The sequence below is a fragment of the Drosophila mauritiana genome, chromosome 2R, assembly GCF_004382145.1.
Source record: "Drosophila mauritiana strain mau12 chromosome 2R, ASM438214v1, whole genome shotgun sequence".
Lineage (NCBI taxonomy): Eukaryota > Metazoa > Arthropoda > Insecta > Diptera > Drosophilidae > Drosophila > Drosophila mauritiana.
In genome coordinates, this window is record NC_046668.1 from 4163639 (window position 1) to 4307817 (window position 144179).

The window sequence follows — 144179 nt, forward strand, 5'->3', positions numbered from 1 at the left end:
TTTATAGTTGCTGAGATCTCGGCGTTCATAATGCCTACAAACTGCCACAGGGTGTCACGACTAAAACTTTAAAATGTTTTAAATTGTTTAATTATAATGAATTTTTTCTTTTCTGCACTACTACGAGGTAAAAACTGGTATCTGTTAGTCGAGAAGATCTACAAAAATGTGTTTTCTTGTTTTTCTTATAGTTTATTGCTTTAATCTTTGTTTGCATTGATTCCAAACCAAACAAGAGAGAATGCTGCAGTCGAGTTCCCCGACCGTTTTATGCGGTTTGTAGGTGTAAGGTGGGCGTGGCCAAAGTGTTTTTGGTATACCGATAGAAAGTTTCAAGACAAACTCAAATCGATTTTAAAATTTACAAGACTAATATAATATCTAAACATATTCCAAAAGTGTGGGCAAGGCAGTCTTGCCTTGTTAGAGTGGGCGTGAAAACATTGGAAAAAAAAAATATTTTCCACATACATTTCTCCTAACAAAAGCATTATTAACCAGACACTACTAACTTAAGGACGCTTATCAAAGGAATCCATCCATATGTTCCTAGTTCACAAATAAGTTTTAAAACCATATAAAATAGATTGAATCTAAAACAAGGACTGAATATTTCAGAGTCTTTTAAAATAACTCAACTCTTGAACAATAATAAGGTCAATATACAAGTCCGTGACACGGTGGATATTGACAATGCCTGTTCCTGCGTTCCTGTTCCTTTGTTTTTGTTCCTGGGATCCTGTTCCTGTTTTCCTGTTCCTGTGTTCCTGTTCCTGTGTAGCTGTTTTGCTTGCTGCACCGAGAACTCAACATCAAGTAGAGGCTCTCAGCTCGAAGAAAGCTGGCACATTTGGATAGGTTCTTGGATAACGGGGGTACTGACGTGACCAAAAACTGCTCACTGTGGAGAATGGCGAAACGATTCTAAACTCAGCCCATTCCAAAATCGGATATTAAAAATCTATCCGTTGGCTGGTGTCACTCTAGCGCGGAAAAGGCTTAAATGTTCGCTAACAGCCTTGTACACCCTATACCTATCGGAAAATCTTTGGAATCTTTGGAATCGTCCTATCAAATGAGCTAATAGCTAATAATAATATAATAATAATTATATTATTATATTCCAGGAGAAGATCTTCTTGGCAATAGAATTTGTGATTTGTGTGATTGTCCGACCAATGAGAAGGCAGAGTTTTATAATGAAGTTGCTTTATTGTAGTATTTTACAGCTGACTCCTCCGGTGATCGCCGTTTGCTGCGCGGCGTTGCTACTGCGACGCCTTGCCTTCTTAGTCCTGTGTGTCCTTGACACCGGACCACGTCCTGGCTAGAATAAGATTAAGATGTTATAGGAAAGGTTGTATCGTCCGCGTGTAAAGGCTATGCTCGGCCTGGGACTACGATTGCCGACCACTGACGCCACTGACCTTTCAACCACACCAGGTCCTTTCTCCTGCATTCCAAGGATCACTCTCCACTTGCACTGCTCGTCCTTCCGTGTCTTGCGGGTCTCTTGCTGCCTGACGCTTCCACTTGAGTCCAAGGTCCAGCGCGGTACCGTTAATTCACGGTGCGTCTTCTTTGTGCATGTCCGACGTCCGTACCGTTACCGTTCAACCCCTGAGCCCTTGGCACGATCGAGTCCAAGGTCCAGCGCGGTACCGTTAGTTCACGGTCTCTCCAAAGACACTAGAATAACAAGATGCGTAACGGCCATACATTCGTTTGGCACTATGCAGCCACTTTTTTGGTGAAGGCCAAATTTGCTCTCTTTCCGCTCGCTCACGTTGAGAGCGTAAGAAATATAAAAATAGAATTTGCTTGCTTGTGTGAGTAAAAACAAGAGACGAGAACGCGTATATGTGTGCGTGTTGTGCTAGAAGACGATTTTCGGGCCGAAATCAATTCTGATCGAAGAAACGAATTTACATATTTGGAGTTGTGGCCAATTTCGTAGCAATATGATGAAATAAAATAAAAATTCCCTGACTATTATAATAATTATTATAATAATAATTAAAGCAAATACAAAGGAAATTATTATAACTACTGTAATTTGAAACATAAATTTTCCAAAAAGAAGACATAACATTGAGAAATAAATATTTCATAAAAATAATAATTATTTTTTAATTTCATAAAAAAATAATAATTTAATTAATAAATAATAAAAATAATAATTTTATTAATAAATAATAAAAATAATAATATTTCATAAAAAATAATAATACGTAGTAGAAAATAAAAATTAATAAAATAAATAAAAATATGAAAACAGTTCGTTGCAAAAGTCATATCGTCAGGCACGAAGTGCGGACACAAGCACTCAACAATCATTGCCTTATTAATTTTTCTCACGCCGCAAGCTGAATACCCTAATGACAAGTATTCTAATATAAAGTCATTTTCGAAATTTATTTTGTGATGTACATAGATTCGTCTATTACTATTTCTAAGCTTTATTTAAATAATAATAACGTTGAGGCAATGCAAAACAAGAATTTTTCGCATGGTGCCAATTGATAAAAAATAATATAGATTTAAAGTCAACGAACTTCTAAGGTGAAGGGCATATTTTGTCAAATTTACAATACATGAGCATACGTGTGCACACATACAGTTGTATGCTATCACTGTATGCGTAGAAAAGAGCTGTTTGTTGTAGCGCTCTCCGCTCTTTCTCTCTCGAACAAAAACTCAAGAGAGCCTGGAGCCACCTCTAGAGCCACGGCCAAAAAATCGCGTGCCAAAAATTTGTATGGCCGTTACGCATCTTGTTATTCTAGTGTCTTTGGTCTCTCCGTCCTTAGTACATCTGTTTTTATAATCTTTATTGGTTGGAACATACCACAGTTGGACCAAAGACACTAGAATAACAAGATGCGTAACGGCCATACAAATTTTTGGCACGCGATTTTTTGGCCGTGGCTCTAGAGGTGGCTCCAGGCTCTCTTGAGTTTTTGTTCGAGAGAGAAAGAGCGGAGAGCGCTACAGCAAACAGCTCTTTTCTACGCATACAGTGATAGCATACAACTGTATGTGTGCACACGTATGCTCATGTATTGTAAATTTGACAAAATATGCCCTTCACCTTAGAAGTTCGTTGAATTTAAATCTATATTATTTTTTATCAATTGGCACCATTCTTGTTTTGCATTGCCTCAACGTTATTATTATTTAAATAAAGCTTAGAAATAGTAATAGACGAATCTATGTACATCACAAAATAAATTTCGAAAATGACTTTATATTAGAATACTTGTCATTAGGGTATTCAGCTTGCGGCGTGAGAAAAATTAATAAGGCAATGATTGTTGAGTGCTTGTGTCCGACTTTTGCAACGAACTGTTTTCATATTTTTATTTATTTTATTAATTTTTATTTTCTACTACGTATTATTATTTTTTTATGAAATATTATTATTTTTATTATTTATTAATAAAATTATTATTTGTATTATTTATTAATAAAATTATTATTTTTTTATGAAATTAAAAAATTATTATTATTTTTATGAAATATTTATTTTTCAATGTTATGTCTTCTTTTTGGAAAATTTATGTTTCAAATTACAGTAGTTATAATAATTTCCTTTGTATTTGCTTTAATTATTATTATAATAATTATTATAATAGTCAGGGAATTTTTATTTTATTTCATCATATTGCTACGAAATTGGCCACAACTCCAAATATGTAAATTCGTTTCTTCGATCAGAATTGATTTCGGCCCGAAAATCGTCTTCTAGCACAACACGCACACATATACGCGTTCTCGTCTCTTGTTTTTACTCACACAAGCAAGCAAACCGGACCCCCTGAACGGACGTTGAGCATAGGGGCAGTACAGCCACTTTAGTAATTGGGGCAGTCTTCACAGTAACGACCCGGACCTTGTCGTCTTGACCTGTATGAACATTCGTGCCGTTTTCTCAATGCCTCTGGTACCTCAAATACTTCATATGCCAACGTTTCCAAAAACTTTGGACGATGTCTTTCAGCTGATTCCAACAGTGCATTCGGTTCATCGGTATCTCCAGGCGGCTTGGTTAGGGTAGCAGTAACTCCAGTAAAGAAATGGAAAGCGGGTACAAAGTATTATCTCTATCCGCACAAAGTGGTCGGTTTTTGAAGATTTGCCTCAATACAATGGAAAAATCCTTATCTTATCCTTACTTATAGATCGCAAGTGCAGTCTTATTGAGCTGATTCCTAGTCCTTGGTCTGATTAATGACCATCCTTCTCATGTTTCGATAGACAAGCAATAAATCGTTGAAAAGCTGCGATTAAGGCTTTGGTAGCTAGGTCGCTAACAATCGTAATCCAAACCGGTATGTTGGAAACAACGACTGACTTGAACTCGAGGAGTGGGGAGCGGACCCAGAATTTGAGGACTGGTGTATTTGCGTTGGAGGCAGCAGAATTTGCATTGAAATACAATCTTTCTGACGAGCACCCAAAATCCAGTACTGTTGACGAAGATGCGAAGATGATTTTATGACAAATAACACGTTTCTGCGATTTATTGATCTTGAGCTGGTGTGAGCAGTTCTATATGACCCCGTTGTAGATAGTCATCCAAGAAATTTTCGTACTGCTGCTCGTTCTTAAAGTCGAATCAATGGCCGGCGCCCCAGTCTTAAAGGGGTACTTGACAATGTAGACACCGTTCTCTGAGCGCGTGTATGGGTCCCAAAATGTCAATCAGTGGCATCACTGGAGTCTAAAAGACCCCGGCTATGCCTGATACTGTCCACATAGTGTAAAAATCCGCGTGATTAGTAATCGCAGAAACTGGGTGAGCATCACAACTTGGAATAACCAAGCAAAGATTTAGAGAGAGAGAAAAAGACGTACGAACTTGGAATAACCAACCAAAGATTTAGAGCGATAGAATAATCGTTTCCAAACCGTTTGCATTTTCCAGTGTAAACAGAACAGAGTTGATCCGATCCAACGATGACATCGATTGATCCCGGCGTTCGAAATGTTTGATCTGCTAAGGGATCTGATTCCACGTAGAAAAAGACGTATCAATCGATTGGGGTGGAAGTGATGACGTCAGCGATGTTAAAATGAAAGAGGCTAATTCAAAGGATTGATCCGCATTGCGAGAGTTCAGCTTAAAGTTTGCGCGTCCTCGGATGACACTGCGAGACCAAGAACGGAAATGCGTGCGTGCACTCGACGCACGCCTATCCTCTGAAAAAATGGTTCTGATGCCAGTGTTTTTGCAGATCCCGTGTCCTGCACGTCGTAATATTTCCTCAGGCGTAGCGAAAAATGGTTGTCAATAATGGTTGGAAAAAGTATCTGCAACCCTCCGACCGTACAAGCTTCTATGGTGTGATGAGTATAATTATTGTCAGCAGCCGAAACGTTTCTAATATGGTAATTTTGTTGTTGTAGAGGCGGGCTGTGTGTATTTAAGGAACCAACTCCTGAAGTCGAAAGGCAGTCGGCGCTGTCCGCGCTGGGTGCTGTAATATATGGCTGCCTTGAGCCATAAACCAGCGTGTGATGCTTGTGTCGACAGATTCGACGTGTGTTTTAATGTACAATTACTGAGACCATTGGACCATACTGGACTGAGACACTTGAAACAGAGCTTCTTTAATTTCAGAAATTTCCGCCTCTATGCACGATCCAGTCCGATGAATTGTTGGCACCTAAGCAGTGGATGATTCTGTATGAACGATGGACATTTCAGCTGACAGATAATCTTCGAGCTTGGGTTGTGCGTACGAGTTAAAAAGCCTCAAAAGTCTCGCAACGGGTTGTAAGAACTTTTAAAAATTGGTCGATGCTCACACCCTTTTTCTCGGAGTCGGGACACTGATCCCAGGCTTCGCGAAAATTAGAATACAATACAATGCTAACAATATGAAAATTAACTCGGGACTTCGTTCCTCACAGTCTTGTAACCCACGAATAACTTCATGAGCGCGTCAACCACCTTACGTAGTTGACTTGTGTTAGGGTTTGTAGCAGCAGGCAGCGCAACATAGCTGTTTCAAAACGATCGGATTATTAGAGAGGATTTGTCATATCATTGCTGAAGCCGCTCCCAAACTTAACAATAGTTTTCATTGGTGACTGCAATATATTCAACTAATGTGAGCGTTTCTGACAAATAGGATTTTAATTCGCTCAAACTGAAAGTCCACCTGGCTGCTCTGCATGGTATTTGGAGTTTGAATTTGGTATTTGGAGTCGGGGTACTATTGGTCATAGCCCGTAATTCTTCGAAGATATTGCTAAGAATGGCGTAGGTGAGTAATGCTTCTCCTCACACGCATCAAAGTTGTCGTCAGTGTTTTCCTAATATAATTCCTCCTGGAAGGCATACTGCTCTTACGAGAACCGCACAATCCGAACCTAATGTCTTGTAGTTGCGCCAAATGAACTCCTATTGCCTTGACAGATTGAATGTCCTCCACAAACTTGATGGCATTATTATGCACGCGAGTAATTTGGCTTTTGCGAAGCCACGCTGTTGAATCACTTTCCACATAGCGACTGAAAATAGGGGAAATTCTATACGATATAGGAATCTATACATCACCGTCTACAAAACCGCCATAATGTTCAACTGTCGAAAATCAAACGCCATGCTGGCGATCCGGATCGAAGGACCAAAAAGTTTATGTTTATAAATGAAACGCTCTTATTGTATTCGTTTTTATAATCTTTATTGGTTGGAACTTACCACAGTTGGACTTTAGAGAACAAAAATTTGACTGACGTGGTGAAATGATCATAAGAAAGTTGAAAGTTGCCGGTTACTTGTTAGGGAAAGGCACAAGGAAAACTCTGAGTCTACAAGTGAACCGATACATTTGTACGAATAAATGCGATAAGAACTCTAGAATTTAACGAATGCTCCAATGGTAAATGAAGAGTGGAAAACAGGCTGTCTTGTCCCAAACAAATATATATACTTTGTATGGTAGGAAACGCTTCCTTCTACCTGGTACATACTACGATACAAGTCTACCTTTTTACTCTACGAATAACGGGTTTAATCAGCTACAGGTGGTCGGGTGAGCGAACTTCATTCCGCTCTCTGCCTCTTGAACAAAAATTCGAGAGAACCTGAAGCCAGCTCTAATGTTTTTGGTTCCGCCATACCCGCTATGCCAGCAAATTTCGATGCTGGCAAAAGCCGCAGCGGAAATAGGTGAAGCCGACGAGTCGATTTTGGGCTTCGTCAACTTTGTTGTTGGGCCCAAGATGCTAGCGTCCGCGACACGAAAATCGTCAAATCGATCTTTAGGGCGACCTTAAGTAAAAAGCGGTTTGTTCGGGACCGGATAGTCTCCGTGCAAACCTGGTCATCTCACAGCCGGGTGGTGGGCAGCTGGAACACAGACGCCAATGACCTATTAATGCTGCTTACCAGCAGGTTCTCGAGCCCGTGTCCAGCACGACCGGGATGCGACGGAGACCTCCGGACGCCGGCGATTGTTGGCGACTGGGGCTCCCTTTCCAACTCAAGGCGACACATGTATGTTAAAATCTTGCATGACTTAAGGCCAGTCGTCTCGCCTCGACGCAAAAGGCGATAGAGTTTTGACTGTGATGTCTTATAAAATTCTTACAGCAGCCGAAATTTGAAAGCAAGATATTTGTTGACCACCGGAGGTCGTGTTACTAGGTCCTGTACATATAAAATTATATCTTCCTTCAAGTTGACGGTTGACAAATCGAACTTATCTTATCGGGCGTTCAACATGTGCCATGCCACAGCTGAGGATTATTACGTGCGAAATTTGGAAACTTTACCGAGACACGCTCACAGGGCACACCTGAGCCACGTTGCTGCTGATGGGCTCTTCACAAGGCTTTTAGCTGCTGCTTGCGAATGTGGGCCCCAACGTCGTCCGAATTTGAAGCCATTGCGTTGCTATTTTATTTTTCGTTGTCGGTAAACTAAGTCTTCTCGCAATAAGTAAATTCCGAATTGTTTTTTTACTCGACGTGTCTTGACTGATTTAATTCTTGTTCACGCCGGTAGACGAATCTTATAGGTTTCCACAATATCAGCATCACGATTATGCATTTTTTTATTCAAAGGGCTCCAGCTACGTGATCAGGCATTGAGGTCATCCGACTCGCTGCGTACCCAGTTTGACCATTAAGTCCGCCCGGTTGGAAAGAACTTCTGAGTCTAGCGCCTTGGCCCCTAGTGACCAGAAAGAGCACTTAGCTAAAGAGTAATATTGTGCGTCAGTGCATCGGGCTCTATCTCGGAAGACTGTTCACATGTGGATGTGCCTGCAGATTAGTTATGTATATGTTCGATTGCGATTCATTGTTAACATTGTTTGTGCAGATCTGTATAGTTTTTATTTGTGTAGTTATGTATGCTAATTTATTTCTCAACTACACAGTTAAATATTATTTAGTAGAAGTGTAAGATGAGTAGACTGTATAATAATATATAAATATACGCAGCAGGAATGCAATAAAATTATTAAATGGTCAAGTTTAAGCGGATCAACTACACTGAGAATATTAACTTTGTATGGGCGCTTACATTGACACGCTTTAAATGCAAACACAAGTTGATACTTTAAAGTTTTAATTGTTTACAGTCTTTCTACTTAAGATGTATTTGCTTTTAATGAAGACTTGATGACTACTTGATCGGTTCCATAAAAGTTTCTGTTGTCCAGTCTTCTGCATTAGTATCTGTAAGCATCATCCAAATTAAAAATATTAATTTTTAAATTAAAAATAACGTTGGTTATAAAATAAAATACACTTAAATCAGGGAAAGAGGGTCATGGGAAAACCACAGCTAATGTACAAATGCAGATTAAAACATGTCGAAATATCATATGATTAAATTTATTAAACAGTAAATATGGTGGTATATAGCGATTTGCACCATTTAACTTTACTTTCCTCTCAAAAATAAAAAGTATACCGAATTTTATTCATGCTTCAAACTTAAAAACTTTTCTTAATTATTAATCTGGCTGCATCTCAAAACGTTATCCGCATTAATGTCGACGTAAGTATGGCTTAAAGCTAACTATTTAGTTTTCCGAAATGTCGGCATTCATACAGACAGGCAGATGGACAAACGGCCCTGGCTGCATTGGCTAGGTGATCCTAATCAAGAATATATATATATATTATAGGGTCATGTATGTTTTCTTCCCCCTGCAACATACTTTTAAAAAATCTGTTCCATAAATATTATGCTGAACATATGTGATATGTTGTTGATCGTTTTTGTATACTCGGACTTTGACTCGCCTTTCTAACTTTCTTTAAGTAGGTACGGCACCAAATTATGCGTCACTAGAATATTATTCTGTCATTATGGCATACCGAACTGATCAATTGATGTGTATGTCCAGACCTCACAGATGAAGATAGCTGAATCAGTAGAATGTATCCCTTAAAGCAAATATCGCCAAAAATAGGTTCCCTCGTCGCATTCGTCACCACGACTTAAGGAGGGAATTTTTATAAAATTTTATAAAAAAAGTCATAATCAAGAAAGAGTTCAATTCATCTCGACATTGCAGAAAAGCTTTTTGCCACGCCCACAATCTGCCCAAAAGATAGTCGGCGAAGTCGATTATAGCATTTTCCCTTGTTATTTTTTACACGAGTACACAGTGGTTGACTTAAGTGGTTTTGCAAGGCGAGAACTACAAGTACTGTACTCTATGAATGTATTTTTTTTTATTTTTTTAACAAACAGCCTAGTGCTTTAGATGGGACTTTTAAAAAATGTTCACCGATCTTGTGCTAACTATAACTCTGCAGTCCTTTTGAACCTCTTCGGCCTCAAACCTGTGTTTTTCTTTTGTTTTTATCTGTTTATTGGCGACAAATACGGTATCACTTTTTTCATATGATATAGAATTGCTTCTATTTTTGTTCCTCTTGTCATCAGTGATGTTTTGCTTGTGTTCGATAAGACCTCGGATACCTTTTTATGGTATGTTGTCTAAAATTTGCCTATCCCTGATACGGACGGTCCATACTTCCACTTATGATAGAACTGCTCCAGTGGCGTCGTTTAACGCGTCAGTAAACTTTAATAAACTTCCTACAATAGGACTTTATGATCTGGAAACTCTTCAGTTTCTTTACGTTGGTAGGAGATTAATTTCCATGACGTCTTTACATAGCCTGTTGCTACGAAGTGAGTCTTTTCGAGGTTGACTCGGAGTTTCGTTTTTGTTAGGTTGTCGAAGACAGCCCGTAGGTTTTTCTAGTGACTTTCATAATATTCACTGAAGACGATTATGTCGTATAGCATATTTGCCAATGAACATAGACGATTATTCTTTGAAACACTGCTGGCATGAAGATCTGCTGAATTCCTGATGGCAGGTCAGGGTAGGGATAACTGTTGGTGTACACCGGGTCTAATGTGCTGGTTCGAATCTTAGCCCTAACACACGTTTTCACGGCACCTTCGGGTGGAAGTGGCTCAAAACTTCTGAATACTCGGCTATAAAAGCGGTTAGTGTCTCTTGCTCACTTAGAGCGCATCGCATACAGTATTGGGTGCACGTTCAGAGTATTATTTTTTCTGTCGATCACGGCGTTTAATGGAGTTAAGTCTGGGAAGAAGGTTAACAACAGTGTTGTTAACAATTGCTTTGAAAAATTGCTCGGTGAGGCGATGCGTGATTTTGGTATCGCCCGCAGACTGGACAGAGAAGGTTAAGGGTGTTGTTTCTGGAGCTTATAACATTTCTGTTAGCACCGGTGTCTATTGGGAATTGTAACTTGGTCCATATTTTCGTACCATACTCTAAGTATGGTACGCTAGAGAGGAGTTGACCATAAAATTTTTAACCCCGCTATTAATGCACTCTACCTTTTCGACAAGGGTATTTTGATCGTTTTCTGAAAGTTTCGGTTCTGTTGCCTTTTTCGGAATGATAGTCGTAAACCCCCCGCAATTCGGTTCGGTCCTTAATTGTACGGTGATCAGGAGCACTATATTGGGGAAGAGGTTTGTCGATAGTTGGAGTTGAAAGATGGTTCGGAAATCTTGGTGTAGGCTCCTTGTCTCCATTTTCTGTAATTTTCTGTTTAAGCAAATTGAGAACGCCTCTTACACGCCCGTCGCAGCTTTACAAAACAACAGAAGTCAAGAGACATTGCCTCTAAGCCTCTCATAAATGTATTTAATGCCTTTTCCCTGTGTCCATGAAAAGCGTTTCCATTTTCGCGGAGACATTCATGCTCCTCAGACGATTAATGATAGGAGAAACAATGGTGTTAATTTTTAAGTAGAAGTCCTCAAGTGGTTGATTTTCCTGATTCATTCGTGTGAGTTCATACTCGATGGTGCCTACATATCGTTCATCGCCATATCAGCACGCCCTATAACTTTTTACCGAATCTGAATGTGGATCGACCTATTTTTAGGACCTATTTTTAGGAATCCCCTCGAAAGTTAGAAGGCCTTCTCACAATCCGGCAAAACCGAATACTCCCTTAGGTCGAACTCAGTGCTTGCGTCAGGGCCCGTACCTCTTCCGCAGGGTACTGATCCCAATTCCGACTTTCTTATTTTCTTCTTTACCTCCCTGTTGTGCTAATAAGCTTTTTATTAGCTGTTTTCGCTGTTTCGCTTCCAGGAACTATAAAAGCTAGAAGGTTGAGATTCAGCATACAGGTTCTAAAGAATCAAGCAGACGCTGCCTGCTCCACATTTTGGGTTTCTAAAATCGTACCTGGAAGGAAGGAGGTTCGCTGTGCGCTTTCATTCAGCAATTTCCACCGAGCACAACGTGGCAGCTGGTGTTCCACAAGGTAGTATCCTCGGCCCCCTGCTCTCCTGCCTGTATAGCCACGACATGCCGCAGCCGGATGTAAGCCTTTACGGGAAATTAATGTTGGCCACATTTGCCGATGACGTGTGCGTCACCTACAGGTCCCGATGCGAGCACGACGCAGCCGATGGTATCCAGGACTTTGCATACCGGTTCTCGGAATGGGCAAGACGTTGGAACATTGGCATCAATAGCAGTAAATCCAACAACGTCTGATCCACCGCCCGTCTGCATCGAGGAAGCCCCCGTACCACAGCCGAACGCAGCAAAGTACCTTGGAGTGCTTCTGGATCGCAGACTCACATTTTCCAAGCATGTGACCGACATCAGAACGCGCCTACGTGCTAAGGTGGCGAAGCACTACTGGCTACTTTGTTCGCGCAGTAAATTGTCGCTATCCAACAAGCTGACAATTTACAAACAGATCTTAGCACCAAACTGGAAGTATGGGTGCCAAATCTGGGGCTTGGCATGCGACAGCCAAATCAAAAGGATCCATGCTATTCAAAATAAGGTAGCAAGACTTATCACCGGCTGCGAGTGGTTTGTTCGAAACACCACCCTGCACAGAGACCTGAAACTCAACGGTATTTGACGAAATAAACCAGCACTCGAGCAGATGCCATGACAGGCTGGAGCGCCACAGAAATCGGCTGGCCAGCGCTCTAAACAGATCTCGCCCACCAAGGAGGCTCAATAGAAGGCAACCGAGGGATCTCATTACCCGATCTCCTTTGACAAGGGTCAGCAGAATCTGACGCTTATCTTAAATCCTATTTGTTATTGTTATGTAATTGTAGTAAAATTACTGTAAATTTGAAAAAGCTAACTATAGTTAGCAGGCGAGCCCAAATGGGCTGAATTAATAGATAAGAAGGACACAAAGGGGCTCCAAGACTTCCCCGTATGCCTTAATAAATAAAAAAAAAAAGAGGTTCTACAGATATAAACGCAAACCGCAAAACTGCCACGCCCACACTTTTAAAAAATGTGTTGATAATTTTATTTTGTCTTGTAAATTTATATTGACTTGCCAAAAACTGACACGACAACATTTTTGAAATATGCTTGGTTATTTTTCAATTATTATATTAGTCTTGTAAATTTCTATCGATTTTTAAAAAATCTTTTTGCCGCACCCACTAGGTGGTCATAACTTTGCATTTAAGTTTAATATGTTATCACGGCACCATATTTGAAAGCTGTCTAGATCGGATTGTAAGTCCAAGTGCGAAATTTCCTTATGCTAGAGGCATAAATTAATATCTTCTGCGTAAATAAGTACACGCGAATGTTTTATTACTAAGGGGAGGTCGTTAATAAATAAGGTAAAAAGAAGCGGACCAAGGTGGCTTCCTTGTGGGACACCGGATGTGACTCGGAGAATACAAGATCGAGAATTTTTAAAGAGGACTTGTTGTGTCCTGCCATTCAGATAGCTTGAAATCCAATTTAGAAGATCAACAGGGAGACCTATAAGATCAAGTTTTTTTTATTAGAAGGTAATAAGTCAAATGCTTTACTAAAATCAGTGTAGATGACATCTGTTTGAAGATTATTTTTGAAACCCTGTATTACGAAAGAAGTTAGCTCCAAGAGGTTAGTGGTTGTAGATCTGCGTTTCATAAAACCGTGTTGACACGGTGATATGATTGATCTACAAAGGTGCTGCAAATGAGGAGTGATAACATTTTCGAAAAGTTTTGGGATAGCCGACAATTTAGAGATTCCTCTGTAATTGCTTGCATCCAGTTTGCTACCTTTTTTGTGAAGAGGAATCACAAAGGACTCCTTCCATATATGAGGGAATTGTGAAGATTCCAAAGATAAGGTGAACAGTTCCAGTAGAGGCTTGCACAAGGCTTCCGCACAGAATCTGAGCACACAGCCAGGGATTCCATCGGGACCTGGCTAATAGACCGGTTTAACACGCTGAAGATCGTTAAGCAGTGAGCTTTCGTTTATAGTGGGGCAAAATATTAGATTCGACTTAGATACCGCATAAGAGTATGCCTGTTCGGAATGAGGTAAAGTTGAATATGTTGTTTGAAAAAACTTGGCGAATAGATCGGCTATTGCCTGATCCGATGTAACCATAGTGTTTTCAAAAAATAGCGAGGAAGGGTAAGAACTTGTTTTTCGCTTAGTGCTAACGAAATTATAAAACTGTTTCGGATCCTGTGCAAACTGGAACTTACAACGGTTTAAATAATTTTTGTAGCACTGAGCATTAAGCACGGTAAAGTTTAACCGAGCGCTTAAATATTTACAAAGGATGGACTTAGAACCGGTATTTTTAAATTTTATATAGAGTCTGGACTTTACATTTCTTAGGTGTGTCAACTCTTTATTAAACCAAGGAGGTTTAGAGATTGACGGATAGCACATCGGAACACAAGAGTCAAAAAATGTTTTCATTGCGGTATAAAACATATTAATGGCATCCGTCATTATGTTGCAGGACTAAAGATCGGACCAATTAAAGCCAGCTATAAAATTGTTTAGCCTCCGAAAATTTGCCTTGCGAAAACAGGGAATTCGCTTTGTTGACTTATCTGAATTTACTTTTAATACCGTACCTAAGTCGATTTCCACCTCGAAAGTAGGATGATATTGATCTTCAGGTTGAGTAAGAGGTACTACCCTGTACAGAAACACACTTTCAGGACTTTTTACAAGACATAGATCCAACAGTCGACAAAAAGAGTTTCGAATATAATTAACTTGCGACAACGATAAGTCGAGCAAGCCGTCAATAAAGTCATGTTGTGCTAAAGGAAGAAAGATATTCGAATTTTCTTCTGGGGACCACGTTGTGCCAGGTATATTAAAATCACCCAGAACTACCAATTGGTCCCTGGCAGAAAGTTTATTCAAGATGGACTGGATAGCGGACAGATGATTCTGATATTCTGGGAATTCAGAAGATGGCGGAATATACGAGCACGTAAAATAAACTGATCTGTCGGAAAAAGACAGCTTTACACATAAGAATTCCGAGTTACGGGAATCGTCCAAAAGTAACTCCTCCGACGCGAGGGTAGATCTAACCGCAATTAAGACTCCACCTCCCCGTCTGGAGGGACGGTCATACCTATATATAGTGTACATACCTCGGAAGACTTCGGAGTTAAGTATCTCCGGCTTTAACCAAGTCTCTGTGAGCACTATAATATGGGATGCACATGAAAGACTATCACAATACAATTTGATTAATTTGCTACGCAAGCCTCTAACATTTTGATAGGAGATAGTAAGATTAGATATTAGTTTTTTTAAGAAGATGAAGAGGCGAATGATGCAGTAGTCTGGCTTATACTTCTGTTTATATATTTGTGAGTTCGTTTATTGTTATCTTGGAGAGCATAGTCTACGTGGTTTTCCTTCCCTATCAGGTATTTTACCGTAAATTCTTACTTTTCCAAGTCCAACCGCATTCTTATGAGCTTGGACCTTATATTTCTTATTGAAAATAGGTATGTAAAAGGAATGTGGTCACTTTGTACCAAGAAATACCGACAATATATAAAGGCAGAAAATACAATTTGCAAACAATTTCTTGACAAACTGTATATGGTTTGAAATTATTTATTTCCCAATGAATGGCTGCTAATTCTTGCTCTGTTGTGGACATATTACTTTGTAGTAGACCTCTGTTATGGTCTTGATATAGTTTCGCTCCACATGCTTGCTTTCCTGAAATCTGGATACGTAATGTGTTGGTTTCATTAATTCCTCTTTAAGCTATTCGCATGCCTCGTGGCACTCAGTTGTCAAATTCAAATGGTACGTTCTTCTTGCAAAGCCACGTTAAGAGAAGTGATTTTTCTGAAAAATGTTGAATGAATCTTCTGTAAGTTGCAAAATGCGAATCATCTAGCTTCGCCTGCATTTGCTGGTTGGGGTTGTTTTTGATTTCATAGAATCATCTGGAGGAATACCTCTATCTACCTTTCACTTGTGACCCAAATTTGTAACTTCTTTTATAAAGAAAGTACTTTTTTATGGATGTAGTTTTAAATTATGCTGTCTACATAATTTAAAAACGTCGGTCAAATTCTTAAGCATATGCTCTGCCGAACATCCTATTAATACTAAGTCATCCATATATGTACATAAATGCTTGCGAAGGCGTAAGCCTGTGAATGCAAATGTCATAATTTTTATGAAGGGATCGGGAGTTATTTTTTAACCAAATGGTAGCACCATGTACCGTTATGCTGTTGAAGTTGATATTATATTTCTTGACCTGTCACCTAGTTTTATTTGATGAAATCCACACATCAGGACTACGCACGAGAAATATTTAGCTCATCCCAATTAATCAAGAATACCTTTTATTCTTGGAAGACGAATTATCTGCTAGCATCTTCTTGTTGATTTGGTGATAGTAAAAACCTATTCTTCATCGCTTTTCCGCCGATTCAGGTAGGGATTTCTTGGGTACCAAAAAAAAGTTGGATGTTATATTCTGATATAATAGATGGCTGGACAGTTCCTTTGAATTTCTGGCTTTTGAATTTTTGGCATTCTGTAGTTAGTGATGTATACAGGAGCTTTATCATTCAATTACAAGTTTTGCTTATAAAAGTTATTTACTACATAATCTTTGTTTTTAATAACTACCGAAATTTAAGAAGTATTAATATAATTTGCGGATTTGCGGATTTCTACATTTGCATTATAAGCATCATAATTATGAAACTTTTAGCTCTTCATTTCTTTATCATTATTTGTGTTTAAAAGTTCCCTTCCAATTATTTTAAATATTTTAAATAAATATTGATCTTTTGTACGACTGAACGTATTATAGGAATGTTTTTGTCTAACGGTAAACCAATCTTCCTGGTCATGAAGTTCTAAATTACATTTGTATTCGTATATAAAATTCAAACCATTTATATCATCGACAGTAGTCGAGATACATTAGTCACTTTGTGGGAAAATAAATTACTTAATTTATTATTTCTGCATTTGCGCAGCTAGATATCTGCACCTGTATCTATTATTAAAGTTACCGTTGAATTGGTACTCATATTTTTTAATATAATAAAAATGATTAAATTTATAAAGCCTTCTGTTGGTTGTTTCTGAATACATTCAATTTATATTTGCGTTTTATAAGTAGTAGATTTTCTCAAAGCCTATTAAAACTATACTTTTGTAAACTAATTAAGCTAAATATTAGTAATACAATAAACAATTATATTACAACATCGTCGCAGAAATCGCACACGTCGTGTACAATCCTGCGCAGGGTAAAGACTTGTTGGTCCAGCGACCATAACGATAATTCTCCCGCAAGTTCGGCCCTACTGCATTGGAGAAGTTCCAGCACGGAACTGTACTCGCAGTTCTCGGATTGGCCACAACAGTAATCATGTTGTTGTCACTCGACTGCCACTCGCCAACTCTCCACTCGTATGTGACCCAAATAGATCATGCCGAGTTGACTGTCGTCACGTCGATATCGCTGTGGGATCAATAGTTGTCGAACGTGTACACCTCGCTTGCCTGGTTTAGGAGATCAGCTCCTATTGCCATTATCCATTCAGACAGCAGCTCACCTCTGGTGAAGTTTGCTAGTCTATCGACGCTGCGAGAGAGTTTGCTAAGCCACATCAGATAGTGGCAGCGGGAGCGGTGACTGACAGGGGTCCTTCAGCGACGTAAACGCCTATTCCAGTGTTCGGGTACTCCGTTCGATGCCAGGACAGTTTCGCTTAGAAGACTGATGGCTTCTACGCCTGCCTCGACAGGACGTCTTCGAGGCACTGATGGCGATCATGGCACTCGGGCTGCTGTCGCTTTCCATGGGACTTATCCCGATAGTGGCTCCTTCCGTCGACTCCAGCATCTGTGTGCTCACTGTCACGAGATAGTTTCTGTAGTGCTCGAACTCCACCTATTGGTAGAGACCAACTAATACACCGGTCTGGCAACGCCGAATCGTTACCAAGACACAGACCGTACCAGTGACAACCAACAATCAGCTTATTGCTGGTAGCGCAGTCACGAACCGAAGACCCAGCTGTTAAACAGCTGACCCAAGAGCTCACCTGGTAAATCGTGCTGTCCACAATGGAAAATTTTCAATAATTAATTGCAAATAACTCACAAACCACACGCTTTTTACTCGCGAATATACGAACATTATTTCACCGGAGCACTAAACCCCCGATTAGTTTCTTAGTTCATGCGGGTCAATGAAAGAAATATCTAAACATTTTGTAAAGTATGACGTTTATTATAAAATTAAAGAAGTATTCCCTCTTTAAATCGTGTAGAAAATCGTGGTGACGAATGCGACGGGGGAACCTTTTTTGACCCGTGCGGGCGATATTTGCCTTAAGGGATACATCCGACTGATTCAGCTAACTTCATCTGTGAGGTCTGGACAGTATGTATGCTGAATCTCAACCTTCTAGCTTTTGTAGTTCCTGAGATTTCGACGTTCATTAGGACAGACGGACATGGCACGATCGACTCGGCTATTGATCCTGATCAAGAATATATATAGACTTTATATGGTCCGTAACGATTCCTTCTGCCTCTTACATACTTTTCAACGAATTTAGTATGCCCTTATATTCTACTAGTAACGGGTATAAAAAACGAAGGTGTGTGTAGTACTAAAGTTAGTGGAGATGAACCCTGCGAAGTAGGTCTGTAAGCTCCAAAACTTTAATTGATGTTGATCTCCATTTTATAAGACCGTACTAACATTTTGTTAAATTTGAGATACAAAGGTGCTGTAGGTTCTTCAAAATATTAAGTATAACCGTCATCTTACAGAAGTTTAAATAATTGCTTGTATCCAATTTGTTACCTTTTTGTGATAAGGAATAAAAGATGTCTTCAGAATGAGGTAGCAAAGAGTATGTTTTTTGGAAAAACTGGGTAAATAGATCGGCTATTGCATTATCTAATGTTACCGCTGCATTTGGTAAACATAATTAGAAGTAGAAAGAAGTGATTTTTACGATTTGGATCGTACAACCGATTAAACAAATACATTCCTCCTAATTAGTCTCACCATGTTAACTAAAAAGAATGTATTTGTTTGGAGTTTAATTGCATTACTTACCGGGTTAATTGTTTTATCTTCATCAATGTCGGAACAATCAGAGCTCCAACTGTTTTTTTCGATATGATCTTGAACAAATGGACCATTTACAATATTTTGATCTGATAAGCACGTTTTCACGCTTCTGATATTCGTGTTCCGGTTGGAATCATTAGGAGGCAATTCACAGCATTTCTTGCGCCCTAATGAACAATGGGTAATGTTGGGAGCTTCGCAAGAACTTTTTTGCCATAGACTTTGATTTCGTATGTTGTACCTCGCTATTTGATCGCCTTTGAGCTTTTCGAGTTGGTTAAATAGCACCCTTTTAATCTCGGCAACCCACATCTCTTTTACACCGATTGTCGATGCTTGCAGCGTATAAACTTCCTGGCGCCCTTTGAGCCATACTTCAAATCGTTTTGCATCGCCGCTCACGGACTCAGTTAAGCCAATTTGAGACATCTACAATGTATTACAATGTTTGGTAATCAACTTCATGCATATTTAACAAAAGTATTATTTTATTATTGGTCATGTTAAACAAGTTGTACACTCTGTGTGTAAGCGCCGGAGAAATTTACAATTTAGAGTGCTTATTTGAAATCTTTTTACCAGTTCCAACCAAAGTATTGTACTTATTTGTGTACTTTCTGTCCAAACCGCTTTTTAATGTTTTTTAGTAACAATTTATTTAAACAATTTTAATTTATTTTATTTACCATTTCCAAATAGGTTTATTAAATGTGGGACAACAACTACGCAACAAAAAATAGTGTAATAACGACTGCAGGCAATAATATAATACAGCTGTGTTCATAAAAATAGCAGTGCTTGGGACCTGCGGGTTTAGGATAACAAATTCTTATGATTTACAGTTTTAATGGTTTAATGTTTTTTTTTATAATATCATTAGGTATTTAATTTCAAACAATTCAACAAAAGTTTCACTTTTATTTCTTCAATAGTTTCCAAAATATAGATTAAAACAGCATAATAGACAGAAATTATGATGTTCACTGTGCAGTGCTGTGAAAAACTAAAATAAAATTTAACTTGACTTAGAAATAACTTAGTTTTTCTTATTAATGTTTTAATTAGGGTCTAATACCTGGTTGGATAGCCATTGTTAACCAGCACAGCCTTACACCTACGCGGCATAGAGTCCACTAGGTAACGTTTAGACGTCGGGGAGGTTTTCGACACATATTGATTAATGTCCCCCCACAGGTTTTCGATCGGGCTTAAATCGGAAGTTCGTGCTCCCTATTCTTTTTCGGGTGAACCAATTCTTAGCCGATTTGATTCTGTGTTTCGGATCATTATCCTGTTGGAATATCCATGTTAAGGGCATATTCCATTCAGCATATGACAGTAAGACATCACTAAGTATATTTACATATGCGTTTTGGCCTATAATACCATTAATCATATGTTATAGACTCATACCATTGTAAAAAGAAAACAAGCTGTAGGTCCTGTGGGGGGAGTCTCTTTAGTCTTCTCCTTACATTCTGCCATAAAAGGATTCTAGCTAGCACATTTGGATGCTGGCTCAGCATGTCTTTGTAGCCTAGTTTTTGAATGACGCCACCAACCTACTCTATAGCCAGATCTCTTTCTTTGTTAGTAGTACGCATGTACCAGAGAGCGTTCCACATTCTTCTCAGTGTTTTACTCTGAGCTATACGGATTTGGTTTATGTGCGTTTTAGCAGAAATTCCATAAGCTTGAAGGCCATATCTCCAAACCGAGCTGGGGATTGTTTTATATATGGCGACCTTGTTCTTTAAAGAGAGCTTTAACCTAGGAGACATGAGCCACGACACTTTCGCAGCTTTTGACAACATAGTATGCTTCAAAAATGTAGTTTAGTTTCCTGTCCAAGATATTTATAAAGACTCTTATGCTACAAGGGCGCGTCATCAGTGTTTACAGTTTTGACTGATCCTGGAGTTGGCATATCAGCAGTGCACAAGGAATACAATATAGGGCCGAGGGCGTTGTTTTGGGGGACCTGCGTAAATCGGCCTTTTCTATGATTTGATACCGTTTACAGTTACACAGATCGACCTTTCCTTTAGAGAGCTGGTGACAAGATGATGTAGTTGCCGGATAAGCAAAGGCTTTAGCTATGCAAAAGACGAAGAGTTGCGCCAAGTTCGCTGAATTATAGGATATCGTGTGTTGCACCTCACTGCGAAGATTCTTAGGTACGACTCAAGGAGTTCATGAGTGGACCCAGGTAAGTGTATGCATGAGAGCTACATTAAGGAATGTCGTGGTGCAATATTCTCTATGTCTGAAGCCTAATTTTACTGATGTTATTCTTTTAAATTGCTCGATAGTTTCATATTTTTCTCTGAAGCCAAATTAATGGGCTTCCATAAATTGTGAGCTTCCATATATGGTTATATGCGCGAAAGAAGGCATTTTTCGAATAATTTGGACAGGCATGATAATAAACTTATTGGTCTGTAAGATGACGGAATCGTGTGATCTTTCCCGGGCTTCAGTATCATTATGATAATAGATTTGTTTGTATCCGAGATTTGGGTAGTATCCGAGACTTACTATTCCATTGAAGAGTTTGCCGATGACGTCAATAGCACAGTTCGGAATTTCCTGAATCCTGGATTTTTTACTGGTGACGGTTTCAATCGGAGAGCTTAGATTTGGGTGTCCCCTCAACAAGGAATGCTTTGTACTAGTTGGCGACAGTTTTTCGATATATTTTAGTTGTGCATTTTCGGCATCTTTTTTCAGAGCCCGGTTTAGTGTGAGGGTGGCATCAGTTAGGCGTTGCTTTGAGCATAGCGATTTTCTGGCTTGCCTTCCCCGTTGCAAACACCACTTTTCCAGAACTATTTGTTCAATTTTCAGGTTGGTTTTAAAGTTCTTTATTTCCACATTTTGTTGTATTTATGTGACGTCAGTATGTAGGGGTGATCTGTGATTTCTTGGCTTTGAAGAAGGGTTATCAAGACCCGGTCGAGCCTCGGCGCTAATTAGATCGCATGGGATATTGTTTGGCACCACAATTAGATCTGGAATCTTTTTGGGGTCTGCCGGCCAATATGTAGGGCAGCCGGAGAAACATAGTCCAACTTATTGCTGGTGAGCTGTGCGATAGAAAGTATTACCCCTTATGTGGACGTTAAATCTGTGAGGTGCGTCATCAGCATGACGTCGATGTGTTTTACATTTACGAATTGCGTTATTTCAAGTTTATGCCGTGAAATGCATTCCACATGGATATACGTAGGTTATAGCCTATATATACGTAGGATAGCCGTTACTCAGCTAGTGGAAGTGAGAACGAGAAATTTCATAATTTTTTTTTGAATCGATCGAAATTTACAGGACTAATATTATTTAAAGGGGTGGGTGTGACCAAAGACACTAGAATAACAAGATGCGTAACGTCATACAAATTTTTGGCACGCGATTTTTTGCCGTGGCTCTAGAGGTGGCTCCAGGCTCTCTTGAGTTTTTGTTCGAGAGAGAAAGAGCGGAGAGCGCTACAGCAAACAGCTCTTTTCTACGCATACAGTGATAGCAGACAACTGTATGTGTGTACACATATGCTCATGCATTGTAAATTTGACAAAATATGCCCTTCACCTTAGAAGTTCGTTGACTTTAAATCTATATTATTTTGATCAATTGGCACCATGTGAAAAATTCTTGTTTTCATTGCCTTAACGTTATTATTATTTAAATAAAGCTTAGAAATAGTAATAGACGAATCTATGTACATCACAAAATAAATTTCGAAAATGACTTTGTATTAGAATACTTGTCATTAGGGTATTCAGTTTGCGACGTGAGAAAAATTAATAAGGCAGTGATCGTTGAGTGCTTGTGTCCGCACTTCGTGCCTCCAGATATGACTTTTGCAATAAACAGTTTTCATATTTTTATTAATTTTTATTACTTAAATTTTTAATATTTCGGAAAACAAAGGGCACCATCTGATCTTTTTATTAATATTTGTAAAATACACATTAAAGTTTTTGAAATATTTTTAAAAGTAATAAAAAACAAATGTGTATAAAAAAATTTTTTGTTGAGCATTAGTGCACAAATAAAAGTAGTGTATATATATTACACATAATTAATTATCAACATAAATATAAATATGTAAAAGGTAGCTAATTCGAGCGGCGATCTTAACAAACGAATTTAAAAAATTTTTAAATTATAATAGTCAGGGCGTGAATTTTTATTTTATTTCATCATATTGCTACGAAATTGGCCAAAACTTCAAATATGTAAATTCGTTTCTTCAATCTGAATTGATTTCGGCCCGAAAATCGTCTTCTAGCACAACACGCACACATACGCGTTCTCGTCTCTTGTTTTTACTCACACAAGCAAGCAAATTCTATTTTTAGATTTCTTACGCTCTCAGCGTCAGCGAGCGGAAAGAGAGCAAATTTTGCCTTCACCAAAAAAGTGGCTGCATAGTGCCAAACGAATGTATGGCCGTTACGCATCTTGTTATTCTAGTGTCTTTGGTGTGACTCATTTAGAAACGCTGATCCTAAGTCTCTGGAAGCGGCATGCTTATCTCAACATTCTAGCTTTTATAGTTCTTGGGAGCGAAGCGTTCATACGGACATGGTCATTTCCACTCGGCTTTTGATTCTGATCAAGAGAATATATACTTAATATGTTCGGAAAAGCTTATTTCTGCCTGTTACATACTTTGCAACGAATCTAGTATACCGATTTACTCTTTGAGTAACGGGTAAAAATATCAATTAATTTTTAAACAGTGTGTGGACGTTAAAGTGGGTTGGCATCATGATGAAACTGTATCAGGCCTTATAAAGATTAATATTAATATGCACCTCCCACTAGCTAATTACCGGGTATCTAAGTATCAGGAAACTCGACTATAGCGTTCCCTTTTGCAAACATTTAATTTACAAACGTATGCTCTGTTATTCGTTTTATATAATAATATAATATAATAATAATAATAATAATAATAAGAATAATAATATTATTATATATAATAAAATATATATAATAATTATAATACAATCTCCAATGACATGCAAATAAAACTGATATGGCGCTTTGCTTTCTATGCAAATGTATTAAAATATAACATATTTACTTGCATGATATGACTCACCTTAACATCGCTTTTAAATTGATAGCTGCTTTTGTTATATCCCGATTTTGATGTTTGCTTACAAAGCAGCAAAGACTTTTGATATAAAAAGATATGCCGCCGTTTTGGCTTCATTCGAAGACGAATGTCCTTTTTAGACTCTATCCATACCTGGAATGAGTCTTGCATCAAAAGTTCACCCTGCTGCGCTAAATCACCCTTGAAAACGCAATTAATATCTTATTTATGATATATTATTTATTTGAATAATAAATACCTACCGAAAAGCCAGTTATTGAAATCTGGTGCATCGAATCGTTTACGCACTTCAAAACGATTAACATACAGTCCAGTGCCTTTTTAAGTTCATTTATGCAGCTATCGTTGTCAGTGAAGAGCAGCAAGTCCTTTAAAAGAAGTTGGTATTTTGTAATTCTCTGAACTGGCTTAAGCAAATATGCAGCCAGAGGAAGTTTATGACCAAGTCCTATTTGACATTCTTTGAAAAACATATGAGTATCCACTAAGGTTTCACGTAATTTCTCTGAGCGTTGTATATTTTGACAATAAAATGAGTATAATTGATAAAATGTGTCACGCTGTAAAGTAAATGGTTTTAAAATGTATTTGCATAATTTGATTAATCGTACCCTTTTAACAAAGCACAATGCAACTCGTTCAGTGACTGATATACAGCTTTCAAGGTCCTTAAGAAAAACATCATTATGAAATGAGTAGATCTCATCAAGGTTTCCGAACAGCACATTTGCTTTACCTTGCAGACTGGCAGGAGCACTTTCATCCGATTTCAAGCGATCATAGTAGCCCTAAAAATAATTAGTAATTTTAACATATTTAATTACTCTGACTTATATGAACTGTGAACTTTAATAGTTAAAAATCCTGCTTCCAAATTGTCGCGGAACGGATAAGTTGGCTACCGATAAGTAGTTCAGTTATTTGTCAACGGTTAAGGGCACTCGGTCACATTAAATACTAAATGTATGCATTTTTATAGTTATTGTAATTGGTCACATCGATTTACTTAAAATTAAGGTACTTTGCGCGCCAGATCAGTTCGTTTGACGATACCAATAGTGAGGGAAGAGAAACTGCGGTACGTAAGATTCAGAATAGATATAAGTTGAAATTTGTAATGCCTTTAAAACTGTATAATATTCCTATAGAATAAAACTATCTTCATTTGTGTAAGACAATGAGTGTTTAAGGCATTTCCTGGGTATTGTCGGCGGCTCGACACAAATATTTTAATTATTGTGTTCCATTTTCGTTTTCCAGTTTTCGAGCATATAAAGTATATATATTCTTGATCAAAATCAATAGTCGATCAAACTAGGAAGTTGAGGTTAGACATGCCAATAAATTATTTCTCACGCCCAAAAACCGTCTAAACTACGCCTACACTTTTGATAAGTGGTATGGAATTTTACATTTTGTTATTTGCCATGCCAATTTCTGACGATATGCCAAATTATGTTTGGCCACGCCTAGACGCTCTTTTGAAAATTAGTTTTTTTTTTTTTTTAATTATTTTTCTTACAAGTTTCTATTGATATGCCAAAAATAATGTTAAAGTTTCTGCTTCGCACTCCCACTAGCTGACTAACTGGTATCTACAAGCTGGTAGATAAAAAACCGTTTCACTATAATGCATGTCTACCGCAGCCAAGGAAGCGATATTTTTAAGCCCACTCATCAACAGAATATGCTGGACTTTAGGGGTTTTTAATATTTTAAATCACAATCAGAACACTCAGATTGACCAGTCTGGTCAATAGTGGTTATATACAAATCGAAGTGATCCCAGTAAAGCATTTAAATTGTATTTATTGGCTAGGCATCATATGAATCCAATTATTAAATTAAAATATTGTTACTTTGCGGGCACGCGTTGAAACTTTTGGTTTTATTTGTAAAGTAACATACATTCAATTATAGCAACCGTGCAAGAAACAGACGACAGAAAGTATTCTTTATAATTTCATAGGACCTTAACCTTCGTTGCGACGGGATTTACCAGAGCGAAATTCACTCAAGGAATTTCAGAATTCCGTCATGTCCAGTTGTTTGCCCACAAAACGCAAAACGTTTACACCCCCTCTTCGAAAAGGTTTACACACTTTTATAAACTTTATTTTTATTTTTTCGTATTTTTATTAGTTTCAATAAACGTCTTAATGAAAAATGTTTTTATATTTTTTCATATTTTTATTGTAAAGCTTTATCGATTTGACTAAAAACTATACATAAAAATATTATGAAATTTCGCGTTCGCATTTCCACTAGCTGAGTAACGGGTATCTGATAGTCTGATAGTCGGGAAGTGGACTATATCATTCTTTATTGTTTTACATATAATGCGTTTTTAACCAATATATTTCTTACCTTTAAGATTGACGCTATTTCATTAACGTAGATTTTCTCCGTTTCAAAAAGTTCCTTTAAAACATGACCACGTCTGTGTCGTTGCATTTCTGGGTCCTAAAAAGTATAATTTTATATTAATTAAAGATAAGTAATGAATACAATTTAATTTACAGTTGCTAATATTTTTGCATTATTTCGATTATATTAAAAAGAAAGAGTTTAATCCAAGGTACAGAATCCACACCAAGAATCATAAGACAGCGAACATATGGTAGTTCTTTTTTATATTTATTAAGTTAATGTTAATAAAGCAAAGATTTATGTAGTTTAAACTTTAAACACTGTGGGCAATGGGCAAACGCTGGACTTCCATCCAAGTGATATATGATCCTCGACTTCTGAATGGTCAGCATTCTTACGGTGCTCAGCTACAGCCACATACATGAATAAATGAATGGCATAAGCATGGCACAACATGCCTTCCTTAGCACATTCTAAACCCATATGCATAAGTAATATATACAGCAGCAGCGCAGCCCTTCGCATTAGGGCTTTGTTTTAAGCAATTTAAGTAAAAAAGTTCATTCAATAAAAATCCAGAGCACCGACCAGAGGAGTCGCTCTGTTATCTTCAAAAAGAATTCAAAACTCTAATCATTATGGACACAGCAATAATATAACACTGATGTCTCCCTAAGACACCTAAAACCATTATAACTGGCATAGAGAACTCTAGAATTGCATAAAACTTCTAATCATCTTAGAGTGGACGTTTGTTTACTTTTCTAGCTTTTTAATTTTCTGGATTTTCTTAAAAGTGACATAAAATCGTTAAAACTGTAAGACGTGGCCTTATAGGTTTGCTGTTGATATGCGTTGAAACATTCACTTGCCCTCCTACACCCAGAAAAATTGAGAACGAAAAAACACAAGTCGTTTGAGCTCAGCTTGTTCAGTGGCAGTTAATTTCGAGACGAAAAATATCTTAAAAATCTTGCAGCTTTGACGATTCAAAATAAAAAAAAAAAGGCACCTGAACAAAAACGAAAACAAGAAAAAATATGCTTTGTCCTTTTTTGTCTGCTTCTATCGTTTTAGTCATTTGATTTTCGTTGTGATGAATTACTAATAAAGAATGATGACTTCATCATTAAAGCAATTTAAATTTAAGTATTTGAGGGCGAGGGTCACACTGGACCGAGCAGATTGGCCACAGTAATTCAGGGAAATGCCACGCACACTCAGCCCATCCGACAACGATCGGATGGGGTAATAGTTCTGGTAATAAATCGCATCGGAGTCCTGAGTCGTCTCTCGCTTGTGGCGGACATTAAACGGGTTTCCAAGTGATCTCTCTCGCTTGTGGCGCATCTTAAACGGTTTCCTAAGGGATCTCTCTCGTGCTTGGGACTGACCTTCCACGGTTTCTCAAGTAATCCCTCTCTCGCGTGTGGCCGACCTTAAGGTTTCCCAAGTCATGTCTCCTTCTCTTGTGGTTGACCCTAACGGGTTACCGATTAGGCAGGAATTAGACGCTTGCGGCGGACCTTAACGATTCCCCTGCTCTGGCCTGCTCTGCTCTCTCTTTCCAGCCCCTTTACCTCTCGGGACCCTTGACGCGTGTTCTCGAACTTCCGACTTTATTTTCAGAGTATTTAGTATTAAGATTAATTTTCTTATTATACCCGTTACTCGTAGAGTAAAAGGTATACTAAATTTGTTTAAAAGTATGTAACAGGTAGAAGAAAGCGTTTCCAACCATATAAAGTAATCCAAGAACTCAATAACTATAAAAAGACGGCTGAAATTGATAAAGCCCACAAACTGCTCAAAACTGCCTAAACTTCGAGAATTTTACAAAATCGAGTAGTTTAAGGCACTTTGTTACGAACTGCTTTCCATTTCTTATGGCAGTGCCGCTAGCTAAGACTTTCACAAGGGCGGAGTTTCGATACGAACACTAATAATCAAACGGACAAAATAAGGAAAACAAAAACATAAATTTAAATAAATTATGAAACCTTAAAGTTCCGGTGGCCGCAGATGTTGTGACCATGCGCCCCCGCCCATCTAGGATGCCCGGAGTATCTTACGGACATCACCCATTATAAATACGTCGGTGTCGTTCCAGGCGAATATGATAGCTCCAAATTCCCTACACTGAACACTCACTCAAACGTTCTGGAACGTTTTCTCGTTCTCGCTAATTATGAATTAATTTTAACATTTATTTACATTTTCCTCAATACCTTCATCAGACTGCGATCAGCCTTGATAGTCGACTCCTTCTGGGAACGGTTGCTTGCACTGGACTACAGGAAACGTACTTACATACGTATGGCGTCACCTAATCCTGGGGAGCTTCAAGGGATAAGACGGGACGTGCGAACCAACGTGAGTATGTGCTGTATTTCCCCTGTCAGACTAACTAACTTTTCGCGAATTGGCGGCAGTTGAGCGGCATGCCGAAGTAACTTCGGACTCGCGATTGAATCCGGGCAGCTTAATCTAATGAAAATTGTGTTTATACAATTATTTACTGCTATTTAAATATTTATATAGATTTATGTTCTGTTGGGGCTATAGGATAGCATGAATAACATCAATGGGAACTTTGTTCATACATTGTAAGTTAAAACCCGGTCTGACAGAGTTTGATTAGTGGTGTCTTCTACGTGTTCTTGTCCGGGGATCTGCATTTCGCGGTGCCGTGTTGCCCAGTTACCATGCTAGGCTGTTGGGGTGTTATTAAAGTCTCTATTTTGGTCACCTCCTGGATTTTGTCTCCTATTTTTGTGACCTTAAGATCACGTTCTATATCAGAGTTCGTTATATACCACGGAGCACCGGTGATCTTACGCTGGGGTTTCGTACAGCGTAACTAATTCGAGCGTAACGTAATTCGTAATTCGTAATTTTTTAGCTGGGCTTTGGCAGCTTGGATAGCATAAAATAGGACAGGACTATAGATCCTAACATTATTTTCCAAGGACAGCTTCCAACTTTTTTCCACGCTCTGAAGCCGGTCACGCCAACACCTTGGAAAGATTTTTAAATTTTTTCTCATTTTATTTCCCAATATCTATCGATATCCCAGAAAAATTAGGAAATTTCTCTTTCGCAATCACACTAGCTGAGTAACGGGTTCCATTTTCGCATTGATCTATGAAGATATGAAACCACTTTTCGTCGTACAAATTTTTTTGGATCTCAAAATTTTTTACACTCGGCGAAGTGATAGTAGCTCAGGGCAAACTCGTAACAGTTTGTTTTAGCTCTACACTTGGAAAGCAATTTGGAGTAGTCTTTAGAATTTTATGATACGCTGGATATATTGACCTATATAAGAAAAGTAATGGTCTTAAGACAATGATGGAATAATAGATGTATTTTCACAACACTACAAGTATCATCAGTTAAGCCGATCTATATGCCCCATCCATAAGGAATCTCGAGATCTATATCTACAGCTACTAAAATTGAGGTTTCAAGGTAAATCTAGTTGATGTCGATGTTTCTACTTCACCACGCACAAGCACTGAAATCTTCAAAGCCAACGGTTCAAAATCCGCTCTTACAATTGACAAATAAAAACAGAATAAAATAAAATAATCAAAATAGAAAATTTGTTCCAAATAACTTTTCTGAGATCGCGACGTAAATACGGACGGACAAACGGAAATGGCCAGATCGAACCGGCTAGTGATCCTTATGCAGAATAAATATACTTTAACAACAAAATAAACAAAACAAAATGGTTTTTGCACTATCGTTAGTATCGAAGAAAAGCGAAAATAAACGTCAATTGGAATTACTCTAGATGGAGATTTCTCTGGTGTAACCCATAAACAGTGATACGTTTTATAAATTTATTAATTAATATAAAATAAAGCAGATAAACTACTCTTGCTAAACAAATGTATTAGTTTTTGTTCATTAAGAATAAAAGAAAAAGGTAATTTTGAATTAATCATTGTGCCAAACGAATCTGTGGCATACTATCACAGTTCAAATTATTGAATTTAGAATAGGCGATTAATAATTTAAGCTGTCTAAATTATAAACAGTTCAAGTCACAAATATTATCAATTGAATATCCTAACCCAATCGAATGCAGCCAGTTAAATACAAGTAAAATGTGATTTTTTTTGTTTACGGGAAATTCTGGTACGCATTTTTGGTTAATTTTAAAAAACCTGATTAAAAAATAGGCAAGCGTTAAGCGATTTATTTGCGAAGACAAATGAATTCGAGAGCTTTCTGAGACTGCGATCGTATTTAAGAGGCCTAGGAACTATAAAAGCTAGAAGGTTGAGATTCAGCATACAGACGAAGAGTAATTTGGTTGACCCATGTTGTCACGCCCAAAAACCGCCTTAAACTGCCACGCCAACACATTTCAAAAATGTTTTGATTTTTCGCGTTTTGTTGTTTGTCTTTACAATTTCTATCGGTATACCAAATCTTTTTGGCCACTTTCAAACAGTTTTTAAATATTTTTTCATTTTATCGACTAGCAGATCTGATAGTCGGTGTAAAATATAACAAGTGTTGTGGCAAAAAGTTTTTGGACAAATCAAGGGACAAACAATAAAATGGACAAATATCAAAACCTTTTCTAATAATGTTAGTGTTGCAGTTTTGGACACTTTGTGGGCGTAGCAACATTTGCAACATTTAAAAACTTGCGCTGCGTCTACGTCTCTGGAATCTACATGCTTAATCTTAAATAGCTTTTGTAGTTCCTGAGATCTCGACGTTCATACGGACGGACAGACGGAAATGTCCTGAACGATTCGGCTATCATTCTAATTACGACATACTTTATAAAGTCGGAATCCCGTTCTTCTACCTGTTACATAGTTTTCAACGAATCTATTATAACCTTATACTGTACGAGTAGCAGGTGTACTTGAGTAATATTAAATAAATGTTTAATTAAATAATTTGTATTGTGGATTGGTAATTGGGATCGAGATCATTCTTCTCAAAGGGCCCTTCCTGCTACTGATATCGGCTCGTCTCGATAGGAAGAAGACATTTTCTCAATTATTGAAAGTCAACCTGAGAATGTTTTTATCTCGATCTAAGATGCTGAGCATGAGTCGATCTTGACTAGATATTAAAATGGAAAATACTCAGTGTCATGTCATGTGTACACATCTTTAGTCGATTCCGAAAAAGACATTATGGATGCCGTGCACTGCTCTTAATTTATTTTTCAGTTGTGGTACCGCCAGTTGGTGTTCATTGTGTTCCTGACAAAGATCCCTTTCAACGCAATGAGAAGATTCAGAAAGTTTTTAAATCCCCCGCCTCCGACGTCACGGATATCGTTTTCATTTCTGCCAGAATTCCTATTTCATTACCCTTAATGTTTTTTGCCACGTAGCATCATTATCTACACTACTCTCTGCTAGATTCGTGTTCTTTATGGGGACATTCTTTCGTGCCTTGCCGCAATGCGCTACTCAGCTCTACGTCTATTTTAATAGCTTTGGTTTGCAACCGTTAGTTCGTTTTGTTAATTAGCGATATTTCAAGACCCCGATTGCTTCATTTACATTTTTCTTACTGCGACAAGCCATGTCCGGACTGCCAGCACAAGTTGGCCTTTCAAAAACACAATATGCCCCGCAGCATCCGGCAAATGATCGCCAGGAGTCTTCAGCTGATCAAAAGAGGGTAAAAAATATCAAAAGATTTCAAAAGTTTACGGCGTTCGAGTGGGCGTGGCAAAAAGTTTTTTGGCAAATCGATAAAAATCTACAAGACTAATATAATATAAGCAAATATCAAAAAATTTTTCATTAACTTGCTCTGTGTCTATGTCTCTGGAATAGCTGCTTGCCTAATCTTTCCATTCTAGCTTTTAAAGTTCCTGAGATCTTTTAACTTTTTAACGAAACTAGTACAGTCTTTTACTTTAAATGTTTGGTTAAATTTTACCGTGCTTACTTGACATAGACACAACACAAGTTTCTTTACTTATGTTGCCCCGCCCACTCTGACGCCTTCAAAATAAAATTTTTTGCCACGCCCAGTCTAACACCCGAAACACACTTTTAAAAAAGGTTTTGATATACCGAAAACACTTTGCCCTTCCGACGCCTACAAAAAGATCAAAAACATTAACTCCCTCAATATTAATTTTTTTTGCATCACTAATGACTCTATTTCCATTTAAATTTGTATCCGACTTAAAAGTTAATTACCTGCGGACTCTTAAATATTTCACTGGATTTTGGAAGATGCGTTATATTTAAAGAGCCAGTGAAATAAGTGGTGCCATCGGTGATTCCTTGAGTTACATCATTTATATCCTCAGTCTGCAAGATAAATTGAAAATTAAACTTAAAACTCAAAAAAAAGAAGAGAAAACGAAAGAAAGAGAGTTTCCCGACTATCAGATACCCGTTAAAAGTGTGCATGCAAAAGCTAAATATCATACTTTTTCTGGGATATCCATAGATATATAAAATGTTTGTCGGTTTGGCGGCTTTAGGGCGTTAGAGTAGTCGTGGCAAATTGTTTTTTGGCAATTCTCTAGAAATTTACACGACTAACAAAATTATGAAAATATATCCAAAAATGTTTCAAAAATGTGTTTTGGACGGTTTTAGGGCATTAGAGCGGGCGTGGCAAACCATTTTTTTTGCAAATCAATAGAAATTTACAAGTCTAATAGAATCTGTATGCTGAATCTTGTTTTCATACGTGCAGACGAACAGACGGACATGGCCAGATCGACTCGGCTATTGATCCTGATAAAGAAGATATATACTTTATATGACCGGAAACGCTTCCTTCTGCCTTTTACATACTTTTCAACAAATATAGTATACCCTTTTATCTTACGAGTACCGGGTATAACAAGAAAAAAAGATCCTTGACTAAGAGATAGCCGTTACTCAGATACTGGAAGTGCGTGGGATACATTTTTAGAATTATTTATGCCTTACTATTAAACGTGACAAGTAGAACAGGAAAAATTATCGATAGAAATTGTGAAAAACAATTTGGGCGTTAGAGTTTTGGGCGGTTTGTGGGCGTTAAAAGGGACGTGGCAAAAATGTTTTTCGCAAATCAATAAAAATTTACAAAACTTAAGTTTTTTGGCGAACTTTCCAATGGCAGGTTATCATACATACCAAAGCAACAAAACAAAAAGAACTCCAGTTTTTGATAACATATAATTCGATATCAATTTTATTGAAATCTGACGTCTACGTCAAATAGCTGCTATAGGAAAGATCGAACATTATTTGTAAATAAGCCTTTTTCGTCATTATATTTAATTTTGGTTTTAATTTGATAAGCATCGGAAGACAATAAGACAATATCTGCCATAGAAATAATTGAAAAATTACTAGATTATAATGGAAAAGAAATCTTAGAGCTTCGTTGTTTGCGGTCATAGATTGTGTATATTATATATGTACACATATAAAAATATATATATAAATATATATGGCTATATGACTACTAACACATGACCTAGCGAACTCCTCTCTCAATTGCATTGCTGACAAAAATTGTATTACAAACGATATATACGTATATATATATACATCACAATTGTTGTTGTATATTCAGAGACTGCACTTAAAACGCAAACGAACAGCAACAGAAAGCGTAATCAAAGTTTCCCCTTTTATGACACCAATTTCTTTTTTTTTAAGTAATGTATACCATCAAATTTTTAAACAGAAACTTGTGTGAAACAATTGCAAATTTTATCAAAGCAGACTTTTTGTTTTGGTTCGTTGTTACAGAATTTCTCACTTTGTTTTACAAAAGTGCACCATCATCTCTTCAGTTCTATAATACTAACCTTTACCATAAGAATTGCTTTCCGTGTAAGTTTTTCATCTGCGCCGCTCTCATGTAGGCTTTGTACGTTTTTGGATTTTATGTCAACGCTTAAACCTTCATCAAAGTATGAACCACCATCATCATCATTACACAAAGACTCGCTGCAGCAACAGCTAGATGTTATGTTTTCATGAAAGTCGTCATACTCCGTGTTACAAAAAACACCTTCAACTGCATTTAGGCAATCCTTGGAAAGGTCGTTTGGCGGACTTGCGATACATTGGTATTCATTACATTCGCAGCAATCTTCTTCTGAACCGCACATAGAATCGTTGTTTAGGCAAGACCCATCGCAACTAGACAACGAAACAGAAGCGCTTGATGATAAATCAACGGATTGTGGCCTAAAAGACTTTCTAAATTCATTTAGGTCACTGTGGTCATCAGTGGGAAAAATAGTTTCACAATCTCTATTATATGATCTCATAAATTTACAAGAATTCATTTTGCTCATAGATACTAGATAGGGATCGTTCTTGTAGGAGTTTCCGCTGTCATTGAAATTGTGATCCTCTTCTCTTATATTCAGATCATTTAATTTGCGCTCCAAGTCAATGTTACACTTCTTTGTGCTTTGCGCGGCAGCTTTAAGCAATTCATTGGTTGTAGCCTTAATTAAATTCTTTTTCAAAAAGTTCTGCAAATCGTTTGGGTCCCCATGGTCCCTTATTTGTCTTTCAGATTCCTTGCTCAGATGCAGTTTTTGAATATTTTCGTAATAATCATAGTCTACGCTGTGGAAAGGTTTGCATTGCTTGCTAGGAGGAACTTTGTTAAGAACTGCTTTGTTATGATGTAAGCCTTGGGAAATTGAGCAAGTTTTGTAGTCGCACTTTATATCGGTATAATTGGTCTGGGGACGTTCTGCTTCTGCAATGGACATCTTTCGCTCGGTGGTTATCAGCGGCCGACGATTTTTTTTATACGCACATTCTAACTTTGTTGCCTGGTATAGAGTTCTCCCCTTATATTCTTCGGGAGGCGACTCGGAGCTATAGGCGCTTACTTTACTGCTGTTACTGACGTCCCCAATTCTTGAGTTTTTAAATACCCAGTCTGGCGAATGTTGATCGAAGCGAGTTTCGTTAAGTTCCGTTACTGGCTTAAGAATTTGGGCCTCTGGTTGTAGATGAGTTCTTATCCCGCAGGTCTCAATGCGTGCGATGCGATCTGCTCGCGATTGAATTCCGCCAGCCGTAGTCAGAAAATCCGAATAGTCACACTGGCCTTTTAAGCTACCATCATTTTGATAACCAGCCTCTGTGTTGGCATTGCTTAGATTGTGGCAAAGGCAAGAGGATTGTGAGAAATCGTCCGGCGCCTTGAGCATTGACTTATACTCCTTGTCTTCACTTTTGTTCAAAACAAATCGCAAAGAATAAACTTTTGGTTCACTCTTAGCGGTATCAGGGCAGAGACTTCGACTGGTTTTATGGCTATTCTCGGGTTGAGAAAGATTTCTTAGTTGCCGGCGGTTTCCTACAAAACGAGTCTTTTTATTACGACGCGCAGCGAACTGTGGCTCGCTCGACCTGTACATAATAGCGTTCTTGCCTTCGTGTATATAATGGGTCATAAGCAGTTCCATTTTGGGTACATAGGCACCGCCGTTACGGGAATCTGAATCTTCTTCCATCTTAGTGGGGGGGTGCATTTGCATTTTGGGAGCAGACATATTTTGGTCAAATGGTTTGTGATACAATAAAAAGTGTTTCGCGCCTGGCTTGTTACTAATTATTTTCTTGTAACATTTTTAAAAAGCTGGTGCTTTTGTTCTTTTCACATAGAGAAGCTGGGTTTTTTACACATTTATTTAAACAAAATCGAATACGGTTTATTTGGTGGAAGCCAGGCACTCGCCTTTGCGTCCAAAAACATTCCGACGCGACGCAATGTAGTTGCTACATCAAAAGATCAAATCACACTGTTACTGCGAAAGCAAGTAACAGAGGTTGCGCTCTCAGTGATTTTACATCCGCTGTTAGAAACTACTGTTAAGGTCTGGTATGTTCCCCAAACTGATGATTGGGATAGATTGTTTGAAAAGAGAGAGTTCGACCAAATTGGATGTTAATACGGTGGGGTATACTTTTTCAGAAAAGCTTTTTTAAAAAGTGTATTTTTAAGGTTAACATTCGCAATTTTGAGAACATTATTTTAAAATATGTATATATAAAAAAATATATATATTATTAAAAAAAAAATGTAGTTAACTGATGATTTCTAAACATTAGGGATACATTTGCTTTTAGTTTTGTTGTTTCTGTCCGTAAATTTAAGCAATATTCGAAAACTTTGTTTACGATATGCTTAAGACTTAATTGGATTTACTTTCGTTCAAAGCCTAAACTTGAAGCATAAGTTTTTCCCTGCATTTCCACAATTCAGCATTTCCCGAAACCTTCACGAAGCCGGTTGCTTATGCCGCTCTCACCGAAACTCTCTCTATCAGTTACTCTATATTTAAAAACAAATTATGATATATTTTGTGATAATATTAGGATTTTTTGCGCTGTTTTATTGGCAAGAAGGGCTTCGGTAAAAATTACATCTTATTATGCACAAATGATTGTTTTGGAGATAACCCTTCAGTTGGGATAGATATTTAAGGTTTTTGGTTTGAGTATGTTGTTTCGTGTACCATCATGGTGTTAGGGTCGGGTATGTGCGTTTATCGCAACCAGTTTGGCGCTACAGCTCTGTTAAGAGCAGCAACCTGTGGAGAGTTTTCTGTTACTGCAAGTTTGATAAAACTTGTTTAGAGTTCACTTACTCCAGGCTTTCTTAGCAAGTTTTTGTTTGAGGCCAAGATTAAACTGTAAATTGGCCGTAATATCTGTCCCATGCTATACATATATGTATATGAATTTGGATCGAGTGAGCTTTAAGCTGCCGGTTTTTGAGATGTTCAAATGCCTTTATGTGTAATATTTTACTGTTTAATGACAGAAGCAACTTTAAATTACATATGTCTTCGGAATAAAAGTTTTGTACATTGAAATACTACAGTTTGGCTGCGTTACATTGAAACTGAACATCAATAAAAAGTAACTATATGTTGTAAGACGTACAGCTGCGGTTAAAATAATAGCACCACTGCATGTGGGAAGTTGATGGCATGAATAATAAGTACCATATGTATACCACAAGTAGTATATGTATAACAGGTAATATGAAGCGCAAGCTACCCTATAAAATGTAACAATTCTTGTTACGGTGCAATAACCAAATCGACCTGGCGCCGTGCCCGCCTATCCGTATGAGCGCCTATATCTCAATTATCAAAAACGAAGATTTTAGGGCGAATCGTGGTCAATAAGACGTCAGTTAAAAGCCAGTTTCCCGATTAATTTGTATTTTTAAATAAAAGGGGCTGTTGCATTTTGACTTACTACAAAGTTTTCTGACCGGACACGATACGAATGCGGACTACATTTCCTGTGAGAAACTTTTAGTTTTAAGAAATGTAAACAATATAACTATTTCTCTTAATTTTCACATTTTTGCAGAGGTTACATTAATTTCACGTAATAGTTTGCAACGAAATAAAGTCCCCTTTTGGGGCATTATATATACTAAATCATTAACAACAGCTGTCCGTCTCAATTAAACCTATCAGTAATAAAGCTTATAATTATAATAAGACCACATAATGATCAAAAAGAACTATTCTGTGATATCCTTTGTATTATTTTCAATTCAAATCCCGACTGCCTTAATTACACCCATTTTATGTTGTTATTTTAATCAAAATATAACAGAAATTATATCTTTATTTCTTAATGTGGTGCCTACCCAATAGTAACCATTTATGTTCAAAATACGTGACAAATAAGTAAAGTGACTTGCATATTTTATTTTTATTTAAAATAACTTTCACAAATTCTTTAATTCGCCCAACACTGCCACTGTTTTTGAAACTTTGCACAGTAGTTCCCCCGTAGGCCAAAAATAAAATTAAGAAAACGTTTAATTCAATTGCCGACAGGTGGCCTTAGCTTAGACCCACAATATTTCTCAAGGAGATCAAAAAATTGAAATTCAACTTCAACAATTCTTTACAACTCACTATGGTTGACCGCAAAATATGTAATGCTTTAAACGATACATCATCAGCGAAATTTTATATATGCGAAGCAACTCCAACGCAAATGAATAATTTAAATGTATGCTTACAAAGATAAGTTCATGAGGAACACTATAAATTTATAAATGGGTTTAATCGTAGACAAACAGAAGGCAGGCGGAAGCGGGACGTCTAATGATGGAAATACTGCCAGGAAATTTTTTAGCAATCCTGACATGTCTGCCAATATAGCAGGCCTTGACAACAAGTTGAATATAAGATGCTCATCGATTTCGTCAAAATTCAGAGACTATGCTCTAGTCACCGCAAAACTTCTGATTGAGAAAGATCCTTGGTACTACCTCCCCCTTCAGTTGTTCTTATTAAATGAATGAAAAATGTTCATCCAATATTGTTTGCAACAAAATGATTTTTCAAACAAAATCACGATTTTCGACTAATTGTTCCTATAGCAGCTATATGATATAGCATACATTATGTAGAATTCCAAGTTTTCGTTGCAAAATAATTGAAAACAAAAAAGTTTTCCATACTAACACTTAATTTCAAACTGATCGTTCATATGACATATGACAGCTATATGATATAGTGGTCCGATCCGGCTGATTTTTTCATATAATTTTGCTACAGAAATAAAAATAAAAAATAAAAAAAAATAAAAATGTTGTGCTAAGTTTCAAGTGTCTACCTCAACTAGAATTATTTTTGGCCGCTTTCCTCATACAATGGAAACCACTGTGCATTGTTGGATATTTTTCATAATTTTATTAGTCTTGTAAATTTCTATCGATTTGCCATGTCCCTAAAGCCGCCCAAAACTGTCACGACCACACTTTTGAAAAACGTTAGTTTTATTGTTTTTCTTGCCAATTTTTTTCTGTATACCAAAAACAGTTTCACCTACAAAACGCCCAAAATGGTAAGCCACACTTTTCAACAATTTTTAAATTTTTTCTCAGAACAATGATGAAATTTCGCGTTAGCATTCACACTAGCTGGTTAATAGGTATATGATAATCGGGGAACTCGACTTTAGCATTCTCTTTTGTTATCATATAGTTAAAGGAGTTTTATAATATAAAGTATTGATTAATAATTTTAAGAAAAATTCGTTATGACAACAGCGACAACAAGACAATGATAAAAAAATTTTTTTAAGTAGCTTAATTACACCGCCAACCGACCAATCCATTGTTGTTTAAAATTATTTTATTTTAAATTATTTTTAATTATTATTAATTTTAAAAACTTTTGATGGATGTATGTGAAAAATTTAAATAAGTTCATGACCTTCATGACCATAATTTCTTACATGATTTCAAATTCAACTACCTCGTTAATCCAAAGACACTAGAATAACAAGATGCGTAACGCCATACGATTTTTTGGCACACGATTTCGCCGTGGCTTTAGAGGTGACTCCAGGCTCTCTCGAATTTTTATTCGAGAGCGAGAGACCGGAGAGCGCTACAGCGAACAGCTCTTTTCTACGCATACTGTGATAGCAGACAACTGTAAGTGATATAATTGATTTCGGCCCGAAAATCGTCTTCTAGCACAAGTACTCACACATATACACACGGTCTCGTCTATTGTTTCTACTCACACAAGCAAGCAAATTCTATTTTTAGATTTCTTACGCTCTCAACGTAAGCGAGCGGACAGAAAGCAATTTTGGCCGTCACCAAAAAAGTGACTGCATATTGCCAAACTAATGTACGCATCTTGCTATTCTAGTGTCTTTGGTTAGCCACACTAAATGCAACAACAAAAAATGCAGTTCGACCATAAACGAGTGGCCAGCGGCCGCCACCGTTCACATAGAAATTCTACCTGTGTAATTGGCACAGTTCATCAGTAGTGCATTGTCACTCGAAATATGTTCTGCAAGGTATTAAAGGACCTCAACCCCCGATGGGGCAGAGAATTCTCGGGAAGAGACCTTCTAGGTAGGCGGCGGTTGCGACATCCTAAAGGAGTCATTCCCTAAAGGAGACAGTCTCGAGAGCTGATATTTCGGTCCAAAGTGGAAGGTGGTCATTTCGTAGTCAAGATCAATAGAAGTCCAAAGAGCCCAGAGAAGACATTGTTGAGCTAATAAGCTTTTTAATATCTATTTTAAAGCAATGAAAAACGAGGCTTATATACGATTTCAAACGATAGCGAACGAGATTTTGCAACGATGCGATATGTACAAGTTAATGATAGCGAATGGTAATGAGCGACTTAATTGCGAACGAAACACAAAAGGGTTTTAGGCATAGAAGATATTTCAGTGTTAACCTTTTCCAGACAGTGCATTTCTTTGATAACAATGACAAGTGTTTAATGACTAATACAAAGATAAGAGCCTTCAGAGTGACGTTTGTAGTCGTGAATAGCCAATAACTTTTGTTGAAGTGTGCACCGTTGGCCGGTGGTAAATTCAATACTCTTCGCTAAACCAATTGTTGTCTAGCATTTAATTTTCCTCTATTACACACGGTACTAGCCAATTCAACTACGAAGCAATGAGAGGCTTACCCAGATCCTACGACCCGAATATGACGATCTTACTTTGGCAACCTGGTGCCTGGATATCCGATTCTTTAAAAAGACTCGGAAGCTGATTCTAAACATGTAAAATTTAAGCAACAGAGTAAGCTAACGCGTTAGAATATATAAATACACAAACACTAATTTGATTTTAACTTTGGACACAGGGATACATAGTTCATTGCCAATGGAAATCAAGATCGTAAGAAAGAAGATTCGCTTAATGGTCGAGGAAAATCATCTTTCTATGAGAATCAAGAGCTGAAAAAGTCCATAGACTAAATTCAAAGTTGAGGATAAGGACCTAAACTCGCTGGAACTGATATGACCTGCTTATTTCGAAAATATGTATTAACAAAAACCTAATTGGTGGATCGGGCAGAAAAATTTTGTATTTTTTTCGGATACGTTAAAGTTGGTTTGTAAACACTGCAGTTCCGCTTGAACATTCCCCAAGGGTGATGCTATGTAATTTGAAACGAATTAAAACTTGTAGGGATTTCTTGACAGGAATTCTACGTTAGCCATACGCTCACCCTCTCTATGTTGTACATCAAAATGAAATGACTGTAAATAGGCCCTCCAGCGACGAAATTTAGGGGTTAAGTGGATTTTTGTGCGTGAAGTTTTTAATGAATTACAATCTGTGTAGACTACGAACTCGCGGCCAAGGTTTTCATCTCATAGGAGTGGTACCTCGTTTCCACAGAGGTAGTCGTTTTACTGAAGTATTCGATTACATGGGGGATACTGTGTATTCGGTGCAAAAGTATTGATCCATATCCACATGCACTCGTATCAGTGTGCAATTTAATAGGATATTCAGTGTCGGAAATCACCAGAACAGAATCGTGACAACTTTGAAACTGCTGTCTTCAAGCTCAGCCTTCCATGTAACGCCGTTACCAGATGATAGCGAATATAGAGGATTCATATTCTGGGAGATACTAGGCACGAATTTGCGAGAATTCGATGTCAAGCCGATGAAATGTCTACCGCCAGTAACAGTTTGAGGAGAAGGCAAGGAGATTAACGAAGCTATCTTTCGTGAACTAGGACGAGTCTCTCCCGCTCCGTTGTTACATTCGTAAGAACATTCAAAACAGTTTTTAGCCTTTCCAAGCCCATCTCCTCGGTTGGTGACACCACCACATATATTGTCCATGTAAACATTACAAAAGAACGGGCAGGATCACCAAGTGTATTCATGACTGCGCGCTGGAAGACCGATGGCGCATTTTTAAGGCCAAAAAGCATAAACTGAAATTGACCTTCTGGTGTCACATATGCAGTATATTCCACAGATTCAGAGTGAATCGGAATTTGCTGAATAGCACTAGCCATATCCAAACTTGTCAAATAATTTGCTCCGCGAAGTCTAGCTATTTTGTCACCGATAAACGGCAACTGGTATTTATTCGAAATAGTTTTCGAGTTCAGTTCCGTTCTTTCCGTTCTTCTTTTTAACGAGCAACATGGGTCTAGCAAAGGGAGAGCAACTTGGGACAATATTACACTTTATTAACTCGCCCACCTGTACTCGTACTATTTCTCACTCTTAAACGGTCCCAATTGGGCCAATTAACCGAATTTTCATTTCACCTGTATTTACTCGAGTATGAGGTATCCATTTGGTAAATAAAGCCAGTCGGGCGGCTGTTGAGTAAATTGAAGAACATTGCAGCTGGCTTCTTTCGGTTTCGAAACGCTGGAGAAATAAGTGCTGTAACTCTTTCCAAGTCATACCTTGATACGAAATTTGCGTAAGCCACTGTGAGGCGCTTCCCTCCATGCAGTTGCTCAGTGCCATGATTAATTTACTTCATCATGATTATGCTGCTGCTCACGTGACGGCGATGCTTGCATGATTTTCGCAAGTTCAGCCAAATTCCGATTTTGCATTTCGAGTACTGCACCCCCCTGCACCTCGGAAAACTCAGGGAGCGGCACAGATCCCACTTCTGATATCGGGTCATCAGGATTTGGAGTGTAGTTGTCCACCTTATTTTTAATAGTGTATCGATTTTGTAATTCCCAATACCTTCCGATGTGCCAGAAACATTTTGGACACGCCAAACGGCCACAATGCTCATATCTGACTGTGGCCATATGCTTAAAGATGTGTAATTGTAAATAAATAATGGATAAATAAATAAATAATGGTAAATAATGGAATATTGTTTTGTTTCTTAATATCTATCTTCGCGCTAGATATTTCAAGATTCTGATTATACAAAAAAGGCACGAACAATGCCGTTATGTTTCCTAGAGCTACGTGAGCCCCATATGTTTTGAGGTGGATTGGTATAGAATCCAATGCTGTTTGCAAAGCGTCCAGTTGAACTCTTCGGACTTTTGGCCCGATATATTTAACATCTTATAAAATGAGCACTGTGAGATTGCAGTTGTTTTAAATATCGGACAGGACTTTAAGGCTCAACATAAATAACCCCGCGATGAGTTCCACTTCGGCATATTTACTTAATGTTACTGCCACTGTTAATTAAATCACCAAAATAAATAATTTTATGTTTCTGCAAAGCGTTAATTATATGCCAAAGGCTGTATTTATTTTTGTTTAAATCCGATAAGAGAAATATAATGCTAATACATTTCAATCAGATGCTATATCTTATATTTGACTAAGTACCAATGATTAATATTGTTTTATAAATTTTTGATTTTGCATTGGTTGCCATAGCTTTTGCACAGCATGTCATATAAGAGCAATCGGGGTCAACCTAGAAATGAAAAGTTTTGATGTTTAAAAAAATATATATATTTATAAGGAAATAACAGGATTAAAAAAGAAATATGAGAAATAACAAGAGAGAATGCTATAGTGGAGTTGACAGACTATCAGATACCCGTTATTCAACTAGTGGAAGGGAAAAGAAATTTTCATCATTTTTCTGACATATCGATAGAAATTGGGGAATAATATATAAAAAAGTAAAAATATGTGGGCGTGACAGTTTTGGTCTTTTTATAGGAGCTAGAAGGGGCGTCGCCAAAAATTTTTGGTATAATTAAAACCACACCCACATTTGTTAAAAATGTGTTGTAATTTTTGATTTTATTATTTGTCTTCCCAATTTCTATCGATATACCAAACACATGTTGTCCACGCTTACTCTGACGCCTTCAAGCACCCCCAAATTAAATCATTTGCCTTGCTATCGATATGGAAAAGGCATTTTAGTTACTCTGATACCCACAATAGATCCAGGCGAGGGCCAAAAGACTGTCGACGTAAGTCTTGATGCTGATTTTAAAGAACTGGCATTTCCTAGCATATATACTAGGGAAACAAGGAGTATTCTCATTTTTACAAAGTTATTAAACTCCAATCGAGTCGTATGTGCAAAAAATGTATTTCGGTTTTAACGACCCTGCTGTAAATCACATCCACGCGGTGTTCCCTGGGTACCGATTTCAACGGTTTAATCGGTAGCTCATTCGAGCGGCTATAATAAGAGCGGCATATTCATTGTTTTGAAATTTATCAGCTGAGTCATGTGTATCTGATAGTCGAGGCACTCGACTATATCATTCTATCTTGTTTTTTCTACCAATTTCTATCGGTATACCAAAATCATTTTGTCATCTCCGTTCTAGTCGAGTTACTCGACTATCAGATACTCGTTACTTATTTAGTGGAAGTGGGAACGAAAATGTTGACACTTTCTTCCAAATCTATAGAAATTTATAAAGCAAGTAATAAAAAATGAAAAAAATTTTAAAAGTATGGCCGATGGAGTTTTTCTCGTTTTAATCTCAACCTTCCAGGTATTTAGTTGCCGAGATCACCACGTCATGCGGACAGAGGGACATTGCCGGATTGACTCGGCTAGTGATCCTGATCCTGAATGTATGTGACTCCATGGGCTCTGTTTGGTGACAAATACTTCTGTGACATCGTTATATTATAATTAATGTTCATTATATTATTAATATTTATCAATTTACGGTTATGCGACTTTTATTTTAATGAGTTTACAAAAATGGATTCGTGCAACGGATTACGCCTGAGATCTCGGCTCTGACTTGTAGTTTATTGCATTCATCTTTTCCAATTGTATCATGTGATCTTTTGACGTTACTACATATAAACGACAGCCCCTCAGTCTCTGTCTGCCTACTTGCTCTTCTTGCTTGGTTCTCGATAAATCAATTCAGCAGACATCCATTACCCAATAATATGTCATTGGTTTTTGTTATGCATCCCTCAGACTCATGTTCAAACGTGGGGATGACTGCATGAGACTAAGGACTTAAGAAATCAACATAAAGTGTTGTAGACGGCTCAGAAAAGACGTAGAGATAAGTAATCACGGACAGTTTGCAATCAGAATTGATCACAGGAAGAAAATCCTTTTCCTAACTTAAGCCAGAGATGCGGAGGCATTGCTAAAATTAGGACATTGGTTCCACGAGTGTTTCGATGTTCGCAGTATCTTCTGTTACGCCAGTGTTAAAAACTCTGTCCGATCTCAATTTACACAATAATTAACAAATTACCTTAACAGAGTATTCCGTCGTCGTCGACGAGGCAAAGCCTGCCATTAATTGTTGCCAAATTTTAGAATTTGCTAGCTTTGAGTGGCATTAAAAATATCAAAGACCTTAGAATACGAATTGAGTCTTCGTTAGGCGAGGTCAGAAAGTTTGTGTATGTTCCGATATGAGGGAAGTAAAGAAGCTAACTACAAAATATGTGTCTGTACTTCCTCGTTGCAAGGATTTTCGTTTAGCATAAAATGAGCATATTTAGAATACCATACCTGACATATTACCGCTTAAGATCATTTAGAGATTTTCTTATACGGCGGATTAGTAAGAATCGAACCGGCTAACCGGACTTCCAGGTTGTTGGCCAAAACGAAAGACCAGTATCCTTATGTCTAAATAGGTTTTGATACTTTAAAGCGGTTTTAAGTCGATAAACATTTGATAACATAGGTTTTGTACGGATTGCAATCAAAACCAGGATACTTTAATGCGGTTTTAAGTCGATAAAGTATTGCACACCTATGCACTCCATCTATTTGCCAAGTGCAAACAATAGTGAACAAGTCAATGAAGCCGTACTAGCAGCAATTTTTATTGGGAAGGATAAACTAATTAGGACAAGCATCTGATAAAGATTGCCCCATCCCAAGGCACAGTAGCAAAGAAAATAATTAACATAATTATAAAAATAATTAAACAAAGCCTATCGAAGTCTGAAAATTATACGGCTGCGATGTGGCAGAATCGGGATTAAATCTGCTACGCCCAAACTTTTCAAAAATGTTGTGAAATTTTTTTGTATTTGCCAAAAAATTGTGAAATGCAGAGTAATGGGTATCTGACAGGCGAGAAGATCGACTGTGGCGTTCTCTCTTCTTCGATCTGAATGTGTTCCAAGTTTTTCCGTAAGTATAGAGACACCAGTTGTTTTTAATCGTCTAAAGGCATAAGCAACATTTTACGGACAAAACGGATGTTGCTTATGTCATTACTTTAGACGATTAAAAACCAAGTGTGCCGAACTTTACCCTTAAACGGAAAACCGTAAAGAAGAAGGTCAGAATAATAATGCTTGGTTTGAATGTGTTTTTTTACATAGAACTAAGAACTAATATTTGTTTAAGGGTTTCATGTGTTACCTGTCATCACTTGCATAAATTCTGCAATGAAAATGTTATTATTGAATGTTTGATTAAATATATAAAACTACTTACCGTCAAAATCAACCGTACCGGATCCATCCGCATCAATTTCTTCTATTATCAAATCCAAGTCTTGGTTAGAAATCTTATCGTCCAATTCGTGAAGAATGCCCCTTAGTGTTGCAACTGTCAGGTATCCTTTCCCCTCTTTATCGTATACACGGAAGGCCTCTTTTAACTCATTTTGAAGAGCTCCCACATCTTCCTCAACTTCAATAAAGCGAGCTGCCAGCTTGCAGAACTGGCTGAAATCCAATTTACCAGTTGTTCCTTTGTCGACCTCTTTAATAAGGGCCTTTACCGCAGGTGGTTCCAATTTCTGACCCAAAATTTCAAGAATGCTGGATACATCAGCATGTTCGATCGTTCCTGCACCGTCGTGGTCGAAAGCCTTGAAAGCGTTCCTAAGGACTAATCCGTCGTTTTTTAAATAGTAAATAAAAGTTTAATTTGATACTACTTCTCAATTGTTCCTTGTCGTATTCTCCATCAGCCTGCAAGAAGTATGGATATATAATAAAGTCTTTAAGATAGTGAACATATTTCAGCCTCGTGTCTCGTGAATAATGTCATAATTGTACTCGAATGATGGACGGGTGTATTGTACTTCCAAAAATATATTACTCACAGATGAATGTCATTCATGCTCAAAAAGTGTACGTTGTGTATTTTTTGTTAACCAAGTTAACCCATATAGCCAAGTTGGATTTCTGCTAGGTAGCCCGTCGGTCCGTATGCAACTGATCCATTTAAACATTTGTAGCACAAGCTCGGAACGAGTCAATAATAAAAATACGCCCACAAACCGCCAAGGACTGCAAAGCCCATACTTTTCAAAAATGGTTTGTTTTGCCTATTTCTATCAATTTTCATGGTCATGCCAACACTAACGACAACAAACAGCAAATAGCTGTCAATATATATTGTACAGAGATATTACATATATTCAAGTAAGTATTCTAATGTAAACTACATTTAATCATACTGGAAATTTAAAGAATTTTTTACATCCCTTTCTATAAATCTTGCACATTGTTTATTTTTAATAAAACCCAGTAAAGTTTAAAAGGGCATTGAATTGCGCGGTTTGCGACGATCCATTTGGCACCCGAATGTGTTAGGAGGGAACCACAGGGCGATCGACTTACGATCAAGCAACAGCTAAGCTTGTTACAGTCCGTATTGGCGAATAACGAACGGTAGAGAAACGAATTATTTTTCATGCACTATAAAGTTAGTGCTCGTAATGCTTACAAAGATCACATGATCGAAATACGGATAAAAACAAGAGAGAATACTATAGTCGAGTTCCCCGACTATCAGATACCCGTTACTCAGCTGGTGTAACCGCAAACACGAAATTTCATAATTTTTCTGGGAAATCGATACATATTTGGGAATAAAATGAGAAAAAATTTTAAAATTGTTCCAAAGTGTGGGCGTGACCGTTCGGCGGTCAAAATGTGGACGTGGCATTAGAGTAGGCGTGGCAAAAAGACTAATAAAAATATGAAAAAATCAACGCATTTTTAAAAAGTGTTGGCAGTTTTGTGCGGTTTGTGGGCGTTAGAAAGGGCGTGGCCACATGGGTCAACAAATTTGCGCTGCGTCTTTGTCTCTAGAATTTGTATGCTGAATATCAACCTTTTAGCTTTTATAGTTCCTGAGATCTCGACATGGCTGCTAGATCGGCTGTTAATCCTGATCAAGAATATATCTACTTTATGTGGTCGGAAGTGCTTCGTTCAGCCTGCTACTTTTCAACGAATCTAGTATACCCTTTACTCTACGAATAACGGGTATAATAAAGTTAGACTACGCTCGCTGCAACGCGCACATATGCAATGCAATAAATACTATGTTAATGATAAATTTAACAATTTTGAGGAATAATATCTTCTTCACTGGATGGTTATTAAAATACAGCGCACAGTGGCGTCCACATTTCATGTTTTGAACGGATGTGATGACTATTAAGTTCCTTGACACTTTCCCTTGACAGCTTATGTTCAACAAATTTAATACCTTTCTTTATTATTTGAAAATAATTTTGTCTTTATTTTGTGTGGGACTTGTACTTATATAAATTGTGCTTTTTCAAGCCAAAAGTAAATACTTATATTTATATTATTTTATATGTCAACAGTATCTTTTCTACGAAATTCATAGTGAGCAGTTCACAACTCCATTAAATTTTAGTTTTCCCAAAGTTATAATATTGTAACTTACCATTTTAAAGAGTTGTTGTATGTTAAGTCAATTTGCACCGCTAGCGTATAAGAATGCCCTTTAAATATAATATAAAAATACTTTATTTATATTTCTGATAATCTAAAAAGTGTCCCAGAAGAGGAGCTAAAGAAACAGGGTACGCTACTTTCAATTATCACCAAGCTTTTAAACAATTCGATTTGTGTTTTATGTTAGCTAAGTTCATCGGCAATGGAAAATGCCAAAGCTTTTCCGACCGAACGCTAACAATAAAAATGTAAGCGACTACATCTGTATACAAACGGCTAAATTTTCATCCTAATCGGTGATAAGGAAATAAGAGCAAGAAGCGCTCGAAGAGTAAGGGTGGTCTTTATGCCGAAACTATTATTCCTTAAATTGTAAAAGCAATAATCCAATATTAATTATCTTTTTATTTTTTTATGTTTATACGAATTTTTGATACATGAACAATTAAGGCAACATATTTCCTTAAATAATGATCTATCATACCGCTTAATCTTTAAGGGAAGTAACAAACTTTTTCTTTGACTCTTCAACCATAAATGTTACACGGAACTTATATTTTTATGCGTTCCTCGTTGCGCAGCAATATTTATATCTCTAAATTAATATACTTACTGAATCATACTTCCTTTCCTGTTACTCTTTCGTCTTAATGTACTCAGTCATGGTAAAAGATTCCTCCTTTGCTCACAGTATTTTTATAAGCTTTTAGGGTTTAGGTTTTCACCAGCAAACATAAACCATACATGAATATTGTTCTCTTTAATTCATATATTTGTATTCTTTAATAAGATTGTGTCTTACTTGCAAGCGCTTCGCAGCCAATGGAAAAATGAAAATGTTTGGGTCTACCTTAATTTAAATGTATATATTTTACAAAAGTTGGTACATTCATTATCATGGTACATGATACATTCATACGTAGTGTAAAAGAAAAGCTATTTAAATTTTATTAATTCACAGAAAGCTGTTAAATAATATGATCTTAACGTAGATTAAGTTCTTCACGAATCAAATTTTTCCTTCACACTTTCAAAAATGTGTGATCTCATTGTTTATGATACCCGTTGCTCGTAAAGTGAAAGTACTAGTTTCGTTGAAAAGTTTGTAACACGTAGAAGAAAGCGTTTCCGACCGTATAAAGTATGTATGTATATATTCTTGATCGGGGTATGTCTGTCCGTCCGTATAAAGGTCGAGATTACCAGACAGATGTAGGCAAAGCATTACATTTAAAGCAGTGAAATTTTATTTTAAATTCTTGCCAACCCCAACCGTTTCGGGGTTTGTGGTCCCAAACTGCCAGGCGCACACATATGAAGAATTGTTGAGTTCTTTTCAATTTCTGTTGCCTTATATAATAAATATAATGCCCACAAACAGTGTATAGGACTATGCAATATCTGGGCTTTTGTTGCCGCATAGGCTTTCATTGTTTCTTCGCCGTTAGCCTATTCTGCCAAGACCGACGCCCGAATTTGTATTAATGACACCTTAATCGGTGTCAGGATCAGAAACCTATTTCCAAATCCAGCATCTTGCTGGTGTAATTCGTGGCATATCTCAGCTTAGTTGCTCATTAATTTGACGTATCCAGATATCTCATTAACCAAACAGTTCATATATTTAAACTGGACTGCCTGAAGATCGTGATCAAATCTCGGCTTATGATTTTGTCAAAGAATTTTGAAGATTTTAGAGAGGGTCGCAGAGAATGAGGGATTTAACTCAGCGGTCTTATTGATTACATACCGATGTACCGATCGCATTATGTGACCAAGTGACCACTTGTCCTGCGCCTTCGAGATCCTCATGTCTTCTTTACGGTCATCGTGTTACCACCATCGCTTCGATGGAAGATAAATGAAAGCTTTCACGACCGGAAGTGACCTAATGAAGGCAAGACAAGAGAGAATGCTATAGTCGAGTTCCCCGACTATCAGATACCCGTTAATCGGCTAGTGTGAATGCGAACGCGTTCATTATCATTACTTTTCGGGGCATCGGTAGATATTAGGGAATAAAAGGAAAAAAATTTACAAATTGTTTAAAAGTGTGCGCGTGACCGGTTTTTGAGAAAATCTATAGAAATTTAAGCGACTAATAAAAATATGAAAAAATATCCCACAATGTTTCAATAATGTGACGTGGCAAACAGTTTTTTGGCAAATCGATAGAAATGGAAGCTCGAAAACCGTTGTGCCATACGTAAAACCAAAGATATAGAGGATCGACGCATTGTTCGTTACAACAAAGTCAATCCTTTTGCATCCTCTAGGGACATGAAGTGTGAGCTGAAGTTGGGAATCAGCGACGTTACAATTCGGAGACGAATACAAGGTTAAACTTCGCTAAAACCTACATAAGCTCGCCAGTCTCCAAATGGCGTAATATTCTTTGGACTGATGGGTCAATTTTTTTTTTATTTTATCAAAATTAAATTTAGTACTAAATACCAAACTTTATATATATTGAGAACAAGTACTGGTTGCTGGAGCCTTCGACTCGAAATTTTATTTACGTATGTCGTCTCAAATATAGAATTTAGTTTTTATTATAAAATTATACAGATTTATAATGTTTTCTTTTCAGGGAATGTTTAGTACGGTGGATGGGATTTGGGAAGCAAGCTGAGAGAACTTAATGCTCTCAAGTTTGTAGAAAGTGTCCAAAATGTGTTCGACGGATAGATCTTCCCTGCATAATGGGCACGGAGTTGGAGTGGTTTCGGCTAACAGGTGTTTGTGGGTGCATTGGGTGTGCGCGATCCTCGTCTCCCGAGGTTGGGTGAGAAGTAAGTTTTGGTGCAGCTCGTGTTGATAGTAGAGTATCTGTATATGGAGAGTGACTTTCATCTTTTATTTTTCGTTTATATTTAATCAGGACGGGAGTCAACGAGCACGTTTTGTATGAATGAAAGCTGCTGAAGGGTGTGGTTCCACCAGGGGACTTTGGCTTTGTTTGGGATCAGTTTTGTCTATGGAATGCTACAGTTGGCGGCTGCAACTTGATGGTTCAGGCACCACGTCTTACAGTTAGCTACACGAATCACTAATTCCTGTTTGAAAATATCACAGTTAGCTTTAGAAGTCTTGTAATGTAGAGAAGGAGTGTAATCTGGGCTAAAACCATAGAGAGGCACATTGATGTAGGGAAGTGGTCACTCCCACGAAGATTATCGAAGCTATTGTGCGGATACCATTGAGATGTCGACATGGGTGAAAGTACTGTGTGTGGATTTTTGAATATTTGGTGACTAGTACCAAGCTTCTTTCCGTGATGGCGCGTTCCACGATTTTACCACAAGAATGGGGAGATCCCCAGATATGGCTCCATGAGTTGAAGTCCCGTAACATTATAATGAGGTCACGGATCTGGTTGAGAATGTCATTAATTTCCCTAATAGTAAAGCCTTGGGAGGGAGGGATGAATGCGTTTATAATGGTAACTATACTACCAAGACAAAGCTGTGAGGCGGATCAGAAAATGTTCGAGTTAATAATAGTGTGGCTAAGGGGATGTGTCGTTTTATGAGCACACCGGGGCCATGCTTGGACGACGCGTTTTAAGTCGCTATCCGAGTATTCGGTTGATTTACATCACTACGTATTTGGAGTCGTAAAGGAGATTGTTGGGCTAGGGTAGATAGTAGAAGTTCTTGTGCTCTGATATGACAGCACGAGTTTATTCGGTGATAGCTTATTTTCTCTCGTTTGAGATAGATGGGGATGTGGATACCGACTGGTCTGCCTGACTGATCGGAGTGCTAGCAGAATTGCCGAAAGAAACACCGACCGATTCGGCGAGCACATTACCGCGCGCGTGAGAGGCTATCAGCTTGTCGCAGCTCATGTTTTTTTTTTTTTTGAGTTTGCTGTTATTTGTTGGGTTGCTGCCGTAGCAGCATGAGAGGTTGAGGAGTTGAAAAGAGCTCCCTCTGGTTAAGGTTGAGGGCATTGAAAAAAGGAGACCGGATGATCGCCGTAACAATTTGCACAGATAGTACGAGGGCACGGCTCGGGAAGGTGAGAAGTAAGGTTACATGACACGCATGAGGCACAGTTATTGCAATGATTGGATGTGTGCCCTTTCAGTTGACATGTTTTGCAGCTCATTGGGCTTGGAATGTATACCCTAAGCTTGACGGCATGCCATGAAACGTCCAGTTTGCTGGGTAAACTATATAGATCGAAGATGATCAGTATAACTCCTGTGTGTTTAGAAATGCAGACTACTGTTCTGGAGAGCTTAAACACAGAGTGTACATTTTTTGTCTTGATCACTTGTACAGGGTGCGGCAGCATATCTTCCTTTTTCAAAATGCGCGCCATTCAGTTAGGTGATGTCATTTTTAATCCTGTGTTTATGTGAACCGTCCAAGAACCCTACAAGATTTGAAATCCAACGTCCAAGAAGAAATTGCCAACATAACACCTGCTATGCTAACAAGAGTCACGACAAACGCCAGAAATCGGTTTACGCAGTGTAAACCGATGTAAGCCATTTTCAAAAAAATATAAATGAAAACTTTAGACATGTACCTACATTATAAAAATAAATAAATATTTTCCGATGCCTACAATAGTTTTCATTGAGCTCTGAAAACAGGAAATTATGCTGTCGCACCCTGTATAATCTCTTCTTCTGGGATGTTGATAACGTACGGCACATATTTATTTTTTTTCGCAAAAAAATTAATTTTGTGCCTTTCACAAAATTAAGGGACTCATGGAGTTTGCATTTGATATCGCATATGTCAGGGAAATGCGTGATCTTTAGAAATTTCTCAGGTTTTAACCAACAATCGTAACTTGCCTTCGCGAAGAATCAAAATAGAGATTATCTCATTACTAACGATCTTCTGAGCACGGATCACTGCGAAACAAGAAAAATCAGTTATAGACTTTACTGAGTTTTTGGAGGTAAGAATCTCGGGTTTTTTTTTTTTTGGGTGATTTCGGGTAGTTAAGGGAACTCCTCCGGAAACTTTACTTATGGACGTTTATTATTGGTTTTGAGGCCTACCCTAAGGGTTTTATAGCGGTTTTCCCCAAAACTTTGACCTATGCATAGGTATTCCATAGGTATAACTATTCCATAGCTATGGAAGAAACCGAGTCACGTAAATGACAGCAACAAATCATCGAAATTGGGATTCCCAAAAATCCGAATTGATTATACCCTTCTCCTACATGAGTCTATTGGCATGAAGACACTTTTGAGAATGAGAACTCACGGCAACCCATACCCTCGAAGAGGAAACTAAGAGACATTGTAAGAATTGTAAAGAATTAAGGAATCCCAACTAGAATGGCACTCGCTATGTTGAACTATTGATATTATTTCCCAAAGGGTATTATTCAGTTCAGTTGCAGGCAAATGGATTATATCAGTAAGTTATTTTTAAGGATCTGTACGATTCGTAGAACAACGAAAGATGATATTGATTACCTTCTTCGTCAAAATTTGGAATCTGGTAGAACATTATATGATTATATGATTTCTTTGGATGGTGAGCCAAATCTTAATGATACCGAAAGAGGATGATGACTAATCGAAATCTGTATTTCGATCTGTAAAAATTACACTAACTTCATGACTAACTGATATTTGTTAAACCGAAGTCGCTAATATCTAGGAGGATTGGTAGAATAGAGCTTGAACTTACGTCCATGCTTCCCCTTGATTCGGTATAGGAACAGTATATCGTATCTCTTGGCTTTGGCAAGTATGTTTTTGTGCTGATGAGCTTGGGCTTCTGTGCATTACGATGATCCGATCCTCCAGTTCGTTGACCTTCAGAAAACTGCATCCTGCTATTCAGAATTAGCAGCAGTCTTCCGAAGTCGACAATATTTCGTAATTCTGCCTATTACTATTGGGCGACTTCATGCCCGGATTGAATCCCTTTGAAGAAGCTTTAAAGGATATACTCGAAGGCTGAATGTTCCTTTTGGTGCTCTTTGAAAAGAGGGTTCTGCGACAAACAAAAAATCTCATGGATATAAACAGACAAGAATCCAGATTACAAACGTAGAAAAAAGAAATCAAACCAATATCATAACCCACAACAGAACCCTATCCATAATGCTCAATATAATAGGCTACGCCCAGGGCTATCGCTACCCTGTAGCTGTCGACGCTACGCATCTGCAGCGCCTTCAGTGTCTAACAAAGTAGTAGTAGAACGCCGCCATTGGACGTAGTCGCTGTGGAGAACAAAAAGGATAAACACTCGGGCAGCCCACCCTGCCGATTTTTTGGTGCAGGATCTAGAGCTGGCTCCAGACATGCCTATATAGCAAGCAGCTCTCTTCTACGCATGCAATGACAGCCGACCAATGTATGCGTGCACACGTATCTCATGCATTGTAAATTTGACAAAATATGCCCTTCTCTTCAAAAGTTCTTAGACTTTAAATCTATATTATTTTTGATTAATGGGCAGTATTCAACTTGCGACGTATGAAAAATTAAAAAGACAGTGATTGTTCGCTGCTTGCAAATAAACAGTTTCCATATATTAATTTAATATCTATATAGTAACGTAATTATGCCTTCCTCACAATTCACTTATACCAAAGACCGACCGCTGTGGTCCGCCGCATCGATTCCTTGTTAAATAAACAAACATTTCCCGATATTGCGCATCCCCTTAGCCGAAATCAGAACCCAGCCACTAGGCAGGCATATAGCCACGTAGCACATATAAAGCACAATAAAAACGCAAAGCGGATTCATTCTGAGTTTTTATTTATTTCGGCGTTGATCTTAGTTCAAATACGGATCATTTATTCGACTCAAAACAAAACTATTTTACTATATCTATATCAATATCTATCGCTATCTTAGAACAAAAATTTGGCAAAAAGTTTTTTGGCAAATCGGTAAATTTTAGAAGACTAATAAAAATGTGTAAAAAAAATCAACGCATTTTTCAAAAGTGTGGGCGTGGCAGTTTTCTGCGGCTTGTGGGCTTTAGAGTGGGTGTGGCAGCATGGGTCAACTTGCGCTGCGTCTTCGTCTCAAGAATCTGTGTGCTGAATCTCAACCTTCTAGATTCTATAGTTCCTGAAATTTCGACCTTCATACGGACAGACGGACGTGGCCAGATCGACTCGGCTATCGATCCTGATCAAGAATATATAGTAAAACAGCTGTTATATTTTTGAGTCGAACTAATGGCCCGTCAGATGACTAAGGACAACGCTTAAAAAAAAAGTATAGGACTAATAGTTTTAACGTCTTTATTGTTTTGATCACAGCTTAAGACTTCATGTTAGTGACAAAAGTCTTTCTTATAGTGTTCTTTTGTTTACATTATTTTTGGAGCGAGATGGATGAGTGGATATGGATTGTGCGGTTTTTGCCACAACATTCTAGCTTTTATAGTTCCTGAGATCTTGGCGTTCATATGGAGGCACAGAGGGACATGACCAGTTCGAATCTGCTATCGATCCTGATCAAGAATATTTATACTTTATATGGTCGGAAACGCATCCTTCTGCCTGTTACATATTTTTCAACGAATCTAGTATACCCTACAAGGGACGGGTATAAAAGGTTAAGGCGATGAAGGAAGTTAAGGCTGTGGTTAGGATCTGTGAATCGATGTATAGGACAAAAGATGCACTTTCATATATCGAAGAGCTTGAGAGAAACGCAGTTCGCATTTTGACTGCACTCAGTGCAACTACAGAATACAATTCATAAGTTAATTGTAGCACTTAATCAATGGCTTAGTGCGAGGTTTGGTTTTATCATTTATCTGTTAATTGCGCTGTTATGTTACTATTACTGCATTGTATGGATTCATCGCTTCTAAATAAATAAATAAATAAAAAAGCAATTAATCAATTAGTATATGCACGTTATGTAAGTCCGCGCATATGGTATAATTAATTTGTTGTGTTTATTGTTTCGTTATCTTAAATGGTATTTGTCTTACCAGTATTTATAGATATTACAAAAGGATTTAAAAATTTGCCCTTGCAATTCCACTAGTTAAGTAAAGCGTTCTCCTATCATATTTTTCGAATACATTATTACACTATCTGAAAAAAGGGTATATGATAGTCGGGGAACTTGACTTTTGTGTTGTCTCTTGTGTTTTTTATTTATTATTTAACCTGCTTACCAAAGCTAGCTTATTTTACTTTATGAAATATTTAGAATGCTATATATGAATTTGTTTATCATGCCCATGCCTACTGATAAGATACAAAAAACAAAAAAAAACAGTTAACGGCTAGGAAGTGCATCCAAGTGTAGACATATTGGCTTAAAATGTGATTATTATAAGACTATAATATAACAATTACTTATACAAAGTTTAAGGAATTCGATCAATTTCCAAATTGCGAAGCGCAGATGCAGCGCCGTCAACTTAAATTTATTGAAACGTAACCTAAACACGTTGTATGCATATATTGCTGTAACACCGGTCTCTCTCTGTGACGTTAAACAGAGCCAAAAAAGCTAGCTCGACGTTCAGTTTGTTTCAGTTAACTCGCGGAGAAACTTCGTCGGGCAAGAGCTTAAGCTTTAAAGAAAATTTAAAAGTCGTATTGCTTGTTGGCTTGTTTTGGTTTATCGGGCTAAGTGTCATGTGCTAATGAGATAGTTTGGAAGAGGGCCGCATTCTTTTCCAATTGCAAAAGGTTTTATACCTTGCGCAGTGCGATAAGCTGTTAGGATGGAATATTTGTACTTTAAAATTGATTAAAATGTGTGTTTAAAAGTTCGTTTACCCTGGTGAAAGTGTGCTAACGGTTTCGTATAGCTTTATATACTGCCGTGAACAAACACAGTCACAGCAGTAGCATTACTGTTGTTTCTGTTACTCAGAAAGATTATCTCACTGCAATGCATATGCATAGGGTATTAAAGTGCAACAAAATAAATACAAAAATTAACGTGATACTTTAATAATATGAGTATTTGTCTACTAAAGCGTGTCCTACTTTTTCGAATCATAAACTTTTGAATCCACTTATACACTTGGTACGAATAACCCGAGAAAAGGAACATATTTTGGATTATGATTTCATCTAATTATATGAAATTATACTGCAATCGATACGGTAACAGATATTTAGATGAATTTTTGTATTACAATGTCACATTTGTATAATTATAACAACAAATTGCAAGAAGATTGGATAGAAGCAAGGTCTTACACTTTGGCAAGCCGAGCGAAGATTCTTTCTTGAAATTGTTTGAATACAGCAAGCAAGAAGGAAACTAACGGTATCAAGCCGAAGAACACATGAGTACTATGTAATAATTACACGATCTTGATCGGATCCTATTTTTATATCTATTATCGCTATTGCCGCTATGTCTGTACTACGTACATATACACATAATTGGTATACCACAGATTCGTGACCAGTACGCTATTTTCGTTATTATACCAGTTACTCGATGAGTAAAAGGGTATACAAGATTCGTTGAAAAGTGTGTAACAACAGTCGAGTCGATATGGGCCCGTTCATCCCTCTGTCCTTATGAGCGCCTTGATCTCAGGAACTCTTAAAGCTAGAGAGTTCAGATTAAGCACGAAGACTCCAGAGGCATAGACGCAGAGCAAGTTTATCCTAAATGTTGCTACGCCCACAAACCGCCCACAACGGTTCCATACTCACTTTTACAAAATGTGAATTTTTTGTCTTGTACATTTTTTATTGCTGCGACGCTTTCACTTTTTAAAATTTTTTAGAAATGTTGAAATTTCTAGTTCGCACTGTCCTAGCTGCGTAACGGTGGAATAAAATGAGAAAAAATGAAAAGTTTTAAGTGAGTTTTTGAGGAATTGTGCGCATTAGAGTGGGCGTGGCAAAAAGATGTTTGCCAAATCGATACAAATTTACAAAACTAATAAAAATATGAATAAATATCATAACTTTTTTCAAAAGTGTGGGCATATCGATATAAGTTTAAAACACGAATACAAAAAGCGATAAATATTAAAACATTTTTTCAAAAGTGGCAGTTTTGTGCGGATTGTGGGCGTAGCAACACGTTTTTGGCATATCGATAGAAGTTTACAAAACTAATACAAAAGGGAAGTTGCACTTATTGGAAAATAAATATTGTTATCTATTAAACATATTAATGGTAAAAAATATGATTGCGTTTCCTTCTATGTCTCTTCTTAGGCAATCTGCACGAAAGTAATCAAAAAAAGGCACGTTTATTAAGCTTAAGCAGTTGCAAAAGACACACTAGTTGTTTGGTTGCTCGTAATCTAAACGTAACGGCTCATGATATTATAGGTCATAAAGTTGGATGATTATGATGCAAAACTTTTTAATCGAATCTTAACATTTTTTGAACCTATGCTTTCTAAAAGCCAATTATGGGAAAACTGTTTCTGGTTCGGTAAATTCTTAAACCCATAGGCTTTTGCGGAAGTAATCTCTCGAATGCAATTTCCATACATTTTCGGATTTTTAATACAATTTTGTAATAAGCCAACTCCCGTAGATTCAATTAGAATATGTAGAATATGTAACTGGTAGAAGGAAACATTCTTATCCTATACACTATATACATATATTCTTTATTGAAAGCAAATAAATATATATTATTAAAATTACATATTTGTTAAAAAAGTTATAATCTATTGATTATAACTTTTACAGATTACAGATAATAGGATAATAGGATAAGGGTCATGCAACTCATAGTTAGATCTATAATGATTTAAGTCTATGGATGTGTAGTTTTCAATGAATCTGCTTTCTTTGACCACTTTTTTAAAAAACCAACCACAACCCTGGCCTTATGGACAATAGTCGAAATATGGTAAGAAAATTTTAGTTTTGGGTCCAGAAGAACACCAAGATCATAAACCCGTGTTATTCTTTCTGTCCAAAGAGCGAACCCTTAAAGTGTTAGTCGTTTGTATTAGGTTGACACCACAAAAGGTCATAACTTTACACTTGGAGTCATTAAAGATTAGTACATTATCACGGCATTATATTTGAAAGCTATCTAGATTGGATTGTTAGTCCAAATGGCAAAAATTGTTTTATTACTAAAGGAAGGTCGTTAATGAATAAGCTAAGAAGAAGCGGACCAAGGTGGCTCCCTGGCCATTCAGATAACTTAAAATCAAATTTGGAAGTTCAACAGATAACCTAATAAATCAAATTTCCTTACTAGAAGAGAATGATTAACAGAGTCGAATGCTTTACTGAAGTAAGTGTAGATGACTTTTGTTTGAAGATTATTTTTTAAGCCCTGTATTACGAGTAAGCTCCAAAAGGTTAGTGGTTGTTGATCTGCGTTTCATAAACCTGTGCTGACATGGTGATATAATTGACCTACAAAGGTGCTGCAAATGAGGAGTGATAACATTTTCAAAAAGCTCACAATTTTGAGATTCCTCTGTAATTGCTTGACTCCAAATTGTTACCTATTTTTGGAGGGGGATCACAAAGGACTGCTTCCACTTAAATATTTGAAAAGGATAGACTGAGAACCGGTATTTTAAAATGTTGTCTAATGTCTGGACTTTACATTTCTTTGCTGTTTCACTCTTAATCAAACCAATGACATCGGAACACAAGAATTTGAAAATAATTTAATTGCGGTATAAAAAATATTTACGACATCCTCGATTATGTTGCAGGATCGGACTAATTAAAGCCAGCTATAAAATTATTTAGCCTCAGAAAGTTTGCCTTTCGAAAACAATGAATTCACTTGGTTGACTTCTATGATTTCTCTTTTTTTGCGGTACCTATTGTCATCGATTTTCATCTCGAATGTAGGATGATGTGGGTCTTCCGATTGATTTTCGATTTTTCTTCTGGGGACCACGGAGTGCCATCACCTAGAACTACCTATTGGTTCCTATCGGACAGTCTATTTGAGTCGGATTGGATTGCGGACAAATTTAGATTTTGGACACTCTGGGAATTCAGAAAACGGCGGAATGTAAGAGCGCGTAATAAAAACAGATCCGTCGGAAAATGTTTATTATTTAGTTGTTTAAATGGTTTTTAAATTCTAAAGATAATCTAAAATTGAAATATTTATTTAATAGACATATATTTTATAAGAAATAGTAATAATAATATGTTGGTCTTTCGAGCTATTTCGAAAAACCAAAATGCTGAATTTTATAGCACGTGGAAAATATTCAGAAAAAGAGAGATCGCTTTAGTCGAGTACCTTGACTTTCAGATAGCAGTTACGTAATAAGTAGCCTTCTTTGAATTTGCAAACTTATAGTTCCCGATATCTCTTTATTGCACAGAACATATATTTGAGGATATTAAAGAAACGATTGTATAGGAAAGAAATCAGCAAACATAGGCCCACAAATTACATGGAAAATTTTAATAAATAGATGGTGTGAAGTTTTCAATTGTTTTGTAATTAATAAATAATTGGATTTTTAAACACTGTATCTGGAGAAGTCAGCTTGCAATCCTGTTATACTTATATACATATACTTTATCAGGCATGCTCCGGTAATCGTAATTTTTTTTCGACTTCGATTTGGGCGAAATCTTTCGGTTTCGTTTTTAGGTGCCCTGGTTTTGGCAACATGCTCCAATAATCAAATTCGCAAGAATTTTAGGATTTCGATTTAAAACCGTGTAGCTCGTAAATTTAATTTAAAAAGTAATTGCCCACATCGGATTTAATACTGTAAAAAAAACCCTGAATGGTATCGAAAACAGCTAAACAGGTGTTTACTGTTTAAAAAAAATCATTTCAACTGAAAACGAAATCGACAGATTATGCTTAAATCGAAATCTAAAAAATATTACGATTACTGGAGCATGCCTGATACTTTTAATACATCGCCATAAATCGGTGAAACAAGATATATATGCAAGTATTGAAATAATGAAAATACAAACATAAAAACTATATGTTTCTATATAATCCCAATGTTACATTGAGTAACGCATTTTTTTTACCAGATAACCTTTGTGACTTCATAAACGGGTAAATAATATGAGGTCTAGCAAAATATTTGTTAATGAATAACTGATAAACTTCGATACTATAAAAGGAAGCTTTTCCGAACTTATAAAGTATATATATTGTTGATCAGGATCAATAGCCGAGTCGATCTGATCATGTCCGTCTGTCCGTATAAACGTCTCGATCTCAGGAACTATAAAAGTTAGAAGAGATTTAGCACACAGATTCTAGAGACATAGACACAGTGCAAGATGGGGTTGACCCAAGTTGCCACGCACACCTAAACGCCCACAAACCGTACCAAATTGCCACGCTCACACTTTGCAAAAATATATTTGTCATATTTTTATGAGTCTTGTACATTTTTATCGATTTGCCAAAGAAATTTTTGACACGCCCACTCTAACGCCCTAAAACGTCCCAAAACTGCCACTCTCGTATTTTTAAAAAATTTTGGAATATTTTTTCATAATTTTATGTCTTGTAAATTTTTATCGATTTGCCAGGATACTCTTTACCACGCCCACTCTAACGCCCTAAAAACTGCCTAATCCTGTAAATTTCTATCGATTTACTATAAAACATTTGCCACGCCCACTCTAATTCCTTAAAACCCCCCAAAACTGCCACGCACATACTTTTGAAAAATGTTTAGATTTTTCTTCATTGGGTTGCCAATTTTTACCTGTATACCGAAAACACTTGGGCGACGCCCTTCTTTTAACCTGCAACACGCCCACATTTACCCAATATCTATCGATATCCCAGAAAAATTATGAAATTTCGCGTTCGCATTCACACTAGCCGAGTAACGGGTATCTGATAGTCCGGAAACTCTCTTGTTAAATTTCAACAGTATGGGCGTGACAGTTTCTGGCGGTTTGCGGCCGTTGTGTGGTCGTGGCAAATCGATAGAAATTTACAAGACGAATACAAAAATGAAAAAATATCAAACATTTTTCCAAAGTGTAGGCCTGGCAGGTTTTAGCGGTTGGTAGGCTTTAGAGTAGGCGTGGCAACATTTGGAAAGAAACTTGCGCTGCGTCTACCCTGAGACCGAGACGTTCATATGGACAGACTGACATGGTCAGTTCAACTCAGCTATTGATCTTGATCAAGAATATATCTACTTTACATTTTTGGAAACGCTTCCTTCTACTGTTACATACTTTTCAACGAATCTAGTGTACCATGTAACTCTACGAATAAAGGGTATAAATATACTTTTGGCTGTATGCTCATTTGACCTTTGCATAGCATATTATAATATTTTAACAGTCTAGTTTTAAGGGGTCACAGGCCGTTATGTAGTTATATAACATTAGTTTTTTGAAGCTGAGAATGTGTTTGTATTGGGCTAAAATCTTTTTACTACCAATTCCAATGTACTACCTGTGGACTTTTAGATGAAATTGTGCGACATAAAAAGTTAATTTAAATAGAATCGCTTCAATTATATACATTATGTAATTTTGAGCGGTCTGCGATATGTTCGATTTAAAGATTAACATAGCAAGCTAGATCGCCTGACGTCGCGACAAATTGTTTATAATTAAAAAGCCTGTGAAGAACTTAGAAGTATAAGTCCGTAATCCACATTTAATTAAAACTTTTTTAATACCGTAAAATTTTGATATTAACTATTGTCAGGAAAACAATTTACTTTGGCCAAAATAAATATACTTTAGCCGCCGTTTACAGAAGTTACGAATACTATTTCAATTGTCTCTTTTATTTCGATCTTTACTCTGGCTTGGTTCAACAGCGACTGACTGCCGCGCTCTCTGCAGAGTGGCGAGTCGATCAGTCGATAAGTTTCTCGATAATATTTGTATTTATGTACATAGTAAGGATGGGTGTATGAATGTATAAGCTTATGACTAGATTGGCTATGTATAATTAGGTATGTATGACTAGGAATGTATGACTAAGAGTAAAGGAAGAGGGTAGAAGGAGCAGCCTACTACAATACTATTTAAAATAAATTAAAAAAACTTGATAATTTTATACAATTCATAATTTTACGTCATGATATGATATCAGCATTTTTGCATGTTTAAGGTGCGATCGTCACTGTATTTATATTCTTTATTAAATTCTTGGGCGTACTGTTTTCGCCACATGACGAATTGACCTAAAACAAGGGAGAATGCTATAATCGAGTTCCCCGATTATCAGATAACCGTAACTCAGCTATTGGAAATGCAAACGCGAAATTAAAAAATTTTTCTGGGATATCGATGGACATCAGGTAATATTTTGTAAGTGAAAGGAGGGGCGTGGCCATAGTCTTTTTCGTATACCGATAATAAAACGAAGAAAAATCAGAAAATTTTTCAAATGTGTAGACGTGACAGTTTTGGGAGTGTCAAAAAGTTTTTTGGCAATTCGCTAGAAGTCTACAAGAAAACAACAATAAAAATAATAAAAAAAATATTAACAATTGACAACAATATTGACAACATTTGAAAACAAACCTGCGCTGTGTCAATCAGGCATACTCGTAATTATACCCGTTACTCGGAGAGTAAAAGGGTATACTACATTCGTTTAAAAGTATGTAAAAGGCAGAAGGAAGCGTTTCCGACTATATAGAGTTTATATATTTTTGACCTTGATCAATAGAACTGTAAAACCTTGCATGTTTAGATTAAGCATAAAGATTCTCGAGACATATACGCAGCTCAAGTTTGTTGACCCATTTTGCCACCCCTACTCTAAAGCCCATAAGCCGCCCAAAACTGCCACGTACAAATTTTGAAAAATTGTTGAATAGTTTTTCAGAATTGTATGTCACTTAAATTACTGTCGATTAGCTTCCTTTTATCTGTTACATACATTTCAAAGAATCTCGTATACCCTTTTATTATTTTTGTTTTCTCAACTATTCTACGGCAGCTATATTATATAATTATATGATTTTGTTTAATTAAAAAACTCAGAAATATAATAGAAAAGAAAATTGTTTGTAAACGGGTATACTAGATTTGTTAAAGAGTATTTAAGTTCCGTCCGTATGAAAGTGAAGATATGGGGGACTATGCATAAGAGGTAGAGAGTTGAGATTCTAGTAACGCCATTGTTTTTGAAACTTTTGAAAACAATTTTTTTTGTTCGTTTTATAATTTGGTATGTATATTTATATTTAGTTTGTATGCCAGCATAAATCTAACGCCCACAAACCGCAATTTATATAGATTTGCCAAAAAAAGTTCAGTTTCTCGTTCGCACTCCCAGCTTCTGATAGTCGAGTATATCATGTTTTTTAATTAGATATATAGTGTAAAGGTATTTCGGGTGAGCCTATTTTCCTTTCTTGTATAATTATGAAATTAGTTAAAGTTTAAGATTATTATAAGGAAATTATTTGACTGAGCTGGTAGTAAATGGACTAAACTACAGCAATATATCTAATATCTTCTTGATATTCCTGCGCTTAATAGATAAATTTATTGTACCTTTGAAAAATACCATGCCATTTTCCTTTGTTTCAATGGATTTTAAAAGTATAGTTGATCGCCTTGATTCTGCTATTAACTGCTATTAAAATTTTCCAAGATTTTAAATGTAATTTCTCAATGTTTTCTATACATTTTTTTTCACATTTTGTCTCAGGCGTAAAGAAAAAGCGTATTAAAGCTATGGCTTTTTAAAGTATTTTTGTTCTCGTGTAATAATCTTATATACTCAGGGGCAGTACTGTAATCGCTTAGACTAAAGCACTTTTCAGCATTAGTTTTTTGCGCTGAGTAGTAAAAAATGCAATTAGAGACTAGGAAGTATGGGTTTTAAAAGGGTCTTCGTTTTGGAGTTACACCTTTTTATTACCCAAGTGTGTGTTGCTTGTTTTTAGGTGAAATCCAGTTTACTACCCTGTTGACTTTTTGCTGACACTGTACGACATTAAAAGTTAATTTAAATGGAATCGCATCAATTATATATACATTATGTAATTTTGAGCCGTGTACTATACGGTCGATTAAAAGACTTAAATAGCAAGCCAAATAGATAAAAAGTCTATTAGGCCGAAGCCCACGTACTGACTTGACGTCGCGGCAAATGTTTTAAAACAAAAAAGCCCGTGTAGAATCTAAGAAGTCCACGTCCGAAGTCCACTAAATAGAAATTAACTTCTTTTTTAGCAACATGCTTCAAAAAATTGCATTGCTTCTTACTATCTGGAGTTGCGGCTCATTGGCTGCGGACATCCTAATGGCCACCCAAGGTAAGAATAGTCTAAGACTTCTTAATTTTTGATTTTTGGTAGTTTTAGTAGTTAAAAATCGAAATGGTAGCTTCCTTTAAATTGTTTCTCCAAAAAAGTCTTCTGTTCAATTGAAATCTATATGCGTCTGTATTGGGTTATTGATTAAATAGTTCATTTAACAGTTAACTCTGATACCGATACGATATTATCTCATCATGTAAATAAATTACATTGGCGTTTTCCTTAAAGTATATTATGCAACTTTATTTTCATACACCGATATATTCCAAGGGTGCTCATTTTTGTTTTGTTTTCTAATCGCTCTTGCTATTAATGCATATTACAAAACGAACTTTTCCTACTCAATTCATTTGATTGTTCTTTGTGTTGAGCAACAACAATGTCCATTGTCCAAAAGTCCAAATTGGTTGAAATGAGTTGTACTTTTCGTTGTCGGGAAAAACTATTTGTCAATATGTAGTATATGTATATAACTTTCACAAAAAGTTTTCGTTGGACGACTAGTAATTAAAAAAATTATAAAGCCGTTGTGGGCGTTATAAAGGAGCATGTCCAAAATGTTTAAGATTTATAATATAATATAATATAATATAATATAATATAATATAATATAATATAATATAATATAAATAATATAAAATGGCAAAACAAATAATGAAATTAAATGGTTGGATTGTGGGCGTGGAAACCTCACTAAACAAGAGAGAATGCTATAGTCGAGTTTCCCGAATATCAGATACTCGTTACTCAGCTAGTGTGAATGCGAACGCGAAATTACATAATTTCTCTGGGATATGGATAGAAATTGGGGAATAAGATGAGAAAAAATTTAAAACTGGTTCGAAATGAGGGCGCGGCAGGTTTGGGCGGTTGTAGGGCGTTAGAGCGGGCGTGGCAACATGGGTCAAAAAACTTGCGCTGCATGTTTGAATCTAGAATCTGTATGCTGAATCTCAACCGTTTAGCTTCTATAGTTCCTGAGATCTCGACGAATATATGTACTTTATATAGTCGGAAACGCTTGCTTCTCCCCTTTCATACTTTTCAACGAAACTAGTATACCTTTCTACTCTACGAGTAACGTGTATTATATAAGTGCGCTACGTGTGTGTCTGTGAAATCTGCTAATTTCAAGCACAGTCGATCTGACCATGTCCGTTCGTCAGTCCGCCCGTATAAGCGATGTGGGAGCTACAAGATCTGGAAATTTTAGTTTAAGCCTGTAGATTCCAGTGACGCCTAAGCTGTGTTGCCGTCCAAAGTGGTTTTGGTATACAGATAGAAATTGGCAAGAAAAACAATAAAACGAAGAAAAATCGGAACATTTTTCAACAATTTGGGAGTGGCAGTTTTGCATGACTTGTGGGCGTGGAGTTTTGGTTGGCTTGCTTGCATATCGATATAAATTTACAATACTAATAGAAATATGAAAAAATTATCAAAATATTTAGAAAAAGTGTGTGCCTGGCACTTTTGGGCGGTTTGTGGGCGGTAGAGTGGGCGTGGTAACATGCGCTGTGCCTATGTTTCAACATTCTAGCCCCTAAAGTTCCCGAGATCTCGAGGTTCATACGGATGGACAGACAGACGGACATATCCAGCTCGACACGGCTATTCTAATCAAGAAAATGTATACTTAATATGGACGGAAACGATTCCTTCTGCCTGTTACATACCTTTCAACAAGTCTAGTATACCTTTTTCTTCCACGAGTCACGGTATAATTCGGGAAAGCTTCTCTCTTACTTTATTTTCTAGTGCTTACAATATACGATAAGCAAATTAAAACTATATTTTTAACAATTTTCAGGCGGAACGAAGTCACACAAGATACCATTCTGGGAATTGGCTAAGGGATTAATATCCAGGTATATCTGAATAATTATTTAAAAATGTTTGTATCATGTTATGTTAACAATATTTATTTATTTTGAAAACCTGTTCTTTTGAAGTGAATGTTGTTTTTCCTAAGTTATAATTATGTAACGCTCCGTCCTTGTATTGTAAATAAGGCATATCCGTTCGTCCGTTCGTCTGCCCAGTGACATCGATGACATCATAAATAAACAAATTTGGAATGTTAGATTAATCTCGAGAACTTTGGAACGTCTACACAGCGTATCCAAAGGCACTAGAATCACCTTGGAATATCGCCACGCTGAACGACTTCTTTTTTGTTTTCTTTAGAATTCGTTTAACGGTATTTCCAGTCGAAAGTGAAATTATTCCAAAACACCTTCAACCTTTAAAAACAAGATTTCGAAAATATTTACATATATCACAATACCTTCGTAAGCTTTACTCAAAATGAAAGAACAGTTTTTCTAAAACTTCTAATATTACAAACTAAATCCGGGTAAATTAAATATATAATTTTCTATTTATTTAACCACAATAAGTTATTATTATTATTTAATGCTAAAAAGAAATTACAAGTTACAGGCTAAGTAAAGAAACATGATTAAATAAATGACTTAAGCTAATGTTCTAAACTAATAGATATTATTAACGTAATTGCATTTACATTGTTGAAGTTGTTTTATTTTTTATTTATTCTTTTTATTTTTTATAATTTGGGATTTGGTAAGGAATTTTAGTACCATTTTGGCATTGTATTGTTTGGGGCTTAGGGTGGGGCTTAAGTTCTGGAAGGTTTGGGTGCGTTGGGCAGTTATGCGAGCAGATTACAGATTACGTGTGGGACATCCAAGCGTGCATTGATAATGGGCGTTTGTTAAATTGCTGTGACCTAACCTCAGTCTTGTTATAATGATTTGCTCCCCCTCTTAGTCAAGGGCGAATTGAAGACTGTGTTGGGGATGGAGGGATTAAAGTTCTGCTAGAACCAACTGCGGGTTAAGCTGAGGAGTAGCTTAAAATGCTGTTTTTTTTAAGGAAGTGCGATATGAATATTGAGTTATTGTTTGGTGTGTAGGTTAATAGAAGCTGGTATGCCTATTTGGCTACATCGTCTACATATAGGGCTAGGAATCCAGATTATTGTTATTTAAGGTAGGTGTCTAGTGTACTCAATTGAGGAAAGATCTTTGCCTTTGCCTGGCGGATTTCCGAGATCGCTTTTAAGTTTCGGAATGTGAGAGTGCCACTTATATTTATGGCTTATTGTGAGGCATGGGATTTTTATGGTGCCTGTTGTTGGGATATTTTACGATGAAGTTATGCTTGTGGAAGATTTGGATGATTTGACACTTGTATTTTGATAAGACTGAGCCAGAGTGGTCTCACCAATCGTAAATTTGGTTAAAAGAGTTAGTTAGGTTTGTTATGTATCAGAAAAAATAAAATATATATTCTTGATTTGGATCAATAGCCGAGTCGAATTTTTTTTATAATACTTTTTTTTTTGTATAAGATCCTAAGTTTTAAAAAATCTCTTAATATTATTTCATAATTTTATTAGTTTTGTACTTTCTAATATCTATCGATATCGGAGAAAAATGATGGGTAACGGGTATCTGATAGTTGGGGAACTCGACTATAGCATTCTCTCTTGATTTGATTTGAACGGACCACTGTACAAAAACACAAAATCAAAACTTGAAAGCGAGCTGTTAAATGTGTCGCTACTGCGAAGACTGCTGTCTTAGAACTTTAGACTGTGGAATAAAGAGAGAGTAAGCAAAGCACAAAAAAATTGTAAACAAAATTATTCGCGAAGAGAAACGAGTTTTATAATTACGTGTACATAGTATAAGTAATAAAGAATTTACTAATAACTAACTACTAATAACCAACGCTGGTTTTTACAAAAGCTAAAATAATTTCGGAGCTCACCGACCCTTCGCTCACGTTAGAAAATGTCCCCTGATTTATTCGTATTAAGCATTAGGAATCGGTTGAGATTAAATGCAAGAGAAGCGGTTCTTAAATGGCACACAGATATGGCATGAGCCTATTGTCCTAAAAGTATGCAACACAAGGACCATCATTTTGGCCACCGCCGCACTATGGGGCATTTGGAATGTTTTTTTTACAATAATGTGTTTTTCACAAGTATGCAAATTTGAAATATTTTAGTATTAATACATTGGAAATACGTTAAAATATTACGTTATAGCCGACAAAAGTTAATTTAACAGTGCACTGTTATAATAACAGCTGTTAAAGTCGGCTGTTACGAGCATATACCACGTGGCTGCATTGCGCGCAGAATTTAGCTTAACTTTCAAAGTGTTAAAATTTAAATACCGAACGCGAATTGTATAGTTTCAGAACGCTTAGACAAATTCTAGATGCGAGAGCACAAGAACAAGTACTCGAGAGAGAGAGAGATTGGAGCTTAGATTAGGAAAGATAACGGCACAGTTGAGGTCCCGCTTAATGCTGTATCCAAAGTTGGCTTCAAATAAATAACAATGCTATTAATTTCTGGCGGCTGCGCGATCCAACACATTTCATGTTCATAATTCTGATTCATGGCGACAACTAAATACAAAACCACAACAGCAAATCCAAAATGTTCTTTTTATGTTTATAAGTAATTTGTAATAATTATTTTGAAGAAAAAAACGGGAAAAAAGTAATATAAGCCCAATTTTGCGCGAATCATAAATATGTCATAAATGACATATAAATTATTTGTGATGACTTCTGTTATCCTTTTGGACGCTTTTTGGATGCCGCCAAACGGCGTCCACGCCTGGCTGTGAACGCTGTGTAATGCCGGCTTTATTTTTCAATTGGAATTTTCCAGTACCAGACTTCTTTTGTGCTGTTGAACACTGCTTTCCGTAGTTGGACCAAGATTTATCTTGGGCCTTAGTCCATTTATGGTCTTTAGTCCATCCTCGGCACGGGGTAGGCAGCATGTTTGTCTTCTCTTTTAGTAGTCGGTAATAACTGCACATTCTATACCCAATCTTTTTTTTCGTCCTTCTGCTCTTTGATCATTGACTTATGGTTTGGGTTACGAGGGTTGTTTTTCTGTTTTATTTTCATCCGTCTCGTATACCATATATGTTATGATTTTGTAATGCCCTATACCAAAGACACTAGTCTGGAATAATTGTTCGTCTCTTTTGGGCTGTGCTGTGGTATTTTCAAGAATGATAAGGTTAATGGATATCCGTCAGAATTGTAAGCCCGTGCTTCTACAACTCCTACATATCCGATCAAATTATTCTTCTTCCGGGCACTTGGTTAACATCATGAGCTTCCTAAGCCAGATTGTTCTCATTCGTTCCAACACTCATAGCCTCAGCTGTGTTTACTATGTCTCAACTTGTTCTTCGTTTCTGGCTGGCAATCATTTTGCGACTGCATGATAAGTCGCATGGTCTCAACCAACTGGTTCTCCTGGAGCACCGTATCCGGCCAACCAAAAGGTACTTGTCCCTGACACAACTCCATGAACCATCCTCGGACACGGTCGATGTTGCCTACTTCAACCTTTCTTGCCACTTTGGTGTATTTCAATGAGTCCATCTCCGTATCCAATTTGAACACATTGGTACTGTGCCGTCCATATCCGTCCAATTTTCACTACTCACGATTAATCGTGCACGATTTGTGACATAACAGTACGATTATTTTTCTTCTGCAACCATTTTAACATGTTCGGACGCCACTGTGACTATGTTGGCTGACCAGGATCGTCATAAAAACTTTTTCGGCCAGCTGGGGTTGCTGAGAGACGCTGACCCGATCACAGAATGAGATGTATATATCGTAATAGTAAATTTATTGTTCTCTAAGGTTTTAATAATTGAACTGAGGCTGATAGTTTACAACGAAAGTTTTTTCGAGTGTTTCGCGCGGTGCCAGTGCCGTCTTCAATGCTTCGATTTCTAGGGGTCTGCCGCAAAGGTGTTGTATTGTGCCTGTGGACCAATGGTGTTTTCTTCGCTGAAAGGGTTAAGCATTAAAATTTAATATGCCATTTAAATAAGTTTTAATAATAAGTGAAAGCGTAGTCGTTGGTTCAAAACGCTATTTGTTTAATTAATTAGTCCATTCCGTTAGATGCTTGCTTGTATTATATTTATTTGAAAGAAACAGACGTTTTGAACAGAAAGTGGCCATACTTCGTATGGGATGTATCGTTAAGGTTTAACATAACCAGTATTTCTTACATATGAGAAAAAAAGAGAATAACTACTATATTATTATAATTCTTTGTATAATTATTAGTAATTATACCAATTACTTTTAGAGAAAAAAAACATAAGGTGAGATAAAGAATATTCAGATAAACGCGGATTCGAATTTTCCGGGCAACAATTAATTGAATTTGATTATGAAATATAATTCTTCATATTTAGGTAAGTAGGCGGATTCCTTTATAAATAAATTTGAAGAGTGCATTTTCCGTTCCATACCATTTTTTGATTTTGTGGTCATGGGCATTTTAAGTTTACACCAATCGTTTTGTAAGTATTTATTTTTCCAATATGCAATAAAAAACAAATTTCATACTAACACTTCTTAGGCGTAATGATTTAAAATCAGTTATACGAACTACGAACTATACGACTTATAGTTGTCTTATCTACGCTTAGTTTAAACAAATTAAATTAGATCTGTAATCAAAAACCCAATATTTTTCAGAGGTCACAATATTACCTTTTTAAATGGATTTCCGGCTGATTTTAATATTGAAGGACTGCTTGAGGTTACACCAGCTGGTCTTGTTGAATATATCCACAACTATACGAACTGGGATCTTTTGGGCTCACGCATGGCGGGAGAAATGCCCATTAAGCCCTGGGACGGCCTGCGATACGCTTTCGAAGTAAGTTAGAAATTTTAACTAATTCTAGATTATCAGGAAAATTGAAGAAAAAATGTGAAGAAAATGAGAAATTGAAAAAATGTTTATATTAAAAAGAGTTTCAACATACAGATACTAGAGACATGCACGCAGCGCAAGTTTTTGACTCTTCCGCCCGCAAACCGGCAAAAACTGCCACGCCCACATATTCGAAAAATTATTGGATATTTTTTCATAATTTTATTAGTTTTGTAAGTTTCTATCGATTTGCCAAAACACTTTCTGTCACGCCTTCTCTAACGCCCTAAAACTGCCCAAAACAGCCAAACCCTTACTTTCACAAAATGATTGGTATCGATTTGTAAAAAAATTTGGACACGCCCACTCTAAAGCTCTAAAGCTGTCAAACCGGTCACGCCCAATTTTGAAATTTGTTCTCATTTCGTTCGCCAATATCTATCGATATATCAGAAAAATTATGAAATTTTGCGTTCGCATTTACACTAGCTGAGTAACGGGTATCTGATAGTCGGGGAACTCGACTTACAACTAGAGCGACTGATCGGGTCTTATTGAGCTGCAACTGCTGCGCAAACCGAGAAGACACCAAATGCAGTTGGGAGCCGGAATCAAACAATGCCTGCAGGGTATGAATACCGCGAGCGGATCCTTACGAGTACTACAGCTGCGGCCATTAGAGAACTGTTAGACTGGGAGTCTGGAGTTTCAATTTTTGGATTAACGGCACTTGAATGCCACTAGAATTATTATTACGAGTATTGGTCGAATGCAATTCAATTGCTGGTTGCGAAGGGTTGGCCTCAAAATGTAGTATGGTGCTCATTTCCCCACACACATGGCGCCTACGCTCGTGCATGATCGGGTGCGGTGCCCACGTTTTGGGAAATTAAGAATAACTTTTTATTAAATTATTAAAGCAATAGGGATAATTCCTAATTTAAGCATGGCGTAACGTGGGAGTTAAATTTCCAAACGGGATGGAATGCGCAGGGCGTGTTGTTAGTTCGTCTACTGGTGTTACAACTAATTCTACTTCTTATTCCCACCTGAGATGTTGAGGTATAACTACTTATGTCTCTAGTTTCTGACAGCGGTTTCCCAAAAATCCATAGAATTCCTTTGCCAAAGGTATTTTATCCATGGACTTGGTGTCCTCCCAGGAAGTTTATGTACCAGTATTTCATCTTTGCAGCAATTTTCTTTTCTTTGAGGCAATTTGCAATTTCCTTAGCCGTTCCCAAGGATTCAAAGGCGCGTATGTGTGAGTTGACCTTGTCCAAAAACTCCCGAAGTGTATGCGACGAAGACGAATATATTTTCTTGTATTATTTCCTTGTAGTATTTTCTTGATGTGAGAGTGAAACACAAGACGTTTATTAGAATACCGTTTATTGAGTAAATCTAAAGCCACTTGATAGTTGATAGTTGATGCTGGACCTTGCACACAGGTTCTCTATGTCGGATAACTCAGGGTCCTTATCTATAGTTGTATAAAACATCGACACGAAATCCGCATACTCCGTGTATCCTCAGGCGAATGAAGACAACTTCAGCTATGGTAGACGGGAACGTTTAGCCGTGATGTAAGCTGAGAAGTCATTGTAACGCCAGATAGAGCTTGTTAATCTCTACTCTGTTTAATTTGAGCACGCAAACTAAACTCAAGAAGTAAAGCCATTACACCAAATTCATCTCGGCGTTGGCTGCCGAGATTTCATTAAAATTGAGAGCTTCTTGCAAATCTTGATGCCGTCGTCCATATGCATTTTTAATTTGCTCAATCAGATGCAAGCGCAATCAATAAAATTTACTTAACCCATTTTATCCCCCGTAACTTCACTGGCAATAGCCTTATCTTACCAGAAACCGATGAAAAGGTATGCACATCAGCAAAGGATCGTCATGTTATTATTATAAAACTACGTCTCAGCTTTACAAAAAATCAATTTCTAATTATTCGGACGCATACTTCTTCGACAGACTGTATATTTTAGCGATAAATGTGCCAACTAAACGCGTGCCTGTATGTTTGTCCGAAGGTATGCGCGGTCAAATAGCGAAGAGGGTAGGCAAAATATAAGAACCGCCCGCAATTCTCGGTCTAAATGCCTTTATTATGTAGGGGATAAACGCTGATTGTTATTTACTTGAGGCAGAACATTGCTCTTTTTATTCATACCCGTTACTCGTAGAGTAAAAGCAACGACACTAGAATATCAGGATGCGTCACGCCATACGCCATTTTTTGCACATTTTTTCGGTTTGGCTCTAGAGGTGGCTCCAGGCTCTCTCGAATTTTTGTTCAAGAGCGAGAGAGCGGAGAGCTCTACAGCCAGCATCTCTTTTCTACGCATACAGAGACAGCCGACTGTATTTGTGCAAATTTAACAAAATTTGCCAAAATATGCCCTTCACTTTACAAGTTGTTAGACTTTATATCTTTATTATTTTTGATCAATTGACACCATTGTGCCATATTGTTTTGCATTGAGTTAACGTTATTATTATTTGAATATAGCTTAAAATACGTGATATCCGAATCTATGTACATAAAATCACAAAATAAATTTCAAAAACAAAAGAAAATGCTATAGTCGAGTTCCCGACTCAGCTAGTTTCTCAGCTAGTGGGATTTCTGGTAAATCGATGGATATTAGGGAATAAAATAAGAAAAATTTAAAGATTGTTCCAAAGTGTGGGAGTGACCGGGTTCGGCTGCTTTAGGGCGTTAGAGAGGGCGTGGCAAAATTTGTTGGCAAATCGATAGAAATTTACTACAAGTGTGAAAAAATATCAATACGTTTTTCAAAAATGTGGGCGTGGCAGTTTTGTGCGGTTTGCGGGCCGTAGAGTGGGCGCTGCGTCATTGTCTCTAGAATTTTTATGTTTCTAGTTTTTATAGTTCCTGAGATCTCGACGTTCATACGGACGGAAACGCTTCCTTCTGCCTCGTACATACTTTTTAAGAAATCTAGTATAGCCTTTTACTCTTCGAATAACGGGTATAATGACTATTTATTAGAATAATTGTCGTTAAAGTATTCAGCTTGCGACGTGTGAAAAATTTGAGTACACATTGTCTAGTAGACATCGATTCTTAGGTGCTTATGCGCCCACGTCGTGCTTGAAGAAATCAATTTTGCATTAAGTGCATGCAGATTTTTATTTATTTTATATGAACTAAATAAATATAAAAAAAAATAAATATTACAGTTTGTATTATTTTTATGAAATATATTTTTAAATATGTATTTTCTTTTTTTGGAAAATTTATGTTTTAAATTACAAAAGTAGTCATAAGAATTCCAGATCGTTGACATTGACATTTTGCAACGAAATTGGCCAAAACTTTAAATGTGTTCATAAGTTCGTTTCTTGGAACAAACTTGATTTCGGCCAGAAAATCGTCTTCTACCACAAGTACGTTTGCTGTTTTTACTCAAAACCAATGTGTGGCCGTTTTGCATCTTGTTATTCTAAGGTTTTTGGTGAAACAGATTCGTTGAACAATATGTAACAGGCAGAATGAAGCGTTTCCGACTGTATAAAGTAAGATATTTTCTTGATCAGGATAAATAGCCGAGTCGATCTAGCCATGTCCTTCCTTCCTACTGTCTGACTGTCCGTCTGTCCGTATGAACTTCGAGATCTCAGGTAAAAGCTAGAAGGTTGAGATTCAGCATACAGATTCTAAAGAGAAAGACGCAGTGCAAGTTTGTTGACCCATTTTGCCACGCCCATTCTAACGCCCTAAAACTGGCACGCCCACATGTTTACCATTTTTTGATACTTTTTCATCATTTTATTAGTCCTGCAAATTTCTATCGATCTACGCCGAAGTGGTCTCACTTGGATAAATTTGTAATTAAATTTTTTGTCACTTTACAAGTATAGTACTTATCGATATCCCAGAAAAATTATTAAATTTCGCGTTTGCATTTACATTAGCTGGGTAACGGGTACCTGATACACGGGGAACTCAACTAAAGCGTTTTTTCTTCTTTTTAATTTCATTTTGTTTAAATCCAGTGCACAACAATATCACGTCGGGGTCACCAGTATTAGCGCTGGAAGCTTTATTTTTCAATTAAAACTCAAAGTTCGCCGACAACTATGCTTAGAGATTAAGAAACAAATAGTGAGACTTAAAAACGACCGCAGCTGCCAACTGAAATGCATTGCATAGAAAAGACCGACAGAGAGCTGTTAATGCTGCGGGCATACATTATAATAAACACCACTTCGCTCTCTATATTTATTGCCCGATGGACTTCGACTTTTGGTGCTCATTTCCCCTGTTGGATTTATTACTAGCACGAGGTATACACGAACTTTTCTCAGGAGGTGACGATTTCGACGTCATTTCACAAATCTCTTGTACCTTCATCGTCTTTAGGATCACTAGGACCGCTAGCACCATGGCGATGAACCTAAAAGTAAGATTCACGACAAAAATCTCGTCGTGAATATGATAATAATCATATTCATAATCTTAATAATCATATATCAAAGAAAAGCTTTCTAAATCACCAAGAACAGTCTTTTTTTGTAAGCTTATTCGTGGTGATGTTGAGAGTCCCGACTTGATTAGTCGGCTTAACTTCTCGGTTCCAAGTAGATTCACTAGAAACTATATACCACTTATCTTAAATCATTGTAGATCTAACTATGAGTTGCATGACCCTTACAGAGTATTATGTTCTGACTATAATAGACTTTATCCTATTATCTGTAATCTTGACTCTCTGTTGCTCTTAAAGCAATCAATTTTAACTTTTTTAGTACATAATTAGATAGTACTAACTAATATTTATTAGAGTCATTTTATTATGTTCATTTCCTCGTCTCTGTTCTCTTTTTTATAACGCGTCTATCTTCTCGCGAATCGAGCCGTACGATATGGTGTGGCCGTGGGACCCGTGCAAAAAAAAAAAAAAAAAAAAGATTTGCTTTTAGGGGGAATAGGTCGTCACTATTTTGACATTTAGGGAAAGAAACAACAACAAATTAATTCTTTTTTGAATACTGACATACATTTCAATACGAATTTAGCTACGGGATAAAATAATTAATTATCTGAAATCATCACATTAAGTTTTTCTTAGATATACTTTTGAGCCTAGGGGATCCGGATATATATTAAATATTTACTTGAGGTAAGAAAATATTCATTATCCCGCTTTTAAAATCGGTTGAGTTATACCCCTTTTGGTATGGATGTCTTATTCAAGAAAAGCCTCAGTCACCATTTTTCTTAGTACTGCGTTCTCGCGTTCAAAAATGTCAAAAAATAGTAATTTTTTTAACTTTGGGTCTTTCGAAATTTTGTTTTGACTGTCTTCGCAATTTCTGCATCCTAATCAACTACATTTTTGGTCCCCATAATCAATTTGTGGCAGTTTTTGTAATGAGTGCGGATGACTTGTGTACAAATTTAAAAGTGCACACCACAACAATTATTATTATTTCTATGTAGCTGTGCCTCGTGCCAGATGACACAATAAACTGGGAAATCGTATTACTTTGCTATTTGGCGAGGATTCACAGGATCAGGCGACAAAGAATTTGCTTAGTGTAAGTTAGAGGGCGTGGCCTAAATAAGGGAGTCCCGCCAACAAAAAAAGTAAAGAAAAAGCCTAGTGTTTCCGATATTGCACGCGAGCAATATGGCGACTCTCTGACGCCACTGACCATGATGCTTGTTGATTTACTGTTCAGAAAGCATGTTCACGTTCATTGCTCTTTATTTTGCAAACATCAAAAGTGAACTAAACATCATTCTTTCGCTTAAAACTTCCATACATAAGTTGAAAATTCATAGCGGCCACACAAACGTGATGTGCTTGCCGACTATGCACGAGCATCCGGTCATATGGACTTCGGACATTCGGCCATTTGTCCGGTTGACTCCAGTTTCTTATACATATGTATGTTATATGTTCGTATATGTGATACATACTTTAAAAATTCTGTTTTGTATCCATTAATTTAATGATTATCAAAAAATATGTGTGTATCTAGCACATTATTTTGAAAGCGAAATTAGGGTGTTTCTTTTTCTGTTTCTTTTTAGAAATATTTGGATTCATAATAAATCGTATTAATTTAAATTATGTGGAAAATTGTGTTCTCTAATTGGGATCAGATGAGTACCAAGCAATATATCAGGAAACCGTCCATTTTAATGGATATTTCTGGAAAAGACCACAAATTTTTATTTTCTTTAACAATGAAAAAGTAAGAGAAAATTAAGAGACGATGTAAAAAAAATAATGTGTTTTTAATTAACAGTCATGTGACGCAATGCTTCGTGACTCAGAAACAAAGGAGTTGACCAAGAAAAGCTTTGATTTGGCTATATTAGATGGAGCTTTCCCAGAGTGCTTTTTGGGATTAATGTACGACTTCAAGATTCCATTTATGTACATAAACACGGTGGGCTTCTATACAGGCAGTATCTCGACTGCAGGAAATCCCGTTAGCTACGCTATTACTCCCAACTTCTATTCTCGATTTACGGACACAATGAATCTTTACGAACGGGCTATTAATACGGCCATGCAGATAGGACAAACATTGATGCACATGGTGAGTGAAATTCATTTCTTAGCCTAATTTAACAAATTACCATTACTTTCACTTTTACTATAGTATGTTATGCGTCGGACACACCTTGTGATGCGAGAGCACTTGGGTGCTCAAATCCCGCATCCTTATGAAATGTCGCGCAACGTGAGTTTCATTTTGCAAAATGGACACGCAGTTTTGTCTTATCCTAGAGCCTTTAATCCAAATGTAGCAGAAGTCGCTTGCATTCATTGTAGGCCAGCTAGAAAACTTCCTAGGAACCTTGAGGAATTCATCGGTGCTTCTGGAGCATCTGGATTCATCTATGTTTCTATGGGTTCTTCCGTAAAGGCCGCGAACATGCCAGAGGCGTTGCGTCACATGCTTGTAAAGACCTTTGCACGTCTTCCGTATCATGTGCTATGGAAGTATGAAGGCAGCTCGACAGATATAAAAGACATCACATCAAACGTAAAACTTTCACGATGGTTACCGCAGCAGGACATTTTGGGACATCCCAAGCTTAGAGCGTTTGTAACACATGGAGGCTTGCTAAGTATGTTTGAGACGGTATTTCACGGAGTACCCGTAGTTACAATGCCGGTATTCTGCGACCACGATGTTAACTCAGCCAAGGCCGAGGTCGATGGATATGCAATAAAGCTAGATCTTCAGACGCTGTCAGCCAATCAGTTGTACAAGGCTATTATGAAAGTGATTCACAATCCTCGCTACAGAAATTCAGCGCGATATCGGCAAAAGCTCTTCCTGGACCAGCGCTCAACAGCGCTAGATACTGCCATATACTGGACCGAATATGTGCTGCGACATAATGGTGCTTATCATCTACAGGCTCCATCTCGAAATATGACGTGAGTTTATAACGATTATTTTGGTGTTACCATATTAATTATTTTTCCTTAGATGGTGGCAATACTACTTACTCGACGTGGTTGCGGTTTATTTAATTTTACTTTACGCCGTGATCTTAGCACTAAAGCGCATTGATTTCCCATACGAGAAGGTGCGGAGTCTTTATACCCTGATGGCTCCTTTTATAACAATAGCAAAAACGAAGTCAAAGAAGATTTAAAAAGTCTTTATAATATTACTAGAGTGGGGTGCTTAAATATTAAGAAGAATACGTTGCGGTTCAAAGCGTCAAGCAAATGGATCGATAAGAAACTTTTGCCTATTCCAAATATTGTATACAATATTATATTTTTCTAACATTGTTAATTTAAATTATTTAAAAGAGTATAAAAACACGCACACAATAACAAAGAAGAATAAAACAAATGAAATCCCTCGGAAATGGAAAAATGTATAAAAGAGTATTTATCTACTTGATACTGAATTTAATAGCAAAACTCTGATATTAATAATTAATGACTTCGTAAAAATGGTAACTACTCTTCTGTCGTTGACTCGGTGAGCTCATCAGCGGATAGCTTAACCAGACTGTAAATGTAAATATAAATATAATAAGAATCAAAACAAGTGATTCAAATTATAATTTAAAGGATATATTAAAAATTTGTGACAGTTCCAAAGATGGTATAAAACAATTTGATGTACAACCTAAATTAATGTTTAAAAGCATTAATTTATGATTTTAATTCAAGCTTACTTTACCGAAAACATCTTCTATAAGAATGTCTAAATAAATTACAATAAAATATATTTTCACAAATGGAAACTAATTTTCTGCCGTTTGCAGCTATCGCAGAGCGTTCGTGTGTTCGTTTGACACCCAAACGAACAAATATCCGATTATTTTATTTATTTTTATTTATGCGGCTTTTTAAGTTGATCGATTCGTCGGTTCCTGTTTCGTACTGTTCGCTCAAGGTCGTCGCAACTTGACCAACACCAGTTGGACTGCTGATAAGGATCTCAACGACCACGTCTCTTCTGCACTTCCTTAGTGTGCTGCTTGCCTGTCCTCTCCCTTACGTGGACTGACTGGTCTTGTCGAATCACCGTTCCCAGACTAGGGTGAAGAGGTGCTGGGCTCCTCCTTCTTTCCCTTGTTCTGTCCCGGCCGATCTCGCCAGAGGCCTGTTCAGTATCCATAAAGCTCCGTCCTATCGCCCGGCTTACGGCGCAGTGTCTATAGCAATACACCCAGAGTACGACGAAAGTTCAACCCTAGCCTTTCCTTAAGCTGGTGCGGTCGTACCTAGATGGGTTCACTCGACGACCTCGTTTTCACTGTCTTAACGTCCTGGACGCTGCACTGCTGGGTGCTCGACAATTGGGCTAGGAATTGCTGTCGTACGCGGACTCCCGGCTGCGTCTTCCAGGCTATCGACAGGCGAAACAACAATGCGTTAACCCCACGTCTACTCTGAACGGCCGCGCCGGTACCACGTCTGATCGGTTCTTTCGAACGTTCTGGGCAACCACCTGGCTTATTTAACGTGAGCTCCAAAACAGTTGACTGGGTATTCACTTGCTCGGATTGGGACCGCCAGATTGCAAATTTTGTAGTTGGTCGAATGTCGTTGGTTTAGTGGCGCCATCTAGGAGGGAGGCTTTAGAGGAAAATGTGGCCTAAGAGAAGGGGCGTCAATCTTAATATTGGTAACTGTCAACCTTCTCTAACGATTCGCACGGGTAACGATTGGGGTTACATTACATGCGCTAAGGCAAAGTCGAGTGAAAGTGATTGAGTGGTTGGAGTGTTTTTTTTTTCTATCGTGGTTTCGATCTCGGGGTTTGATCTCGCATTCGTTGCTGTGCAAAACAGCACGCATTCTAAACGGTCGTGTCAGCTCCAAATCTAAACCGAGGAGTTATTTTCAACTTCTTTTGCTTGTGCTTATCAGTGCGCAATCTATTTTTATGCACCGTCTGCCAAACGGTGTCTCTGTGGAATTCGCAAAAACAGTAAACACCAGAGTGAAACTGAAAACTTAGTGTACGACCCTGCCCATTGGGCTGGTGTCTTGTCTCTCGCTTGTTAACGCATAGGCCGACGAGAGATAAGAGAATACAACTTTTGTCTCCACGTTTCGATATCAATGCATATGATTTCTATTTTTTCTGAGTTGAAAATTTAGTTAACTATTAAATGTATAAAAACACACCTTCTAATCCGCCGCTTTCGGAGGAGCTGAACGAGATTCGAGAAGATGAAGAAAATCGCTGTACATACTCCAGCAGAGATACGAGCCATGATTGCCTCAAGGCAATACGATTCTTTTGGCTCTGCTTCAACAGTAACAAATACAGTTACCGCTTCTCTTGTTTGTTCAACAAGAACATACACTGTGGGAGCTTCGACAAGTACTGCTCCGACAAGTACTGCTTCGACAAGAACTGCTTCAGTTAATTCCTCTGTAATAAGTATGTCCACAGGTTATACTACTTCAGCAGAGGTTCCCCGCAGGAAGCGGAACCCTACCGATTCTGGAAAAGATCCTACAATATTGAAAAAAAGCAAAGGAACCATTTCCCGAGCGTCTATGGGAAAAACAAAACAAGCTTCGCCCTCAACTAGTCTGCGCAACAACCGTTTCGCACCTTTAGCTGAAGCCTTACCTAAAATATGGAGACTAATGTTAAATCAATTGCATTTAGCGCTAACAACTCAGATAATGACCAGCCGCGTCAAATGGCAGCTCCAAAACCTCCTCCAATATGTGTTCCTAATGTTAACAGTATCAGTAAGCTAGAAAGCACCCTCAATCAGGTAATCTCTGAAGATAAATATGACATACGTACTTCCAGATCAGGAATTTCTCGAGTCTACACAGCAGATGCAACGTCATTTAGAAGTGTGGTTCGTAACTTGACTGCCCTGAATTGCCAGTTTTGGCATCATCAGTTTTTGGCATCATCCGTGAGGAAAAACCAAATAGGCTTGTGCTGAAGAACATACACTCAACTGTCCCAAGAGAAGAAATAGAGCGCTGCTCCACAGACAAAGGCTTCGTTGTACTGAACCTCTACTCCCCAAGGAAGCCTGGCTGGAATAAAATCTTTGCTGGTGCCATAGACGACGAAGAAGCCATTAATGCACAAACTAGACAAAATCTGACGCACTATTCAAGATCTTACCGACTTCTGCAAAAAAATCTCCAACGGCGACGGACTGTCAGATCTGAGTTCTGAAGAGGAGTCCGATGTGGACAAGAATGGTAATGCGAAGGCCTTTCATCATCCCTTTCAGCTGAAGGAGCGCGAGACAATTGTGATGCATATACGAAACTCAACCGCGCTGGTTCCAGCACCACCTCGACTAGACGAGCAAACAAAGGCCATAACCATGCAGTTCCCGGTGTCATCGGGTCAGACTCATTGCAACAATGAGGTGTGGGTGCCGGTGCATCATAAGGACTCGCTAGTGCCGTTGCCCTCCCTACCGCAAGCAAAAAAGGCCACCCATATGTTTAAGGAAACGCCGAAGAACGTATTTGCGAAGTCGATACCATCGCAGGGGCAGCAGGAATCCGCCTTTAAGCCACTGGTAGGAGCAGTCGTAGTCCCACCCTTAGCCGCCACTCAGTTATCCACTGTTCCTCAACCCGTCCCGTTGACCGTTCCTAAAGAGCTCGTCCCTCTGGCTGTTCCCTTCGTTCCCGAGGTGCCCATCCCGTCAACGTCACCCCGAATAATATCTTTGCTGGTGCCATCGACGACGAAGAAGCCATTAATGCACAAACTAGACAAAATCTGTTCTTTGTCAATCTTAAGCCGACTCCGAATGTGGCCGAGTCTCTAAAAGTAAGCCGTATTGGAAGGCACAGGGTTACAGTGGAGAAGGCTACTCGCAACATGGACATAGCTCAATGTTACAATTGCCAAAATTTTGGCCACACCCGCAATCGCTGTCATTTAAGCCCAGTTTTCGGGAATTGTGCGGGCGAGCATCCTACCCGTTCAAAATAATATGAGACACACCTAAACAATCAATACGTATGTGCAAATTGCATGGAGAATCACCCTGCCAGTTTTAATGCCTGCAAAGTCAGAATAGAATTGAGTGAAAAATTAAAGCCAGGGCCTGGACCACCAAACTACACCATTAACAGAGATAATGAAATTCGCCATGTACAATACGCGTCGACGTCAGCTGTCAGAAATGGACTCCTATGCTGACATGACAAGAACTAAAGCTGAAAACAACAACAGCGTTCCAGCTAGGAACACAATCACTCTAAGTACTGGGGAGCAATACAACTCTAACCGGAACCTTTCCACTCTCGAGAAGGCAATCTCGGACATTAACGCCAGATTGGATCAACTATTTAAATTAGTCATGAAAACGATTGAGTCCAACAAAGCTTTTCGTGATCTAGTCCACGTTCTGATTTCTAAGTCTCAAACATAAAAATCGGATTTGGAACGCAAGAGGATTAGTACAGAAGAAAGAAGAACTTGTACTTTTTCTTATTGCCCACTTTATAGACATCATGCTAATTACTGAAACTCATATGCGCCCTGTACACTCCTGGCTATGAACAATATTACGTCAATCATCCAAGTAACACCGCTAAAGACGGTTCTGCAATCTTCATCAAAGCCAATATTCGCCACAGTCAAAATAAATCAACAATGAGCACTGATTTACAAGTCACCAGTCTTGATGTACCAACGAGTGGTGGAATTATAAAAACGACTTTGATCAGCTACTGATCACATTGGGCCGCAAGTGTATAGCAGGAGGGGATTACAATGCTAAGCACCAATGGTGCACCTAAGTGTAGTAGGCTGCTCCTTCTACCCTCTTCCTTTACTCTTAGTCATACATTCCTAGTCATACATACCTAATTATACATAGCCAATCTAGTCATAAGCTTATACATTCATACACCCATCCTTACTATATACATACATACAAATATTATCGAGAAACTTATCGACTGATCGACTCGCCACTTTGCAGAGAGCGCGGCAGTCAGTCGCTGTTGAACCAAGCTAGAGTACAGATCGAAATAAAAGAGACAATTGAAATAGTATTCGAATGTTAACTTCTGTAAACGGCGGCTAAAATCTCAGAAGTGGGATTAATAATCCAAAATGGACGATAAAATCATCCATCATCATCTTTTCGCTGACAACTCTAAAAGATTGGCTACGTATTCTGGGCCAAAATACGGAGGGCACCAAAGCCGAATTAATCGCGAGGCTGCAAGACATCCCAACGGCAGTTCGGGGCGATTGTCCACCGGAGCACCCCCAGAAAAACGCTCCACCAAGAAACGACATTTTTTCTTCACTGGATTTCCAGAATTGTGAAATTAACACCGATCACGTAAGTGTGAATGCGATGAACAGAAAGGAATCAACCGAAACTGGCAGTGAGAGGGAGACAAACATGTTCGAGCTACAGCAACTACGCGCAGAGCTAGCAGAAGCGAAGGCAATGCTGAACGGAACACGATCGAGCTTGCAGTTCCAAGAACAACAACAACCAGAGCAAAGCAAGGCTACAGTTAGTTCCGTTATCCAGACGGCGCAGTTTACGCAGGCTGGCGCCACAAAAGAGAACACAACATTTCACTCGCCGCAGCGATCCAACGAGATAGCGGGGAGCCAGCGTTTTCCAGTTGATGTTCTCGCTCTCGCCAAAGAGACGATAACCGATTACGATGGGAAAACTTGCGCGAGTGCCTGGATAACAGTGGTCAAAAATATCGCACGCACTTTCAACATCGATGACAACCATTTACGCATCTTACTCATCACTAAACAAAAGATCAATGTATATTAAAAATGATAGTCCTGAGAAATCGTTAGAAAATGAAATTGTTAGTTCAAAATCGTTAGAAAATGCAATTGTTAGTTCAAAATCGTTAGAAAATGCAATTGTTAGTCCAAAATCGTTAGAAAACGAAATTGTTAGTCCAAAATCGTTAAAAAATGCAACTATTAGTCCGAAATCGTTAGAAAATAAAATCGTTAATCAACAGCATAAAGAAACTCTGTACAAAATAGAAAGTATAATTTAAGAAACTTTGTACGAAATAGAAAGTATAATTTAAGAAACTCTGTACGAAATAGAAAGCATAATTTAAGAAGTAATTGTAAAACATAGAAAACTAACAAGAAGAAAAGAAAACCTAAAAAATGTTTAAGACCGTTTAAAAGTATCTCTACTAAGAAGAATAAAATGAGAAACAGGACCCTTAGCTTTAAGAAACGTTAATTGTTATAAAATCCTACGATCGGGAGATCTAGTTGTCAGGACGGCCGAGTTGTAGTAGGCTGCTCCTTCTACCCTCTTCCTTTACTCTTAGTCATACATTCCTAGTCATACATACCTAATTATACATAGCCAATCTAGTCATAAGCTTATACATTCATACACCCATCCTTACTATATACATACATACAAATATTATCGAGAAACTTATCGACTGATCGACTCGCCACTCTGCAGAGAGCGCGGCAGTCAGTCGCTGTTGAACCAAGCTAGAGTACAGATCGAAATAAATTGAAATAGTATTCGAATGTTAACTTCTGTAAACGGCGGCTAAATAAGCATCTAAGAGCATGCAATAGAGGAAAACGACTTCAAGAGGCCATCGTAACTAGTTCTAGCGAAGTTCTAGCTACAGGTGAACCTACCTTTTACTCATCTAACACTAAACTGACGCCAACAGCTTTGGACTTTTTTGTCGTAAATGGTGTGCCAATAAAAAAACTTTCAATTGAAACAAAATACGATCTATCTTCTGATCACCTACCTGTAGTAGCAACATTAAGCCACTCGCCACTAGCACTGCTCGTCTTTCCGTGTCCTGCGGGCCTCTTGCTGCCCGACACTTCGACAGTTTGCTCTTCACCAACTTCTCTGCGCGTTCTCACTCACTCACTGATTCCTAGTTCACTAATTCCGACGGTCCGACTGCGCGGCCGCGTCAGGGACTCTCCTCATCTATCCTCGCGTACGTACGGATCCTGGCGTGTTGTGACTTACTGTCTCGAGCTGCACTTGCGCCGTCCCTATGTAGGCCGCGGAGATCCCGATATTTTCCCTTTTGCGCACGGCCCGCTCGGGTAGAAGTTCCAACTCATGTACTGTTAGTTCACGCTGCGTCCGTTACAGTTCGACCTCCATGCCATTGGCCAGTTCGAGTCTAAGGTCTAGCGCGGTACCGTTAATGCACGGTCTCTCCTCCTTGCCGGGGTCCAAGGTCCACTAATTACCGTTCGACCTGACCGCCCTTGACTTTTCTTGCATCGCAGACGTCTTCGCTGTTGCTAAGCCGCTCTCTTGCATACATACTTGTGGGGAGTTTTAAATTTGAGACACTAGGAGATTTCCTAGTTGGTGATCTGTCTAACCACATCATACTTTAGAAAAATCTCACGTTCCCAGATAGAGAGAAAAATAAAAAAAAAATATGTAGTAGGCTAGAGGTACACAATGTGTACTACACATACATAAGTTCAGTATAGCAACATAGTAACATTAAGTATATAAACATTAAGTCATTGTTCGCTTGCGGGTGGCATTCTCTCTGTTTCGCAACATCGGCTCTGTAGCAACAAGCACAAGATAGCAAACGCAGAGGGAGTCAGTCGATTGCTAAAGCTGAACACGTGAAGTACCAAATAAACCAAAGAGGCCAACTCCTGCGTTTGTGTTTTATTTAAATAAGAGGACTTATAGTACCCCTACATTATCAGAAGTGGGCCGATCACGAGCCAAAGAAGAAAAAAATTAATATAAGCAATGCATCGACGGCGCAATTAAAAGGGTGGTTGAGTGAAGTAAAAGAACCAACTACGGGAACAAAAAGAAAATTGATTTTGCGTTTGAATAATTTAACAAACGAAAAGCGAAATCAATTGAAATTATTATTAAAAAGCGACGAAGAAGATTTCTACGGAAGCAGCAATAATATTGTTCAAAAAGGAAAAAGAAATAACGGAAAGGACGGAGAGCATAAAGACGACGAAAGTGACAGCGAAGGTGGAGATAGCAACGAAGACGGCGATGAAAAGAGCACTGTGCGCAACAACAAAAGTAACGGTGAACATGACGACAGAAGCGGGGTACGCAGTTACAAGAACAACAGTGCAGACGGCGCCCGCAACAACAACAGCGGCGACGGGAATAGCGACGAAAACGAAGTTGGCGGCAGCGAAGACGGCGACAAAGATGGCAGCGGTGAGAAAAGCAACAAAGAATTTGGCGAGAATAAACGAAATACAGTGGGACAAGCTGTGCAAAATATGGATTTATTATTGCGTATGGCAACCGATGCAGTAAATGAATTTTCGGGAGATACATGTGCACGCAAATGGATCCTACAGGTGAAAAATATAGCCAGCGTTTATGGAATACATGAACCGTATATAAAGATTTTGATCGTCAGTAAGATAAAAGGAAAAGCATGCATGTGGTTGCATGCAGATCCAGAACGTGTATTGCTACCAACAGAGCAGTTGTCGGCTGAGCTTATCAATGTTTGGTGAGAGGAAGTCGAAGTTAGAAGCAAGGCGAAAATTTGAGGAACGAAAATGGACAGCGGGCGAAAGCTTTGTTGCTTATACAGACGATAAGGTGATGCTTGCACATGGAATAAAAATGGATGATGAAGAATTGGTGGCGCTCCTCATTGAAGGTATTCCGAATCAAATGCTACGTAACCAAGCCCGTATCCAATGCTTTGAAGATATCCAGCACATAAAGCGGGCATTTGCGGAAGTGAAACTACCGAAAATGGATGAAGCAGACAAGAAGGTGGCATCGGTGAACAATAATAACAGCACACTCTTGCGTTGTTTCAATTGCAATTCGAAGGGACACTGGGCCAAAGAGTGCAGGAAGCCAAAGCGCGAAAAAGAGTCATGCTATGCCTGTGGTGAGATGGGGCACTTTGCAGCAAAGTGCCTGAAAATCAAGAATGGGGATGAAAACAATTACGTAAGATATTTTGAAATTAATTTTATGAACAATTCTAAATCAAAATATATTACTGCATGCCTCATAGACACGGGAAGCCCCATTTTGTTCATTAAAATTAGTAAAGTACCTAAAGATGTTATTGAAGTACCAGTTTTAAGTTCATTTTACGAATTAAACAAAAGTTCCTTGAAAAGATATGAAAAAATATTGTGTTACATTATGAAAACTTTGAATAAAATACACTTTAATTTAATAATGGTGGCAAACGAGTCTATGAGTCATGATGTAGTATTGAGAAGAGATTTTATATAAGCATGCAATTTAATCTTGAATCTGGACACCTTGAAAATGATTACAGTGGATAAAATTGGAAGTCGATGTAACAAGAAAAGCGATAAAATGTTAGAAGAAGCAAATATGTACAACAAAGTAAAACAGTTAGCGATAGTGTTAGTCACGGTAGTAGTAAAAGTCAAATGATTAGTGACAAGGTTAAAAATAAATTGGAGAAAGCTGTCAATCCTGAAAAAAGCACAGCGGGGAGGGAAATGCTTGAAATTAATGTAATAGATGACTCAATTGATTACAAAATAGGTGATCAGGTGGATCATAATATGAAATGTCAATTTATTGAGTTGGTAGAAAACTGCTATGTTAATAAAGAAAGGCCGAATGAACCGCAGATTCGATGTGAAATACAATTAAGATTAAATGACCCGAAACCGTTTAGTTGTTCTCCTAGAAGATTAGCATATACTGAAAAAGAAAAGCTGCTGATTATCTTAGATGAGTATCTAAAAAAACGGAATTATTAAGCCGAGTGATTCAGAGTATGCATCTCCGATAGTGTTAGTGAAAAAGAAAACAGGAGACCTAAGGTTATGTGTTGATTACAGAAAACTTAACAAGACAATGGTCAAAGATAATTATCCTTTACCATTGATTGATGATCTGTTGGATAGATTAGTAAATAAAACGATATTCTCGAAGTTAGATCTTAAACATGGCTACTTTCATGTTATTGTTAATAAGGAATCAATGAAATATACATCTTTTATGACGCCTTTAGGACAGTTTGAATTTTTAAGGATGCCAATGGGGCTGAAAAATCCACCGGCGGTCTTTCAGAGATTTATTAATATAATTTTCGAGGATATGATAAGGCAGGATAAAGTTATTATATATATGGATGACATTATGATAGCTAGCAAAGGAATTAAGGAACATATGGAAGTACTTAGGGAAGTTTTTGACAGGTTGACGAGGAACAAATTAGAGCTGAGAATGGATAAATGTGAGTTTCTGCGATCGAGTGTACAATATTTAAGATTTTTAATAACAAGTAAGGGAATACAGGCCAATGACAAGGGAATAGAAGCAATTAGATATTTTCCAGTACCAGATAAGGTGCATGGTGCCAGAAGCCTTTTTGGATTGTGTTCATATTTTAGAAGATTCATTAAGGGTTTTTCAACGATTGCAAAACCTTTATATAACTTATTGGCCGCCACGCCAGTAGGTATCACAAGGGGATCAACGCGCCACCAACGGTGGTACGCGCCGTAATTGTGACACACTACTGGAAGTGCAACTACACTCTCCATGCGAGGGCGGCCGGAAACAGGCTCTTAGTTAGGTCATGTCTCTGCTAAGAGTGCTGGCTAATCGTAGTTGGGCTGGAGCTGGTAACTGTCAAAAATTTCCACACCTCCAGGCCGGACTAAGGTGTCATTCGACCCGTGCCGAAAGTCTGCCAGGCTGGGGGCCTGTGTAATAACTAGCCCAGTCGATAACGGAGAGTCCGGGCAAGTGGCGTCCGCCCGGTCTAGTTAGCCTTTTATTTCTCTGCAACTCGTGAGTACTATGAGGAATAGACCAAATAATTTTAAAATACCGCAGGCCTGGACTGCGGGAAATGTCGCAATCGTCTATTAGCTTTCAAAGCGAACGGTCGTGTTTTTTTTTTGCTCCGCGGTTTTTATTTTGTGTTTCTCAAACCAGCCGTGGTTTTTAAATAATTTTCTTTAATTATCATATATTTAAACATAATTATTAAAGATCCGTTCGCTTCGTGAGTGATTCTTTTGTGATTTGTGCAGTAGTTTAAACAAATATACAAAGTAGTTTGAATTTTTCGTCTCTTTGTTTTGTTTACTCTCCCTTTTTGTGCGTTGTTCGCAGTGGTGTTTGGTGTTGTTTTTTGCATGCACATAAACTACACTTTTCGCTCTCACTCTCTCTCTCTCTCTTTTGCTCTCCCACACAAAATCTAAATTTCTCAGCGTGCAGACTGCTCTCGTGCGGTTCTTTTAACCGCTCGCTTGAAAGTTTTGGTCTTGTGTTTTCGTGCACGCACAGTGGTCTGATTTCAGTTAAACATGGAAACCGTAAATGTTGTCTGCTTTTATAAAAATTGTTGCCAGGTTATAAAACCTGAGCAGCCAAAAATGACTTGTTGGCTATGTGATAGAATGGTGCATACTAAGTGCGCTGGTTTTAATGAACGTACAAGTGATGACCTAGCAAAGGGTAAAAATCTAAATTACTGTTGTGATGCTTGCCTTGTGGTTGCGAACGAGATGAAATCGTTTATGCGCCAAACTAAAGGTGGCTTGAAAGAACTGATCAACAGTTTTGGCGTAGCTAGAGATAGTTTTCGTCGAGCCGATGATCTTCTTTCCGCGCTTAATTCACAGTTTAATGGCCTTAAGCTATAAGATGAATCTCCAAAGCGCAAAAAAGCCGCTGGTGGTAGGCTGCCTAAGGCCCCGCAACCACGGGCAAATGATCAACAGGACTCCACAATTGATCAGCTGTCAATCGCAGCAAATCCGCATATGTTGCTAAGATCGGCAGCTAAAAAAGAGTCGGAGCAATCCGATCAATCAGCTGTGGTTGGACCCCACCCTGTGATTGCTAAAAATTCCGAATTGTTTCTCAACCTGGTTTCTCAACCAGTGATTCCACCTGTCTCGATAAGTTTACCACCACAAGGGAACATTGAGTCCAGACTACCGGCACAAGTTGGCACTTCAGAAATACAATCTGCAGGGCCAAAACCCCTCGCGGTGGTTCCACTAAAGAAACAAATTTTCGTTTCTCGGCTTTCCCCTGATCAAACATCGTCGGATGTATTGTCTTATATACAAGACAAAACAAAAGCCGATAATATAAAAGTGGAAAAATTTAACTTCTTACGCTAGGGACATATCATCTTTCAAGATAACTGTCCCAAACGAGCTCTTTTCGACCATATGTTCGGGTGATTTTTGGCCGGATAGTAAGGTGGTAAAAGAGTTTGAAGCTAAGACCAAAAATAAGAAAAAGGTGCCCGTCCCTCCAGACGGGGAGGTGGAGTCTTAATTGCGGTTAGATCTACCCCGCGTCAGAGGATTTACTTTTGGACGATTCCCCTAACTCGGAATTCTTATGTGTAAAGCTGTCTTTTTCCGACAGATCAGTTTATATTAGGTGCTCCGCCATCTTCTGAATTCCCAGAATATCAGAATCATCTGTCCGCTATCCAGTCCATCTTGAATAAACTGTCTGACAGGGACCAATTGGTAGTTCTAGGTGATTTTAATACACCTGGCACAATGTGGTCCCCAGAAAAACAATAGAATATCCCCTTTAGCACAACATGACTTTATTGACGGCTTGCTCGACTTATCGCTGTCGCAAGTTAATTATATTCCAAACTCTCTTGGTCGACTTTTGGATCTATGTTTTGTAACAACTCCTGAAAGTGTGTTTCTGTCCAGGGTAGAACCTCTTACTCAACCTGAAGATCCATATCATCCTACTTTCGAGGTGGCAATCGATATAGGTACGGTATTAAAAGTAAATTCAGAGAAGTCAACAAAGCGAATTCCCTGTTTTTGCAAGGCAAATTTTCTGAGGCTAAACTATTTTATAGCTGGATTTAATTGGTCCGATCTTTACTCCTGCAACATAATGGCGGATGCGATTAATATGCTTTATACCGCAATTAAATCATTTTTTGTTCCGATGTACTATCCGTCAATCTCTAAACGTCCTTGGTATAATAAAGAGTTGACACACCTAAGAAATGTAAAGTCCAGACTCTATATAAAATTTAAAAATACCGGTTCTAAGTCCATCCTTTGTAAATATTTAAGCGCTAGTTTAAACTTTACCGTGTTTAATGCTCAGTGCTACAAAAATGATTTAAACTGTTGTAAGTTCCAGTTTGCACAGTATCCGAAACAGTTTTATAATTTCGTTAGCACTATGCGAAAAATAAGTTCTTACCCTTCCTCGCTATTTTTTGAAAACACTACGGTTACATCCGATTAGGCAATAGCCGATCTATTCGCCAAGTTTTTTCAAAAAACATATTCAACTTTACCTCATTCCGAACAGCCATACTATTATGCGGTATCTAAGTCGAATCTAATATTTTGCCCCACTATAAACGAAAGCTCACTGCTTAACGATCTTCAGCGTGTTAAACCGGTCTATTCGCCAGGTCCCGATGGAATCCCTGGGTGTGTGCTCAGATTCTGTGCGGAAGCCTTGTGCAAGCCTCTACTGAAACTGTTTATCTTATCTCTGGTATCTTCACAATTCCCTCATATATGGAAGGAGTCCTTTGTGATTCCTCTTCACAAAAAAGGTAGCAAACTGGATGCGAGCAATTACAGAGGAATCTCTAAATTGTCGGCTATCCCTAAACTTTTCGAAAATGTTATCACTCCTCATTTGCAGCACCTTTGTAGATCAATCATATCACCGTGTCAACACGGTTTTATGAAACTCAGATCTACAACGACTAACCTCTTGGAGCGAACTTCTTTCGTAATACAGGGTTTCAAAAATAATCTTCAAACAGATATCATCTACACTGATTTTAGTAAAGCATTTGACTCTGTTAATCATTACCTTCTAATAAAAAAACTTGATCTTATAGGTTTCCCTGTTGATCTTCTAAATTGGATTTCAATCTATCTGAATGGCAGGACACAACAAGTCCTCTTTAAAAATTCGTTTTCTTCTATTCTCCGAGTCACATCCGGTGTCCCACAAGGGAGCCATCTTGGTCCGCTTCTTTTTACCTTATTCATTAACGACCTCCCCTTAATAATAAAACATTCGCGTGTACTTATGTACGCAGACAATGTTAAATTATGCCTCCAGTACAAGGACACTTCTTGCCATTTGGACTTACAATCCGATCTAGACCGATTTCAAATATGGTGCCGTGATAACATATTAGACTTAAATGGCTCCAAGTGTAAAGTTATGACCTTTTGTCGTGCCAACCCAATACGCACGACTTACACTCTAAGTGGGTGCTGGGATGGGTCACATCCGGTGTCCCACAAGGGAGCCATCTTGGTCCGCTTCTTTTTACCTTATTCATTAACGACCTCCCCTTAATAATAAAACATTCGCGTGTACTTATGTACGCAGACAATGTTAAATTATGCCTCCAGTACAAGGACACTTCTTGCCATTTGGACTTACAATCCGATCTAGACCGATTTCAAATATGGTGCCGTGATAACATATTAGACTTAAATGGCTCCAAGTGTAAAGTTATGACCTTTTGTCGTGCCAACCCAATACGCACGACTTACACTCTAAGTGGGTGCTCCCTGGACAGAATAACACGAGTTGATGATCTTAGTGTTCTTCTGTACCCAAAACTAAAATTTTCTGACCATATTTCGTCTATTGTCAATAAGGCCAGGGGTATGCTTGGTTTTATAAAAAGGTGGTCTAAGGAATTTGATGACCCTTACTTGACTAAAACCTTATTTATTTCGTTAGTCCGTCCGATTCTCGAGTACGGATCACCTGTTTGGAGTCCACAATACGCAGTCCACTCGGACCGCATTGAATCGGTCCAAAAAAACTTCTTTCTTTTTGCCTTGTGGCGCCTAAATTGGGATGCAAACCATATATTACCTCCTTATTCCAGTAGACTACTTTTAATTAATTTACCATCCCTAGCTAACCGTAGAACTATGCTTGGAACAGTTTTTATTTGTAAGCTTATTCGTGGGGATGTTGAGAGTCCCGACTTGATTAGTCGGCTTAACTTCTCGGTTCCAAGTAGATTCACTAGAAACTATATACCCCTTATCTTAAATCATTGTAGATCTAATTATGAGTTGCATGACCCTTAAGAGTCCAGAGTTTTATGTTCTGACTATAATAGACTTTATCCTATTATCTGTAATCTTGACTCTCTGCCGCTATTAAATCAATCGATTTTATCTTTTCTATTACATAATTAGATCCTACTAACACTAATATTTAACATAGTTATTCCACATTATATTCATTTCCTCGTTCCTATTCTATTTTTTATATCGCGTCTATATCTTCTCGCGAATCCAGCCGTACGATACACGGCAGCGCCCCTCGGTCGGTTGGGCGGGAGGTGTGGCCGTGGGACCCGTGCGAAAAAAAAAAAAAAAAAAAGACACTTCGAGGACCGTCTCCTTGACGGAGAGCGGCCTACTTCGTTGGTAACACCAAAAAATGCTCCTAAGTGGAGTGCGCCAACGGCACAAGCACGCCTAGTTGCGGGAGGGAATTATCGGGCAGACACACCGAGTCACTCGAATGTGGTCCAAGCCGGCCAAGCGGGACGGGCTAAAAACCCATTATCGCAACTTGGTCAGCCTGGGGCTCGGGATGACCCTAACCGTAAGGGGCTGAGCGGGGCCAGAACAAAGTGGTATCTTCGTACATTCAGCAGGGCAAGTCACCCGCAGAAGCTTTGTCTCTGGTCAAGACACCGCAGCCGCTAGAGCAAAAGCCCAACTCTTCTTCGAAGCGGGCAATCACCACCCTGACGCCTCCGACGGAAACACCTAAGAGGCAGAAGGTGGAGAAGAGAAGGCCACTGACTGCTCCCTTCGATGGCCCAAGTACCTCAAGGGCTGCAAAGGCAACTGAGGTACGCAAGCCATCACATGCAGCCGTAACTGGGGCTATTAAGGTTGCGGTCGTACCAGAGGGGTACCCCCTCTTGCGCTCTCACAGCTCGAGGACGCACTACTGGAGGAAATAGTCCTCTCCGGTTGGGGTTCTCCAATCAAGTTTGGAGGAATCCACTTCAGGGTGGGCCACCTGATAGTAGACTGCCGCAACGCAATCACTGCTGAGTGGCTGCAATCAGCAGTCCCCAGCCTCAGTAAGTGGAGCGGTGTCTCCCTGGAGGTAAGGGCGACGACCTGCCATCGTCACACAACATCACCATCTTCTGCCCCAGGACAGGTGACAACACAACAAAGTGGATCATGGAATTGATCAAGAAACAGAAAATGACTTGGACACTGAGAACTGGCGTCTCATATCAAGGAAGAATGATGGTGGTGGCTCGCTGCTCAGCCTGACATTGATAACAACTCATTCGCCAAGGTTATCTCTAGTGACCACAAGCTGAGCTTCAGGTTTGGAGACATCTCAGTTTGTGGTCTAAAGAAGGCCAAAGCGATCAAAGCGATCTTGATGCGACCATCATCGAGATGGGGGATCAGACCCCGTTATCCCTTCAGGAGCTATGCATGGAACTAGACCGGTTGAGTAAGGAAGAAGCGATACCGGTGGATGGTGATCTGGGTATTTTCAGATCAGCAACGCCGACGATGGAGCCGATCATCTAATGGTCGGAAGTACAGGGATAGCTCAGGTGAACATCCATCACACCAAGGCGGCCTCGGCTGTGCTGGCAAGGATGTTCACCAAACAACATCTTGGGCTAGCCCTGGTACAGGAACCCTGGTATAACCAGGGAATAAAAGGACTGTACGTGAAGAACGCCAAGGTAATTTGGGATCAACGGGCCTCTAGCCCTAGAGCCTGTATCCTGGCATGTAGAAGTATTAATTATTATATACTTACAGAATTTCTCACGCGGGTATGTGTACCGATCGTGGTAGAAGATGTGGGAGCAGCGAAAAAGACTGTGGTGGCATCGGTATACTTTGCCGGTGACGAGGCTTGCCCACCGCCCGAAATCACTGCACTGGCAGAATACTGCAAGAGGACAGACTCACCCATCATCATCGGATGTGATGCAAATGCACATCACGTGATATGGGGCAGCAGCGACGTAAATCAAAAAAGGTAAGTCATTCTTAGAATTTATCTTGAATAACAATCTAGAAATCCTAAATGTCGGAAATGTTCCGACATTTGTTACCAGGGTAAGATCTGAGGTTCTGGACATTACACTTTCCAGCAGAACACATAAAGATAGCGACAGGTTCACCCCAGGCCGCAGACCCCAACTCCTGCGTTTGTGTTTTATTTAAATAAGAGGACTTATAGTACCCCTACAAATAAAATAACAAACAAACAAGTAACAACAAACAAGTAACTGAACTCTTTGCTTGATGTTCTCCTTTCATAGAGCTGTCTATTATTTTTAGCTTAAAATTCTCAAGAAGACGTACAAGGTGTTTTCTTTTAAAAAAGATATTCCATTTGTTAGACTAAATTTTAAAAACAAAAACAATCGGTATTATAAGTGAAGTCTTGGACCGTGCACTCTTCCTCTGCAAGAGTACTCCAACCTATTCTTTTTGAAGAATAGTGAAGAAGAAGAAAATCGTTAACCATTTGAGGATCTGGCATCTCTCTAGAGTGCTACCAGTATTTTCCGTCATGTCATCATTGATGATTTATTTTTTTCTTGTTTTCAGGAAAGAGTTTAGTTAGCTCAAGGAAGTAGCTTAAACTAGGAGAAAAACAAACCGATGTTATTTGTTACTCTGTGTAACGAACTGATTTCCTTTGTTTCGCTCGCTACTGATTGCAGCGGCTAGCTCAGAGAGTTTGTGTGTTCGTCCCACCAAATTTATGATTTGTGTGATTGCCCGACCAAGGAAAAGCAATAGGTTCTGGATATAGTCGTTTATTATGCTATTCCTAATACAAGAAATAATTCTCCTAGAGAATTATGGAGATCTCGCTACTCCTGCGGCGCTCCTATTGCAACGCCTTGCCTCCGTGGTACCGCTGGCTCCTTGACGTAGACGACAAGTCGGTCCGGTCGGGACTAGGATGTTATGGGGCACGGGTGTATCGTCCCGGGTGAGGCAAAGCTCGTCCTGGAACCACCCGTACCGACCACTGACTCCACTGTCCGCCTCGAACTCGCTACGTCGCAGTCGCCTCCTCTGGCAGAACCCCCGCCGGTCGGTCTGGGTTTAGGATGTTATGGGGTTAGGGTGTATCGTCCCGGGTGAGGCAACGCTCGTCCTGGAACCACCTGTACCGCCCACTGACTCCACTCTGACGCCAGGAGCTGGAGGTAGGAATCGGAATCCCTACTCCATATCGCTCCGGGCTGTTACCCGGCGCCGGTCTCTCTAACTTCCCGGGCGTTAAATACGTGCGCTGTCATGGTGATCTAAAATTGAATAGACCAGCTCGAGCCGCGCTCTCCGCGACGAAACCTCGGTTTTGCGTTTTCTCCTTATTCCGTTACTCCGTTCCGTTATTCCTGTACTGATAACGGAGCTTGGCTGCGTACCCTCTGCGTCTCGCTCTCGCGCTCTGACGGGCCTGTGCGTGTGTGTTGCTGACTTCTGCTTCGACTCGATACCTTGTATCGTCTTCCCCCCTTCCTCCCCTCGATTCGATTTTTTTATTTATTTTTATATATATTTCCCTTATTATTTTCTGTTGTTTTTTTTTTTTATAAAATTAATCTTTTTTCTCTCTTTTTTTTTTTGCTGTTTTTTTTTTTCCTTATTATTAATTTTTTTTCTCCCTCTTTTTTTTTGTTGTTGTTTTTTTTGTAAATTAATTTTTTTCCCCTCTTCTTCTTTTTTTTTTGTTGTTTTTTTTTTATTTAATTAATTTTTTTTTTCCTCTTTTTTTCTGTTGTTTTTTTTTATTAAATTAATTTTTTTTCTCTCTTATTTTTTTTTTTTTTTGCTGTTTTTTTTTTTAAATTAATTTTTTTCCCCCTCTTTTTTTTACTATTCCTCGAAGTCTCCTGGCCCGTCGGCGTCCGCGCTTCCCGGCTTCAGATCGCTGATGTGAGCGGTCTTTTGTTTTTTTGTCGTCTTGTGTTCTAGGACGCATATAACTGGTGACGTGAATTTCTTTATCGTGTACGGCCCGTCAAACCTTGGGGCTAATTTTGCCGCGAAACCTTCGGCTGCCTTTGACAGGTGGTGCTCTTTGGCCCATACTGTGTCCCGCACCTTGGGTCTCCACGGCCGTCTTCTGAGGTTGTAGTGCCGTGCCTGATCCTGTGCCGCCTTCTCCATATTCCTCCGCACCAGTTCGAATATGTCCTTTAATTTTTCCGCATTTTCCCCCGGTGTCTGGATACACTTTCCGGTCCCGGTCGTTTTCTCGTCAAACAACGCGTTGGGCAGCCTCGGCTCCCTTCCCTGCGTTATGAACGCCGGCGAGTACCCTGTGCTCTCCGCCACACTTGTGTTGACCGCCAGCTGCAGCTCCGGCCAGTACTCGTCCCATGTCCTCTGATCGGCACCTGTGAATTGCGCGATCATTGTTTTGACGGTCCTGTTGGCCCTTTCCGTAGGGTTCTCTTGCGGGGTATATGGAGTCGTGAGCTGGTGTCGAACCCCCAGCTCCTCCAGAAACCTCTTGAACGCCCTACTCGTGAACTGCACGCCGTTGTCGGTGATCATCACTTTGGGCACTCCGAATCTGGCCACTATCCGCTCTCGAACGGCCTTTCGCAGCGTCTCAGTTGTCGCCCTTCTCATAGGGACGATCTCGGTCCACTTTGAAAATCTATCCACCAGGACCAGCAGCATTGAATTCCCATGCTTCGATCGCGGCAGGGGGCCCACGAAGTCTGCGCACACGGTTGCCCAAGGTTCTTCCGGCACCTGTGTTAACATCTTCCCGGCCGCCTGTAGCTGGCTGGACTTGTACTTCATGCAGCTCTCGCAGTTCCGTACATACTTCCTTATGTCCCGATGCATTCCTGGCCAATGATACCGGGCTGCAATCCTGGCAATCGTCTTGCGGCTTCCCAAGTGTCCTGCAGTTGGCATTTCGTGGTTCTCGGTCATGACACGCTGCCTCTGCCCGATCGGTACACACATCTTCCATGACGCCACCTCCTCGTTGCCCGCCCGATGCGGTATGTGCCGGTATAGCTTTCCATCTTCCTCCAGATAGTCCGGAAACTTTTCTGGCTGCTGCTCCACTTTTCTCCCCATCTCCTCCAGCCACTTACATCCCTGCTGTTCTCTCGGTTGTCCGTCGTCCTCCACGCTCACTCTTCGGCTCGTCTCCTGCAGTGGTTGTCTCGAAAGCGCGTCGGCGACGATGTTCAGCTGGCCCTTCCTGTACGCGATTTCGAAATCGTACTGTTGCAGCTCTAACGCCCACCTCGCAATCCTGCCGGACGGACTCTCGATGTTATTCAGCCATTTCAGAGCCATATGGTCCGTGATGACCTTGAAGCGATAACCCTCCAGGTACGGTCTCAACTTCCTGACCGCCCATACTATTGCTAAACATTCCTTTTCCGTTGCCGAGTAGTTCCTCTCCGCTGTGTTTAGCGTTCTACTGGAGTAGGAGATTACTCGCTCGCCTCTCTCGGAATGCTGCGTAAGGATCGCACCCAGCCCATAGTCGCTGGCATCCGTCTGCAACACAAACATTTTCGTGAAATCGGGGCACGCCAGAATCGGATCGGCAACCAGTCTGGCCTTGACGGCCTCGAATGCGGCTTGGTGGGCGTCCTCCCATTTCCATTTTGCCTGCTTCTTAAGGAGCGCATTCAAAGGCTGTACCAGCGTCGCAAAATCGGGCACGAAGCGTCTGTACCACGATGCGACTCCCAAGTATTGCCTCAACTCCTTCACGTTTCCTGGCGGCTTCAGTTGCGCTATTGCCGCTACCTTCTCAGGATCCGTTCCAATACCTTGATTCGTCACGCGGTGACCCAAGTATTGTAGTTCCTTCCTAAAGAATTTGCACTTATCCGCATTCACTTTCAGGTTCGCCGCTCGTAGCCTCTTGAACACCTCCTTCAAGTTGCGCATATGTTCCTGCAGCGTCCGTCCGATGACTATGATGTCGTCCTGATATGCGAACGCGTGCGGCATCATTTCGGGCCCTATTACTTGGTCTAACGCCCGTTGAAACGTTGCCGACGCCGAGTGCAGTCCGAATGGCATCACTTTCCATTGGAACAGTCCCTTCCCCGGCACCGTAAATTTGCCAGTATCCATCCTTTAGGTCTAGACTGCTTATGTACTTCGCCTCTTTTAGCTGGTCCAGGATGTAATTTATCATCGGCATCGGATACGCATCCTTCACGGACCTTGCGTTTATCTGCCGGAAATCTACGCACAGTCTCCATTGCCCTGTCTTCTTCCTCACCATCACTATTGGTGAGCTGTACGGGCTTCTAGACGGCTCGATACATCCTTTTTCCAGTAGCTCGTCGACCTTGGCGTTGATCTCCACTTGCATCTTAGGGTTTTTTGGGTAGTACCGCTGCTTGACCGGTTGATCTTCCTTCATTGTTATCCGGTGCTCTGCCACGGTTGACGTCCCTTGAACGTTTTCTAAACTAGCCAACTCCGACCTCAAGAATTCGTCCACGTCCTCCTCTGAGAAGTCAGACCTCTCCACAACTGCCACTGAGAGCTTTTCCTTTGGCCTGCTTTGTCCCGTTGAGCACACTGGTATTGTTACGGTCAGTCCGGCGCACTCCACACGTGCTCCCACTCTTGTTAGGAAATCCCAACCCAATACCAGTGCGTCGATTATGTTGTGTAGGATCAGCAGTTGCATTCGAACGGTCCTCTCGCCGAGTCCTATGTCGACCTCGATCATCGATGTGACATCTTCGTACCGTCCATCTGCCATTCTAACTTCTCTTCTCGTAGGTAAGACCTCTCCTGCCGCCTGCAACCTGTCCGCCAACTCCTCGCTGATAAAGCTGGCTGTAGCTCCAGTGTCCACCGTGGCCTCTATCCCTACTCCGTCTATGAGCACTGTGGCGGACAGTTGCTTTTCTTCCGCCTTCAGATTGCCCATTAATTTTGAGGGGCAGCGTCTTGCGAACCCTGGTTGCCCCTCTGAGGCTGGGGTCGCATGGCGTTTCCCGACCTGTGGCAGCATTCCACAGTCCTTGGCCCGATTCTTCCGCAGGTCCAGCAAAAATTGACCGGCCGGTTCCTGCACTCCTGCGCCCAGTGGCCCTGACCACCGCATCTGTGGCAGGCTTGTGCTGGGTTTGGCAAAAACCGTGCCGCACCGGGACCGGTTCTCTTCTGTATTCGATGTTCCCCGGCGGGCCTGCGGTGTCATCCTGGCACCTTCTGCACACTGCGTTGTGATCTCCCCTCGGGAATTCTCGCTGGTGGCGGGTCCTATTATTCCGCTCTAAATCGAACCGTTCCCTTTGGGTGTCCAGCTCTTCGAACTCGTCGGCCAGAGTCATCAGGGCATCCAGGTGTCGGCACTCATATGGGCGTATGAACATGCGTAAGGCTGGCGTGCTGTTCTCCCTTATTCTTGCCAGCGTCTCCTTCTGCGACATTCCTAAGGGCCGCATTAGGGTCTGCATGTCCACCATGTAGTCCTTAAAGTTTTCGCCGTGTCGCTGCTTCCTCTGCCTGACCTGGTCCGCCAGGTTTGTCATGAACCCTCTAGGCAGGAAAAATTCCTGGAAGCTTTGTATGAACTCGACCCATGTCTCCCAGAACTTGTTGTTGGCGATAAACCACTTCAGGGCTCTGCTCGTTAGTAGTTCCGGCATCGCTCTTGGGATCTGGTTGATGTCGAGTCCATATGTCATTGCTGACCATTCCACCTGTTCCAGGAACTCAAGCGGCTTCTCGTTCCCGTCGTAACGGAAACTCCACTCTCGCACCTGTTTCGCCACCTTTGCGTAGTCCTGCGGTGCTGCCCTTGCGGTCTCCCGCTTCTCGCGGCTGGTTTCCCGCCGCTCCCTTCTTTCACGGCTGGTGTCTCGGCGTTCCTGCCCGACCTCTTGCCTTTCCGATCTGCTTCCGCTGGCCTCCGCCATGCTAGCGAAGTCGAGGTTCCTCACCAGGCCTTCTACGCCTGTGACTTTCACCTCTACGGCCGGTCTCTTTCCATACTCCTTTTCCAGCGCCTCTATGATTGCGACTGTTTCTGGCTCATCTGCGGTCTGGTCGATGAATTCGGACACTGTCTTCCGCATTTCCTCGACCAAACCTTCCAGCTTTATCCCGAGTGCTCTCGCTATGCCGGGAAAATCATCCTTCTTTAAGCTGTACAGCCACGACTTCCCCATCTTGCTTTGTTTTCCTTTTGCCCGGACAATCACGGTTGGGCGCCAGATGTAACGAACTGATTTCCTTTGTTTCGCTCGCTACTGATTGCAGCGGCTAGCTCAGAGAGTTTGTGTGTTCGTCCCACCAAATTTATGATTTGTGTGATTGCCCGACCAAGGAAAAGCAATAGGTTCTGGATATAGTCGTTTATTATGCTATTCCTAATACAAGAAATAATTCTCCTAGAGAATTATGGAGATCTCGCTACTCCTGCGGTGCTCCTATTGCAACGCCTTGCCTCCGTGGTACCGCTGGCTCCTTGACGTAGACGACGAGTCGGTCCGGTCGGGACTAGGATGTTATGGGGCACGGGTGTATCGTCCGCCTCGAACTCGCTACGTCGCAGTCGCCTCCTCTGGCAGAACCCCCGCCGGTCGGTCTGGGTTTAGGATGTTATGGGGTTAGGGTGTATCGTCCCGGGTGAGGCAACGCTCGTCCTGGAACCACCTGTACCGCCCACTGACTCCACTAACCCTTGCGGACACGTCGGGTTCTTTGCCTTAGCTTCCGAAGGTCCTTCCGTCGCCAGAACGGATCTAGGATGTTATGGGGCACGGGTGTATCGTCCCGGGTGAGGCAACGCTCGTCCTGGAACCACCTGTGCTAACCACTGACTCCAACGATCCTTATGGCACGTCGGCTCCTTGTCCTTCGCTCCCAGAATCTCCACTCGCTTGTGGCGATTCGTCCTTCTGTTCCTTCGGGCTTCTTGCCGCCTGATGTTCTCACTGCTCCTTTTCTTCGCGTTCGCCCGCGTGTTCGCACTTCCGATACCTTCGATTGACACTCTGACACTCCGCCACCTTCCGCACGCGATCTCCCGGTCTCCTTTACTGTCCCGCATTCGTGCTCGCGCCTACCCTTTATAGGCCGCAGGGATCCCACTATTTCCCTTTTTGCGCACGGCCCGCTTGGGTACAAGGTCCACGTATTGTACCGTTGATTCATGGTGCGTCCTCCTTGTGCCCGCCCCGTTACCGTTTAACCGGCCTGCCCTTGACTCGCTGGGGTCCAAGGTCCACAGCGGTACCGTTAGTTCACGGTGCGTCCTCTTTGTGCCCGCACCGTTACCGTTCGACCTCTTCGCCCTTGGCCAGCGGAGTCCAAGGTCCACTGCGGTACCGTTAACTCTCGGTCTTTCCGCTTCGCCCTTCGTCACGTCTGTTGCTAGGCCGCTCCCCTACAGGAGATTTGTGGGGAGTTTTACAACTCCTCACATCTGTTTTCCCCAGAAAAAATTGGCTTTCCGTTTGCTACACTTAGGAAAATCTTTGTGTAAGCATATGGCAACCTTGCCTGTCAAGTACGGTGGTAACCCGGGAGAACAGATGGCCATGCTAATGTGTGTTCGCTCAGTCGTCGTCGAAGAGCAAGCCGTCGCGCAGCGTCTGTACGCGTGATCATATTTAATTCATTTAATATTTCATATATCTAATTTCATTTAATAAACTTACATTTGCTCAATCTCATTGCCTCACCACTCCTAAAGCCATTCCTCCTTACAGTTCAGAAGTGGGATGATCATGAGCAAAGACAGACAGTAGCGAACGCGATGGCAAAGAATAAAGGAACTTAGTTACGATTGAAACAAATGTACGTAGATGCAAAGCGTTGTATCTATCAGTGTGTTGATACGAATATATATGTATTTGTCTGCAAGCGGTGTGAATATACAAGCGGTATTTCATACAAACGGTATAGGCATACAAACGGCGGGCATATAGACAACGTAACGCAACGCAAGAACGAACGAATCGCAACGTAACCGTGCAAAAACAATCACGCAAACGCAACGCTAACGTAATCCTGCGAAAATATTTCTGCAACGAAACGTACGCCAATTCGGTATATACAAATACAATTACGCGATGTTAAATAAGACATAAAATAAAATGAAAATTACAGAACTAAAAGTCGATCAGTTAAAGTTCCTGTTGCGGGAACGAGAGTTGCCCATAACTGGATCGCGAGATCAATTAGTTCAAGGTTTGATGACCCACGAAAAGTCTGACGAAATCGAGTTTTGTGTTTCTTTCGCGAATGAAAATACTGACGAAATGCCGGTGGTAGCACAACTTCAGGCCGAGATGAGCCAACTTCGTGAGATGATGGCAAATTTTATTAGTTCGCAAATTGCTGCGACAAATGCAACGCAAGGTGCACAGGCGGCTGCAGCCATCTGTCAAGGAAATCGCTAATACCCTGCCAGAGTATGATCCAACGGATGAGAATGGTATCTCTGTGGATCAATTTATTGATCGCATTAATCGAGTGATAGATGCCTATCATTGGGACGAAAAACTTCTCGTGCTTGCCATTTATACTCGACTAAAGGGCGCTGGCAGAATGTGGCTAGATGCGTCTCCAGTTTTACGCACCACCTGGAGCGAATTTTCGAATGCTATTAGAGATGAGTTCGGTTCGACACCCGACGAAGCCGAGATTCACTATGTTGGGTCATGCAGCCGCCAAAACTGTGCAGTAGACTAATCTCATACTCTTTAATATTGTAAGCCGAATTAGTCAGTGGTAGCAGTGGTAGGTAGAACCGCTGTTCTCGCACGCATTTATCTGTACGGCGCTCATTCCTTGTTCTTTTTTGTTATCTACCTACGTTAAGCTTGGGCGATGCATTTCGGCTGTCTGTCCCGCCAATTGCCACTTCTTCGTGTTTCGGAAAAGACTAAACTTGTGCATTCGATATAGCTCTTTGTCGGCCCTAGCTGCCGTAAACAATTCGCAAAATAAACAGTGTCGTAAAATAAACAAACTTTCTTCGGCTTTTATTATTCGCAACAGCTGTTGAAAAATCTCAATAGCTAAACCATGATGACCCCGACGTGATAGTTTTAATTTGCATGCATTAATTAATGCACTTATCCCGTTTATAAATAAATATAAATACATTAAATCGCAATCGGATGGACAAGTGAGTGGTGATTTCGGTGATAGTGGCTGTGTTTAAGCGAGCTAGCATTACAAGTCTTTTGATGAATTCATCGTTGAATTCAAGGCTAGTGTGCGCGCGGAAATAGCCAAACGCAATGTGCATTTCGCGCCGCACTCAACGCTTGCGGAAGGTGTTGTGTCCCACCAGTGTAGTGGTCCTCAAACGAAGCCGCGGCCGATGCCGTTGCCGCCTGTGCAGCTGCCAACGTTTGGCGGAGGCTACGCAAACTGGGCGGATTTTTACTCCGTGTTCACGAGCATAATCGACAGCCATCCGGACCTCTCCAACATTGAGAAATTTCAACATCTGCGGTCATGTTTGAGGGATTCAGCGCTGGAAACTTTCCGATCATTGGAGATTTCAAACAGCAATTACGAAGCGGCTTTAGAGTTGCTTCAAAAAAGGTTTGATAATCGGCGTCTCGTTTTTCAGGCGCACATCACCGAGGTTCTGGGTTTAAAGGTAGTACGGAATGGTTCAGTGGCATCGCTTCGGGAATTGTCGGACAAATTTAACGCTCACATTCGTGCGTTGAAGGGTTTGGGCACCACTGAGCAAATCAATGGATGCATCATAGTGCAAGTGCTGCTGCAAAAGCTGGATGCGGCGAGCCAAGCTAAGTGGGAGGAGCGCTTGGAGGATCCGGTCTTTGCCAACCTTATTCCGTCGTGGGAATCGATGGCTGCATTCCTGGAACAGCGATGTAGGACTTTGGAGGCCGTGGATTGCGCCATGGCAACATATGCGCCAAGCGTTCAGGTGGGCAGAAATCGCTCGACGCTAGTTGCTACCACCCAAAATTCTCTTGGTTGCATGCTTTGCCATAGTGCAGAGCATGCCATATATTATTGCCAGCAATTTAGAGACTTAGCGCCAGTAGATCGTCTGCGCGAGGCAAAGAGACTAGCACTATGCCTAAATTGCCTAAAGGCAGGTCATCATACGCTGCTCCATCTAGATGGTCGGCCTTCCTCGCAGCCACGTGTTCCGGTGTCTTCAAGCTCCCACACTGAGCCTTCTGCCCCGCTTTCGACTTCTTCTACTCTAATTGCCCAGGATCTCGGTAGTGACCTTGTGCTGCTAGCCACTGCAACCGTTATAGTGCAGAATCGATCGGGACTGTTCGTTCCCTGCAGGGCCTTGTTAGATTCTGGCTCTCAACTGCACTTGGTCACCTCTCGGTTTGCAAATCAACTGCAACTTAAGAGGTCGAGGTCGTCCGGCTCCGTCTCTGGAATCGGGGATTCCAATTTCGCGACTGATGGATTCTCGGTAGGAATTGCGATTCGGTCTGTCACTTCGGATTTCTCAACGAGCATAACAGCAGTTATCGGTCCCAATATCACGAATCGCCAGCCAAGTTCTAATGGGGACATTGGGGGCTGGAAGATTCCAGAAAACCTGCAGCTCGCCGACCCGGAATTTCATAAAGCTCAGCGTGTTGACCTGTTAATAGGAGCTAGCCTGTTTTATGAGCTGCTGTGCGTAGGTCAGATAAAGTTGTTGCCAGGACTGACCCTGCTTCAAAAAACTCGTCTGGGCTGGGTTGTGTCTGGAGACTGCGCGCGTCCTTGCGGTAGCGCCTTAATAGCTTCACGCGTTCCTTCTTCAGCCAGCAAGGAAAACATATTTGTGGCAAATAGGGTTGCTGCCATTCAGGAGCTGACAGATGTCATGGCTTGGCGTTATGTTCCAACAGCGTTAAATTCGGCTGACATCTTATCCAGAGGATCCCTGCCGTCTGAGCTTAGCGAATCGTCATTCTGGGCGCATGGACCCGCCTATCTTACGGAGCCTGAAAGAGATTGGCCAACAGCTGTTTGTCCTGACAAACCGGCGCTTGAGCTTCATCGAAGTGTGTTCATCGTAAAGTCGCCGTACGTGGATGTAATTGCTAGCTCCAAATTTGCAAATTCTTACCCCTCACTGCACGAATGTTTGCATACATTTACAAATTTTGTTATGGAATTCGTCATCCTGGGCTCACCGTCGCACACATTCAAGAGGGTACTCATATGATGCCGCGGTTGGTGCAGCTCGCGCTGTTATGGGAGGACCTGCAGTCCCTAGAAACGCTGGGAAGAGTTTCCTCGTCTAGTCCCATATCCTCGCTCTCGCCGTTCCTGGATCAATTTGGACTTCTTAGAGTAGGCGGTCGCCTCCGGAATTCGTCATTGGACTTTGATGGCCGCCACCCGAAAATCCTTCCAAGGTCCCATCCGGTGACTCTGGCAATTATTTCGCATTACTATGAAAGCAAGCTTCATGCCGGACCTCGAGCTCTTCTGGGTGCAATTCGATCCCAATATTGGCGTATTGGGGGGAGGAAGACGGTTACCAAGGCCGTGAACAGGTGCATCAGATGTTTTCGGATTAAGCCGCGCCTGATAGAACACATAATGGCGGACCTTCCCAAGGAGCGGTTGGAAGGATCTCACGCTTTTGAGGTTGCTGGTATAGACTTCTGTGGACCCTTCTTTCACAAGTCGGATACTCGCAACAAAGCCGTGGTTAAATGCTACGTCTGCGTATTTATATGCTTTGCAACCAAGGCAGTGCACCTGTAGCTGATCAAGGGTTTTTCGACAGTTGCGTTTCTGTGCGGACTCAAGAGGTTCATATGCACCCGTCGGAAGCCGAAGCAAATTTGGTCAGACAACGCCACCAACTTTGTCGGCGCCAAAACTGGAACTTCTGGAACTTCGAAGGTTATTTCTCAGCAGCGAGCATCAAGGCTCCGTTCAAAATTTTTGCCTTTCGGAGACGATTGACTGGCGGCTCATCCCTCCACGGTCGCCCCATTTCGGTGGACTTTGGGAAGCAGCGGTCAAACGGCCAAACATCATTTCTACCGCGTTGTGGGTACGGCGGTTCTGACCTTCGACGAGCTGAGGACGCTGGTGTGCCACATCTCGGCAGTTATTAACTCCAGACCTTTAGTTCCCGTTTCAGAGAACCCTGCCGATCTGGACGTCCTCACGCATTTTCTCAATGGTGGTCCGCCTTCGTCGTTTGACGAGCCAGATATAACAGGCCTAAACAACAATCGGGTTGACTCTTGGCAGCGCATCTCCTTTCTTCAGCAAATATCTTGGTCGCGATGGAAGGAAGAGTACTTGACGTTGCTCCAGCAGCGCTCCAAGTGGCGCACCCCAAAGCCTGGCGTAGCCGTGGACAACGTCGTTCTTGTTAAGGACGGGAATCTACCCCCAATGAGATGGCCTTTGGCGAGAGTCATGCAGTTGATACCTGGCAGAGACGGCGTCGCTCGAGTTGCAGAATTGAGGACCGCGTCTGGAGTAATAAGGGCAGTGAACAAGCTGTGTCTGCTTCCCCTTGAGGACACTGTTGTCGGGCAGTGAACAAGCTGTGTCTGCTTCCCCTTGAGGACTCTGTTGGAAGCCAAGCTTCCAACGGGGGGAGGATGTTGGGTCATGCAGCCGCCAAAACTGTGCAGTAGACTAATCTCATACTCTTTAATATTGTAAGCCGAATTAGTCAGTGGTAGCAGTTGCGATGCCCATAGTGCAAGCCGCTGTTCTCGCACGCATAAATGCTGTACGGCGCTCATTCCTTGTTCTTTTTTGTTATCTACCTACGTTAAGCTTGGGCGCTGCATTTCGGCTGTCTGTCCCGCCAATTGCCACTTCTTCGTGTTTCGGAAAAGACTAAACTTGTGCATTCGATATAGCTCTTTGTCGGCCCTAGCTGCCGTAAACAATTCGCAAAATAAACAGTGTCGTAAAATAAACAAACTTTCTTCGGCTTTTATTATTCGCAACAGCTATTGAAAAAGCTCAATAGCTAAACACACTACATAATGTCAAATGCTGTTCGCCTGCTTTGGGGGACCAAGTCTACATCGCCGCGAAGACGGACGTCTTAAAGTAACGCTGCGCGAAAAATCCGAAATTATAGAAGTTGTGTCGGCCGGTGTGCGCGGCAAACTGACAAAACCACACGGTGGAGTCGCGCCACAGCTTTGCGCTGCAATCACGCGAGTTAATTGCGCGCCTGTTTCATGTAAATAGGTAATTTATTAGCCGGCGTTTGTTGCAGCGGATAAAACAGCTGATAGCGCGGCCAACTCGGCGCAACGGGTGATCTGGAGAGGGCGGCGTTGCCAGATCAACCGTGTGTTGTGTTGCGACAGTAGGGCGCGAAATTCAAAATTAAATTTAAAATTAAACCGTTGAAATTTAATTTTGTTACTGGTTACTGGGAGCGCACAAGTCGTTAAGAAAGGGGAAAAGGCACAAAGGTCGCGGACAGACCAAATATCATCCTCTCACCGTACTGGTGCCTCAGCAGAGGCTCTGGTGTCCGAGTCGAGGCGGTACAAACCTCCATCCGTAAAAGCCAGGGGAAAGGAAAGGGGATCCCCCACCAGAGGAGTCGGTAACACGACCCATGGTGACGGAATCTCAGTCCCGTCGGTGGCGAGGGGTGAGCACGCAGGCTCCCAGCCGCCGTTGACTAGCGACTGCAGCGATGCTGTAGAGGTGGAGAACTTGGCTCCAACAGCATCAGAAGACAATGGACCACATCGCCGTGCCATCGCAAAAGACGGGAGGGAAGTCCCCAGCTGGTTCCCCTCATCGGTCTTCGGACCTGACCACGGCTCTCCAGAACGAGGACCTGAGGGGATTCTCACCAGGATGAATGGCAAGATTAACATCCTGCTATCCGCTTTCGAGACCCAACGCCACGGGACACGAGAGACAAAGGGCATAGCTTCCGAACTCTCAGCCCTTAACAACAGGGCGATAGAGCTGTACGAAGGTACTTCTAGCGAGCACCGCTTGAAGAGCAGTGCTACCCAGACGGAGGTACAAAAGCCTTCCAAAAAGGCTCCTCAAAAGGCGCAGGTACCCAAGGTGCAAGTGCCAAACGCCCAGGCGCCCAAGCCGAGAAACCCTACGTTGGGTGGCAACGGTGAAGAAAAGGCGCCATCCAGACCAAACGAGTCCGAGCCAGGCAGCTACGCATCTGTCGCCAAGAATGCTAGCACGGGTGCAGAGTGGACCAAGGTGAAGCCTTCGCGCCTGCGTAAAAAACCTGAGGCACTCATCGTAAAAAAGACAGGAGAGGCTTCGTACGCAGAGATGCTTCGGAAGCTAAGATCGGACCCGAGCCTTAACGAACTGGGCAGCCACGTGCGAAAAATCCGGAGAACGCAGAAAGGTGAGCTGTTTCTTGAGGTAGAGGGGAAAGCTTCTGAAAGCGTTCCCAAGTTTAAGAGCGACCTGGAAGCGGCGCTCAATGACTTGGCCTCTGTGCGCACGGGAGCGCAAAGAATAGCTCTATCTTGCAGCGGGTTGGACGAGGCTACGACAGCAGATGAACTCCACAGCTGCATGGTCGCCCAATTTCAGGGTCTGCAGATAAATCCTGAGGATATCAGGGGCCTTCGCAGAATGCGGGATGGCACGCAGATAGCCTCAGTGCTGCTGAACGCGAACGATGCGATAGCAGTCCTTAAACAGGGCACCTTAATCGTTGGATGGTCAAGATGTCGTTTCACCCAGGACGTCCGACCCACGAGATGCTACAGGTGCCTGGGCTATGGTCATCGATCAGCAACCTGCAAGGACGCTGACAGGGCAGACTGCTGTCTTAGATGCGGTGAGCATGGGCACAAGGCAAAGGGGTGCGTTGCAGCACCAAAATGCCTGATCTGCAGCAGCGAGGTGGACAGAAACCACGGGTAGCTTTGCGTGCCCGACCTACAGAGCGACCCTAAAAGAAGCCAAGATCCACCTTAATGCACGCCCATATTAGCGTAGTACAGCTCAATGTCAATCATTGCGCAGCAGCTCAGAGCCTCCTGACCCAGACTGCGGTTGAGCGCAATGTGGACATCATTCTCCTAAGCGAACCCTACGTCTCTGGTAGTGGCAGCTATCAAATGCTGCAGCTCTCTTCACGTCCTGGAACTGGCTGCTTTACCTATGCGGGGTATCGCTTATGCGAAGCTAAAACACGTGCACATGTACAGCTGCTACGCTCCGCCGAGCGACACCCCCGATCAGTTCGAGGAGTTTCTGGAAGCGCTCGTGGACCATGCGAGAGGGCGAAGCCCGAAGGTCGTTGCCGGCGACTTTAATGCCTGGGCAGTGGAATGGGGCAGCAGGACATCCAACGCCAGAGGCCGAGCTGTGATTGACGCCATGGGAATGCTGGACCTTATACTGCTGAACGACGGACGGAAGCCGACGTTCAACAACGATAGGGGTACGTCCTTTATTGACGTTACCTTTGTCAGCAGAGGGCTAGTGGACAACAACAACTGGATGATCCATGACGTCATGACGCTGAGCGACCACGCCCTGATCTCCTTCAGTCTCTCCCCGGAGGGCATGCCCAGGAGACGGCAGAGCAGAACAGCCGGGAAAGCATGGGACACCAGGAAGATCGATGTGGCCATGCTGGCCTATCAGATCAATTCCCTGGAAATCCCAAATGGGGACGCAGAGAACATGGCGGCAAGCCTCATAATTATGCTCGGAAGAATCTGCGACGCAACCATGCCTAGGAAAAGTAAGTCACAGCGCAAACCACCCGTTTACTGGTGGAGTGCCTCCCTAAGCCAACTAAGGTCTGATTGCCTCAGGGCTAGGACAACGGCGCAACGAGCCAGAGGCAGTACCCACCACGCGGAACTCTTGGAGGCTTTCAGAAGGAAACGCATAGAGTTCAAGCACGGCATCGCGGCTGCCAAAGCGCGGTCGTTTAAGGGCGTAGACAGCGATACCTGGGGCCTCGCCTATAAGCTTGTTACCAACAAGCTAAGGAGGAGAGCGGCAACCCCATCCGACCCGGGGGTCCTGGCTAACATAGTAGGGGAGCTATTTCCAAAGCAAACCACTCTATGGAGGCCAACAGAGGCAGGCCCTGCGGGGCCTAAACACACTACATAATGTCAAATGCTGTTCGCCTGCTTTGGGGGACCAAGTCTACATCGCCGCGAAGACGGACGTCTTAAAGTAACGCTGCGCGAAAAATCCGAAATTATAGAAGTTGTGTCGGCCGGTGTGCGCGGCAAACTGACAAAACCACACGGTGGAGTCGCGCCACAGCTTTGCGCTGCAATCACGCGAGTTAATTGCGCGCCTGTTTCATGTAAATAGGTAATTTATTAGCTGGCGTTTGTTGCAGCGGATAAAACAGCTGATAGCGCGGCCAACTCGGCGCAACGGGTGATCTGGAGAGGGCGGCGTTGCCAGATCAACCGTGTGTTGTGTTGCGACAGTAGGGCGCGAAATTCAAAATTAAATTTAAAATTAAACCGTTGAAATTTAATTTTGTTACTGGTTACTGGGAGCGCACAAGTCGTTAAGAAAGGGGAAAAGGCACAAAGGTCGCGGACAGACCAGGGAAATATCATCCTCTCACCGTACTGGTGCCTAAGCAGAGGCTCTAGTGTCCGAGTCGAGGCGGTACAAACCTCCATCCGTAAAAGCCAGGGGGAAATCCGTGGCCTACGTGGGAACCCCTTTCTAAGGCTGGTGCTTCGCCTAGGTAACCTTAGGCCATCCTTCAGTTGATGGACAGCTCAGTGGGGGGCAGTCCCCCTGATCGCAACGACCCGTTCAGGAGGAGCTCCCGACTTTCGAGATCCCCCACCAGAGGAGTCGGTAACACGACCCATGGTGACGGAATCTCAGTCCCGTCGGTGGCGAGGGGTGAGCACGCAGGCTCCCAGCCGCCGTTGACTAGCGACTGCAGCGATGCTGTAGAGGTGGAGAACTTGGCTCCAACAGCATCTACGACCGCGACAAGTCAGAAGACAATGGACCACATCGCCGTGCCATCGCAAAAGACGGGAGGGAAGTCCCCGGCTGGTTCCCCTCATCGGTCTTCGGACCTGACCACGGCTCTCCAGAACGAGGACCTGAGGGGATTCTCACCAGGATGAATGGCAAGATTAACATCCTGCTATCCGCTTTCGAGACCCAACGCCACGTGACACGAGAGACAAAGGGCATAGCTTCCGAACTCTCAGCCCTTAACAACAGGGCGATAGAGCTGTACGAAGGTACTTCTAGCGAGCACCGCTTGAAGAGCAGTGCTACCCAGACGGAGGTACAAAAGCCTTCCAAAAAGGCTCCTCAAAAGGCGCAGGTACCCAAGGTGCAAGTGCCAAACGCCCAGGCGCCCAAGCCGAGCAACCCTACGTTGGGTGGCAACGGTGAAGAAAAGGCGCCATCCAGACCAAACGAGTCCAAGCCAGGCAGCTACGCATCTGTCGCCAAGAATGCTAGCACGGGTGCAGAGTGGACCAAGGTGAAGCCTACGCGCCTGCGTAAAAAACCTGAGGCACTCATCGTAAAAAAGACAGGAGAGGCTTCGTACGCAGAGATGCTTCGGAAGCTAAGATCGGACCCGAGCCTTAACGAACTGGGCAGCCACGTGCGAAAAATCCGGAGAACGCAGAAAGGTGAGCTGTTTCTTGAGGTAGAGGGGAAAGCTTCTGAAAGCGTTCCCAAGTTTAAGAGCGACCTGGAAGCGGCGCTCAATGACTTGGCCTCTGTGCGCACGGGAGCGCAAAGAATAGCTCTATCTTGCAGCGGGTTGGACGAGGCTACGACAGCAGATGAACTCCACAGCTGCATGGTCGCCCAATTTCAGGGTCTGCAGATAAATCCTGAGGATATCAGGGGCCTTCGCAGAATGCGGGATGGCACGCAGATAGCCTCAGTGCTGCTGAACGCGAACGATGCGATAGCAGTCCTTAAACAGGGCACCTTAATCGTTGGATGGTCAAGATGTCGTTTCACCCAGGACGTCCGACCCACGAGATGCTACAGGTGCCTGGGCTATGGTCATCGATCAGCAACCTGCAAGGACGCTGACAGGGCAGACTGCTGTCTTAGATGCGGTGAGCATGGGCACAAGGCAAAGGGGTGCGTTGCAGCACCAAAATGCCTGATCTGCAGCAGCGAGGTGGACAGAAACCACCCGACGGGTAGCTTTGCGTGCCCGACCTACAGAGCGACCCTAAAAGAAGCCAAGATCCACCTTAATGCACGCCCATCATATTAGCGTAGTACAGCTCAATGTCAATCATTGCGCAGCAGCTCAGAACCTCCTGACCCAGACTGCGGTTGAGCGCAATGTGGACATCATTCTCCTAAGCGAACCCTACGTCTCTGGTAGTGGACAATCATCCATGATCCTTGACGAGACAGGTAAAGCAGCTATCAAATGCTGCAGCTCTCTTCCCGTCCTGGAACTGGCTGCTTTACCTATGCGGGGTATCGCTTATGCGAAGCTAAAAAACGTGCACATGTACAGCTGCTACGCTCCGCCGAGCGACACCCCCGATCAGTTCGAGGAGTTTCTGGAAGCGCTCGTGGACCATGCGAGAGGGCGAAGCCCGAAGGTCGTTGCCGGCGACTTTAATGCCTGGGCAGTGGAATGGGGCAGCAGGACATCCAACGCCAGAGGCCGAGCTGTGATTGACGCCATGGGAATGCTGGACCTTATACTGCTGAACGACGGACGGAAGCCGACGTTCAACAACGATAGGGGTACGTCCTTTATTGACGTTACCTTTGTCAGCAGAGGGCTAGTGGACAACAACAACTGGATGATCCATGACGTCATGACGCTGAGCGACCACGCCCTGATCTCCTTCAGTCTCTCCCCGGAGGGCATGCCCAGGAGACGGCAGAGCAGAAAAGCCGGGAAAGCATGGGACACCAGGAAGATCGATGTGGCCATGCTGGCCTATCAGATCAATTCCCTGGAAATCCCAAATGGGGACGCAGAGAACATGGCGGCAAGCCTCATAATTATGCTCGGAAGAATCTGCGACGCAACCATGCCTAGGAAAAGTAAGTCACAGCGCAAACCACCCGTTTACTGGTGGAGTGCCTCCCTAAGCCAACTAAGGTCTGATTGCCTCAGGGCTAGGACAACGGCGCAACGAGCCAGAGGCAGTACCCACCACGCGGAACTCTTGGAGGCTTTCAGAAGGAAACGCATAGAGTTCAAGCACGGCATCGCGGCTGCCAAAGCGCGGTCGTTTAAGGAGCTGCAGGATGGCGTAGACAGCGATACCTGGGGCCTCGCCTATAAGCTTGTTACCAACAAGCTAAGGAGGAGAGCGGCAACCCCATCCGACCCGGGGGTCCTGGCTAACATAGTAGGGGAGCTATTTCCAAAGCAAACCACTCTATGGAGGCCAACAGAGGCAGGCCCTGCGGGGCCTAAACACACTACATAATGTCAAATGCTGTTCGCCTGCTTTGGGGGACCAAGTCTACATCGCCGCGAAGACGGACGTCTTAAAGTAACGCTGCGCGAAAAATCCGAAATTATAGAAGTTGTGTCGGCCGGTGTGCGCGGCAAACTGACAAAACCACACGGTGGAGTCGCGCCACAGCTTTGCGCTGCAATCACGCGAGTTAATTGCGCGCCTGTTTCATGTAAATAGGTAATTTATTAGCTGGCGTTTGTTGCAGCGGATAAAACAGCTGATAGCGCGGCCAACTCGGCGCAACGGGTGATCTGGAGAGGGCGGCGTTGCCAGATCAACCGTGTGTTGTGTTGCGACAGTAGGGCGCGAAATTCAAAATTAAATTTAAAATTAAACCGTTGAAATTTAATTTAATTTTGTTACTGGTTACTGGGAGCGCACAAGTCGTTAAGAAAGGGGAAAAGGCACAAAGGTCGCGGACAGACCAGGGAAATATCATCCTCTCACCGTAGTGGTGCCTAAGCAGAGGCTCTGGTGTCCGAGTCGAGGCGGTACAAACCTCCATCCGTAAAAGCCAGGGGAAAGGAAAGGGGATCCCCCACCAGAGGAGTCGGTAACACGACCCATGGTGACGGAATCTCAGTCCCGTCGGTGGCGAGGGGTGAGCACGCAGGCTCCCAGCCGCCGTTGACTAGCGACTGCAGCGATGCTGTAGAGGTGGAGAACTTGGCTCCAACAGCATCAGAAGACAATGGACCACATCGCCGTGCCATCGCAAAAGACGGGAGGGAAGTCCCCAGCTGGTTCCCCTCATCGGTCTTCGGACCTGACCACGGCTCTCCAGAACGAGGACCTGAGGGGATTCTCACCAGGATGAATGGCAAGATTAACATCCTGCTATCCGCTTTCGAGACCCAACGCCACGTGACACGAGAGACAAAGGGCATAGCTTCCGAACTCTCAGCCCTTAACAACAGGGCGATAGAGCTGTACGAAGGTACTTCTAGCGAGCACCGCTTGAAGAGCAGTGCTACCCAGACGGAGGTACAAAAGCCTTCCAAAAAGGCTCCTCAAAAGGCGCAGGTACCCAAGGTGCAAGTGCCAAACGCCCAGGCGCCCAAGCCGAGAAACCCTACGTTGGGTGGCAACGGTGAAGAAAAGGCGCCATCCAGACCAAACAAGTCCGAGCCAGGCAGCTACGCATCTGTCGCCAAGAATGCTAGCACGGGTGCAGAGTGGACCAAGGTGAAGCCTTCGCGCCTGCGTAAAAAACCTGAGGCACTCATCGTAAAAAAGACAGGAGAGGCTTCGTACGCAGAGATGCTTCGGAAGCTAAGATCGGACCCGAGCCTTAACGAACTGGGCAGCCACGTGCGAAAAATCCGGAGAACGCAGAAAGGTGAGCTGTTTCTTGAGGTAGAGGGGAAAGCTTCTGAAAGCGTTCCCAAGTTTAAGAGCGACCTGGAAGCGGCGCTCAATGACTTGGCCTCTGTGCGCACGGGAGCGCAAAGAATAGCTCTATCTTGCAGCGGGTTGGACGAGGCTACGACAGCAGATGAACTCCACAGCTGCATGGTCGCCCAATTTCAGGGTCTGCAGATAAATCCTGAGGATATCAGGGGCCTTCGCAGAATGCGGGATGGCACGCAGATAGCCTCAGTGCTGCTGAACGCGAACGATGCGATAGCAGTCCTTAAACAGGGCACCTTAATCGTTGGATGGTCAAGATGTCGTTTCACCCAGGACGTCCGACCCACGAGATGCTACAGGTGCCTGGGCTATGGTCATCGATCAGCAACCTGCAAGGACGCTGACAGGGCAGACTGCTGTCTTAGATGCGGTGAGCATGGGCACAAGGCAAAGGGGTGCGTTGCAGCACCAAAATGCCTGATCTGCAGCAGCGAGGTGGACAGAAACCACGGGTAGCTTTGCGTGCCCGACCTACAGAGCGACCCTAAAAGAAGCCAAGATCCACCTTAATGCACGCCCATATTAGCGTAGTACAGCTCAATGTCAATCATTGCGCAGCAGCTCAGAGCCTCCTGACCCAGACTGCGGTTGAGCGCAATGTGGACATCATTCTCCTAAGCGAACCCTACGTCTCTGGTAGTGGACAATCATCCATGATCCTTGACGAGACAGGTAAAGCAGCTATCAAATGCTGCAGCTCTCTTCACGTCCTGGAACTGGCTGCTTTACCTATGCGGGGTATCGCTTATGCGAAGCTAAAACACGTGCACATGTACAGCTGCTACGCTCCGCCGAGCGACACCCCCGATCAGTTCGAGGAGTTTCTGGAAGCGCTCGTGGACCATGCGAGAGGGCGAAGCCCGAAGGTCGTTGCCGGCGACTTTAATGCCTGGGCAGTGGAATGGGGCAGCAGGACATCCAACGCCAGAGGCCGAGCTGTGATTGACGCCATGGGAATGCTGGACCTTATACTGCTGAACGACGGACGGAAGCCGACGTTCAACAACGATAGGGGTACGTCCTTTATTGACGTTACCTTTGTCAGCAGAGGGCTAGTGGACAACAACAACTGGATGATCCATGACGTCATGACGCTGAGCGACCACGCCCTGATCTCCTTCAGTCTCTCCCCGGAGGGCATGCCCAGGAGACGGCAGAGCAGAACAGCCGGGAAAGCATGGGACACCAGGAAGATCGATGTGGCCATGCTGGCCTATCAGATCAATTCCCTGGAAATCCCAAATGGGGACGCAGAGAACATGGCGGCAAGCCTCATAATTATGCTCGGAAGAATCTGCGACGCAACCATGCCTAGGAAAAGTAAGTCACAGCGCAAACCACCCGTTTACTGGTGGAGTGCCTCCCTAAGCCAACTAAGGTCTGATTGCCTCAGGGCTAGGACAACGGCGCAACGAGCCAGAGGCAGTACCCACCACGCGGAACTCTTGGAGGCTTTCAGAAGGAAACGCATAGAGTTCAAGCACGGCATCGCGGCTGCCAAAGCGCGGTCGTTTAAGGGCGTAGACAGCGATACCTGGGGCCTCGCCTATAAGCTTGTTACCAACAAGCTAAGGAGGAGAGCGGCAACCCCATCCGACCCGGGGGTCCTGGCTAACATAGTAGGGGAGCTATTTCCAAAGCAAACCACTCTATGGAGGCCAACAGAGGCAGGCCCTGCGGGGCCTAAACACACTACATAATGTCAAATGCTGTTCGCCTGCTTTGGGGGACCAAGTCTACATCGCCGCGAAGACGGACGTCTTAAAGTAACGCTGCGCGAAAAATCCGAAATTATAGAAGTTGTGTCGGCCGGTGTGCGCGGCAAACTGACAAAACCACACGGTGGAGTCGCGCCACAGCTTTGCGCTGCAATCACGCGAGTTAATTGCGCGCCTGTTTCATGTAAATAGGTAATTTATTAGCTGGCGTTTGTTGCAGCGGATAAAACAGCTGATAGCGCGGCCAACTCGGCGCAACGGGTGATCTGGAGAGGGCGGCGTTGCCAGATCAACCGTGTGTTGTGTTGCGACAGTAGGGCGCGAAATTCAAAATTAAATTTAAAATTAAACCGTTGAAATTTAATTTTGTTACTGGTTACTGGGAGCGCACAAGTCGTTAAGAAAGGGGAAAAGGCACAAAGGTCGCGGACAGACCAGGGAAATATCATCCTCTCACCGTACTGGTGCCTAAGCAGAGGCTCTAGTGTCCGAGTCGAGGCGGTACAAACCTCCATCCGTAAAAGCCAGGGGGAAATCCGTGGCCTACGTGGGAACCCCTTTCTAAGGCTGGTGCTTCGCCTAGGTAACCTTAGGCCATCCTTCAGTTGATGGACAGCTCAGTGGGGGGCAGTCCCCCTGATCGCAACGACCCGTTCAGGAGGAGCTCCCGACTTTCGAGATCCCCCACCAGAGGAGTCGGTAACACGACCCATGGTGACGGAATCTCAGTCCCGTCGGTGGCGAGGGGTGAGCACGCAGGCTCCCAGCCGCCGTTGACTAGCGACTGCAGCGATGCTGTAGAGGTGGAGAACTTGGCTCCAACAGCATCTACGACCGCGACAAGTCAGAAGACAATGGACCACATCGCCGTGCCATCGCAAAAGACGGGAGGGAAGTCCCCGGCTGGTTCCCCTCATCGGTCTTCGGACCTGACCACGGCTCTCCAGAACGAGGACCTGAGGGGATTCTCACCAGGATGAATGGCAAGATTAACATCCTGCTATCCGCTTTCGAGACCCAACGCCACGTGACACGAGAGACAAAGGGCATAGCTTCCGAACTCTCAGCCCTTAACAACAGGGCGATAGAGCTGTACGAAGGTACTTCTAGCGAGCACCGCTTGAAGAGCAGTGCTACCCAGACGGAGGTACAAAAGCCTTCCAAAAAGGCTCCTCAAAAGGCGCAGGTACCCAAGGTGCAAGTGCCAAACGCCCAGGCGCCCAAGCCGAGCAACCCTACGTTGGGTGGCAACGGTGAAGAAGAGGCGCCATCCAGACCAAACGAGTCCAAGCCAGGCAGCTACGCATCTGTCGCCAAGAATGCTAGCACGGGTGCAGAGTGGACCAAGGTGAAGCCTACGCGCCTGCGTAAAAAACCTGAGGCACTCATCGTAAAAAAGACAGGAGAGGCTTCGTACGCAGAGATGCTTCGGAAGCTAAGATCGGACCCGAGCCTTAACGAACTGGGCAGCCACGTGCGAAAAATCCGGAGAACGCAGAAAGGTGAGCTGTTTCTTGAGGTAGAGGGGAAAGCTTCTGAAAGCGTTCCCAAGTTTAAGAGCGACCTGGAAGCGGCGCTCAATGACTTGGCCTCTGTGCGCACGGGAGCGCAAAGAATAGCTCTATCTTGCAGCGGGTTGGACGAGGCTACGACAGCAGATGAACTCCACAGCTGCATGGTCGCCCAATTTCAGGGTCTGCAGATAAATCCTGAGGATATCAGGGGCCTTCGCAGAATGCGGGATGGCACGCAGATAGCCTCAGTGCTGCTGAACGCGAACGATGCGATAGCAGTCCTTAAACAGGGCACCTTAATCGTTGGATGGTCAAGATGTCGTTTCACCCAGGACGTCCGACCCACGAGATGCTACAGGTGCCTGGGCTATGGTCATCGATCAGCAACCTGCAAGGACGCTGACAGGGCAGACTGCTGTCTTAGATGCGGTGAGCATGGGCACAAGGCGAAGGGGTGGGTTGCAGCACCAAAATGCCTGATCTGCAGCAGCGAGGTGGACAGAAACCACCCGACGGGTAGCTTTGCGTGCCCGACCTACAGAGCGACCCTAAAAGAAACCAAGATCCACCTTAATGCACGCCCATCATATTAGCGTAGTACAGCTCAATGTCAATCATTGCGCAGCAGCTCAGAACCTCCTGACCCAGACTGCGGTTGAGCGCAATGTGGACATCATTCTCCTAAGCGAACCCTACGTCTCTGGTAGTGGACAATCATCCATGATCCTTGACGAGACAGGTAAAGCAGCTATCAAATGCTGCAGCTCTCTTCCCGTCCTGGAACTGGCTGCTTTACCTATGCGGGGTATCGCTTATGCGAAGCTAAAACACGTGCACATGTACAGCTGCTACGCTCCGCCGAGCGACACCCCCGATCAGTTCGAGGAGTTTCTGGAGGCGCTCGTGGACCATGCGAGAGGGCGAAGCCCGAAGGTCGTTGCCGGCGACTTTAATGCCTGGGCAGTGGAATGGGGCAGCAGGACATCCAACGCCAGAGGCCGAGCTGTGATTGACGCCATGGGAATGCTGGACCTTATACTGCTGAACGACGGACGGAAGCCGACGTTCAACAACGATAGGGGTACGTCCTTTATTGACGTTACCTTTGTCAGCAGAGGGCTAGTGGACAACAACAACTGGATGATCCATGACGTCATGACGCTGAGCGACCACGCCCTGATCTCCTTCAGTCTCTCCCCGGAGGGCATGCCCAGGAGACGGCAGAGCAGAACAGCCGGGAAAGCATGGGACACCAGGAAGATCGATGTGGCCATGCTGGCCTCCCTAAGCCAACTAAGGTCTGATTGCCTGAGGGCTAGGAGAACGGCGCAACGAGCCAGAGGCAGTACCCACCACGCGGAACTCTTGGAGGCTTTCAGAATGAAACGCATAGAGTTCAAGCACGGCATCGCGGCTGCCAAAGCGGGGTCGTTTAAGGAGCTGCAGGATGGCGTAGACAGCGATACCTGGGGCCTCGCCTATAAGCGTGTTACCAACAAGCTAAGGAGGAGAGCGGCAACCCCATCCGACCCGGGGGTCCTGGCTAACATAGTAGGGGAGCTATTTCCAAAGCAAACCACTCTATGGAGGCCAACAGAGGCAGCCCCTGCCCTAGATTTCCAGTGCGTCACAGAACTTGAAGTCGTCGAGGCAGCCAAACAAAGCCCCTGGACTAGACGGTATTCCTGGAGCTGTTATAAAAGCAGTGGCGCTGGGTAGACCTGAAATCTTCAGGGCTACCTTCCAGCAATGCCTTCTGGACGGAATCTTCCCAACAAGGTGGAAAAGCCAGAAGCTAGTCCTGTTGCCGAAAGGCAAGGGACCAGCACATGCTGCAAACAGCTACCGCCCTCTATGCCTACTGGATATAGTAGGAAAACTGTTCGAACGTATCCTGTATACTAGAATAGAGGCAATCACCGAGAGCACCAACGGCCTGGGTAGCCATCAATATGACTTCCGGAAAGGAAAGAGCACACTGGACGCTCTTTCGGCCGTTAGTAACATCGCCAAGACCGCTCTTTCTGGTAATAGATGGTTAGGGGGCAGGAAGGAATACTGCGCAATAGTGACTCTGGACGTAAGGAACGCGTTTAACACCGCCAGATGGCCCGTAATCCTCGCAGCCATGAACCGCATGGGGATCCCGGAGTACCTAAGGATAGTCGTTGGCAGCTACTTTAGGGACCGGGTCCTATGGTACGATACGGAAGATGGCCCAAAAAGATACCGAGTTTCGGCAGGTGTTCCCCAAGGATCGGTACTTGGACCAATCCTTTACATTATGTACGATGGGATCTTGGGCATCAACAGGCCCGTAGGAGTAGAGCTGCACTGTTTTGCCGACGATGTGGCAATCACAGTTGTCTCTAAAACAATCGCAGGGTTGGAAGACAAATGCAACTCTACGATCGGTGCCGCCATCCTGTGGCTCGAGAATGCCGGGCTAGCAATAGCGGCGCACAAGACCGAAGCAGTCCTTCTCAGCAGCAGGAAAAAGGTGGAGAACATGCTGGTCTCAGTCAATGGCACACAGGTGACCTCTCAAGAGTCCCTAAAGTACCTGGGGGTAATGATAGATCGCAGACTATCATTCAAGGACCACGCGAGCTACGCCAGCAAGAAGGCAGCAGTCACAGCCTCTTCGTTGGCTAGGCTTATGCCCAACGTCGGAGGAGACACCCGGCCAGGAAACTGCTGGTGTCAGTAGCAAAGGCTTCTCTGCTATACGCTGCTCCAATAAGGAGCAATGCCACTAGCAGGGGCTCATACCTGAAAGGAGCTCGTTCGGTGCTACGGTCTATGGCCCTCAGGCTCATTAGAGGTTTCAGGACCATATCCGAGGACGCGGCGCTAGCGCTGGCAGGCCTGCCGCCAATTGATCTGGAGATCAAGGCTCTCAGCCTAATGCGAAGTGGCGCTCCCAAGCAAGAGGCACACGAGTGGCTAACAGGTGAATGACAGAGCAGATGGCAAACTTCGCGACGGGGGAGATGGACTTACCAGCTCATCCCTGAGATGACGGTTTAGACAGAGTGCCAGCACAAATGCTTGGACTACCACCTAACCCAGTTTCTTACGGACCATGGGTGCTTCCGGGCCTACCTACTCCGGTTCCGTCACGTAGAGTCAGCTCGATGCTTGTTCTGCGTCGACGGTGAGGAAACAGCAGAACATGTGCTAATGCACTGCTCCAGGTTCACGGCGGAGAGGGAGCAGCTAAAGACGCTGTCAGGTACCCCGTTCAGCCCTAGTGGCTTGTTCGCGGCTATGCTGGCGAACAGCGGGGCGTGGGAGCTGGGATACAGCCTTATCATTAATATGATGAAGCGTGTCCGATCAGACGAGATGGCCAACAGAGTGGATGTCTAAGCCCAAAATGGCGCCCTGGGTGACGGCGGGCGAAGAACTCTACCTCAGCGTTCCCAGCTCGTCGTAAAAACCGACTAAAGGGTGGAAGGAGGAGCCCCGATGGACTACACTTAAGGCAGGGAGTGCGACCTGGCCTCACATCCTGCTCACCGAAGTCATACCTTGACTGGCAGTCCCGGTGAGCGAGTAAGGACTGAAGAGCACGCGGAGGTTTTTATTTTAGTACGTAGGCATAATTCCAATAGGGCTTATGAATGCCACCGTGAACGTGCATGCCACCTACGGACAGTAGGTGGTATCTTTAGAAGATTTTAATTTTCCTGCCGTAAGTCGAATAATAAAAAAAAAAAAAAAAGGAGTACTGCTTTCGCATGTCAGCCCTTGGAAATCGTTACAATTTAAGCGAGTGTGCTATTATTCGATATGCCCGAACTGGGTTAAAGCAGCTACAAGAGAGCTACAACAGAGCATTGTGACCACAAAATTTGCAACGATGAAACAGATGCGTGACGTCATTGACGAGTATTTTGTCAACCGAGGTAGGCTTCAACTGCCAAATTACGATCCAGTATCGAACGATGAACCGAAATCTAAACAACACGAGTCTGCAACAACAAACGATAAATTAAAATGCTTTAATTGCGGCGAACCAGGTCATTTTTCGATCAAATGCCCACAACCACCGAAACGACACCGATGTACTACGTGTAATAAAGTACACCCCAACAACGGTAACTGCGCTAAACCCGAAGCGAGTACACGACGCTATAAGATATAAGTGTTTCTACAAAACCATCGTCCAATCGAAACCGTATACTGCGTTTATTGACACAGGTAGCCAAGCTAGCACGGTTCGTGAGACTGTAGCACAACAACTCGACGCCAAGCGATGCAAGTGTGCAATGCAAATTCATGGTATTTGTGGTGCAGTACGCATTCTAAACGAAGCAATCATCATCGAACTGATCATCGATAATACTGTCACCGAAGCACTGATGTATATAGCCGAAAACAAAATCGTACAGCAAGATTTTCTTATCGGCGAGGATATCCTTGTTAACCCAAATCTTACGCTGAAGTTTGAGAACGGAATGATGACTTTTAAGAGCAAAAGAGCAACACAGCAAGTATCTCACTTCAAGAAAATTACTAATCTTCTTTCTAATATCGACAGTATAATGATAAGACACGCATGCAGAACTTACTAGAAGAGTATGCCGATGTCTTTTCCTCTGGCCTTAAAGGAATTGGAAAAACTAATGTGGTCGAAGCTGAAATTGAAGTAGAAGATAAACAAGCAGTGGCCCAAGCGCCATACCGAATTCCTGAACCTAAGCGTGACGTTGTGAACGCTATGATTGACGAGCTCCTCCAACACGATATTATTGCCAAATCAACATCTGAGTATGCGAGCACAGTAGTTTTGATTAAAAAGAAGAACGGAGGCGATCGACTGTGTGTTGACTACCGACGTCTGAACAAGTTGATCAAGAAAGAAAACTTTCCTGTGCCAAACATTGAAGAACGTTTACAAGAAGCGAAACGATTCAAATTCTTTTCTACGCTGGATTTTGTAACGTGTAACGAATTAAAATGATGAAAGACTGGAGTACCTGTACTTGCGGGCGCACGCTTTAGAGGCCGGCTCTAGCTCATGGCAATGGGTGTGGTGATCTTGCTTGTACAGATCTCTTTTCGTTACAGACAACAATTAATAAGATCAAGAAATTGAGCGTGCTTGCAACAACAACAAAATAAAGGTACTAGAATGCAAAAATCGGAGCAAGCAAATTAATACTTTCGGAAGCGGACAGTTCTAGAATGGGAGAAAAGTTTGAGAATTTTTCGCCGGCGAAGCACAGGTGGAATCGTGTTCGCGCATTGCCCTACCCTACCTTAGACCACTTTCCTTAAGAGCATAGCTCTAGTGGTCCCTTCAGTGCCCTACGTCAGGAGAAACATCAGCCGAGTCAGTATTTAGGTTTTTAGAAATTCATATTTTCAATATCAATCAATACTTAATAATTAATAACAATATTTATATCTAAAAATAAGTACATACTAAAGGAACCAAGTAAATAAAAAAAAAATACAGACTAGTGTGACTCAACGGAATCTAAAGCAAGGTTTTCTCTCAGTTGCGAGATCAGAAAATGTAGTTTTAATTCTATATACGAGATTATTACAATTAAAAAGTTATAGATACTAGTGGCTAAATATATTTTTAGGAAGGAACATGGCTTTCATTTAATTCTTCAATAATTTTTTTGTTCTCTCCATAATCTTGTTCTGCGACTTATTAATTTTATTTATTTTTTTTTCGAGTTTTCTTTATAACGTATCTTTAACGAGATAAAAAATTTGTTTCGTTGGAGAGAGAGCCGCGAGTAAATTCGGATAGATTTTTTTTTCTTTCTTTTTCTCTTTATATTTCAAAGGGCTGCTCGCGCCACTCCATTATTATTATTTGTTTATCTGCAGTGTGTATACAATATAAGACCTCTAGCAAAATTTATTCGGTTTACTACCGAATATTTCCAATAAAAATAAAGTTTTATCAATGAGACTCACTCAACTTTTCACTCCTCGGCGAAAGATCGATCTCCCGGCGCAGATGAGCTGAAACGAAATGGTGGCTTTTTCCACTAACACTATAAGGAGGCATCATTTTGGATTACACGACTGCGATCAAACTTTTATAAATCTCTACTCTAAAATTTAAATGAGCACTTTCCGAAAAGAAACTCTTCTCAAAAAAATTTTAATTCGCTTAGGTTAGATCACTTACTATATAAAAATTTTAATCACTAATAAGAATTTAATTTAAATCCAAGAAAATTATTAAACAGCATGGCCGAGTTTCTTACTGGAGTACATATTCTTATAGCTTAACGTTAATCTTAAACTACAAAAAAAATTTTAATTTCTGCCACTCTATGTTCAGGATGGCGATCCGGTTGGATTAATACTCTCTAGTAAGGTTAGGTCTGACTTTCAGCATTTTTCCGTATAATTAGAAATTCTGATCGATTTGACTTTGATTTAATTTAATTTTTGGGCATTCTGGACTGCCAATCAAGCAAAACAAAAATTTTCCATTCACTCTAACCTCACTTTAAGCACTACTTAGGCTGCATTGTAATTAGTTTAAATATCCCTCATGGTGGCCCCGGCTTAGGTCGGTCGCTGTCCTGCTGCTGCGGCTGGTCCTTCGCTCCGGCTTTCTGGAAAGGCGCTCCACTTCTTGGCCTGGCGCAGTTGCCGTCTCTCCTTCTGCCCGCCGGTGGCGGCTCCGTAAAACCGTGGGACCCGGGCATTGATGTGAACGTGTAAGATGCCCAGCGAAAACCCTCCGGGCTTCAATTTCGGCTGCGATTATATTCCCGCATCAAACTACAGTTCACCAATATTTCGAAATTCACTAACCTGCAATTTGACCCAGTCGAAGCTAGGATTTGGCGGCAAGGCGGCAGTGAGATGGCCGTGACAAACGCCGATCTCTTCGGCTGAATATCGCCGGGAAACACACGCAGGACTTATTTCGCGCACCACTATAGGCGAAGGAACGCCGTATTTTCGATATTTCGCGCGACAAAAAAATCCCGTATGACCGCAAGTTAAAATTTTTTTCGACGCACTTTCGCAACTTGACGCGTTGATTGTTCAGATCGAAAAGAAGATAAACCGGAAACATTAATCGAGGCGTAGGCCATCGGCGGAAACCACGATCAGCTGAACAACACTTTTTCTCCGATAACCGAAATATTCCAAACTTATCGGGTGCAGCTAATAAGGGTTGCATCCAGTCTGGTATATTCTAGCAACTTCTTGCTACATCTAGTAAGACCTCACTTTAGTGTGTCGCAGCTGACCCTATCGATTATTCATCGAGATTTTTCTCACCCACTGCTTCAGTCGCCACTACAAAACCCCCCCGCTACACTCAGACTAGGGTACTCATAGACACACTAGGCTGAGACCGACTGGAAGCATCTTACTGCCGAATGTCCTTGGCATGATAGGTACCCACGACTCGACCTTGGAGATCCTCCAACTCGTAATACGCATTGCCGATCTTCTTCCGAACTCGAGACTTTACGAACGTCGGTCCAAACTTGGCGTTGTAACCGGCTTGGAAACAGCTTGGCTTGAAATTCCGCCTATAAACTTCTTGCCCTTCGACAAACGATACCACACGAGAACGGATATTATACCGCTTCTCGTTCTCGTTGTGCTTATTTCTCATCTGATCAACAGCTTGCTTCCGCATTATCTCGAAAGATTCGTGCCGGTCGAACTTTAGAGAACGATCGTCCAGAAGATTTAGGCGTCTGATCAACGAATACGTCGACCCTGAGGTGATCATGTGCTGCCCAAATACCATATAATAGGGACTGGTACCAATGCTAGAATGCACAGCCGACCTCAACGCACAACATATTCGGCTGAGAAACTCGTCCCAGTCCTTCTGGTCGAGACGCAGATAGGCCCTGATTGCAGCAATTACTGATCTGTTCACGCGCTCAGAAGCATTTGCCTTGCGCGAGTGAACAGCGGTCAGCGTGTGCTTAACGCCGTACTGCTCCATAAGTTTCTGGAACGTCCTAGCTCGAAATTGAGACCCATTGTACGACAATATCACTTCGGGGACTCCGAACGTCATGAACAACTCGTCTTCCAGATACTTTATGACGACGCTGGAATCAATCTTCTTTACGGGTTTCAAGAACACGTATTTCGAAAAATGATCCAGGACAATAAAGATACCTATGTTGCCGCTCCTTGACCTAGGATACGGTCCGAGAAAATCAATGAACAACCGCTGGAAGAATCGCTGAGACTCAGGCGCTTTTCCCAATGGTGGTCTGAGAGTGAAATTTGGAGATTTTGTACTCTTACAAACCGCACACGCACTAATATAAGCCCTCACGTCTGAAACGAGACCGGGCCAGAAGTAATATCGCCGTATTCTTTCCAAGGTTTTGTGTATGCCACCATGCGCAGCTAACGGACTATCGTGCGCGCGAGCCAGAATCTTCGGTACTAAGTCTTTGGGGACCCAAAGTTTCCAGGCGTATTCGTCATGCATCCGTTCTCCAGTCAGGTGCTCAGCTTTTCTATATAAAAACCCGCTCTCCACCTTGAGATCAGGAAAATTCGAGGTATTTTCCTTTACGGTCTCTACCAACTTTACGTAATCACCGGACTGGAAAAATTCAGAATCGAAATCAACAATTAAGTCCTCTTACAAGTCCACCGCGGCCACCATCTCTTCGTTTACACGAGACAATGTATCCGGGACGACATTTAAAGAAGCCTTACGGTGTTCAATCTCGAACTTGAATCTCTGCAAAGCTAATGCCCATCGCGCCAGTCGTGAATTTAGATCGTGATTGGACATTAGCCACTTGAGCGAAGCATGGTCGGTTATTATTTTAAAAGGGAGTCCTTCCACGTATGCTCTGAAGTTTTTTAGAGCTACTATTGCGGCTAAACACTCCTGGTCTGTGACGGTATAATTTCGTTGAGCTTTGTTCAGCTTCTTCGAGACGAAGGCGATAGGACGCTCGTCACCTTCTTCAGACACTTGTACCAGCACGGCGCCCACGCCTGACTTGCTACCGTCGCAATGTATGGCAAACGGCTTCGCAAGATCCGGACCACACAGGACTGGAGCTTTGCTAAGACACTCTTTGAGCTTGCTGAATGCTTCAATTGCCCCATTCGTTAAAACAAACTTTCGCTTCGTGGTCATCAAGTCAGTCAATGGTGCCGAAGGTGTCGCGAAGTTTGCGACGAATTTCCTGTACCATCCGCACAATCCCATGAAACTGCGCAAGCCTTTCAAACTTTTAGGCAATGGAAAATCGGTGATCGCGGCCACCTTTTCAGGGTCTGTGCGAATTCCACCGTCTCCTATAATGTGGCCCAAATAGAGTACTCGTCGCATACAAAAGTGACTTTTCGCGACGTTTATCGTTAAGCCCGCGCGCTTTATCTGCAGGGCTAACTCCCTCAGTACATTAAAATGGCTTTCAAAACAAGAAGATACTATCAGTAGGTCGTCTAAATAGATAAAAAGCTCGTTTCTCAAATGAGCCGGCACTACTTTGTCCATTAACCGTGACATAGTGCTCGTGGCGTTACACAACCCGAAAGGCATGACTTTAAACTGATATAACGGTCTACCCGGGACGGTAAAAGCTGTTTTGTCCCTAGATTTAGGATCCAAAGGGACCTGCCAATATGCATCCTTCAGATCTAGGCTCGATATGTACTCGGCTCTCGGCAAACGACTCAGTATCCCGTTTATTTGGGGTAACGGATATGCATCCTTCTCCGTAAAACTATTAACCTTGCGACAGTCAAGACAAATTCTGACCTTGCCCGGTTTAGTCACCATCACGATCGGCGAAGACCAAGCACTCTCAGACTCCTTACCCCTAAGCGTAACATCCGGTCGATTTCCGCATACATTGCTTTTTCGACGGCGGGGGAGACAGGGAAATGCCGTTGCTTCACAGGCCTAGCGGTGCCCACATCGATCGAATGAGAGACCAAATTCGTCTTACCTAACCCTTCTTGGCTAAAGGAAGGAAAACAGTTGATTACATTGGTCATCTTGGCTTTGTCACCTTCACATAATTCGTGCTGATCCACCACCGTTTGCTGGTTGGGCTCAGGCGACAATATCTCAGCTATTTTCAAATTAGCAGGAAGGAGGTCATATAATTTCCAAAAGTCAATTCCCAAATAGAGATCCTGTTTCAACGATGGCACGACATACAACTTCAAAAGCTTTTTGATGTCACCGTATTCCACTTCTATTTTTAGCAGTCCTACTATACGTTGAGAATTCCCGTCTGCTGTCGCAGCTTCTCCTATCAACGACCTAAACTTCTCGTTTTCCATCGCAGCTTGCACTAACCCTCCTCCAATACAACTAATCGATGCGCCTGAATCCAACAATCCATAGACCAGGCGATTCAATAAGCGAATCGGTAAGAACGGTCGAGGGTCTCGTGGTCCTGTTGGAATAGAACTGATGTAATCCAAACTGGCTTTACATTTTTTGACATTCTTCCAGAACAATTTCAAGCGTCGAGCACTACGAGATTTCCGTTTAAGAATTGCAGGAGTTTTTCTGGAATCCGAAATACAGACGTTTCGTAATTCCGAAATTTTGCTGTGAAGCAGTCTAATAGCCGGTTTAATCGGTACGTCAGGGAGGGGTAGAGACACACTTTTATCGGTGTTCTCTACTGATTGGTCATTGTTGACTGATTCCGTGCGGCATTCGAAGTCTTCGGTTTGACTGGCAACTTCGACATGCCGACCTTGAAGTTTTTTGAGCATTTTCTACAACTTGGTTTGTAGGTGTTTGCTGCACCACACCCGTAACAAAACACTCGTCTTTCGGCTATACATTCTAGGTATCGGTGTCCTTCGACTCGGCAATTCCAACACACTAGGGAAAAAACTTCGATGTCGTTCTCAGCTCCGTATGTTGACCTCACCTCATCTTCACTCTCCTGACAGACCTCGGAGATCTCACGTTTAAACGGAATATCTTTCGCGTAGCTACTACATCTTCTGACGTCAGCCAGGAATGCCTCCCTTCGCTTACAAATCTCTCTCAACTCCGACACCGTACGGACATCTAAGTTTAGAATTTCGTGGCGGATCTCAGGACGAAGGTTACTTCTTAGCACTCGGACAAGTTTGTTGGCTGTCCAAGGCTGTTCTAGCTGGTCGACTAACTCGGATACCGTGTCGTAGAAACTATCAAAAGTTTCATTTGGTTTTTGTTTGGTATTCCTGATCAGTTCTTCTATGTCCCCATCGTCGCGACTCTGTCGAAATTGCAGTCGTAGGGCTGTACAAAACCTCTCCCACTGAATTTCACCGTTGGCTTTATGATAACGCCAAAAGAAGTCGTTCGCCTTGCCTTCAAACAATACACTTATGTTCCTACATAACAAGTTGAAATTTCCATTCAACGTCTGCCTTGTAAGCGCTTCGACTCTGTATATAAAGTTGTCCACTGACACTCCTACACCAGAATATTTTATTTTCCAACCATTTAATATGTGGACGACTTTATCTGGCCGATCAAACAAATCGGAAGAAGCGCTTCGTGGAGAGGGAACAGGATTTGGCGATGCTAAATACTGCCTCTCATAGGCATTTGGGTGATCAGCGGACATTTCACTGGCTGTAACGACTACAGCCGGACTCGGAGTGGGCATTATTCGCTGCATGCTTGAGGTGATAGCGTTTTGTACTAAATCAGCCATCTTCTCTGACAATGTTGCTAGCAGCCTACGCTCCATGGCTAACAAAGCTGCTGCATTAGCACTTACAGCGCTTGAACTAGCTTCGTTTGTGTTAGCACCGCTAGCTGATGTCGAAGGACCCCCGTCTACTGTTGCGGCTGGAAGATTTTTAGTTTTACTGCGAGTTTCTCTCCCTACCCTTTCGGTCGCTTCGGCTGGAGGCCTACAGGTTAGTTTGCACCTCGGACAGTTCTCACTTTTTTTAAAATGATTGCCAATGCACTACCTGTGAAATTCATGGTGACAGGTTGTCACGTACAAATCTTGTGTGCTGATCTCGGCTGCACATAATTTACAAAAAGGGTTTGAGACACTAGGAGATTTCCTAGTTGGTGATCAGTCTAACCCCATCATACTTGCGAAAAATTACAGGTTCAAAAATGGCGAGCAAAAATAGAATAAACTTATACGTAAAAATATCAACGATAACGTGCGAAAAGATAATAAAACTGAACTCTTGGCTTGATGTTCACCTTTCGTAGGGCTGTCTATTATTTTGGCTCAAAATTCTCACGAAGGCGTAGAAGGAGTTTCGTTAAAAGAAGATATTCCATGTTAAACTAAATTTCAACACCACCAGTAGGTGTATCAGTGAAGTCCTGGATCGTGCCTTTTCCTTGGCACGAATATTCCAACCTAGAGGAAACTCTATCTTATTTAAAACGAATATTAAAAAGGAGGAAAATCGTCAACTATATGAGGATCTTGCATTTCTCTTGAGTAACGCTAAGATTTTCCGTCATGTTACGTTCATGATCTTTTTTTAGAATAGCGTTTAGTTAGCTCAAGGAAGCAGATAAAACCGGGACAGAAACCTAACCGAAGTTACTGTTACTCTGTTTTCCTCAGCAAAATCCACATTTCCTTTTGCTACACTTAGGAAAATTTTTGGGATCAGTCTTAGTTATGGCCAGTCAGCAATATTAGTATTGACTTGACGTGTACTCCACAACCAATTCTAAACACAAAAATTTTTGGAAAAGAGACAGAAAATGTAAAGAAAGGATTGAAGATATTAATTCGCGAGTCTTAATGAATAAAAAAACTCACTAAGGCCCCACACGTTGGGCGCCACTTTATCTTATTTATTATTATGATTAACTAAACTGTAACGTGTAACGAATTAAAATGATGAAAGACTGGAGTACCTGTACTTGCGGGCGCACGCTTTAGAGGCCGGCTCTAGCTCATGGCAATGGGTGTGGTGATCTTGCTTGTACAGATCTCTTTTCGTTACAGACAACAATTAATAAGATCAAGAAATTGAGCGTGCTTGCAACAACAACAAAATAAAGGTACTAGAATGCAAAAATCGGAGCAAGCAAATTAATACTTTCGGAAGCGGACAGTTCTAGAATGGGAGAAAAGTTTGAGAATTTTTCGCCGGCGAAGCACAGGTGGAATCGTGTTCGCGCATTGCCCTACCCTACCTTAGACCACTTTCCTTAAGAGCATAGCTCTAGTGGTCCCTTCAGTGCCCTACGTCAGGAGAAACATCAGCCGAGTCAGTATTTAGGTTTTTAGAAATTCATATTTTCAATATCAATCAATACTTAATAATTAATAACAATATTTATATCTAAAAATAAGTACATACTAAAGGAACCAAGTAAATAAAAAAAAAAATACAGACTAGTGTGACTCAACGGAATCTAAAGCAAGGTTTTCTCTCAGTTGCGAGATCAGAAAATGTAGTTTTAATTCTATATACGAGATTATTACAATTAAAAAGTTATAGATACTAGTGGCTAAATATATTTTTAGGAAGGAACATGGCTTTCATTTAATTCTTCAATAATTTTTTTGTTCTCTCCATAATCTTGTTCTGCGACTTATTAATTTTATTTATTTTTTTTTCGAGTTTTCTTTATAACGTATCTTTAACGAGATAAAAAATTTGTTTCGTTGGAGAGAGAGCCGCGAGTAAATTCGGATAGATTTTTTTTTTCTTTCTTTTTCTCTTTATATTTCAAAGGGCTGCTCGCGCCACACCTTTATTATTATTTGTTTATCTGCAGTGTGTATACAATATAAGATGACCTCTAGCAAAATTTATTCGGTTTACTACCGAATATTTCCAATAAAAATAAAGTTTTATCAATGAGACTCACTCAACTTTTCACTCCTCGGCGAAAGATCGATCTCCCGGCGCAGATGAGCTGAAACGAAATGGTGACTTTTTCCACTAACACTATAAGGAGGCATAATTTTGGATTACACGACTGCGATCAAACTTTTATAAATCTCTACTCTAAAATTTAAATGAGCACTTTCCGAAAAGGAAGTCTTCTCAAAAAAATTTTAATTCGCTTAGGTTAGATCACTTACTATATAACAATTTTAATCACTAATAAGAATTCAATTTAAATCCAAGAAAATTATTAAACAGCATGGCCGAGTTTCTTACTCGAGTACATATTCTTATAGCTTAACGTTAATCTTAAAGTACAAAAAATATTTTAATTTCTGCCACTCTATGTTCAGGATGGCGATCCGGTTGGATTAATACTCTCTAGTAAGGTTAGGTCTGACTTTCAGCATTTTTCCGTATAATTAGAAATTCTGATCGATTTGACTTTGATTTAATTTAATTTTTGGGCATTCTGGACTGCCAATCAAGCAAAACAAAAATTTTCCATTCACTCTAACCTCACTTTAAGCACTACTTAGGCTGCATTGGAATTAGTTTACAAATCCCTCATGGTGGCCCCGGCTTAGGGCGGTCGCTGTCCTGCTGCTGCGGCTGGTCCTTCGCTCCGGCTTGCTGGAAAGGCGCTCCACTTCTTGGCCTGGCGCAGTTGCCGTCTCTCCTTCTGCCCGCCGGTGGCGGCTCCGTAAAACCGTGGGACCCGGGCATTGATGTGAACGTGTAAGATGCCCAGCGAAAACCCTCCGGGCTTCAATTTCGGCTGCGATTATATTCCCGCATCAAACTACAGTTCACCAATATTTCGAAATTCACTAACCTGCAATTTGACCCAGTCGAAGCTAGGATTTGGCGGCAAGGCGGCAGTGAGATGGCCGTGACAAACGCCGATCTCTTCGGCTGAATATCGCCGGGAAACACACGCAGGACTTATTTCGCGCACCACTATAGGCGAAGGAACGCCGTATTTTCGATATTTCGCGCGACAAAAAAATCCCGTATGACCGCAAGTTAAAATTTTTTTTTCGACGCACTTTCGCAACTTGACGCGTTGATTGTTCAGATCGAAAAGAAGACAAACCGGAAACATTAGTCGAGGCGTAGGCCATCGGCGGAAACCACGATCAGCTGAACAACACTTTTTCTCCGATAACCGAAATATACCAAACTTATCGGGTGCAGCTAATAAGGGTTGCATCCAGTCTGGTATATTCTAGCTACTTCTTGCTACATCTAGTAAGACCTCACTTTAGTGTGTCACAACTGACCGCCCTATCGATTATTCATCGAGATTTTTCTCACCCACTACTTCAGTCGCCACTACAATTTGAACAGCGGATATTATCAGATCGTAGTATCAACTGAGAGTCGCAAATTTACCGCAATCATTACAACCGACGGATTGTATGAATTCAAACGAATGCCATTTGGGTTAAAGAACGCACCTTTTAATCGCTTTTAATCGATTGATGGCTGAGATACAGGTGTCCGAAGGGTAGATATGCTGCATTATATGGACGACATATTAATTGGCAGCCATTCGTTTACCGAGATGTATGAGAAACTTCAACGTATGCTGCAAACGCTACGAGAATTTGGCCTCACCCTGAACGTTGACAAGTGCGAATTGTACAAGCAGACAATTTCATTCTTGGGGCACCAGCTGCACGCAACCGGGATAAGTCCAGGTGAAGTCAAAACCAATGCCATTGCAGAGTTTCCACGTCTAAGGAACGTTTCGGATGTACGAAAATTCCTAGGGCTTAGCGGATACTTTCGAAAGTTTATCCCCGGATACGCCATTATTTCCGAGCCCTTCCGCAAGCTACTACGCAAAGACCAGCCGTTTAAATGGGAACCAAAGCAGGATGACGCATTCAATGAACTTTAACAACGCCTTATTTCGAAGCCTGTTCTTATTAGCTACAACGTCAGCGCAGAACACGAAATACATACTGATGTTAGTTCTGTTGGTTTAGGCGGAGTTCTATTGCAAAAGGAATATGATCAGTTAAAGCCAGTAGCCTATTATAGCCGATCGACGACATGCAGCGAAATGAAGTTCCACAGCTACGAGCTAGAAGCTTTGGCTGTTGTCGAGTCACTGGAACGTTTCAAGTGTTATGTCTATGGGAAACAATTTCGAGTCATCACTGATTGTAATGCGTTAAGAACGACGATGGAGAAACGAGAGCTGATACCCCGAATTGCCAGATGGTGGCTACGCATCCAAGAATTCGATATTGAGATACTGCATCGCTCAGGTACGCGTATGGAACACGTCGATGCCTTAAGCCGATGCCTTAAGAAGCTGACCTAAAGATATTCAAGACCGTCATTTATGAAGCCGATTGGTTGTTTGCTGTACAATTGTAGGACGAGAAAATAAAACGAATTTGCTAGCCAAATGATCGCTAAGAAGATCACTGAGAACGATGAGTATGTCCTTGAACTTGGTCGCTTATATCGCAAACATAACAACAAGCACCTTTGGGTTGTACCCAAGCAGTTACGCTTTCGCATTCTTGTAGAATTTCACGACAACGCAGGACATATGAGCACCGACAAAACAATCAGCCGAATTAAAAATCAATTCTGGTTCCCCCGTATGCGAAATTATGTTAAAGGATACATTAATTCATGCGTAGGTTGTTCCTTGTATAAGCAACGAGGAGGTCCCCAAGAGGGTCAATACCAATACGATAACATCAAGCCAGTACCGTTCGCTACGGTACGCATCGATCATCTAGGACCTTTTCCGAGAAGTTCCAAGCGTAATGAGCATATCCTGGTAATCGTTGATGCATTTACAAAGTTTACGATCATACGAGCCGTTAAAAGCACCGCAACCCGACTCGTTATTGAAATTCTCCGAGATGTTTGCAGCTACGTTGGAATGCCTGAAAGAATCGTGACCGACCGAGGAACTGCTTTTACGTCAAAAGATTTCGAAAGATTCTGTCGAGGACATAATGTCAAGCATGTACTTAATGCTGTTCGCACCCCGCGAGCAAATGGACATGCCGAACGCACTAACCGCATAATCCTATCAATGCTATTGCCTTCTGTTGAGAATGAGAAGCGCTGGGATGAGAAACTGTACCAAATCCAGTGGAGCATTAACACGATGACCAACAAGACTACTAATCGTTCTCCATTTCAGCTATTATATTGTTATGAGCCACGAGACACGTTGAAGAACTCCGTAGTACAAGCGTTACAATGTACTGATGACCAAGTGCTGAGAAGATTTGCAACAGCTTCGTACCGATACTGCAACACGAATTGACGAATATCGAGCAGAAGCTAAGAAACGTTACGATGCCAAACACGCCAAGCCGACGGTTTACAGCGAAGGAAATTTAGTTTTGGCCGAAAACGAACCAGGTAGTACAAGCACTTCACTTAAACTCGAGCCTCGTTATAAAGGCCCGTTTATCATCGCAAAGAAACTACCACATGATCGATATTTGGTCGAAGATTTGCCGAATGCCCAACGAACTTAGCGACACTATAAATCCGTGTATGCGACCGATAAACTCAAGCCGTGGTGCCAGATACCATTAGATGACACCGATGATGAGGACAACTCAGCAGATAAATATCTTAACGATTCGTGCGGGGTCGCTACGATATGTCAGGAAGCCCACTGTAAGCATATGGCAACCTTGCCTGTCAAGTACGGTGGTAACCCGGGAGAACAGATGGCCATGCTAATGTGTGTTCGCTCAGTCGTCGTCGAAGAGCAAGCCGTCGCGCAGCGTCTCTACGCGTGATCATATTTAATTCATATAATATTTCATATATCTAGTTTCATTAAATAAACTTATATTTGCTCAATCTCATTGCCTCACCATTCCTAAAGCCATTCCTCCTTACATTTGGGATAAGTCTTAGTTACGGCCAGTCAGCAATACCTGTATTAACTTGACGTGGACTCCACAACTAATTCTGAACACAAAAATTTCGGAATTATGAAACTGAAACGTAAAATTTAAGAGAAATGATTGAAAATATTAATTCGCGAGTCTTAAAGAAGAAAAACTCACTAAGGCCCCAAACGTGTGGAGCACTTTATCTTTTTTATTATTATATTTATATGTTGCGAGTAAATTTGGTTATATTTCAATTTTTTTTCCCATGTTTTGCTTATTTATTGAATCTTCCCTTTTACTTAAGAGACTAACAATAAGTTTTGAAATCTTATTTTAAGCTAACTAAATATCATTTTTTGAAATGATTTGTGCTATGTGGCCTAACAAATTTAACGCTGGGCTGGTTGGTCGTTCCGGTGCAGTCGGCTTTGGCTGTATACTCGAATAAGTTTTCTTGCAAGAGGATTTGGATGTGAGGCTAGTTTTACATTGTATTTTACATTCTTCTCTGCTATTGTCTCAATGACAAGTTTTATTTGTAAGTCTCTGTATATATTCTCGTTCCGAAGATACCATGGAGCTCCAGTAATGATTCTCAGAATCCTAGACTGTGCTCGCTGTACTATGTCGATGTTGCTTCTCGATGCGTTGCCCCATAGCTCGGAGCCATAGGTCCTTATGCGTTTTAAAACGGAGTTATATAAGAGGACTTTGTACTCCAAGCTTAGGGGAGAGCGAACATTTATAAGCCAGTGTAGATCCCTTGCTTTTGGTCTGAGGTGCGTCTTCTTGGCCTCTATGTGATTCCGCCGGTGAGCCGCTTGTCCAGATGAATACCTAAGTATGTTACGTTATCGGCTTGTGGGATGCGCGTGTGGTTCATTACCAAGGGTTTTTTTTTAATACGTTTATTGAACCATTAAGATTAACTATTTAACTATTTACAAAATAACATTATAACATTAAGGAGGGCAAATACAGGACTCCCCGCGGTATGGCCGTTAAGCATTGCTTCCCGAGGATGGTATGAATGGTACATGAATGGTACTAGGTTGTCCGCATTCAGTCTGCTGCCAAGTACGGTTTCCAGAGAGCTCCGTTCCCTACCGTATTTATCGCACGAGAAGAAAGCGTGCTCAGCTGTTTCGCTCCAATCATCCGCCTCCTCATGTCCAAAGCGCTTCAGGTAGCTGCGAAAGCAACCGTGCCCGCTGATCAGCTGCGTTAGTTGGAACGTTATTTCGCCATGCTTCCGTTCTAGACACGGCTTGAGGTTGGGTATTAGCTGCTACGTTCACCTGTGCTGCCATGTCTCCAGTGTGTGCTGCCTTGCTTCAGCTCGTATTGCCCTCTTGACGCAGGGGGAGAGTCTTCGACCGTGGGTTTGGTTGAAGACCACTTCGTTTTCCTGCGCTAACAGGTCCAGAGGCGGTATCCCTGCGATCACCAATGCCGCCGCGTTGGACACTGTTCTGAAGGCGCAGCAGATACGTAGTGCCGACAGTCTGTGGGTAGCATTTAGGCCCTGGGCGTAGCTTTCTGTTTCAAGCGCTTTTGCCCACACTGGGCGGCATATAGCATGGTCGCTCGGGTGACACTCGTCAGCAGCCTTCTACTCGCCTGTTTTGGGCCTCGGGTGTTCAACATTATGGTTGATAGCGCCCGATTTACTCCTGCTGTTTTCGAGCTAGCGTAGGCTAGGTGTTCCCGGAACGAAAGCCTGGTGTCTATCATGACTCCCAGGTACTTAATTGCCCGAGAGGAGGACACCGTGGTACTGCCTACTTCTACAGTGGCCGTCTCCACTGCCTTCCTTGAGCTAATCAGGACAGCCTCAGTCTTCTCCGGCGCCAGTTCTAGCCCCATTGAACTGAGCCAATGTTTAATGGCCCTGATGTTTTGGTTACACCTTTCCTCGGCCTTGCCGGGATGCTTGTCAACAACGAGCAAGGCCACGTCGTCCGCGATGCCTACGATCTCGCTCCTCCCGATCAGCGGTAGGCGAAGTATCCCGTCGTACATGGTGTTCCACAGAAGCGGGCCGAGGACCGAGCCTTGCGGGACTCCACCGATGACCCGGTTCCTGAAGACTCCTTCCGACGACTCGCACAGTAGGACCCGATCAGAAAAATTGCTGCGGATGATCCTGACTAGGTAGGCTGGGACGCTGAAGCCAATTAGTGCTTCTAGGATCCGGTCCCATCTCGCTGTGTTGAAGGCGTTCCTGATGTCTAATGTGACCATGAGGCAGTACTCTTTGCTACCCCCCTTCCATCTGGTGCCCTCGATTGATTGGGCCGCTACTTCGACCACTCTGTTGACCGCGTCAACGGTGGACCGCGCTTTCCTGAATCCAAACTGGGACCGTGAGAGGTCACCCGCGTCGGCGATAGCCCTCTCTAACCGAATGCACTCCAGTTTCTCCAGGAGCTTGCCAGTTCCATCGATGAGACATATTGGCCGGAACGAAGAAGGCTCCTCGGGTGGCTTCCCTGGTTTTGAGAGGAGCAGCAACTTGGTGAACAGCAACTCGGGAAGACTCATTCCGTCAGGCACTTGGTGAATGCCTTCGCAAACAAGGGATCTCTGCCTGGGCCTCCAGGGCCCTCTTCAACTCGTCTTCCGTAGTGAGCTCGTCGAGGTCGCGAATCAAGAATACCTTGGATTGAGTTACCGCGCGAAGGCTGGCGCGGTCTCCTAGCAACGCTCCCATGTCCATCTTGAGCTTCTGCGTCAAGTCTTGGGCAGAGGCACGTAGCTCGAGGAGCAGTTCGCATCTGGCCGTCCTCTTTACCCTTGATACGTTCTCCCCGATGGCCCTGAGCCTAGCGTCCTGCCCTCTTGTGACCAGCGACAGCACTTCGCTGTACGGTAAGCCAGCTGAGGGGGTGATAACCACGCATCTGGCCTCTCCCTCGGCGGTCTCTTCCTGCGCGGTCCGGGCGGATGCTGCAATCTTGGTTGCGTCTTGTTTCTCGCTGCAGTGGCTTTGGGCGGAGCCCTTGGTAGGCGCTTGGTTCCCGCAGCCTTCTGGTGGTCGGGTCGCTGGGCTCTCTTCGCGGACAGCCCCGTGCGAACCTTTGGCTTGGGGATAACCTTACCCTTGCTCGGTTCTTCGTGGCTGGATGGGAGCTTAGTGGTGGTCTGTTGGCTTGCCTTGCGTCCGACTTGTGAGTTTTCCGCCTCCGGCAGCCTTGTGCGCAGCTTTAATTGGAGCTCCTTCAAACGTGCCGAATGAGTTCTTCATTGCCAGGTTATTGCTCCTCACCCCATTATGGTTGACCTTCGTCTGAAGGTCGTCCAGGATTGCTCCCATGTCCTCGATTTCTAGGTGGGGGGTCTTAACCCGCTTTGCTAGTTGAGCTCTGGTAGGGGGGGATATCGCTTCCAATGGTCTCTTGGGGGTGCCATCGCTCGGGTTTTGGGGTGGGGTCCTTAGTACCTTTGACCTTTTCCCAAACACCAAGCTTTCTTCGTCTTTACTGGGTGCACTGGTTGCATCGCTTAGTCCGACGGCCAAGTGTTCCGCCGTCGGGGCGGGGAGGGGGGGAATGTTGGGTAGGGCCTCCAGAATCCGTGCACTAGCCTCGGAATCAGCCGAGGGTGGATTTCCACAAGTGTGGCTGCCACCTGGAGTAATCAAGTTGTTTCCAGTCATTCTAGGTAATTGTTGCATTTTTTATAAGTTGCGACGAGGGGAGATATACCGCTGCTTCTCGGTCGCCAGAGCCCCGAGTTTATAGTGTGCCGCCTACGCGGGGGGGTTGGCTATTGGTCTGCTCCTTGACTTTTTACACTCTTCTTCTGCCTCTCCTGCTCGATTTATGGATCTGTCTTCGGGTTTCCATAGAATGTTGACAAGGATAACCGTTGGCCGCCCATTTATGTATGCTACGCCCGGAGAACAGATCGTTAGGTGATTTCCGTAGCTGCTAGCTTTTGTCAGTGAGAGCACTGAGAAGAAAGCGCCACCTATGCCAGGGTACTCGTGCAGAGGAGCAGCGCTGCCAGACCTGGGAGCTTTTGCCGTTTGCCAGCACTGCTATCCCAGCTGACTGCGTGATCAGCTGGCGTGACTGGCAAGTGGCAGCCACCACAACAACACACGGGACGAAGAGAAAATAGCGAAGAGAAAGTTGTTTGCTACTCTCACCCTGTCCTGCCCCATGGCCCTGAAGATCGTCGTCGGCGGGCGATCCCTGGACCCTTGGAACTGTGCCTACTGCTGGTACGGCCCAAACATTGTGCGTTAGGGACAGCCGCTCCCGTCTCTGTTGTGCCGGCGCGACCCGTAAAATTTAAAGATTTTCCAGGAGCGCAAACTCGATGCACTTCGCGCGCGCGCAACTTTTTTTCGACTCGGCTCGGGATTGGTAGGATTAGATAAGTGTTCCCATCTAAAAAATTATTTCTTCATGTCGCTTATTTTTGTTAGTCATGGGCTGGTACTGGTACGTACGTCTTTATCAAAATCGTAACACAAGAAACAGCAGAGAACCTTGAATCAAAGTTATGGGTGTAGCGCAGTTTTATACTGAATTTAATTCGGAGCTAGTCTCCGACGTTGAGAGGGGATATCAAGAAATAAATTACACAATAATCAGAAGTCAAGGAATGGAAACAGTCATATATTCCCTCAACTAATAAGAAAAATGTATTTACAGTTTTTGAACTTAGAAAAAGTCAGAAATGATGGACTCAGACCGAGTTAGTGTGTATTGATTTTGTATGGACTTAATTTATTTGTTTGCTCGAACGAGATTCTGAATCGATGTGCATATGTGTAAAGTACGAAATCGAGTTATAAGCGACTGAATTGTACAGCATAAACAGATATCTAAGCACAGGCCTGTTGTATTTCCCGCTAAACCCGCACGCCTTTCAATCCGACTCTATCTCGTCAGCGACTGTCGTGGTGTTCTTTTGAGGTTACAGCATTTGGGTGCGCATTCATATCTATATAAATTAAAATGATAGCTATGCAAAAGGGTATATAGGGAGTTTCTCTCAGAGCACACCCCAAACTGTAACTGCACATTTTATTGTTTCACTAATTCTTACACTTCTTGCATTCTTTAC

At 41.6% G+C, this 144179-nt stretch overlaps 4 protein-coding genes across 8 annotated transcripts; 1 reads left to right on the plus strand and 3 right to left on the minus strand.

Annotated features, from left to right (window-relative positions):
* Positions 1-8567: 8567 nt before the first annotated feature.
* LOC117135704 lies at positions 8568-36200 on the minus strand. Of its 4 annotated transcripts, XM_033296120.1 has the most exons (8): positions 34230-36199; positions 32611-32724; positions 26414-26509; positions 24658-24834; positions 24289-24606; positions 24029-24226; positions 18904-19347; positions 8568-8694 (listed from the first exon to the last, which is right to left on the minus strand). In XM_033296120.1, exons 1-8 carry the CDS (start codon positions 35943-35945, stop codon positions 8584-8586), a joined length of 3174 nt encoding a protein of 1057 aa, XP_033152011.1. In that variant the 5' UTR covers positions 35946-36199; the 3' UTR covers positions 8568-8583. The 4 variants fall into 4 exon arrangements, with proteins under 4 accessions (XP_033152011.1, XP_033152012.1, XP_033152013.1 ...); XM_033296121.1 differs by lacking the exon at positions 32611-32724 and having other exon boundaries at positions 34230-36200; XM_033296122.1 differs by lacking the exon at positions 18904-19347 and having other exon boundaries at positions 34230-36200.
* A 7217-nt stretch (positions 36201-43417) lies between these two features.
* Positions 43418-49027, minus strand: LOC117136189 (troponin C, isoallergen Bla g 6.0201). The gene is made up of 6 exons (XM_033296936.1): positions 48984-49027; positions 48836-48893; positions 47067-47100; positions 46619-47017; positions 46544-46564; positions 43418-43633 (listed from the first exon to the last, which is right to left on the minus strand). Exons 2-6 carry the CDS (start codon positions 48836-48838, stop codon positions 43629-43631), a joined length of 462 nt encoding a protein of 153 aa, XP_033152827.1. The 5' UTR covers positions 48839-48893; positions 48984-49027; the 3' UTR covers positions 43418-43628.
* Positions 49028-57327: 8300 nt separating this feature from the next.
* On the plus strand, positions 57328-81041 carry LOC117136188 (UDP-glucuronosyltransferase 2B20). 2 transcript variants are annotated; one of them, XM_033296934.1, is made up of 7 exons: positions 57328-57927; positions 65935-66017; positions 67831-67888; positions 72588-72771; positions 79063-79359; positions 79423-80210; positions 80263-81041. In XM_033296934.1, exons 2-7 carry the CDS (start codon positions 65939-65941, stop codon positions 80429-80431), a joined length of 1575 nt encoding a protein of 524 aa, XP_033152825.1. In that variant the 5' UTR covers positions 57328-57927; positions 65935-65938; the 3' UTR covers positions 80432-81041. The 2 variants fall into 2 exon arrangements, with proteins under 2 accessions (XP_033152825.1, XP_033152826.1); XM_033296935.1 differs by lacking the exons at positions 57328-57927; positions 67831-67888 and having other exon boundaries at positions 65822-66017.
* A 47696-nt stretch (positions 81042-128737) lies between these two features.
* Positions 128738-129258, minus strand: LOC117138178. Its single transcript, XM_033300068.1, has one exon. The coding sequence runs from the start codon at positions 129125-129127 to the stop codon at positions 128738-128740; it is 390 nt and encodes a 129-aa protein (XP_033155959.1). The 5' UTR covers positions 129128-129258.
* Between the last annotated feature and the right edge of the window lie 14921 nt (positions 129259-144179).

Bases quoted from the DNA above. Each gene is read 5' to 3' on its own strand.
- LOC117136189 (XM_033296936.1), bottom strand. The intron at 47,018-47,066 runs GTAGTATCAAAT...ACGACGGATTAG, and splicing joins CGACAAGGAACAATTGAGAA to TCCTTAGGAACGCTTTCAAG. The intron at 46,565-46,618 runs GTAAGTAGTTTT...TTTTCATTGCAG, and splicing joins CGGTACGGTTGATTTTGACG to AATTTATGCAAGTGATGACA.
- LOC117135704 (XM_033296120.1), bottom strand. From the start codon at position 35,945: ATGTCTGCTCCCAAAATGCAAATGCACCCCCCCACTAAGATGGAAGAA. The intron at 24,227-24,288 runs GTAGGTATTTAT...TGCGTTTTCAAG, and splicing joins TTTCAATAACTGGCTTTTCG to GGTGATTTAGCGCAGCAGGG. The intron at 19,348-24,028 runs GTGAGTCATATC...AATACATTGTAG, and splicing joins AATTTAAAAGCGATGTTAAG to ATGTCTCAAATTGGCTTAAC.
- LOC117136188 (XM_033296934.1), top strand. From the start codon at position 65,939: ATGCTTCAAAAAATTGCATTGCTTCTTACTATCTGGAGTTGCGGCTCA. The intron at 67,889-72,587 runs GTATATCTGAAT...AATATTTTTCAG, and splicing joins GCTAAGGGATTAATATCCAG to AGGTCACAATATTACCTTTT. The intron at 79,360-79,422 runs GTGAGTGAAATT...CTTTTACTATAG, and splicing joins GACAAACATTGATGCACATG to TATGTTATGCGTCGGACACA.
- LOC117138178 (XM_033300068.1), bottom strand. From the start codon at position 129,127: ATGGTATTTGGGCAGCACATGATCACCTCAGGGTCGACGTATTCGTTG.